Source organism: Cherax quadricarinatus, chromosome 7 (genome assembly GCF_038502225.1).
Source record: "Cherax quadricarinatus isolate ZL_2023a chromosome 7, ASM3850222v1, whole genome shotgun sequence".
Lineage (NCBI taxonomy): Eukaryota > Metazoa > Arthropoda > Malacostraca > Decapoda > Parastacidae > Cherax > Cherax quadricarinatus.
Window position 1 is genome coordinate 9,139,726 of NC_091298.1, and position 119,050 is coordinate 9,258,775.

General features: G+C 39.9%; 2 protein-coding genes across 11 annotated transcripts; both read left to right on the plus strand.

Annotated features, from left to right (window-relative positions):
- Nucleotides 1-6,672: 6,672 nt before the first annotated feature.
- On the plus strand, nt 6,673-67,608 carry LOC128686762 (BUD13 homolog). Of its 9 annotated transcripts, XM_070082272.1 has the most exons (12): nt 6,674-6,851; nt 9,777-10,665; nt 20,585-20,818; nt 21,182-21,400; nt 24,291-24,442; nt 27,680-27,815; nt 35,718-35,899; nt 37,107-37,255; nt 43,195-43,412; nt 43,976-44,095; nt 58,299-58,414; nt 64,215-64,354. In XM_070082272.1, the coding sequence occupies exons 2-11, from the start codon at nt 9,849-9,851 to the stop codon at nt 58,352-58,354; spliced, it is 2,283 nt and encodes a 760-aa protein (XP_069938373.1). In that variant the 5' UTR covers nt 6,674-6,851; nt 9,777-9,848; the 3' UTR covers nt 58,355-58,414; nt 64,215-64,354. The 9 variants fall into 9 exon arrangements, with proteins under 9 accessions (XP_069938369.1, XP_069938370.1, XP_069938371.1 ...); XM_070082268.1 differs by lacking the exons at nt 58,299-58,414; nt 64,215-64,354 and having other exon boundaries at nt 6,673-6,851; nt 43,976-45,533; XM_070082269.1 differs by lacking the exons at nt 58,299-58,414; nt 64,215-64,354 and having other exon boundaries at nt 6,673-6,829; nt 43,976-45,533.
- A 6,887-nt stretch (nt 67,609-74,495) lies between these two features.
- Nucleotides 74,496-103,026, plus strand: Lst8 (MTOR associated protein, LST8). 2 transcript variants are annotated; one of them, XM_053773799.2, is made up of 7 exons: nt 74,496-74,621; nt 76,273-76,514; nt 77,380-77,594; nt 92,579-92,729; nt 95,523-95,725; nt 100,732-100,874; nt 101,368-103,026. In XM_053773799.2, exons 2-7 carry the CDS (start codon nt 76,395-76,397, stop codon nt 101,487-101,489), a joined length of 954 nt encoding a protein of 317 aa, XP_053629774.1. In that variant the 5' UTR covers nt 74,496-74,621; nt 76,273-76,394; the 3' UTR covers nt 101,490-103,026. The 2 variants fall into 2 exon arrangements, with proteins under 2 accessions (XP_053629774.1, XP_069938375.1); XM_070082274.1 differs by having other exon boundaries at nt 74,612-74,635.
- Nucleotides 103,027-119,050: the final 16,024 nt, after the last annotated feature.

Sequence of the window (119,050 nt, forward strand, 5' to 3'; positions counted from 1 at the left end):
CCTGTGTATTTGCAAAGAAGAATGTCATCTGATTGGTGGTATTGGTGGTACTGAGGGGGGATTTTTTTCCTGCACTAATATCTGTATCTGTTGGTTTGGAGTGGAGGCCATCGACTGTGATTCCACTCCATAAATGAATGGATTTGGTGTACGATTTCTGCCATTTCCTGCCAGTTTTTTTCCTTCCTGGCACTAAAAAACCTCTCCCTTTTGAGTGGCTGTGCCTACCCAGGTTTTCCCATGGTCTGGATGCTTTGTATCTTTTTGTCCCCTATGACTCAGTTTTTAGCAAGCCGCTAACCAGACCGAGAGTCGAAGATCAAAATTAATTTTTTATGAGAGAGCCACAGAATTTGGTTAACACAAGCCTATCTGATGCTATCCTGACGCCAAATGACTTAGAACAGGCGATAAATGACATGCCCATGCACTCTGCCCCAGGGCCAGACTCATGGAACTCCGTGTTCATCAAGAACTGCAAGAAGCCCCTACCACGAGCTTTTACCATCCTATGGAGAGGGAGCATGGACACGGGGGTCGTCCCACAGTTACTAAAAACAACAGACATAGCCCCACTCCACAAAGGGGGCAATAAAGCAATAGCAAAGAACTACAGACCGATAGCACTAACATCCCATATCATAAAAATCTTTGAAAGGGTCCTAAGAAGCAAGATCACCACCCATCTAGAAACCCATCAGTTACACAACCCAGGGCAACATGGGTTTAGAACAGGTCGCTCCTGTCTGTCTCAACTATTGGATCACTACGACAAGGTCCTAGATGCACTAGAAGACAAAAAGAATGCAGATGTAATATATACAGACTTCGCAAAAGCCTTCGACAAGTGTGACCATGGCGTAATAACGCATAAAATGCATGCTAAAGGAATAACAGGAAAAGTTGGTAGATGGATCTATAATTTTCTCACTAACAGAACACAAAGAGTAGTAGTCAACAGAGTAAAGTCCGAGGCAGCTACGGTGAAAAGCTCTGTTCCACAAGGCACAGTACTCGCTCCCATCTTGTTTTTCATCCTCATATCTGACATAGACAAGGATGTCAGCCACAGCACCGTGTCTTCCTTTGCAGATGACACCCGAATCTGCATGACAGTGTCTTCCATTGCAGACACTGCAAGGCTCCAGGCGGACGTCAACCAAATCTTTCAATGGGCTGCAGAAAACAATATGAAGTTCAACGATGAGAAATTTCAATTACTCCGATATGGTAAACACGAGGAAATTAAAACTTCATCAAGGTATAAAACAAATTCCGGCCACAAAATAGAGCGAAAAACCAACGTCAAAGACCTGGGAGTGATCATGTCGGAGGATCTCACCTTCAAGGACCATAACATTGTATCAATCTCAGCTGGTAGAAAAATGACAGGATGGATTATGAGACCCTTCAAAACTAGGGATGCCAAGCCCATGATGACACTCTTCAGGTCACTTGTTCTATCTAGGCTGGAAAATTTTTGCACACTAACAGCACCTTTCAAGGCAGGTGAAATTGCTGACCTAGAAAATGTACAGAGAACCTTCACGGCGCGCATAACGGAGATAAAACACCTCAGTTACTGGGAGCGCTTGAAGTTCCTGAACCTGTACTCCCTGGAACGTAGGCGGGAGAGATACATGATTATATACACCTGGAAAATCCTAGAGGGACTAGTACCGAACTTGCCCACGAAAATCACTCACAACGAAAGCAAAAGACTCAGCAGACGATGCAACATCTCCCCAATGAAAAGCAGGGGTGTCACTAGCACGTTAAGAGACAATACAATAAGTGTCAGGGGCCCGAGACTGTTCAACTGCCTCCCAGCATACATAAGGGGGATTACCAATAGACCCCTGGCAGTCTTCAAACTGGCACTGGACAAGCACCTAAAGTCGGTACCTGACCAGCCGGGCTGTGGCTCGTACGTTGGTTTGCGTGCAGCCAGCAGTAACAGCCTGGTTGATCAGGCTCTGATCCACCAGGAGGCCTGGTCACAGACCTGGCCGCGGGGGCGTTGACCCCCGGAACTCTCTCCAGGTAATCTCCAGATGGTGTGAGGTGAGAGGTGAAATATCATCCAATTTTGTATAAATGATGTAAAGATGTATTATGTGGAAATAAACTGATTGATTGGTGGCCCGTAGCCTGGTGACAAAAACTTTCGCTTGTGATGTAGTCCAGCTGGGCTTGTGAGTTCTCTGGGGAGACCTAATTTAACCAATTATATGGTCACACCTTGCCTTGGCAAAACGTCTGTAGCCACGCCCACGTCTGAGGTCTTTTGTTCTTGACGCCTCAGACCTAGGCGTCAGGTCGCAACACGTGGTTGTGGAGGGTGCTTGGACCACCATAAAAGCCCAAGGAAGAGCATGATCATGAGATTCGAGCGGAGCTACTGCTGGGGTGCAGAGCTCCTGAGCAGAAGATTCGGGCAGAGCTCTGGCCTGGGTGCAGAGCTCTGAGCAGAGATTCGAGCGGAGCTGCTGCTGGGGTGCAGGGCTCGGGAGAAGGCTGCTGAAGTCTCTGGAGGAGACTGTTGGAGGCACTGGGCAGAGTACTGGCTTGGCGCCGTATTCGTGCTGTGTAGGTCTTGGGACCTGTGGCTTAGTTCCTGTAGTGAACTGTCCTCTGTGCTATACTGTAAGTTACATTCATTTTGGTCAAGTTGATTGTGTTCCCTGTCTCACTGCTTATGTGTACCACCCCATTTATCTAAACCGCAATAATGTTCTGTTCCCAAATATATTATGGTACAAAGACGTAATAATAAACTGTGTTTGAGTAGAATAGCAATATTCACTGTCCCCGTTATTTGCTATTCCTATTTCTTATATTTTATTATGTTTATATATGAGTGAAGAAGGGGCGAGGCATATGTTAGTGAGAAGTGTAGAGTTAATGAGAGTGTGGTGGTGGTCACCACTGACCTGTCATTACCTACCTACCTCCGCATACCTCACTCCTAACACCGCGCCAGCCTCTCCCCTGCCTACATAATCCCTTACTCCCATATTCCCCACTTATATCCTATTCAATCATTACCCCCCTACATGACATGGTGTCTAAGCGGTGGTGGTTCTTATTATTTTTATAGTAGGAACCAGTCCCATGTGCCTTATTTTTGACTGCTCGGTTATACTTGTTATGCTACCATTTGCTACCACTTTTTTTTCTTGTGTGTGTAAAATCTAAAGTGAATATCTGTATGATATTATAATCCTAGTAACCTTAACTGTCCTTTTTTGACGGTGGGTCTGAATAATTGTTTGGGTGTAATATTATATTTGGTGGAGTTGGTTGTTGGTTTGAAATAAATGGTGGAGAATATCAGTATTTGGGTGAGACTTTTGGGGGAAGCAATTACTGGCCGAAATTGAATATTTACAGAGGAACGAGGAGTCACCCAGCCCGCCTTGGAAGACTCACCCACAACTATCACCCATTGAAGAGTTGCCTATGATTGCTGTCCACCTGATGTGCCCAGTCACCAAGCTGATGTGCCCAGTCACCCAGCTGATGTGCCCAGTCACCCAGCTGATGTGCCCCAGTAGATGTATTGCTGCCCTGGTCTGTCATCAATTGTAGTGGGTGTCTGTCTGCGTCACCCAGCCTCTGTGATCATCACCCGCGGACCGCACCTGCTGTTGATGACCTGAAGTGACCTCACCTCACCTCCAGCAACTGACCATAGCCTGCTACTGCTGATGTCGGCTGCTGTGATGCTGCTGAGATGCTGTAGCCGTGCTGCGATGCTGTGGCCGTGCTGAGATGCTGTAGCCGTGCTGCGATGCTGTGGCCGTGCTGTGTGCTGCTGTGATGTTGAATGCTGCAGCCGTGCTGAGATGCTGGGACCGTGCTGCGATGCTGTAGCCATGCTGGGATGCTGTGGCCGTGCTGTGTGCTGCTGTGATATGACCGTGCTGCGATGCTGTAGCCATGCTGCGATGCTGTGGCCGTGCTGTGTGCTGCTGTGATACGGCCGTGCTGTGATGTTGAGATGCTGCGGTCGTGCGGTGATGTTGACATGCTGCGGCCGTGCTGTGATGCTGGGACCGTGCTGCGATGCTGTGGCCGTGCTGTGTGCTGCTGTGATATGGCCGTGCTGCGATGCTGCCTAGCTCAAAAGGAGGAGATGGCGGTGATGCTGCAGTGGTGTGAGGGATTCTGGCTGGTGTGCCAGGACAGGAGAATCTACTATGAAGGAGTTGCCATCCTCGGAGATGTGGAAGGACGTGAGCCGCGGAGATGGACTCCAGCTGCTGGGACCAGCCTGCTTTCAAGGGCGGCATGGAGGTGTGTCCTGCCTTGCTGGTCGACCTGTGCGACAGGTATGCGGGGATGCCCTGCCAGCCATGAGAGACAATTAAGAGTGTGAGATGTCCCCAGCCTACTTTGACTTGCCAGAAGTGTTAGTGTTACCTGTGTGAAATAAGGTGACCTTGAAAACGGTCCAGTGATTATGGCCGCCTTGTTTTTTTGAGGCCAGTGAATCCTAGTAGTGGCATAGGATAATGGAGGGTCTTAGCTGCGATGCCTGCCCTGTCTCGATTTTCAGATGTTGTAGTGTGCATGTGAAGTGTGCCGAAAATGCGACCTTGGTGGTCGTGAAGTGGTTCAGTTGCAGTTACTTGAAAGAATGCAACCCGTTGGAGCAGTTTTCCACGCCATAGAAGCCTAGAGAGGTTTGGCCCAATGGTTAACGTGCGAGGGTGACTAGCATTGGCTAGTGCATTTCTAGTAGAAGTAGGGAAGGCACTGGAGCCCGATAGTTAGGTTTAAGGAGAAATGACGGGTAAGGAGGCTTTGCACCAGAGAGCGACTATTATGCTGGTCAACTGCCAGGTGTACTGATTATGCTGCCTTGTGGTAGTTGAAGAGGTTGAGGGAAATATAATTGTATTATGTATAATTTTGTCTTTGTATTGTAATAGATTTAAGGGATTAGGATTAAAATAGTCTAATAACTAGGACAAATTGTCCTAGTTCTCAGATATTTTAAATTGGGGGAGAAAGGGGGATGTGATGTAGTCCAGCTGGGCTTGTGAGTTCTCTGGGGAGACCTAATTTAACCAATTATATGGTCACACCTTGCCTTGGCAAAACGTCTGTAGCCACGCCCACGTCTGAGGTCTTTTGTTCTTGACGCCTCAGACCTAGGCGTCAGGTCGCAACACGTGGTTGTGGAGGGTGCTTGGACCACCATAAAAGCCCAAGGAAGAGCATGATCATGAGATTCGAGCGGAGCTACTGCTGGGGTGCAGAGCTCCTGAGCAGAAGATTCGGGCAGAGCTCTGGCCTGGGTGCAGAGCTCTGAGCAGAGATTCGAGCGGAGCTGCTGCTGGGGTGCAGGGCTCGGGAGAAGGCTGCTGAAGTCTCTGGAGGAGACTGTTGGAGGCACTGGGCAGAGTACTGGCTTGGCGCCGTATTCGTGCTGTGTAGGTCTTGGGACCTGTGGCTTAGTTCCTGTAGTGAACTGTCCTCTGTGCTATACTGTAAGTTACATTCATTTTGGTCAAGTTGATTGTGTTCCCTGTCTCACTGCTTATGTGTACCACCCCATTTATCTAAACCGCAATAATGTTCTGTTCCCAAATATATTATGGTACAAAGACGTAATAATAAACTGTGTTTGAGTAGAATAGCAATATTCACTGTCCCCGTTATTTGCTATTCCTATTTCTTATATTTTATTATGTTTATATATGAGTGAAGAAGGGGCGAGGCATATGTTAGTGAGAAGTGTAGAGTTAATGAGAGTGTGGTGGTGGTCACCACTGACCTGTCATTACCTACCTACCTCCGCATACCTCACTCCTAACACCGCGCCAGCCTCTCCCCTGCCTACATAATCCCTTACTCCCATATTCCCCACTTATATCCTATTCAATCATTACCCCCCTACATGACACGCTTCACACGCTGAAGTCCGGGTTCGAGTCCCAGCGAAGGTAAAAACATTGGGCGTGTTTCCTTACACCGGTTGTCCATGTTCACCCATCAGTAAAAATGGGTACCTGGGCGTTAGTCGACTGGTGTGGGTCGCATCCTGGGGCAAAATTGACCTAATTTGCCCGAAATACTCTGCATAACAAGCGGCTTTCTTTGTAGTAGTATGTCATTAATGTTAGCTAGGCCTGTATACCTTGTACATGTGCTTGTAGAAATAAAGACATTATTATTATTATTATTATTATTATTATTATTATTATTATTATTATTATTATTATTATTATTATTATTATTATTATTATTATTATTATTATTATTATTATTATTGAATTTCATAGCCGAGTGTGGGCGTCTGGCTGCCGGTGTTCAAGAGTGGGATTCACCTGACCTATCGGGAATTTTTTGATCCGTCCCTATTCCTGAAGGGAACTTCTGTTCCCTACTGAGTTCAAACCCCGGCTAGTTAGTAGCGCCGCCTGAGAGGCTAGTTTATTTTGTCACCCCGTGCTCATCGTGTGAGCGGTAGCGCAAAAAAAAAAAAAAAGGATTAGAGAGGTCACAGTGAGTCTTAAGCCATTAGACCCTAATGGAAATAAGTCACGTTGACTTTTTTTGATCATCCTAGGTAACCTACAGATATGCTGCTATGTATGACAATTTATGTACCAGTATTTATGTGTACCTGTACATTAATAAACTTGCTTCCTTTTGCAGAAAATTGGAAGCAAGGCTCCAACGGCATAGGCTATAGCTGCCCTATAGACCAACAACAATTCGGAATAAAATACAAAATCTAAGCAAACTGTATCGGCGTATGCTGTCAGCGGCCCTATAAACCCCAACAACAACAACAACAAAAACAAGCAAACTGTATGTATGTATTATTTCCCTAAAGGGTAAGTAATCCAGAAAAGCCAATCAAAGGTATTTATTTCCATTGGGGTCCTTATGTCCACTCTCGGAATGCGACCCAACTTTGTAGTACCCATAGTAGGTGGTCAGGCTTTAAACAGAATATATTGCTGCCAATTTTGTCAAGGTTGGGAACCAAAGCAATCATAGTACTAGGGGGAGAGAGCACAACTTTGTAGTAGCCACAGTCAGTGGCCAGGCTTCAAACACCTTTTATTGTACAGCAATAAAGGAATGGAACAGACTGCCCGCACATGTCAAAGCCAGTCTTAGCATGAACCAGTTCAAGAAGAGTGCCAAAAGGTATCTGATGAATGTAGCTACAGCAAGGGAGTTTACCTGGAGTTTACCTGGAGAGAGTTTCGGGGGTCAATGCCCCCGCGGCCCGGTCTGTGACCAGGCCTCCTGGTGAATCAGCGCCTGATCAACCAGGCTGTTGCTGCTGGCTGCACGCAAACCAACGTACGAGCCACAGCCCGGCTGATCAGGAACTGACTTTAGGTGCTTGTCCAGTGCCAGCTTGAAGACTGCCAGGGGTCTGTTGGTAATCCCCCTTATGTGTGCTGGGAGGCAGTTGAACAGTCTCGGGCCCCTGACACTTATTGTATGGTCTCTTAACGTGCTAGTGACACCCCTGCTTTTCATTGGGGGGATGGTGCATCGTCTGCCAAGTCTTTTGCTTTCGTAGTGAGTGATTTTCGTGTGCAAGTTCGGTACTAGTCCCTCTAGGATTTTCCAGGTGTATATAATCATGTATCTCTCCCTCCTGCGTTCCAGGGAATACAGGTTTAGAAACCTCAAGCGCTCCCAGTAATTGAGGTGTTTTATCTCCGTTATGCGTGCCGTGAAAGTTCTCTGTACATTTTCTAGGTCGGCAATTTCACCTGCCTTGAAAGGTGCTGTTAGAGTGCAGCAATATTCCAGCCTAGATAGAACAAGTGACCTGAAGAGTGTCATCATGGGCTTGGCCTCCCTAGTTTTGAAGGTTCTCATTATCCATCCTGTCATTTTTCTAGCAGATGCGTTTGATACAATGTTATGGTCCTTGAAGGTGAGATCCTCCGACATGATCACTCCCAGGTCTTTGACGTTGGTGTTTCGCTCTATTTTGTGGCCAGAATTTGTTTTGTACTCTGATAAAGATTTAATTTCCTCATGTTTACCATATCTGAGTAATTGAAATTTCTCATCGTTGAACTTCATATTGTTTTCTGCAGCCCACTGAAAGATTTGGTTGATGTCCGCCTGGAGCCTTGCAGTGTCTGCAATGGAAGACACTGTCATGCAGATTCGGGTGTCATCTGCAAAGGAAGACACGGTGCTGTGGCTGACATCCTTGTCTATGTCGGATATGAGGATGAGGAACAAGATGGGAGCTAGTACTGTGCCTTGTGGAACAGAGCTTTTCACCGTAGCTGCCTCGGACTTTACTCTGTTGACGACTACTCTCTGTGTTCTGTTAGTGAGGAAATTATAGATCCATCGACCGACTTTTCCTGTTATTCCTTTAGCGCGCATTTTGTGCGCTATTACGCCATGGTCACACTTGTCGAAGGCTTTTGCAAAGTCTGTATATATTACATCTGCATTCTTTTTGTCTTCTAGTGCATTTAGGACCTTGTCGTAGTGATCCAGTAGTTGAGACAGACAGGAGCGACCTGTTCTAAACCCATGTTGGCCTGGGTTGTGTAACTGATGGGTTTCTAGATGGGTGGTGATCTTGCTTCTTAGGACCCTTTCAAAGATTTTTATGATATGGGATGTTAGTGCTATTGGTCTGTAGTTCTTTGCTGTTACTTTACTGCCCCCTTTGTGGAGTGGGGCTATGTCTGTTGTTTTTAGTAACTGAGGGACAACCCCCGTGTCCATGCTCCCTCTCCATAGGATGGAAAAGGCTCGTGATAGGGGCTTCTTGCAGTTCTTGATGAACACAGAGTTCCATGAGGGGAATGATTTTCTATTTTTTAGCTAACTTACGTGTAATTTTACCGTGTTCCTAGTAATGATCCTCGTATTGTAGTCTTAATGACCCTCGTGTAGTAGATAGTCTTTTTAGTATGATAAGATATTATCTTCATTTAGAATAATAATAAGATATTATAGCCTTTATATTATAATAATAAGGTAAAAGGACCCCAATGGATATACGTCACTGTCTCACTGTTTTGGGTTATCCTAGGTTCTCTACACATATGCTGCTATGTATGATAATCTATGTAACTGTATTTGTGTATAAATAAACTTACTTTATTGTACAGCAATAAAGGAGTACTGCCTGTACGTGTCAGTATGAGCCAGTTCAGGAAGAAAAGTAAAAGGTACCAAATGAATGTAGCAACAGAAAGGAAGGAAAGTGATTTCTTGTACACCAAACATACATGTACCTATTACTGTGATCTAATCCTCTCTTTAATGTTAAGTAAATACCTCGGTTTACCGTATTCCTAGTATATCTCCTTTTATTGTAACCGCTTTTCACATGGTTGAGTTACTTAGCTGTTTTAACTTTTAAGGTTTAAATAAGTTATTGCAAGGACCCCAATGGAAATAAGTCTGTTGGACTTTTTTTGGGGGGTTATCCTAGGTAACCTACACATGTACTACTATGTATGTTAATTTATGTAACTGTATTTATATGTACATGTACCTGAATAAACTTACTTACCCACAGCTGTCTGAAACACCCTGGTAAGTACATTTAGAACATAGAAAGTAAGTTTATTAGGAGCAGGTACACATAAGTACACTTATCATACTAAGTGTAAATTACCTAGGATAACCCCAAAAAAGGTCGAACAAACAGACAACAATAACTATGCATTGTTCCATATCATTATCATATTATGAAACAGTTTTCCAAATCATTGATAAGAATGTTACTTTTGTACTAACTTTTTTTTTTTTTCCAGAACATCATTGATGGGTATAGCTTGACTGACTTGACAGTGTCACTTGCTGGCAAAATCTTGGCTCTCTCAAACATGCAGAAAGTAACCAGGTTTTATAATTGTTTGTGGGCAGTAGCACAAACTCCCATTATACATAAGTATATAGTGTTATGCCGTATACATAACCAGAATAATCTTAGGTTTATCCACATGAAAAGATCATTAAATGCTGTAATTATGTCACAGAAAGACATCAAGGAAGAAGATATTGATGAAGGGAAAGTACCAGAAATAGTTAAATATAAAAATGATAAACGAATTATCTATAGCTCACATATTGCTGACAGAAGTGGCAAATTTAAATATACCACAAGAAAATATTTGGAACATAAATTGAAAGCTGAACAAGATAGAGAAAAAAAGCGCAAAGCCATTCCTCTCATCATTGAACAAATGCTTGCAAAGCAGGAGGAAACTAGCGATGACATTGAACTGGGTAATGACGAGATTTCAAACAAAAGCATGACAGTATCATACCCATACTCTCACATAGAATATATTAACCTAAAAGATCTTGAATCACAAACAGAAGGAACAGATTCAGAGCTTGATAATGTTGGCATGGGTGTGAGAGAGGACATTGCTTATAGAATGCATGCCTATGAAAATGGAACTTTACAGAAGCTAGAAAAGTCATTAAACAGCTTTTCAACTGAAAATGCTTTTAATGACTATTTAAATGAAGAAAATTTATTCAATTCTTTCACCAAAGAATTTGAAGAGGGTTTAAATAGTGAATTGGCTCCATCTGGGAAAGATGGGGCCATGGTTGATCCTGCCACCACTGTGAGTGATGTGCCTTGTGGTGGATGTGGAGCTCACCTACATTGTCAGGATTCTTCATTCCCAGGTAATTAGGCAGCCTTATGCTTGGGTATCACTTGGTGTTCTATTTGTGTTTATCTAGATTACTCTCAGCTATTTACATAATTTTACAATAAAGTATAATAGTAAATATTTTTAACATTACAGTGCCAACCAGTAAATACCCAATAAATAATTAACCTTCTGTTAGGTGAAGGTTTGATTACCCATACCCGTAAATCATTCACCAACTTGTAATGATGTGAATACATAACATAACTGATGGGAGATGACCAGTGTGTTAAATAAATATATACATATATATATATATATATATATATATATATATATATATATATATATATATATATATATATATTTTAACAAGTCGGCCGTCTCCCACCGAGGCAGGGTGACCCAAAAAGAAAGAAAATGCCCAAAAAGAAAATACTTTCATCATTATTCAACACTTTCACCTCACTCACACATAATCACTGTTTTTGCAGAGGTGCTCAGAACACAACAGTTTAGAAGCATATTCGTATAAAGATACAGTGGACCCCCGCATAACGATATTAATCCGTTCATGAGAGCTCATTGTTATGCGAAATTATCGTTATGCGAATGAATTTTCCCCATAAGAAATAATGGAAATCAAATTAATCCGTGCAAGACACCCCAAAGTATGAAAAAAAACATTTTTACCACATGAAATATTAATTTTAATACACACAAACTGAAAAAGGCATGCACAATTACATGACACTTACCTTTATTGAAGATCTGGTGATAATTGATGGGATGGGAGGAGGAGAGAGTCTTAGTGTTTAGAAGGGGAATCCCCTTCCATTAAGACTTGAGGTGTCAAGTCCTTTTCTGGGGTTAGTTCCCTTCTTCTTTTAATGCCACTAGGACCAGCTTCAGAGTCACTGGACTTCTGTCGCACAACACATCTGTCCATAGTGGCCTGTACCTCTCGTTCCTAAAGTGTTTCACAACATTGACAGTGTAATAGTCACCAGCACGGCTTGCAATAGCTGTGTGAGGGTGATTTTCATCCATAAAGGTTTGCACTTTCAGCCACATTGCACAGATTTCCTTAATCTTTGTAGTAGGCAACTTCTTCAATTTCTCTCTCCCCTCCTCCGAACCAGTTTCCTCAGGTCTGGCCTCTTGCTGTTGAAGTTGATCTAGCAGCTCATCAGTGGTTAGTTCTTCATTGTCCTCCTCCACCAACTCTTCCACATCATCCCCACTAACCTCCAACCCCAAGGACTTCCCCAATGCCACAATTGATTCCTCAACTGGCATAGGATTCCTAGGGTTAGCCTCAAACCCTTCAAAATCCCTTTGGTCTACACATTCTGGCCACAGTTTCTTCCAAGCAGAGTTCAAGGTCCTCTTAGTCACTCCCTCCCAAGCCTTACCTATAAGGCTTACACAATTGAGGATATTAAAGTGCTCTCTCCAAAACTCTCTTAGAGTCAGTTGAGTTTCTGAGGTCACTACAAAGCACCTTTCAAACAGAGCTTTTGTGTACAGTTTTTTGAAGTTTGCAATAACCTGCTGGTCCATGGGCTGCAGGAGAGGAGTGGTATTAGGAGGCAAAAACTTGACCTTAATGAAGCTCATGTCCCCATAAAGTCGCTCTGCCACGTCTGTAGGATGACCAGGGGCATTGTCTAACACCAGGAGGCACTTAAGGTCTAATTTCTTTTCAGTTAGGCAATCTTTCACATTGGGGGCAAATGCATGGTGTAACCAGTCATAGATAAAGTCCCTAGTGACCCATGCCTTACTGTTTGCCCTCCACAGCACACACAAATTAGCCTTGAGGATATTCTTTTGCCTGAACGCTCTGGGAGTTTCTGAGTGATACACTAATAAAGGCTTCACTTTGCAATCACCACTAGCATTGGCACACATGAGAAGAGTAAGCCTGTCTTTCATAGGCTTATGTCCTGGGAGTGCCTTTTCCTCCTGAGTAATGTAGGTCCTGCTTGGCATTTTCTTCCAAAACAGGCCTTTTTCTTCACAATTAAACACTTGTTCAGGTTTCAATCCTTCACTGTCTATGTACTCCTTGAATTCCTGCACAAATTTTTCAGCTGCTTTGTGGTCCGAACTGGCAGCCTCACCATGCCTTATCACACTATGTATGCCACTACGCTTCTTAAATCTCTCAAACCAACCTTTGCTGGCCTTAAATTCACTCACATCATCACTAGTTGCAGGCATTTTTTTAATTAAATCCTGATGCAACTTCCTAGCCTTTTCACTTATGATCACTTGAGAGATGCTATCTCCTGCTATCTGTTTTTCATTTATCCACACCAATAAGAGTCTCTCAACATCTTCCATCACTTGCGATCTCTGTTTCGAAAACACAGTTGAACCTTTGGCAAGAACAGCTTCCTTGATTGCCTTTTTGTTGCCCACAATAGTAGCGATGGTTGATTGGGGTTTATTATACAACCTGGCCAGCTCGGAGACACGCACTCCACTTTCATACTTATCAATGATCTCTTTCTTCATCTCTATAGTAATTCTCACCCTTATTCCTGTAGGGTTGGCACTAGAAGCTTTCTTGGGGCCCATGGTCACTTATTTTGCAGATAAAATCACCAAAAACACTGTAATAATACGAAATGTTCCGATTGTATGCTTGGATGTTACCGCGGAGGCTGGCTGGTAAACAATGCCACCGGCGGAACATGTGAGGCTGGCTAAGGCCGCACATTAGACGCGTCTCGGACGAACAGCGTTGAGCGGGTTTTTTAGCGGTATGCGAGGCAAAATTTTAGCGATAAAATGTATCGGTATGCGGATTTAACGTTATGTAAGGCCAACGGTATGCGGGGGTCCACTGTACACAACTTATCCCTCCAAACTGCTAATATTCCGAAACCCCTCCTTTAGAGTGCAGGCTTTGTATTTCCGATTCCAGGACTCAAGTCCGGCTATATAAAAATAACCGGTTTCCCTGAATCCCTTCAATAAATATTACCCTGCTCACACTCCAACAGATCGTCAGGTCCCAAATACCATTCGTCTCCATTCACTCCTATCAAACATGCTCATGCACGCCTGCTGGAAGTCCAAGCCCCTCGCCCACAAAACATCCCTTACCCCTTCCTTCCAACCTTTTTGAGGATGACCCCTACCCCGCCTTCCTTCTCCTACAGATTTATATGCTCTCCATGTCATTCTATATTTTTTTTTTTTCAACAAGTTGGTCGTCTCCCACCGAGGCAGGGTGACCCAAAAAAGAAAGAAAATCCCCAAAAAGAAAATACTTTCATCATCATTCAACACTTTCACCACACTCACACATTATCACTGCTTTTGCAGAGGTACTCAGAATACAACAGTTTAGAAGCATATACGTATAAAGATACACAACATATCCCTCCAAACTGCCAATATCCCAAACCCCTCCTTTAAAGTGCAGGCATTGTACTTCCCATTTCCAGGACTCAAGTCCGACTATAAGAAAATAACCGGTTTCCCTGAATCCCTTCACTAAATATTACCCTGCTCACACTCCAACAGATCGTCAGGTCCCAAGTATCATTCGTCTCCATTCACTCCTATCTAACATGCTCATGCACGCTTGCTGGAAGTCCAAGCCCCTCGCCCACAAAACCTCCTTTACCCCCTCTTTCCAGCCCTTTCGAGGACGACCCCTACCCCTCTTTCCTTCCCCTATAGATTTATATGCTTTCCATGTCATTCTACTTTGATCCATTCTCTCTAAATGACCAAACCACCTCAACAACCCCTTTTCTGCCCTCTGACTAATGCTTTTATTAACTCCACACCTTCTCCTAATTTCCACACTCTGAATTTTCTGCATAATATTTACACCACACATTGCCCTTAGACAGGACATCTCCACTGCCTCCAACCGTCTCCTCGCTGCTGCATTTACCACCCAAGCTTCACATCCATATAAGAGTGTTGGTACTACTATACTTTCATACATTCCCTTCTTTGCCTCCATAGATAACGTTTTTTGACTCCACATATACCTCACCTTTTTTCCCTCATCAATTCTATGATTAACCTCATCCTTCATAAATCCATCCGCCGACACGTCAACTCCCAAGTATCTGAAAACATTCACTTCTTCCATACTCCTCCTCCCCAATTTGATATCCAATTTTTCTTTATCTAAATCATTTGATACCCTCATCACCTTACTCTTTTCTATGTTCACTTTCAACTTCCTACCTTTACACACATTCTCAAACTCATCCACTAACCTTTGCAATTTTTCTTTAGAATCTCCCATAAGCACAGTATCATCAGCAAAAAGTAACTGTGTCAATTCCCATTTTGAATTTGATTCCCCATAATTTAATCCCACCCCTCTCCCGAACACCCTAGCATTTACTTCTTTTACAACCCCATCTATAAATATATTAAACAACCATGGTGACATTACACATCCCTGTCTAAGACCTACTTTTACCGGGAAGTATTCTCCCTCTCTTCTACACACCCTAACCTGAGCCTCACTATCCTCATAAAAGCTCTTTACAGCATTTAGTAACTTACCACCTATTCCATAAACTTGCAACATCTGCCACATTGCTCCTCTATCCACTCTATCATATGCCTTTTCTAAATCCATAAATGCAATAAAAACTTCCCTACCTTTATCTAAATACTGTTCACATATATGCTTCAATGTAAACACTTGATCTACACATCCCCTACCCACTCTGAAGCCTCCTTGCTCATCCGCAATTCTACATTCTGTCTTACCTCTAATTCTTTCAATTATAACTCTACTGTATACTTTTCCTGGTATACTCAGTAAACTTATTCCTCTATAATTTTTACAATCTCTTTTGTCCCCTTTCCCTTTATATAAAGGGACTATACATGCTCTCTGCCAATCCCTAGGTACCTTCCCCTCTTTCATACATTTATTAAACAAAAGTACCAACCACTCCAACACTATATCCCCCCCTGCTTTTAACATTTCTGTCATGATCCCATCAGTTCCAGCTGCTTTACCCCCTTTCATTCTACGTAATGCCTCACGTACCTCCACCACACTTACATTCTGCTCTTCTTCACTCCTAAAAGATGGTATACCTCCCTGGCCAGTGCATGAAATTACCGCCTCCCTTTCTTCCTCAACATTTAAAAGTTCCTCAAAATATTCTCGCCATCTACCTAATACCTCCCTCTCCCCATCTACTAACTCCCCTACTCTGTTTTTAACGGACAAATCCATACTTTCCCTAGGCTTTCTTAACTTGTTTAACTCACTCCAAAATTTTTTCTTATTTTCATTAAAATTTCTTGACAGTGCCTCTCCCACTCTTTCATCTGCTCTCCTTTTGCACTCTCTCACCACTCTCTTCACCTTTCTTTTACTCTCCATATACTCTGCTCTTCTTATAACACTTCTGCTTTGTAAAAACCTCTCATAAGCTACCTTTTTCTCTTTTATCACACCCTTTACTTCATCATTCCACCAATCACTCCTCTTTCCTCCTGCCCCCACCCTCCTATAACCACAAACTTCTGCCCCACATTCTAATACTGCATTTTTAAAACTATTCCAACCCTCTTCAACCCCCCCACTACTCATCTTTGCACTAGCCCACCTTTCTGCCAATAGTCGCTTATATCTCCCCCGAACTTCCTCCTCCCTTAGTTTATACACTTTCACCTCCCTCTTACTTGTTGTTGCCACCTTCCTCTTTTCCCATCTACTTCTTACTCTAACTGTAGCTACAACTAAATAATTATCTGATATATCAGTGCCCCTCTATAAACATGTACATCCTGGAGCCTACCCATCAACCTTTTATCCACCAATACATAATCTAACAAACTACTTTCATTACGTGCTACATCATACCTTGTGTATTTATTTATCCTCTTTTTCATAAAATATGTATTACTTATTACCAAATTTCTTTCTACACATAGCTCAATTAAAGGCTCCCCATTTACATTTACCCCTGGCACCCCAAATTTACCTACTACTCCCTCCATAACATTTTTACCCACTTTAGCATTGAAATCCCCAACCACCATTACTCTCACACTTGATTCAAAACTCCCCACGCATTCACTCAACATTTCCCAGAATCTCTCTCTCTCCTCTACACTTCTCTCTTCTCCAGGTGCATATACGCTTACTATAACCCACTTTTCACATCCAATCTTTATTTTACTCCACATAATCCTTGAATTTATGCATTTGTAGTCCCTCTTTTCCTGCCATAGCTTATCCTTCAACATTATTGCTACTCCTTCTTTAGCTCTAACTCTATTTGAAACCCCTGACCTAATCCCATTTATTCCTCTCCATTGAAACTCTCCCACCCCCTTCAGCTTTGTTTCACTTAAAGCCAGGACATCCAGTTTCTTCTCATTCATAACACCCACAATCATCTCTTTCTTATCATTTGCACAACATCCACGCACATTCAGACTTCCCACTTTGACAATTTTCTTCTTCTTATTCTTTTTAGTAATCTTTACTGGAAAAGGGGTTACTAGCCCATTGTTCCCGGCATTTTAGTTGACTTTTACAACACGCATGGCTTACGGAGGAAAGATTCTTATTCCACTTCCCCATGGATATAAAAGGAAAAGTAATAAGACCAAGAACTATTAAGATAAAATCAAAGAAAACTCAGATGAGTGTGTATAAATAAACATGTACATGTATGTGTAGTGTGACCTAAGTGTAAGTAGAAGTAGCAAGACATACCTGTAATCTTGCATATTTATGAGACAGACAAAAGACACAAGCAATCCTACCATCATGGTGCCTTCCTTCTCCTACAGATTTATATGCTCTCCATGTCATTCTATATATATATATATATATTTATATATATGTTTTTTTTAACAAGTCGGCCATCTCCCACCAAGGCAGGGTTACCCAAAAAGAAAGAAAATCCCCCCCCCCCCAAAAAAAAAAATACTTTCATCATCATTCAACACTTTCACCTTACTCACACATAATCACTGTTTTTGCAGAGGTGCTCAGAATACAACAGTTTAGAAGCATATACGTATAAAGATACACAACATATCCCTCCAAACTGCCAATATCCCAAACCCCTCCTTTAACCCTTTCAGGGTTTCGGCCGTACTAGTATGGCTTACGCACCAGGGTTTTTGACGTACTAGTACGCCTAAATTCTAGCGCCCTCAAATCTAGTGAGAGAAAGCTGGTAGGCCTACATATGAAAGAATGGGTCTATGTGGTCAGTGTGTGCAGTATGAAAAAAATCCTGCAGCACTCAGTGCGTAATGAGAAAAAAAACTTTGACCGTGTTTTTGGATTAAAACAGCGACTTTGCACTGTATTTTCGTGTGGTATTTATTGTTGTATTCTAGTTTTCTTGGTCTCATTTTATAGAATGGAAGACATTACAGAAATTGAGATGATTTTGATTGGTTTTACAATGAAAAGTACCTTGAAATTGAGCTCAAAGTAGCAGAAATATTTGATTTTTTCCAAAGTTCAAAAGTAAACAAATCATGCTATGCGTCCAATACACGTCAACTGGTGAGTCTAATATTCTTTCACAAGTGTGCTGATATTATTCATACCATTTCTACACTAATGCAGTAATCTGCATAACAGTAAATCTTCTATTTTTTGTGAGAATAAAAATTCAAAGTAGAAAGCAAAATAATGTAAGAGGGGCGTGGGGACATGTCTAATGAACAGAGGAAATGTTATTTTAGTGCCAGGAATGTCTTTCTTGTTTATTCTGGACCCTATTCGGAAATTGGCATCTTTTGAAATTTGTGTAAAATTGGCAAAATTGCTTAATTCTGACCACTGTATTGGATAGTTGAAATCGATAAATGGGTGGTTTCTTGCACTCATTCAATAGAAAAAATGGAGTTCTTGCAAAATAGTTATGATTTTTGTCGACTAGTACACTGGAATTGGCCAAAAACAGGGCTCGAAGTGGACAAAATCGCCAATGCGTAAACATTGTTGAGACCGCTAACTTCGCGAGAGCATAATTCCGTAAGTTTTCCATCAAATTTCATACTTTTGGTGTCATTATGATTGGAAAAACATTCTCTATCTTTTCATAAGAAAAAATAATTTTTTTTTTTTGAAATTTGGCCAACCCTGAGAACAAGTCTCGGAGAGGGACTGTTGACCCTGAAAGGGTTAAAGTGCAGGCATTGTTTTTCCCATTTCCAGGACTCAAGTCCAGTTATATAAAATAACCAGTTTCCCTGAATCCTTTCACTAAATATTACCCTGCTCACACTCCAACAGCTCGTCAGGTCCCAAATACCATTCGTCTCCTTTCACTCCTATCTAACACGCTCATGCACGCTGCTGGATGTCCAAGCTCCTCGCCCACAAAACCTCCTTTACCCCCTCCAGCCTTTTTGAGGACAACCCCTAACCCGCCTTCCTTCCCCTGCAGATTTATATACACACTCCATGTCATTCTACTTTGATCCATTCTCTCTAAATGACCAAACCACCTCAACAACCCCTCTTCAGCCCTCTGACTAATACTTTTATTAACTCCACACCTCCTCCTAATTTCCACACTCCCAATTTTCTGCATAATATTTGCACCACACATTGCCCTTAGACAGGACATCTCCACTGCCTCCAGCTGCTTCCTCGCTGCAGTATTTACAACCCAAGCTTCACACCCATATAAGAGTGTTGGTACTACTATACTTTCATACATTCCCTTCTTTGCCTCCATAGATAAATTTTTTTTTCTCCACATATACTACCTCAATGCACCACTCACCTTTTTTCCTTCATCAATTCTAGGATTAACCTCATCCTTCATAAACCCATATGCTGACAAGTCAACTCCCAAATATCTGAAAACATTTACTTCTTCCATACTCCCTCTCTCCAATGTGATATCCAATTTTTCTTTATCTAAATTGAAGGGGAATCCCCTTCCATAAAGACTTCAGCTACCAAGTCTTTTTCTGGGGTTACTTCCCTTCTTTTTTTTTTAATGCCACTAGAACCAGCTTGAGAGTCACTGCACACCTGTGGCACTACATGTCTGTCCAGAGAGCTCTGTTTCTGGCATCTCTAAGATTTCCCTAAAATGGGACACAACATTGTCATTGTAGATGTTGCCAGCACAGCCTGCAACAGCTGTGTCAGGGTGATGTTCATCCATAAATGTTTGCACATAAGAAAGCAGGAACACTGCAGCATGCCTGATGACCCATAGTAGGCAGGTCCTTCACAAACCATCCCACTAACAGAATCGTATTTGCCCAACCCAATTTTCAGTGCTTCCCATGCAATAAGCTTTGGTAATTCTGTTCACTCATGTGCAAGTCCCACTCAAATCAGATCATGTGTGTGAAGCACCCTGGCTGATATGTGGGGAAGTACCCTGGCTGGTGTGTGGGGAAGTACCCTGGCTGGTGTGTGGGGAAGTACTCTGACTGGTGTGTGGGGAAGTACCCTGGCTGGTGTGTGGGGAAGTACCCTGGCTGGTATGTGAGGAAGTACCCTGGCTGGTGTGTGGGGAAGTAGCCTGGCTGGTGTACCATCATCACTACCACCCTCTACCACCACCACTTTCATATCTTTCTGCAAACTTTTTCTTGAATTCTATAGTGTTTCACACCCTCTTTACCAAAGGGCTGGCACTAGAAGCTTTCTTTGGGCCTGTGGTGGCTTATTTAGCAGTTACAAGCACTAAAAACAATGGAATAATACAAAATGCATCGCATGTACGCGTGGAATGGTCATCCTATTCTGCTTAATCCTCTCTTAATTCTTAATGCCCACGCCACTTCAACAACTCTTCCTCAGCCCTCTGGAATATAACTTCATAATGCCACACTGTTAACAAAGTTTCACTGATCATTTGTAATTGGTTCACACTGAAAACCCAAGTTTGTCCCATTATTTATTTTAAAAATCATATTAACTTCAAATTACTTTTATTTTCTGTTTTTAGGCTTTGTTTCAAAAGAGCTTTTTGAAGGTCGTGATCGTGGTGAGCTGCGTAGTGTCTTATGCCAGCGGTGCTTTTTTCTTAGATACCATAAAGTGGCCCTGAATGTACGTGTCTCACCATCAGTATACCCAAAAATTCTGGCACCAATCAAAGATCAGAAAGCATTGTTATTGGTGATGGTTGATCTTTTAGATGTGCCATGCTCCATCTGGCCCAAGCTCATGGATATCATTGGTAAGTTTGTGAACATTTATAATTTCTATTCATGAGATTATAGAACCAATAATTTTGATGAATTTATGGAGCTTTTTAGTGGAAGAAATTTACTAAAATTACAATAAATGCAATATATTACATTTCAGAATTTATATAATAAATTGCATTCCAAAATTTATATTCAATATATATATGTTAGTTAACTTGGTTTACAGTTTCTTCTCTAAAGCAAGGGTTATTTATTCTAATCCAATTAGAATAAATTGCAATGATATTGTAATTTATTTTAATTGGATTAGAATAAATTTCAATACCAAAATCGTTATTATACTTAATTATAAAGACAATAATTAATCTGTACACTGTTATAATGTCGTACAGGCACACGCAGACCAGTGGTGGTGGTGGGAAATAAGGTTGACCTTCTGCCAGCCGATGGCAAAAATCACCTTCACAGAATTAAGGAATCACTCACTGCAGCTATCGCGAAGACTGACTTAGGTCGAGCAAATATTTGCCATGTAGCTCTAATTTCTTCACAAACAGGATTTGGGATTGAAAGTCTCATCACAAAAATCCATAACTCGTGGGGTACAAAAGGTTTGTTTTATATTTCTTCAGCATGGTAGTCGGAATTGTGAATAACAGTGCAGTGCATATTGTAGCAATAAGTATCAAGTGATTAGCAAACAAAGGAAAAAATATGAGAGAGAGAAATATACAGTAAACACATAATGTGTAAATTGCAGTGTGTGGAGTAAAATGCAGGCAGACCCCGCTTTACAGCGTTTCGCTAATGCAACATTTTCACATACTATACCCATTCTTCATTCATTCAGACTTCCTACAATAAATACATTCACCACTCACTATAAGCTAAGGATGAAGATAATTTATGTAATGTGTGTACTTTATATGCAGTCCTACTAAATGGTTATTACTATGACCATAATTTTTAAGGGGGTGGACCTGTAAACCAGCAGAAGGCCTTGGTCAAATGACCAAAAGCTCCAACAGTGGGTCATCATCTGACTAAGACCTGTGTCAGGAAACACTTCTATTTGCATTTTTAAGGTCTAGCTCTATTGGTCACTTAATATATAGTAGTGTAAACATATTATCAGGCTTTTATATGCATCTGAAAGTGAAAAAAGCCTTTGTTTTACTTTACAGCAATTTTTTCTTTACAGTTTTAGTGTGGAACCTAACCTGCTGTACAAGCAGGGCTTGCCTGTACTGTACTTCATGTCTACATTTCTTATAAAAGTTTACAATTGTCACACTGTACACGGAAATACAGTAAACCTTCAATATAACCAACTAATAGGGGAGACTCGTAGTGTGCGTTAAATCAGAATAATAGCACTAAAGTACTCTCCTGTATACTTAATATAGTACTGAATACGTAATTTACACGTATACAGTGGACCCCGCTTTGCGATCAGCTCCCAATGCAACCAATTATGTAAGTGCGTTTGTACATGCATGTTTGGGGGTCTGAAACTGACTAATCTAATTCACAATATACCTTATGGGAACAAATTTGTTCAGTACTGGCACCTGACCATACTTCTGGAATGAAATAATATCGTAAACCGGGGGGTCCACTGTACTGTTATAACCATTGAAATTAAATGAGTTATAAGTACTATTGAGTCAGTGAATTTTGTCTGTTATTTCAGAAATTTGTTATAGCAAGGTCCATTATATCAAGAATTTACTGTAATATGTTAGTACAGAATTATGATGAGAAATATAAATGTAGTGAGAAAGCAATGGAAAAGGTTCATGGAATATGGAATTAGTATATATATATATACAGTGGACCCCCGGTTAACTATATTTTTTCACTCCAGAAGTATGTTCAGGTGCCAGTACTGACCGAATTTGTTCCCATAAGGAATATTGTGAAGTAGATTAGTCCATTTCAGACCCCCAAAGATACACGTACAAACGCACTTACATAAATACACTTACATAATTGGTCGCATTCGGAGGTGATCGTTATGCGGGGGTCCACTGTATATATTTTTTATAAAAGTAGTGAAGTGGGTAGGACAGAGCATAGAGACGTGGTTAATGTGAAGGAATAAGGGGGAGGATACCTTGATAGTGGTGAATGGCTGTTGGTAAACAGAATTGTAACTATCTGTGGAGGATACCTTGATATTGGTGAACAGCTGTTGGTAAACAGAATTGTAACTATCTGCGGAGGATACCTTGATATTAGTGAACGGCTGTTGGTAAACAGAATTGTAACTATCTGCGGAGGATACCTTGATATTGGTGAACGGCTGTTGGTAAACAGAATTGTAACTATCTGCGGAGGATACCTTGATATTGGTGAACGGCTGTTGGTAAACAGAATTGTAACTATCTGCAGAGGATACCTTGATATTGGTGAACGGCTGTTGGTAAACAGAATTGTAACTATCTGCGGAGGATACCTTGATATTGGTGAACGGCTGTTGGTAAACAGAATTGTAACTATCTGCGGAGGATACCTTGATATTGGTGAACAGCTGTTGGTAAACAGAATTGTAACTATCTGCGGAGGATACCTTGATATTGGTGAACGGCTGTTGGTAAACAGCCGTTCACCAATACCCTTCCTTTGATCAAAGCTGAATGTTTCTTATTCCTGAGGCTGCTCAATGACTCCAAGTTTAGCACTTCCTCATAAATGCAAAATAATAATTTTTTTTTATTAAACCAGCCAATAATAATAATAATAATAATAATAATAATAATTATTTTAGAGAACTCTCTCTATTTTTTATATTTATTTTTTCAGAGTACAAGACTGTTATATGTAAGAACTTGCAGGTGGTGGGATGAGGTGATGTATGACCTTGGTTGCTTCATCTGCCACTCATACTTATGGAAAAGTTATACATATTTCCCTTGAAAGAGGAAACCTTGATGGAAAAAAAAAAGAGACAAATATAATGTAATATGATCTACCGACTATGTTTCACCCATAAAATAGGCTTTATCAAGTCATAAACAAATGTGATAGAGGGGTAGGGGCCATCCTAGGAAAGGTTGGAGGAATGGGTCAAAGGACATTTTGTATGTGAAAGGCTTGGACATCCAACAGGCATGTGCGAGTGTATTAGTTAAGAGTGAAAGGAAGCAAGTGGTTTTTGTGATGAAGTGCTGTTGAAGTGTGAGCAAGGTAACATCTGAGAAGGAATTCAGGAAACCAGTTAGCAAGACTTAAGTCCCAGAAGTGAGAGATACAGTGCTGCACTCTGAAAGAGAGGTGGGGATGTTGCAGTTTGGAGGGACATCTAAGCTGTAATGTCGGCATGCTTCTGGCAAGACAGTGATAAATTGAGTGATGGTGAAAGTGTTTCATCTTTTTCAGGTCACTATACGTAGTTGACATATCAACTAAGCTGGTTCAAATTGTATATTTTTTAAGTTACTGTATATAAGCTCTTGAAATTCCTCTTTCTGTAATTTAAAAAATATTTCAAACACTCAGGAGACATATACATTTTGGGGTGCACCAATTCGGGCAAGTCGACCCTTTTCAATGCACTGCTTAACTCCGACATGTGCAAGACAAGTGCATCCAATCTCATTCAACGTGCCACTACTTCTTGCTGGCCTGGTACAACTCTCAATATGCTGAAGGTAATTTTTAAATTTCCATTTAGTCTTGTATTTACAGTATACTACTTAATATGGAGGATTTTTAGTGCTAGGAGCTTGAACATCAGAGTGGAGTGGAGGCAAGTGGTTTTTATGATGAAGTGTTGTTAGAATGTATTCGGGTTAACGTTTGTGAAGAGATTCAGGGAAGCCAGTTAGCTGGACTTGAGTATTGATGGGAAGTACAGTGCCTGCATTCTGAGGAGGGGCGAGGATGTTGCAGTTCCGGCGTCATCTCAACTGTATTGTGAGCTCACCTCTGGCAAGACAGTGATTGAGTGAGTGATAGTGAATGTTTTCTCTTTTTTGAGGGGTCACCCTGCCTTGGAGACGGCCGACTTGTTGAAAAAAAAAAAAAAAAAAAAAAAAAAAAATAATTATTATTATTATTATTATTATTATTATTATTATTTGAATAATCTAAGAGTATGTCTAGCACAAACTGTATACAGCCTCTCCTCGCTTAACGATCGAGTTCCATTCCTAAGAGTAGGTTAGTAAGCGAATTGGTTGTTAAGCGAGGAGCATACTGTACTGGTAGTGGGTTTGTGTCAACCATCTTGAGATATTTTTTTAGTGTCACCCTTGCAACATTTATAACATTTTTTGTATATTTTTAAATGTTTATACAGTAATGTACTGTACGTATACTGTGATAAACAGAATAGAGAAAGTTAGCTCTAATATACATTACTTAGGTTAGCATGTTGGTAACTCCAAGCGGTCGGTCTATGAGTACATTGCTAAGTGAAGAGAGGCTGTACCAGTAATTATTTCACATTTTTATTGTTGTTCCAGATTTGTTACAGATGCTATAACATGGTATAATATTGGGAATAACTGAGTGAAACCTTTTTTTTTTTTTATATATATATATATATATATATTTTTTTTTCAACAAGTCGGCCGTCTCCCACTGAGGCAGGGTGACCCAAAAAAGAAAGAAAATCCCCAAAAAGAAAATGCTTTCATCATCATTCAACACTTTCACCACACTCACACATTATCACTGTTTTTGCAGAGGTGCTCAGAATATAACAGTTTAGAAGCATATACGTATAAAGATACACAACATACCCCTCCAAACTGCCAATATCCTAAACCCCTCCTTTAAAGTGCAGGCATTGTACTTCCCATTTCCAGGACTCAAGTCCGACTATATGAAAATAACCGGTTTCCCTGAATCCCTTCACTAAATATTACCCTGCTCACACTCCAACAGATCGTCAGGTCCCAAGTACCATTCGTCTCCAGTTAGTCCTATCTAACACGCTCACGCACGCTTGCTGGAAGTCCAAGCCCCTCACCCACAAAACCTCCTTTACCCCCTCTCTCCAATCCTTTCGAGGACGACCCCTACCTCGCCTTCCTTCCCCTATAGATTTATATGCTTTCCATGTCATTCTACTTTGATCCATTCTCTCTAAATGACCAAACCACCTCAACAACCCCTCTTCTGCCCTCTGACTAATACTTTTATTAACTCCACACCTTTTCCTAATTTCCACACTCCGAATTTTTTGCATAATATTTACACCACACATTGCCCTTAGACAGGACATCTCCACTGCCTCCAACCGTTGCCTCACTGCTGCATTTACCACCCAAGCTTCACACCCATATAAGAGTGTTGGTACTACTATACTTTCATACATTTCCTTCTTTGCCTCCATAGATAACGTTTTTTGACTCCACATATACCTCAACGCACCACTCACCTTTTTTCCCTCATCAATTCTATGATTAACCTCATCCTTCATAAATCCATCCGCCGACACGTCAACTCCCAAGTATCTGAAAACATTCACTTCTTCCATACTCCTCCTCCCCAATTTGATATCCAATTTTTCTTTATCTAAATCATTTGATACCCTCATCACCTTACTGTTTTCTATGTACACTTTCAACTTTCTACCTTTACACACATTCCCAAACTCATCCACTAACCTTTGCAATTTTTCTTTAGAATCTCCCATAAGCACAGTATCATCAGCAAAAAGTAACTGTCAATTCCCATTTTGAATTTGATTCCCCAAAATTTAATCCCACCCCTCTCCCGAACACCCTATCATTTACTTCTTTTACAACCCCATCTATAAATATATTAAACAACCATGGTGACATTACACATCCCTGTCTAAGACCTACTTTTACCGGGAAGTAGTCTCCCTCTCTTCTACACACCCTAATCTGAGCCTCGCTATCCTCATAAAAACTCTTTACAGCATTTAGTAACTTACCACCTATTCCATATACTGTACTTGCAACATCTGCCACATTGCTCCTCTATCCACTCTATCATATGCCTTTTCTAAATCCATAAATGCAATAAAAACTTCCCTACCTTTATCTAAAGACTGTTCACATACATGCTTCAATGTAAACACTTGATCTACACATCCCCTACCCACTCTGAAACCTCCTTGCTCATCCGCAATCCTACATTCTATCTTACCTCTAATTCTTTCAATTATAACCCTACCGTACACTTTTCCTGGTATACTAAGTAAACTTATTCCTCTATAATTTTTACAATCTCTTTTGTCCCCTTTCCCTTTATATAAAGGGACTATACATGCTCTCTACCAATCCCTAGGTACCTTCCCCTCTTTCATACATTTATTAAACAAAAGTACCAACAACTCCAACACTATATCCTCCCCTGCCTTTACATTTCTGTCATGATCCCATCAGTTCCAGCTGATTTACCCCCTTTCATTCTACGTAATGCCTCACGTACCTCCCCCCACACTTACATTCTGCTCTTCTTCACTCCTAAAAGATGGTATACCTCCCTGGCCAGTGCATGAAATTACTGCCTCCCTTTCTTCCTCAACATTTAAAAGTTCCTCAAAATATTCTCGCCATCTACCTAATACCTCCCTCTCCCCATCTACTAACTCCCCTACTCTGTTTTTAACTGAAAAATCCATATGTTCCCTAGGCTTTCTTAACTTTTTTCTTAACTATTTTATATACTGTATACAATTCATGTGGAGTGCTCTTCATATAGTTAATGCATATTTCTAAATTGTATTGCAGTTGGGTGACTCCTAACTCCACTATAACTGAATGGTTTTTGGAGTAGTCAAAAACTATTGTATCACGTTAAAAATAATTTTATTCAGGATGTTCAAAGTATAGAATTTGGAAACAATGTGGTGTTCAGGATTTGAATCTTTGTGTTAATTAAAAGTAAATTTATCTTTTTTTTTTCAGTTTCCCATTCTGCGTCCATCACGTTATCGATTATATCTTCGAGTTAAGAGACTAAAAGAGCAGCAGCAAATGCAATCGAAGATTGACAAATTAAAACCTGTATATACCACAAGTATCTCAGTTGGAACATTGTCTGGTATGTTAATTTTGTTTATTATAGTATTTATAGTGTTTTTCTGAGATCTGACAGCTTGAAATTTAGTGTTGTCAGAGCTGTTTGTCATGAATGTAGAAAAAGGGATAGTCTTTGTTTCAAAAACTGAAATGTTTTTTAATGTTGTGTTATAAGGTACATATATGTAATGAGGGAATATTTATCAATAACTGAAACTTGCATGTTGTATGGTTAAATAATTTGGGAATATTTACAGAAGAGTAGGTTTTAAGACAGCATCTGCCCAGGGAGGTACTACCGTCCTGCCAAGTGAGTGTACAACGGAAAGCTGTAATTGTTTTACATGATGGTAGAATTGCTGGTGTCTTTTTTTTGTTTCGTATACATGCAAGGTTTCGGGTATGTCTTGCTACCTCTGCTTACACTTGGGTCACACTACACATGCATGTACAAGCATATTTATACACACCATTCTGGGTTTTCTTCTATTTTCTTGCTAGCTCTTGTTCGTGTTTATTTCTGCTTATTTCCATGGGGAAGTGGAACAGAATTCTTCCTCTGTAACCCATGCGTGTTGTAAGGGGCAACTAACATGCTGGAGCAAGAGGCCAGTAACCCCTTCTCCTGTATATATTACTAAGTTTAAAAAGAGGAACTTTAGTTTTTCTTTTTTGGGCCACCCTGCCTCGGTGGGATATGGCTGGTTTGTTGAAGGAAAAAGTTTTACAAAAAGTGAAATATTTTCACATCTTGTGACTAGATAATCTGGGAATATTTACCATAAATAAAACACTTTGTTTTTATTTTTTTTTTTTATTATCACACTGGCCGATTCTCACCAAGGCAGGGTGGCCCGAAAAAGAAAAACTTTCACCATCGTTCACTCCATCACTGTCTTGCCAGAAGGGTGCTTTACACTACAGTTTTTAAACTGCAACATTAACACCCCTCCTTCAGAGTGCAGGCACTGTACTTCCCATCTCCAGGACTCAAGTCCGGCCTGGCGGTTTCCCTGAACCCCTTCATAAATGTTACTTTGCTCACACTCCAACAGCACGTCAAGTATTAAGAACCATTCGTCTCCATTCACTCCTATCAAACACGCTCACGCACGCCTGCTGGAAGTCCAAGCCCCTCGCACACAAAACCTCCTTTACCCCCTCCCTCCAACCTTTCCTAGGCCGACCCCTACCCCGCCTTCCTTCCACTACAGACTGATACACTCTTGAAGTCATTCTGTTTCGCTCCATTCTCTCTACATGTCCGAACCACCTCAACAACCCTTCTTCAGCCCTCTGGACAACAGTTTTGGTAATCCCGCACCTCCTCCTAACTTCCAAACTACGAATTCTCTGCATTATATTCACACCACACATTGCCCTCAGACATGACATCTCCACTGCCTCCAGCCTTCTCCTCACTGCAACATTCATCACCCATGCTTCACACCCATATAAGAGTGTTGGTAAAACTATACTCTCATACATTTCCCTCTTTGCCTCCAAGGACAAAGTTCTTTGTCTCCACAGACTCCTAAGTGCACCACTCACTCTTTTTCCCTCATCAATTCTATGATTCACCTCATCTTTCATAGACCCATCCGCTGACACGTCCACTCCCAAATATCTGAATACGTTCACCTCCTCCATACTCTCTCCCTCCAATCTGATATCCAATCTTTCATCACCTAATCTTTTTGTTATCCTCATAACCTTACTCTTTCCTATATTCACCTTTAATTTTCTTCTTTTGCACACCCTACCAAATTCATCCACCAATCTCTGCAACTTCTCTTCAGAATCTCCCAAGAGCACAGTGTCATCAGCAAAGAGCAGCTGTGACAACTCCCACTTTGTGTGTGATTCTTTATCTTTTAACTCCACGCCTCTTGCCAAGACCCTCGCATTTACTTCTCTTACAACCCCATCTATAAATATATTAAACAACCACGGTGACATCACACATCCTTGTCTAAGGCCTACTTTTACTGGGAAAAAATTTCTCTCTTTCCTACATACTCTAACTTGAGCCTCACTATCCTTGTAAAAACTCTTCACTGCTTTCAGTAACCTACCTCCTACACCATACACTTGCAACATCTGCCACATTGCCCCCCTATCCACCCTGTCATACGCCTTTTCCAAATCCATAAATGCCACAAAGACCTCTTTAGCCTTATCTAAATACTGTTCACTTATATGTTTCACTGTAAACACCTGGTCCACACACCCCCTACCTTTCCTAAAGCCTCCTTGTTCATCTGCTATCCTATTCTCCGTCTTACTCTTAATTCTAAAAATTATAACTCTACCATACACTTTACCAGGTATACTCAACAGACTTATCCCCCTATAATTTTTGCACTCTCTTTTATCCCCTTTGCCTTTATACAAAGGAACTATGCATGCTCTCTGCCAATCCCTAGGTACCTTACCCTCTTCCATACATTTATTAAATAATTGCACCAACCACTCCAAAACTATATCCCCACCTGCTTTTAACATTTCTATCTTTATCCCATCAATCCCGGCTGCCTTACCCCCTTTCATTTTACCTACTGCCTCACGAACTTCCCCCACACTCACAACTGGCTCTTCCTCACTCCTACAAGATGTTATTCCTCCTTGCCCTATACACGAAATCACAGCTTCCCTATCTTCATCAACATTTAACAATTCCTCAAAATATTCCCTCCATCTTCCCAATACCTCTAACTCTCCATTTAATAACTCTCCTCTCCTATTTTTAACTGACAAATCCATTTGTTCTCTAGGCTTTCTTAACTTGTTAATCTCACTCCAAAACTTTTTCTTATTTTCAACAAAATTTGTTGATAACATCTCACCCACTCTCTCATTTGCTCTCTTTTTACATTGCTTCACCACTCTCTTAACCTCTCTCTTTTTCTCCATATACTCTTCCCTCCTTGCATCACTTCTACTTTGTAAAAACTTCTCATATGCTAACTTTTTCTCCCTTACTACTCTCTTTACATCATCATTCCACCAATCGCTCCTCTTTCCTCCTGCACCCACTTTCCTGTAACCACAAACTTCTGCTGAACACTCTAACACTACATTTTTAAACCTACCCCATACCTCTTCGACCCCATTGCCTATGCTCTCATTAGCCCATCTATCCTCCAATAGCTGTTTATATCTTACCCTAACTGCCTCCTCTTTTAGTTTATAAACCTTCACCTCTCTCTTCCCTGATGCTTCTATTCTCCTTGTATCCCATCTACCTTTTACTCTCAGTGTAGCTACAACTAGAAAGTGATCTGATATATCTGTGGCCCCTCTATAAACATGTACATCCTGAAGTCTACTCAACAGTCTTTTATCTACCAATACATAATCCAACAAACTACTGTCATTTCGCCCTACATCATATCTTGTATACTTATTTATCCTCTTTTTCTTAAAATATGTATTACCTATAGCTAAACCCCTTTCTATACAAAGTTCAATCAAAGGGCTCCCATTATCATTTACACCTGGCACCCCAAACTTACCTACCACACCCTCTCTAAAAGTTTCTCCTACTTTAGCATTCAGGTCCCCTACCACAATTACTCTCTCACTTGGTTCAAAGGCTCCTATACATTCACTTAACATCTCCCAAAATCTCTCTCTCTCCTCTGCATTCCTCTCTTCTCCAGGTGCATACACGCTTATTATGACCCACTTCTCGCATCCAACCTTTACTTTAATCCACATAATTCTTGAATTTACACATTCATATTCTCTTTTCTCCTTCCATAACTGATCATTTAACATTACTGCTACCCCTTCCTTTGCTCTAACTCTCTCAGATACTCCAGATTTAATCCCATTTATTTCCCCCCACTGAAACTCTCCTACCCCCTTCAGCTTTGTTTCGCTTAGGGCCAGGACATCCAACTTCTTTTCATTCATAACATCAGCAATCATCTGTTTCTTGTCATCCGCACTACATCCACGCACATTTAAGCATCCCAGTTTTATAAAGTTTTTCTTCTTCTCTTTTTTAGTAAATGTCTACAGGAGAAGGGGTTACTAGCCCATTGCTCCCGGCATTTTAGTCGCCTCATACGACACGCATGGCTTACGGAGGAAAGATTCTTTTCCACTTCCCCATGGAAAATTGAAGAAATAAAGAACAAGAGCTATGTAGAAAAAGGAGAAAAACCAAGATGTATGTATATATATATATGTATGTGCATGTCTGTGAAGTGTGACCAAAGTGTAAGTTGGAGTAGCAAGATATCCCTGTTATCTAGCGTGTTTATGAGACAGAAAAAGACACCAGCAATCCTACCATCATGCAAAACAATTTCAGGTTTCTGTTTCACAGTCATCTGGCAGGATGGTAGTACTTCCCTGGGTGGTTGCTGTCTACCAACCTACTACCTACACTTTGTGTGACTATTTATGCAAAGGTAAAATTTTCTAAACTGATTTATTTTTTTTATTTATTTATTTTATGTCTTTGCAAACAGTACATTGAGATTTTATATTTACAATAGTGGGTTGCAATGCAAAGAGAGCCTCTATTATGCCTAGGCATTATGGGCCAACTTAACATTATTGGCTTACAGACTACTTAACACTAAGGATTTTATCATAGTTGTACAGTAGGACAGTAATTATTTCATAGTTGAACAGTAGATTATTAATTATAAGTGAATTAAATTTGTATAAGACAAAGGATATATTCATATAGTCTAAAATGCTTTTTGTGAAAAACAGTGGTTCAATTATATTCCTGTCAACAATGGATAAAAGGTTCAAATTGATTGTTGAAGTTATGATGTGGGAGTACATAGGTGAGTATGTGTGTATTGAGTGTTTAGCATTTAGTCTAGGGTGATTAAGTGGCTTTTGAGAAGAGTCTTAAACTGATTTTCAGACTGGGTTACTTTAATATATTCTGGTAATGAATTACATATTTTAGGGCCCTTTATGTGCATAGAGTTTTTACATAGTGTGATATGGACACGAGGTATATCAAAAAGAGATCTGTGTCTTGTGTTGTGGTCATGTCTCCTGTTTAAGTTGGTGAGGAGAAGTTTGAGTGGAGGGTTTATATTTGCGTGTATTGTTCTGTGTATGTAGTAGGCACATGAATAAGTATGGATGTTCTTAGCCCTTTGACTGTCGCGGCCGTATATATACGTTTACGAGGTACCGTGTTTGACGTATATATACTCATAAATTCTAGCGGCTTCAAATCAGGCAGGAGAAAGCTGGTAGGCCCACATGTGAGAGAATGGGCCTGTGTGGTCAGTGTGCACCATATAAAAAAAATCCTGGAGCACGCAGTGCATAATGAGAAAAAAAAAACTGACCGTTTTTTTTTTATTAAAATGCCGACTTTGTGGTCTATTTTCGTATAGTATTTGTGGTTGTATTCTCGTTTTCTTGGTCTCATTTAATAGAATGGAAACTATATTATAGAAATAGAGGTGATTTTGATTAATTTTACTATAAAAAGAACCTGGAAATGGAGCACAAAGTACGGGAAATGTTTGATTTTTGCCGATGTTCAAAAGTAAACAAATGATGTCATTGTCCAATAAATGTCCAAATAGCCATTCTAATATGCAGTCATGAATGGGTTGATGTAATTTTTACAATTATTATAGTATTGCAGTAGTCTGCATAACAGTAAATCTTCTATTTTTTGTTTGAATAAAATTTCAAAATAAAAAGCAAGAGTAATATCACAGGGGCCTGGAGACATGACTGATGAACAAAGAAAATGTTATTTTAGAGCCAGGAATGTCTGCATTGTTTATTCTGGTCCTTATTTTGAAATTGTCATATTTTTTAATTTTCATGAAATTGGCCAAATTGCAAATTTCTGACCATGTTATTGGGTAGTTGAAATCGGTAAATGGGCAGTTTCTTGTACTCAATCGATGGAAAAAATGGAGTTCTGAAGAAATAGCTACGAGTTTGGTTGACTGGAATAATGGAATTAGCTGAAAATAGGGCTCAAAATGGGCGAAATTGCCAATTTGTAAATATCGCCTAGGTCGCTAACTTCGCGAGAGTGTAATTCCGTCAGTTTTCCATCAAATTTCGTTTTTTTGGTGTCTTTACAATTGGGAAAAGATTCTCTATCATTTCATAAGAAAAAATAATTTTTTTTTTTTTTTAAATTTTGCGACACCAGGAGACACCTCAGGATTGGGGGTTGCGACAGTCAAAGGGTTAATGTTGAGCAGATTCAGAGTTTTGAAAATTGGTGGAGTATGCTGGCGGGAGTGGAAATTCGTTATCATTCTTACTGCTGCCTTTTGCTGGGTTATGAGGGGTTTTAGGTGATTAGATGTTGTTGATCCCCATGCACAAATTCCATATGTAAGATAAGGGCATATGAGTGTATGGTACAGTGCCAGGAGAGCTGATTGTGGAATGTAGTACCTTATCTTTGATAGTATGCCTACAGTCTTGGAGATTTTCTTGGTGATTTGTTGTATGTGTGTCCGGAACTTAAGGCTACTGTCAAGGTGGATACCTAGGAATTTTCCCTCTGTGAGTCTTGTGACTGATGATCCATTTAGCGTTATGTTAATCGGATCATTTGCAGCTTTGTTTCCAAACTGAATGAAATGGGTTTTGTCAGTATTCAGGGTAAGTTTATTAGTCATCATCCAGGCAGATATTTTCTGCAATTCGGCATTGACTGTGTTTGCTAGTATGACTGTGTTTGGGTGGGAAAAGACATATGTAGTGTCATCTGCAAATAATATGGGTTTGAGTAGCTGTGATGCATTCAGTAGATCATTGATGTAGATGAGAAAGAGGAGTGGTCCAAGGAGGCTTCCTTGTGGGACTCCTACTGTGATTGGTTGGGTGGAAGAGTTTGCATCATTTGCATACACATATTGAGTTCTGTTACTAAGGTATGATATTAGGTAGTTGAGGGAGTGGCCTCTGATACCATAGTGCGTTAATTTGGAGTACAACAGTTCATGGTCGACTATATCGAAAGCTTTACGTAAATCAATGAAAATGCCCAGCGGGACTTCTTTCTTTTCGAGTGCGGTATATATTAGTTCTAGCATGTGTATGATAGCATCATTCGTGTTTTTATTATTCCTGAATCCAAACTGACATATTGTATATTGTATTTTTCTAGGTGGTTTTTATTTGTAACACCCACTATCAGCCTTTTTTTTTATTTCCTATGGTTTTAGCTTTCACTTTTTTCTTCTAACATCCTTCTCATTATGTTTCACTCTACAGTTTTACTCTAGTTGCTATTAAGTAATGATCAAACATATTCTTTCATGTAAAATCCACGGGTACATGGGGCTAGTAACCTCTTCTCCTGTGTAAATTACTAACTGTAAAAAGAAAAACTTTCATTTTAGGTCACCTTACCTCGGTGGGATACAGCCAGTTCATTGAAAAATAAATAAATAAAAGCACACGAGAGGATGGATCATAATAGGATGACTTGGAGGTTGTATAAATCTGTAGTGAAGGGAAGGCAGGGTAGGGTTTGCCCTAGGAAAGATTGGAGGGGATAAAAGAAATATTGTATGTGAGGGACATCCAGCAGGCACATGTGAGCATGTTAGATAGGAGTAAGTGGAAGCAATTGGTTTTTATAACTTGATGTGCTGTTGGAGTGTAAGCAAGGTAACATAAAGGGATTCAGGGAAACTGGTTAGCCAGACTTGAGACCTGGAGGTGAGAAGTTCAGTGCCTACACCCTGAAGGAGGGGCGAGGATATTTGCAGTTTGGAGGGGCATCTGAATTGTAGTGTCAGAATGCCTCTGGCAGGACAGTGGTTATAGTAACTGATAGTGAAAGCACGTCTTCTTTTTCAGGTCATCCTGCCTTGATGGAAGACGGCCAGTGTGTTAGAAAAAGGCATGGACATGTATACAGTAAATAATGGGTATTACATTTTTTTATGTCTTTCAGGTCACATTGGAAAAACACTAACAAATTTAGAGGAGCCTGAGGAAAGAGCTGACCCCTTCTCTACAAATATTAAAGCTGATGCAAAAGGTCAGAGGAAAATTCTTGGTATTAATGTCAAGGATCCAAAATACTCACTTGGCAAATGGTGTTATGATACCCCAGGAACAGTGCAGCCAGACCAGGTAAGATTAATAAAAAGTAATATAAAAAGTCAACTGTCACTGATTATCTTTTACCTTCTTTTCTTGTAATATTTCTCTATCCTTTTACGACAAATTTTAAGAATACTATACTGTACACTGTTATTTTAACATGCTTACCCTCCCCCACCGAGGCGGGGTTCCCAAAATGAGACTCATTCAGTATCACTCATTCATTGTCTTGTCAGAAGTGTGTAGGCACCACAATTCCATTAACCATCCAGACTGCAGTATGCCCACCCCTCCTTCATAGGCATAATACCGTGACTTTGTAAGTGGTTTAAGCTGGACCGAAACTTCATCGTAAGCTCCTATGTGCAGATTATATGTGTATTGAAAGTGTAGGCAGTGTACTTCCCACCTCCAGGACTTGAATCCTGTTAACTGTTTGGTTTCTTTGTATTCCTTCATAAATGCTACCTTGCTTACACTCCAACAGCATGTCAAACTACGAAAATTAATTGTTTTCAATCACTCCCATCTAACATGCTCATATAGACATGCAGGATGCTCAAGCCCCCAGAACTCAAAAATCACCTGTACCCCTCCCTTCAACCCTTCCTTGGAACTATCCCTTGCCTCTCCTTCCTTCGATTCTAGATTTATGTACGTGCTTGGTCATCCAATTTTGCTCCATCTTCTCTAAATACCCAAACCATCTTAAGTCATCCTCAGTTTTCTAAATTATACCTTTGGTAATCTCACACACTCCTAATTTCTACTCTTTGAATTTCCTGCATAATATTATGACCACATATTGCCCTCCAGTGTGATGTCTCCACTGCCTCCAGCCTCTTCCTAGCTGCGACATTTAAAGCCCATGCCTCACACCGTGTAAAAGTGTCAGTACTACCATTCTCTGGTAGTACTGACCTCATCTTTCATAGACCCATCTGCCAACATATATCTGAATACATTCATTGCCAGACATTGTTACTATCATCTATTTGCTCTTTTTGATGTTCAGTTTTAATTGCCTTCATTTACATCTCCTCCCAAATTCTGTCACAAACCTTTGCAACTTCCTTTCAGAATCACCCTAAAGAGCTGTCATCAACAAAGAATATCTCTATATGTTTTACTCAGAATCTGCAGAGAAAGTTTTCATTGAATATCAACCACAGACCAAGTGATGGGCTGGATATGTATATCAGTAGTATTTTATCAATGATGGCTCTATCTTTCTCAGTTAATCAACCTGCTGACTCATGAAGAACTGACGATGGTACTACCTAGGAAACTCATCCAGCCATGCTCATTCAGTCTTCTGGCTGGTCATAGCCTCTTCATTGGAGGTCTGGCTAAACTTGATCTCATCTACAGCCCAAACCCTGTCAGGTAGGCATGGAAATTTTTTCAGGTTTGCTGCTGGTGTGACGTAAGGTGATAAATACATACTGCATATAGTAATTTTTAGTTATGTTACCTATAGATTTACCTGGAGTAGAAATTGAGGTACAGTATAGCTTTGGAGATTAGAGTGAATTCTAGGACTTGCATGGCCCTGAGAGTCAAAATATAATTGTAAGGTCTGATTGCCAGCTCTCTGCCTCAGTAGAGGGACAACCAGGAATAGATTCAGTCTCTTAGCAACAAGCTACTATTCTTGATAGGCTTAGAAAATATTTTAATTGGTTTCTCTTTTAAAACCATTGTCCCCTATATTTAAGTTGAACATCTGGTCTTGAACTTCAAATTGAGTGTGTTTAGTGAGGTTATTTGATGAGTAGGTACGATTGGAATTTCCGTAAGGTAGTGTTCGAAGTAAGGAAAATTTAATAATTGTTTATGTGAATTTATAACATATTTTTTTAATTGTGAACACCAGATATTCATTTATTAATGGAAAAGAGATTTAATGGGAAAACAGCAGAAACAATATCATGTAGATGATAGTAATGGAACAAATCCAAAGGCACAAAGGAAGCTCTTAGAAGGAACAAGGTACAGTGGAACCTTGGATTTTTGTTTTTAATTCATTGCAGAGAGTCTGACGAAAACCAAATTCGATGAAAACTAAAGCAATATTTCCCATAAGATTTTAGATTTAGATTTTGCCACCGAAGTGGCTAGTTTATTGTGCACCCCATATCCATCCTGTGGACGGTAGCGCGAGAGCATATGGATACACAAAAGGCCTAGGAACTAGGCCCCAAAGGGTTAACAGGAATACATATGGATTTATATCCACATATCTATAGTTCACTTATCTGTTACAAGCAAATTTAGGAAATTTGCTTAGTATATCTGGTATCTTATTTTCATTAATAAGATATCTTGACATGTCACATAGGTTATTATACTGTCTGTCTCTGTATTCCTCAATAAGTGGACAATTAAGCACATAGTGTTCAAGAGAGTGACCATATGCCTGATCACATAATTTACATTTAGTTTGATCATCATCTGTGTGTCTCCCAAACTGCCAGAAGTACTTGTAACCAAACCTAAGCCTGGCCACTACAACATCAGTCAGTCTGTTCACATTGCAAGTTGCTCCATAAACATACTTATCTACATTCATGTTATCATAGTGGGTTATAGATCTACTCAGGCTTCTAACTGCATTCCTATAACAATCATTTTCATTATTTACTTCTCTCCTAATATTATTCCTAATGCTAGACACAGTTATACCAAAGTTATATTCTACATTCTCCTTCTGGGTACTCTTCTTGGCTAACATATCAACTTTATCATGAAGGAGTAATCCAATGTGTGATGGGATCCATAGCAATTGTACATTAATTCCTTTGTTCCTAATTTTTGAGTATCTATACCTGGCTTCCCCAATGAGCATGTTGTTGGAGTCATTATATGAGTCAAGAGCCTTCAATGATGACATAGAATCAGTAATGATGATAGAGTCAAGCTCCGTGTCATAGGTTAGCTTTAGCGCCATTAGGATTGCAAACAATTCAGTTTGCAGTGTAGACGCCCAGTTGTTAATTCTTATGCCTAACTCAACAAATTTATTATCGTTCTTAACTAGGGAGGTGGCAACAAGAGCAGATGCAGCCCTGCCAGAAGACTCCTGTTTAGATCCATCAGTGTATATAACTTGTGATAATTTATTACTACCGGCTAAGTGAGAAATTTCTTCTTGAGCAGTTGCTCTAACGAGATTTAAGGAAGGGATTACTAGCAATGAGCTTCTTGGGAGGGACTTGTAGGTATGTGATATTAAATGAACACATCTTCCATGGAGGGGTGAAATGCTCTTGTTGCCTACAGTGATACAGTTCATGTAGGTTATAAAACTTAATGCAATTGCACGTTTTCACAATCCATTTAGATCTGTGTGTATTTACCTCTAGACACTTGGTAAGATTCACTGTGACAGTGTCTGGTTTGTTTCTCAACATTCTAATACCGAGTACAGTGTTAATTTCAACAATCCTATCACTGATACTAGAAATACCAAGCTCCTTCCTCATGTTAAGAACTTTTGTAGATCTGGGACAGCCAAGAATAATCCTGAGAGCTTCATTTTGCATTAACTCCAAGGGTCGGAGAGAACTTTCTCTAGCTAATATCAACATGGGAGCAGTATAATCAATTAAGGACCTAACATAGGCTATGTACATCATTCTCACGATTCTCACATTAGCACCATAGTTGGGATTGTAGCCAGCAACAGCTTTGAGAGCATTTAGCCTAGCTTTGCATTTCTTGTTTAGTTGTGGTATAGTGGATTTGTTAAAGGGTACATCTACACCAAGATATCTGTAAGTTTTAACGTAGCTAATGATTTCACCCTGCAGATAGATGGGTGGGGGATGTCGTTTGCTTGTTAATATCTTTGTTTTAGAGGAAGATATTATGAGGCCTAGTCGATTACAAATTGCTTGAACTTCATTAAGAATGGTATTCATCTTCTTATGCCCTGTTGTATGGATCATGATATCATCAGCATAGCTTATAGCTATATGTTTAGGTGAGGCAGGTAGAGCATTTAGGAGAGCATTAATCAGAATATTAAATAGCATGGGACTAAGAACTCCTCCCTGCGGTGTACCTAAAGACATTTCTTTAGAATCACTTCTGAAGCCTTGGTAAAGGACAGAGGATACTCTATTTGACAGGTATCCTATTATCCAGCAGAGTAAGCTACCACCAATATTCATTTTGGCTAGTTCATGTAGTATAACGGTTCTGTTCGCAATATCAAATGCAGATTTTAGATCAAGAAAAGTGGTAAAACTAGTAGAGGTGTGTGCAGTGAGAAAGGTGGAAATACAGTTCTGCACACTTTTACCTTTCATGAACCCATAGAGGTAGGGGGAAAGTTGGTGTCTGATTCTGTAGTACAGTCTGTTAAGCATCATTCTTTCAAAAGTTTTACAAAGACAACTAGTTAAGGAGATCGGCCTAAATGTATCAGGCTGTTGGGGCTTAGGGATAGGCACAATGAGACTATTGGTCCAGGAAGTAGGAAGAACGCCCTCAATGTAACTGAGATTATACAGTGCCAACAAAGGGTTATCAGGCACGTGCCTTAGAGTTCTGAGAATATCATAGGTTATACCATCCTCTCCAGGAGCAGTTGATCGACCTTTGGTTAATGCATTATCTAATTCATACTCGGTAAAGAGGCAATCACTCTCATCAATATTTTGGCTCATAAAATTAATCAGTTTCAACATTTCTTCAGAAGTACTCTCTAAATTTTTTCTAATATGAGATGGAAGGCTTTCATGCCTGGATGTTTTGGACCAGTCATTTATGAGGTCATTTGCTTTTTCAAGAGGAAAGGGATGAGCAACATTGCCAGTCTTTTTCCTGGTTATTTTATTTATACCTTTCCAAGCCAAACTCAAAGGGGTGGACCTATTTAATCCACTAACAAACTGTTCCCATTCCTGTTGCCTAAGTTCTTCCTTTCTATTCCTTGCATTTGTTAGTGCAGCTTGGAACGTTCTGAGCAGGTCTGGGGTTCTACATTCACGGTATGCTTTACCAATCCTCCTAGCTGCATGTGTTAGATTGCGTAGCTGTGGATCATTATAGTATTTACATTGGTTTTTATTGTTATTTATAGTGGAGGGTCTTTGTTTCCTATTCCTGCCCACTTGATCTGTGAGAACACTCAATAGTGGTAATTAAATCATCATTAAATTTTTGTGTGCCAGTGGGCTCGTAATTCTTATACCATTGATCCAAGTGGTTAATAAAGTTGTCTCTGTGTTCTGGTTTGAGAATAAGTTTCCTCCTTCTGTATTTAGCTCCTTGATTGCTGGAGATGTGATCAAGATTGACAGTTGTTAGTCTTGGGAAGTGATCAGATAGAAGATCATCAACTATGACAGAGTCATGCATCGTATATGATGTATTAAATCCAAGACACAGATCTAGTATGCCACCATATATGTGAGTAGGCTCAGTAGTGCCCACAATTCGAACATTATCATGCTCATTTAGCAATCTCACTAGTTTAGTTCCATTGGTGTTTGTTATAGACCCACCAATATTCTTATGTCTGGCATTAAAATCTCCAAGAATGATGGTAGGTTCACTATTGATGTGATCTGGTAAAGCATCAGGTCGAAGCTGGTTCACTGAGGCATAGAGATTAAAAATGTTTATGGAAAAATCGCCTGCATATACTTTGACACCATGATACTGCATGTTAACTCGACTCTGCAAGGAAAGGAGTGAATGTGGCAAATTCTTTCTGACATACATCACACAACAGTTGGTTGACCTTAGGTTATAAGCTGCATATCCAGGCAAGTTTGGTGGAGGTGCTCCATCTTTCAATCTACATTCCTGCAAACAGATGACATCAATATTCTTGGTTGCACTAATATGATGTAAGTCAGGCAACCACTTCCTGATGGAAGCAATGTTCCATGAAAAGATTTGTAATGTATCCATTGTAGTGAGTTATTACAATCTCTTGCTCATAAGATGGTAAAACTATTATGCTTTGACTACAGTGTGCAGACACTTGAGAGCAAATAGCATAGTTTGTACGTCTTTATCTTCAGGACCTTTATTTTTAAGCATTTTTCGGCATCTTGGCAGCCAGTTAAAAGGCAAGTCTTGAAGGCAAGTGCCATGGGCTTCTTTCTCACAAATTGCTGGAAGCTGAACGGAGATTGCTGCACTTTTGACATCATCACCATGCTCAAGGGCATCATCCTGATTACATATTCCCATAAGAAATAATGTAAATCCAATTAATCTGTTCCTGACACCCAAAAATATTAACAAAAAAAACATATAATAGAAAATAACTATAGTTTTACATACAGAAAATAATGAGAAATAAATACTAAGCACTATTTTAATGGGTAAATGAACATTTAAATCAGTTTTACCTTTATTGAAGATTCTTGTTGGTGTATGGAAGAGTTTATTGTTTGGAAGGAGAATCTCCTTCCATAAGGACTTCAGGTATCAAGTCGCTATCCGGGGTTACTTCCCTTCTCTGTCTTTTACTGGCACTAGAACCAGCGTGAGAGTCACTACCCCTGTTCCACAAAAAATCTGTCCAGAGAGGTCTGGTGTAGGTAGCCGGTAGATGTAGGTATGTAGTCCACCTAGGCTACATACCTACTCCTACGTACCTACATAGCTACACGATATTCATTGCGGCCCAGAGCCATATTATTACCATCAACATATCATGTTCACCGAGTTTAATCATTTCTAACAACTGCTTTTAGATGCCATCATAAACAAAGAGAGAAGTAATGAATAATTCATGCCAAGAATTGTAAACAAAAGTGTTATGTATTAAGGGGGGTGACTGGGCCAGTGCAGGTTCATACACATTTTCTCTGTTGCTGGACCAGAGAAAATGTAATGTTTCCCTTCACCTGACTACCACCTCTCCATAGCATATGAACATTGCATGTTTATATGCTATGTAACATGTTTCTTTTATAATTTTAAAGAAAATATCATAGATGGATTAATGAAAAAGTCTATATTAACATAAAATAAGACATTTAATGTGCTCAAGAGTGATTATTATTACATATTGTATTACTATGGCATTAAGACTAGAGGGACACTTAGTGATTTTAATGTGTACCTGCATGAAAACCAAGGTAACGAATGAAAACTGGGACAATATTTTGACCAAAAATGTCATCGAAAACCAAATTTGACGAAAACCAGGGCAAACGAAAACCAAGATTCCACTGTATTAAAGATAGGGCTAGGTAGAGAGATAGGCAGACTGCCTTATTTAATAGAAATAAACTTGCAGTCTACTGAATAACAAAAGCTATATTCTACATAAGCTAATTTCTTGCTCTGTTTTGTAGGTTTACAGTCTTCAGATCTCAACAACTTCCAATAACTGTAGTTAAGACTGTTGAAGCTTCTGAATTTTACCGTAACTACCTTGGATCTACACTTCTTGGTGTTCCAGTAGGAGGTAATGAACGATTACACCATTGGCCAGCACTTGCTCCAAAACACATGCGAACATTTAGTACTGACAAAGAAAAAAGTTGTGCTGATGTGGTATTATCATCTGCAGGTGAGTACTGTATTGCAAAATAATATATTTTAACTTGTTTTATAAATAATTTATTTTTTAATTAGGATTAACACTATTTAGTACAGTACCTGCAAGACTCGTGCGAAAATCTTTAAGGTATCTGAATGCACTCAAATTTTTTTTTTTTTATTATTTTTTCATTCTCATACTTTTTTGCAAAGTTTTTTCCACTTTATTTTGAAGCTTTTGTATACAGTATATTCTGTTTCTGTCCTAACTTTTATATTTACGTGCTCAGGAGGTTAATATTGAGTAATGATTACAACAGTAGGACATTAGAAACTGAGTGTTGAGTAATCCATAGAAAGCACTAAAAATGGATGAGTGAATGAGTAATAACACACAAAGGAAAAAAAGAGATGCTGTGTGAGGTTTAGTGATGTGTTGTTGATTAAATGTGGACGTTTTGGTGCAGAAGTTTCAATGCGGAAGTACTTTTTAATATTTTTTTTATTGCAATACTGTACTAATTTTTTAAATAAACAAATAAATAGGATGAAAATATTCAACAGATAACTATTTTTTAAGTAATTTCTGCACAGGTTGGATTGCGGTAACTGGAATGTGGAATCATGTCATTGAGCTGCGAGGCTGGACTCCAGGAGGGCGTGGTATATATCTAAGAGAACCGTCAATGCTTCCTCTGGCAGTAAAGCTGAGGGGTAAACGCATAGGAAGATCTCGGGCATACAGAGCCCACAAAATTTTTGTTCCAAGATAAAAAGTTATATAGCTCTTAATGAATAACTGAGCTGCAGATGGTAAAAAAAAACTATTGGCAAAGAAACCTTCTATAATTATGATGTTTTCATGTACTTTATGAAGTACATGGAATACATAAATACAGTGGTATATAAAGTATTTGGAGAGGTGAGGTATTGCTGAGTAAGGTGCTGCTGGGACAGGCTAGGTGCCCCCAGAACTGGTCAGGTGCTGTTAAGGATCGAATCAATAATGCCAGGCAGAGGTGAGGTCAGTGAAGGTTAGGTCATGGTATTTTGTATTTAATATGTTGAGGATTGAACTCACGGCAAGTGAGTCGTAAACTCCAGGCCAGCGCTTAAGCCACTGGGCCAGCTGGCCTGGAGTTTTACGATTCATTTGCCGTGAGTTCAGTCCCCACCCGTACCATAGTTTGTTTGCAATTGTGTCATTGCAATTTTGTGAGTTATTTATGCTATGGGTTTAGACAAGATATACATTGCTTTTATTTTGTTCTGAGGCATTGGTGAGGTGGATGGTGCCAATCTCAGTCTCATTGTTTTATTTGCAAACAAGATGTATGTACTTGTGTCCAGTTTATAGTGCTTAAATGTGTGCTGCTGGGTATTATGCAGGTGTTACTTGTCATCCATTCCAAATTTTTTGATTGTTTTGATGGAGAGTATAGTGATGCTCATGTTGACTGTGCTCTCCACCAAAATAATAAAAGAAGCCACTCCAACAAGATCACAAACACATCAGAAGTCTGTAGTATACCTTGCAGTGGTTTTGATTACTTTTATGAAGCTGAGATATCATTGGATTTAGAGATAAAACATAATAAACACAAAAATACATAAAGAATGGATGACACAGTGCATGAGTGTGTCATTCTTTCTGCAGAGCACATTCATTTTATTTATGAGGAAAAACAAAGCTGACAGCAAGTGTCTTGAGGCTAACACCATCCACCTCACCAACATCACAAAGCAGAGGATTTTTATTTTTTTTTTATTATCACACTGGCCGATTCCCACCAAGGCAGGGTGGCCCGAAAAAGAAAAACTTTCACCATCATTCACTCCATCACTGTCTTGCCAGAAGGGTGCTTTACACTACAGTTTTTAAACTGCAACATTAACACCCCTCCTTCAGTGTGCAGGCACTGTACTTCCCATCTCCAGGACTCAAGTCCGGCCTGCCGGTTTCCCTGAACCCCTTCATAAATGTTACTTTGCTCACACTCCAACAGCACGTCAAGTATTAAAAACCATTTGTCTCCATTCACTCCTATCAAACACGCTCATGCATACCTGCTGGAAGTCCAAGCCCCTCGCACACAAATCCTCCTTTACCCCCTCTCTCCAACCTTTCCTAGGCCGACCCCTACCCCGCCTTCCTTCCACTACAGATTGATACACTCTTGAAGTCATTCTGTTTCGCTCCATTCTCTCTACATGTCCGAACCACCTCAACAACCCTTCCTCAGCCCTCTGGACAACAGTTTTGGTAATCCCGCACCTCCTCCTAACTTCCAAACTACGAATTCTCTGCATTATATTCACACCACACATTGCCCTCAGACATGACATCTCCACTGCCTCCAGCCTTCTCCTCGCTGCAACATTCATCACCCATGCTTCACACCCATATAAGAGCGTTAGTAAAACTATACTCTCATACATTCCCCTCTTTGCCTCCAAGGACAAAGTTCTTTGTCTCCACAGACTCCTAAGTGCACCACTCACTCTTTTTCCCTCATCAATTCTATGATTCACCTCATCTTTCATAGACCCATCCGCTGACACATCCACTCCCAAATATCTGAATACATTCACCTCCTCCATACTCTCTCCCTCCAATCTGATATTCAATCTTTCATCACCTAATCTTTTTGTTATCCTCATAACCTTACTCTTTCCTGTATTCACCTTTAATTTTCTTCTTTTGCACACCCTACCAAATTCATCCACCAATCTCTGCAACTTCTCTTCAGAATCTCCCAAGAGCACAGTGTCATCAGCAAAGAGCAGCTGTGACAACTCCCACTTTATGTGTGATTCTTTATCTTTTAACTCCACGCCTCTTGTCAAGACCCTCGCATTTACTTCTCTTACAACCCCATCTATAAATATATTAAACAACCACGGTGACATCACACATCCTTGTCTAAGGCCTACTTTTACTGGGAAATAATTTCCCTCTTTCCTACATACTCTAACTTGAGCCTCACTATCCTCGTAAAAACTCTTCACTGCTTTCAGTAACCTACCTCCTACACCATACACTTGCAACATCTGCCACATTGCCCCCCTATCCACCCTGTCATACGCCTTTTCCAAATCCATAAATGCCACAAAGACCTCTTTAGCTTTATCTAAATACTGTTCACTTATATGTTTCACTGTAAACACCTGGTCCACACACCCCCTACCTTTCCTAAAGCCTCCTTGTTCATCTGCTAACCTATTCTCCGTCTTACTCTTAATTCTTTCAATAATAACTCTACCATACACTTTACCAGGTATACTCAGCAGACTTATCCCCCTATAATTTTTGCACTCTCTTTTATCCCCTTTGCCTTTATACAAAGGAACTATGCATGCTCTCTGCCAATCCCTAGGTACCTTACCCTCTTCCATACATTTATTAAATAATTGCACCAACCACTCCAAAACTATATCCCCACCTGCTTTTAACATTTCTATCTTTATCCCATCAATCCCGGCTGCCTTACCCCCTTTCATTTTACCTACTGCCTCACGAACTTCCCCCACACTCACAACTGGCTCTTCCTCACTCCTACAAGATGTTATTCCTCCTTGCCCTATACACGAAATCACAGCTTCCCTATCTTCATCAACATTTAACAATTCCTCAAAATATTCCCTCCATCTTCCCAATACCTCTAACTCTCCATTTAATAACTCTCCTCTCCTATTTTTAACTGACAAATCCATTTGTTCTCTAGGCTTTCTTAACTTGTTAATCTCACTCCAAAACTTTTTCTTATTTTCAACAAAATTTGTTGATAACATCTCACCCACTCTCTCATTTGCTCTCTTTTTACATTGCTTCACCACTCTCTTAACCTCTCTCTTTTTCTCCATATACTCTTCCCTCCTTGCATCACTTCTACTTTGTAAAAACTTCTCATATGCTAACTTTTTCTCCCTTACTACTCTCTTTACATCATCATTCCACCAATCGCTCCTCTTCCCTCCCGCACCCACTTTCCTGTAACCACAAACTTCTGCTGAACACTCTAACACTACATTTTTAAACCTACCCCATACCTCTTCGACCCCATTGCCTATGCTCTCATTAGCCCATCTATCCTCCAATAGCTGTTTATATCTTACCCTAACTGCCTCCTCTTTTAGTTTATAAACCTTCACCTCTCTCTTCCCTGATGCTTCTATTCTCCTTGTATCCCATCTACCTTTTACTCTCAGTGTAGCTACAACTAGAAAGTGATCTGATATATCTGTGGCCCCTCTATAAACATGTACATCCTGAAGTCTACTCAACAGTCTTTTATCTACCAATACATAATCCAACAAACTACTGTCATTTCGCCCTACATCATATCTTGTATACTTATTTATCCTCTTTTTCTTAAAATATGTATTACCTATAACTAAACCCCTTTCTATACAAAGTTCAATCAAAGGGCTCCCATTATCATTTACACCTGGCACCCCAAACTTACCTACCACACCCTCTCTAAAAGTTTCTCCTACTTTAGCATTCAGGTCCCCTACCACAATTACTCTCTCACTTGGTTCAAAGGCTCCTATACATTCACTTAACATCTCCCAAAATCTCTCTCTCTCCTCTGCATTCCTCTCTTCTCCAGGTGCATACACGCTTATTATGACCCACTTCTCGCATCCAACCTTTACTTTAATCCACATAATTCTTGAATTTACACATTCATATTCTCTTTTCTCCTTCCATAACTGATCATTTAACATTACTGCTACCCCTTCCTTTGCTCTAACTCTCTCAGATACTCCAGATTTAATCCCATTTATTTCCCCCCACTGAAACTCTCCTACCCCCTTCAGCTTTGTTTCGCTTAGGGCCAGGACATCCAACTTCTTTTCATTCATAACATCAGCAATCATCTGTTTCTTGTCATCCGCACTACATCCACGCACATTTAAGCATCCCAGTTTTATAAAGTTTTTCTTCTTCTCTTTTTTAGTAAGTGTCTACAGGAGAAGGGGTTACTAGCCCATTGCTCCCGGCATTTTAGTCGCCTCATACGACACGCATGGCTTACGGAGGAAAGATTCTTTTCCACTTCCCCATGGACAATAGAAGAAATAAAGAAGAACAAGAACTATTTAGAAAAAGGAGAAAAACCTAGATGTATGTATATATATATATGCATGTGCGTGTCTGTGAAGTGTGACCAAAGTGTTAGTAGGAGTAGCAAGATATCCCTGTTATCTAGCGTGTTTATGAGACAGAAAAAGAAACCAGCAATCCTACCATCATGCAAAACAGTTACAGGTTTCTGTTTCACAGTCATCAAGCAGAGGAATGTACATATTATCTAAATCCATTGCAGAGATAATCTTGGATCAACACATTTATATATAATGCCACATTATGAGCTGACCCCTTGATTTCATGTTTGCCCAGTATCACTTGATTTAATCTGTAATGGCACCTGATGTGATATGGTGGCACATGACCTGTCCTGGCAGCAGCTAATATGTCCTTGTGGAACCCAATATAGGTTTTATGTATTCCATATACTTGGTAAAGCCCCCATCAGTAAAAAGTAATATTTATAAAAGGGTTCTCTATTGAAAATCTTTTTATCACCAAGTTGTATAGTCATGTGAGCTTTTATGGTTTATTTTTCTTTATGCACTATACTCTAACATACTGTACAGTATATAGAATGAGATTTCATGATATGTTATATCATTGTTTTAGAAGCCATATACATATATAGATGATAATTCAAGTTTTGGTATAATTGATGTATCTTTTAGTGTTTTGTTTTTTGTATTAGTGTATGCATAAAGTGTCTGTGTATGCATAAACAGTGCAGTAATATTTAATTTAACCTTCAGAATATTTATTCGTACTTTGACCCTTGTTTTTTTTTTTTTTGTTAATTTCTTTTATTCATCCACCACTAACTATTGTTCAGTGGAATTTGAGAGTGCAACAAACCAAGCTTGATGAAGATATAAGTTATTCATACTATTTTCAGATAAATGGAACCTATATGTCTAATATCACTGAATGTGATTAACCTCATGGATAAGGGTTTTAGTTTTTTATGCACATAAACATCATAACTTTGGCTTTGTTGTTGCAGCATTCACAGCCAAGAATTTTTTTTATGGTCACTAAACCGTGGCATCGAGAATTTAATTATGCTTTATGAAGCTTATTTATATTCTGTATCCAAGATATCCATCCAGTGATTTGTACCAATGTGAAATATATTTCTTGAAGTAAGTGAATTCATAAAAAATTCTCTCCAGTTTCAGATACTTTTCAAACATCTAACTTTTGAAGGAACACTAGAAATATTATGAAGTAATATTTTTATTCCATTTTAACAATTGCATGTGTGAAACATTTTATATGTTTTGCTTGTGTTCTATTAAGGTATTTCGTTAATACTAATCAATAAATATTCAGAAATACAATGGAACCTCGGTTTTCGTGATTAATTCATTCCAGAAAGCCTGACGAAAACCGAATTGTATGAAAACTGAAGCAACATTTCCCATAAGAAATAATGTGAACCCAATTAATCTGTTCCAGACACCCAAAAATATTAACAAAAATACATTTTATAGAGAACAACTATAGTTTTACATACAGAAAACAATAAGGAGAGGAGAAGGAGGAGAGGTTATTGTTTGGAAGGCAAATCCCCTTCCATAAGGACTTAAGGTATCAAGACCCTATCCAGGGTTACTTCCCTTCTTTGTCTTTTACTGGCACTAGGACCACCTTTAGAGTCACTGTACCCATGTTCCACAAAAAATCTGTCCAGAGAGTTCTGTTTCTAGTGTCTCTTTAAGATTTGCCTAAAATGAGACAAGGCATTGTCATTGAACATGTTGCAGACACATCTTGCAACAGCTTTGTTAGGGAGATATTTCTCCACAAAACTTTGCAACTCACTCCACTTTGCACATATATCCTTAATCACTGAAGAAGGCACAGTCTCCCCTCTCTCTTCCTCCTCCCCTGAAACAATTTTCTCAGCTGCGATCTGTTGCTGTTCCAGTTGAAGATGTTATAGCTCTTCAGTGGTTAGCTCTTCCCTGTGGTTATCCACCAACTCTTCCACATCCTGGCCACTCACATCCAACCCCATGAACTTCCCCAAACACACAGTAGATTCCACAAAAAGGCGTAGGATCGTCAGGGTCAGCCTCAGCCCATCAACTGCCTTGCCTTTTCGCAAATTATTAGCTAAAACAATATTTCCCGCGTGGGGTGATGCTCACTCAATGATTAACAAAGGCAGACTGAGTCACTCAGCGCTTAAGTGGTCGAGTGACGTGAGTGGGCAGGCGGATGTGCTCAGTATGGACCATTGTCAACTCTACGAAAACCTAGGTGATGTACAAAAACTGGGACAAAATTTTGATGGAAAAAGTCATCGAAAACCGAATCCTATGAAAACTGGGGTGTACGAAAACTGAGGTTCCGCTGTACATACCACAAATATTTATAATGTACAGTGGACCCCTGCTTAACAATCACCTCCCAATGCGACCAATTATGTAAGTGTATTTACGTAAGTGCGTTTGTACGTGTATGTTTGGGAGTCTGAAATGGACTAATCTACTTCACAATATTCCTTATGGGAACAAATTCGGTCAGTACCAGCACCTGAACATACTTCTGGAATGAAAAAATATCGTTAACCGGGGGGTCCACTGTATAGTTGAATATCAATGACACATTTTAAGAATACTGTGCCATTAAATAATTTTGAAAATACTGTATCATGCATTGAAAGTGTGGCATAACTATAATTTGATAACAGTGCTGAAAGATCTAAAAAGTTTAGTACTGTGAATATGTATATGGTAATATAATTTTAAAACAGGTCTTGCAAAACTAGGGACAACAATAAATGTCACAGAAAGGAATCACGTTAATACATACTACACACATTTGAGCATTATGAATTGACACTGACAGTGTAAGAAGTACGGTACATATGTGAAACTTTGGGGAACTTAACTGAGAACTGGGCAAATGCTGTACTTTTTCTTCCAGGGTGTATAGAGCTGATATAGACAAATCTTTTATAAGCTATTTCTCCATCAGGACAGAGTAGCTTTCAAAGATGAAAATATTTGCATCATCTCATTCACTCCCCTACACGTTTAGTGCTGTTTTGAGTGAATATTCTATAATAAACTGTACTGTTGGTGGTGCAAAAATTGTCACCTGCTGTCAGCCTTAAGACCCCAAGTCTTTCAGTCCTGCATCTTTTCCAGTAAAAGTGGTTTAGTGCTTATCCCAAATGATATGTGATATTTTTGTGGTTTATGGTATATATCTATGTACTCAAGTTAAGAGTACATAGGAAAGAGGGAAATTATTTCCCAGTAAAAGTAGGCCTTAGACAAGGATGTGTGATGTCACCATGGTTGTTTAATATATTTATAGATGGGGTTGTAAGAGAAGTAAATGCGAGGATCTTGACAAGAGGCGTGGAGTTAAAAGATAAAGAATCACACATAAAGTGGGAGTTGTCACAGTTGCTCTTTGCTGATGACACTGTGCTCTTGGGAGATTCTGAAGAGAAGTTGCAGAGATTGGTGGATGAATTTGGTAGGGTGTGCAAAAGAAGAAAATTAAAAGTGAATACAGGAAAGAGTAAGATTATGAGGATAACAAAAATATTAGGTGATGAAAGATTGGATATCAGATTGGAGGGAGAGAGTATGGAGGAGGTGAATGTATTCAGATATTTGGGAGTGGACGTGTCAGCGGATGGGTCTATGAAAGATGAGGTGAATCATAGAATTGATGAGGGGAAAAGGGTGAGTGGTGCACTTAGGAGTCTGTGGAGACAAAGAACTTTGTCCTTGGAGGCAAAGAGGGGAATGTATGAGAGTATAGTTTTACCAACACTCTTATATGGGTGTGAAGCATGGGTGATGAATGTTGCAGTGAGGAGAAGGCTGGAGGCAGTGGAGATGTCATGTCTGAGGGCAATGTGTGGTGTGAATATAATGCAGAGAATTCGTAGTTTGGAAGTTAGGAGGAGGTGCGGGATTACCAAAACTGTTGTCCAGAGGGCTGAGGAAGGGTTGTTGAGGTGGTTCGGACATGTAGAGAGAATGGAGCGAAACAGAATGACTTCAAGAGTGTATCAGTCTGTAGTGGAAGGAAGGCGGGGTAGGGGTCGGCCTAGGAAAGGTTGGAGGGAGGGGGTAAAGGAGGTTTTGTGTGCGAGGGGCTTGGACTTCCAGCAGGCGTGCGTGAGCGTGTTTGATAGGAGTGAATGGAGACGAATGGTTTTTAATACTTGACGTGCTGTTGGAGTGTGAGCAAAGTAACATTTATGAAGGGGTTCAGGGAAACCGGCAGGCCGGACTTGAGTCCTGGAGATGGGAAGTACAGTGCCTGCACACTGAAGGAGGGGTGTTAATGTTGCAGTTTAAAAACTGTAGTGTAAAGCACCCTTCTGGCAAGACAGTGATGGAGTGAATGATGGTGAAAGTTTTTCTTTTTCGGGCCACCCTGCCTTGGTGGGAATCGGCCAGTGTGATAATAAAAAAAAAAATAAAAAATTGTTTGGAAAGTGTAAGAAAGGTATGATTCTAAAAGATGAATCTGTACTGATTGCTGATAAACCAGTGCTATCGGGAGATTTGGAAGGATGTGTAAACACACTGGCCATTTCCCACTGAAGTAAGGTCACCGTACCTCAGTAGTTGATAGCTAGTGTGTTAAAAAAAAAAAAAGTTTAGAGAGAATGCAGAAAAAGGCAAGTTATGGGAATAAGCAGAAGTACAAGTAAGTGAACCATTATAGTATCTAGGAAGTTCAGGTCCAAGACAGTGCTAGATTTAGATGAAAATTATGAATAATAATAAGAAAATTATGAATGCAGGTTATTTGCCAGATATCATCCTTGCTACTTTCAACATAACAAAGTGCTATTTTATTTTGTTTTTTGCTTATGACATTTTGATTGTCAGGGTCATTACTATCATGTGGCTGTGCTGGCAAATAGTCCATGTTACTTAAACTTGTGAGCTAGTCCTGGACACTGTCCAGTTATCTGAACATTCTTATCTAACATACACTCAGTGGCCACTTTATTCAGCACACCCTTCTAGTACTGGGTAGGCCCCCTTCCCCCTATTTTCCCAGAACAGCCTGAAGTCTTTGCGGCATCGATTCAAGGTGCTTTTAACATTCCTTAGAGAGTCTGGTCCATGTTAACATGATAGCAGTACACAGATGCTACAGATTTGTTGGCTGCACATTCATGCTGCAAATCTCCTTTTCCACCACATCCCATACATGCTCTATCAGATTGAGATCTAGTGATTGCAGAGGCCATTGAAGTACACTGAACTCTTTGTAATGTTTGTGGAACAAGTGCAAAGTGACATGTGCTTTGTGACATGGCATGTTATTCTGCTGAAAGTAGTCATTGGAAGATGGGTAGATTGTGGCTATAAAAAGATGCACTTGGTCAATAACAGCAATCAGAGAGGCCTTGACATTTAAACCATGCTCATTTAGTATTATTGGGTTCAATCTGTGCCAGGAAAACATGTCCCCATACCATTACACCACCACCATGAACTGTTAACACAACGCAAAATGGATTCATGTTGTTTATTCCAAATTCTGACCCTACCATCTGCATGTTGCAGCAGAAATCAGGATTTATCAAACTAGGCAACATTTTTCCAATCTCCAACTGTCCAGTTTTGGAGATCTTGTGCCCACTCTAGGTTCAGTTTCCTGTTCTTAGCTAACAGGAGTTGAACCTGGTTTTCTTCTGCTGCTCTATCCCTTCCACTTCAAGGTTTGACATGTTGTGCATTTAGAGATGCTCTACAGCATACCACTGTTAATGCATAGTTATTTGAGTTACTGTTGCCTTCCTGTCAGCTTGAACCTATCTCACTATTCTCCTCTGACCTCTCTCATTAACAATCCATTTTATCCCACAGAACTGGATGTTTTCTTTTTTCCCACCATTCTCTGTAAACTCTACACTGTTGTGCATAAAAATTCCAGATCAGCAGTTTCTGAGATACTCTTAACTATCCTGTCTGGCACCAACAATCATTGCATGGTCAAGGTCACTTAAATCACATTTCTTCCCTATTTTGATGTTTGGTCTGAACAGCAGCTGAACCTCTTGACCATGTCTACATGCTTTTAGTCATTGAGGTGCTGCCACATGATTGGCTGATCAGATACTTGCATTAATGGGTAGGTGTACAGGTGTACCTAATAAAGTGGCCATGGAGTGTATTCACATCTTAAGGATGTTCAAGTTCCTGCCATTTGAAGAGAGGGTGCCTTGATGCAGATGACACGTTCTTAATCAAAGGAATACGAGCAATCCTCGCCTTCCTAAGATCAAACCTGATTGCCTCCAATTCCCCAGGTGCTGTATGATCCTTAAGGGTTTAGCACTTCACCCATAAATCTAATAATAACCAGCCAAAACTAAACATAAACTTAAGAGAGGCAGTACCCTAGAAAGTGATGCACTGAGAGCAGGCAGTGAAATACTGAATTGTAAAATGTAGTGACAAATATATTGTAGTGACAGTGTACAATGAAGTAGTGACAGGTGGCTAGTGACATGACCGGAGTAGCGATGTGCAGTGGTAGGTAACTGTACACACGTCATTTTCACTACACATGACCATTATACAGTGATGTGTAGTGACAAATGACATGGATACAGTATATTGACATGACCAGTATACAATGAAGAGAGGTGGCTAGTGTACAGTGATGAGTAGTGACAAGCATACAGTGAAGTGTGGTGACGACCAGAGTACAGTGAAGTGTGGTGACATGATCAGAGTACAGTGAAGTGTGGTGACATGACCAGAGTACAGTGAAGTGTGACGACCAGAGTACAGTGAAGTGTGGTGACATGACCAGAGTACAGTGAAGTGTGGTGACATGACCAGAGTACAGTGAAGTGTGGTGACATGACCAGAGTGCAGTGAAGTGTGGTGACATGACCAGAGTACAGTGAAGTGCATTGACATGACCAGAGTACAGTGAAGTGTGGTGACATGACCAGAGTACAGTGAAGTGTGGTGCAGTGTGACCACTATATTTTTAATTTCATTTTAATCACGCGAAAGCGCTGAACCCATAGGGGTTATACATTGCCTGGGAGGTACTCAGGATTAGTCTCAATGCCTCCCGGGTACTATGTGACCCCTACGATTCTGAACGATTGCAGGTGTATATAACAACAATAATAATATAATAATAATAATAATTAGGAATGAGACCCATATAATTACATTGTTTAAGATAAGACTCGTAAAAACGCTAGTGCCAAGATACCTTTACATTGCCATATCTTCACAGTCATTGTGCCAGTAGCAATCTACACCCTTCAGAAACAATGAATTTAACGAATTGATCCCTTTATTTATATTTAAAAAGCTAATTGACAAAAACATCTAAAATGAGAGTCCTTCAAGGGGTGTGTCTTGCCTGTTGATGAAGGGCTCTTAATCTGAAAAATAAGAGGCTACCCTTTATTTCATCGGAACAAACTTAGCTCTCTCTCATTTTCCAGGCATTGCATAAACCTTATGGGTTTAGCGCTCCCGTGGCCAGGTGCAGGGACTCGACCCCTGCAACCAGAAATAGGCTAGCGGATACATTCGTTTTCATCCAGTTAAAGACACCGCAAGATTAAAATATAAACAAAGGAAATATTTTATACATTATATAAGAAATTTAATTAATGTTCCTATTTCAAAAGTAAGTTTGAAATACATATGGGGAGGATATAAAGTATTTTAGATGTATATATGATATATTATGGCGGGCATGAAGGAAGGTGAGCGAGGTAACATGTAAACAAGACACTCAAGGTACGGCTCGTCTAACTTAACTATATTTTACACCATCTCCTGTGCATTGTGTGGTTAACACTAAGCAGTAGTCATAGACAGTGGGAATTAGAGTAGTTTTATCTTTCAGCTGGGGGGGTTATTTATAAGATTGCATTTAGACCCCTTTGGAAATAAGTCGCTGACTCTTGGGTTATCCTAGGTAATTTTTTGTTATGTATGGCAGTTGTAATCAGCCAAGAACTATGCAGTTTTGCCTAAATGAGCTTATTTAAATTTTGGCTTGTAGTTCAAGTGGCTAGCCTTCAGCTCTCATCTGAAAGACCGGGGCTCGATCCCGGCACGGGTGGAGAGGTTGGGTATGTTACACCTGTTGACCCTGTTCACCTAGCAGTAAATAGGTACCTGGGTAATAGCCTACTGTTGTGGGTCGCATCCTCAGGAAGAGAATCAAAAGTCCTCATTAAAAATAAGCCGCAAAATATAATGGCAATTTTTTGCTAAACCACCTGATTTTTTTGGGTTATCAAGGACCCCAGTAGAAATAGGTCACTTTGTCTGACTTTTATGGGTTATCCTAGGTAATTTACACATATGTTACTTAGGTATGATAATTTGTGTAATTATTTGTGTGTACCTGTACCTAAATACACTTACTTCCTCAAATGGGAGGTTCCTTGATGCTGGTAGGAGGCTCTTCATCCAAGGAATTTAATTTTTCCTCCCCTTTGAATAAACCTGTTTACTTCCCATTCCCCAGACATTGTATGACCCCAATGTGTTTAGCACTTCTCCTTAAATATAATGATTGCTGACCCTCAGGTTAATTATTCATATTAAATATTTTGGGTTTGTATATGGGGGACTGCATTGGAAATAAATTGTTAACTTTATGCCTTGGCAGATTTGGGAACCACATAGTTGAAGAATATTGCAATGGTTGGTGACAGTAAATAGGAAGCTTCAGTTTGATTACTTGCTTTGTTTTTTGTGATTTTCTGTTCATGGTATTAATAATAGTAATAATAATTATATCACTATAGAAATGACCTCTATTTTTCTCCAATATGGTAGACTTGTTTTGTGGGGGATGCCAACTTTAATTTACATTAGAGTATTATATACCCAGTGCTAATGCCACTTATAGCACACTCATAAAAAAATGCTATGTGGTTTACTGTAAAGAATTATTATACTGTTCATGTAAATGCTTATTTCAAAATCATCAGAGATTCTTTCCTTGGGCTAACCATTCAAGGAGGTGCCTTGAGTATAACAGTAATAATTCTTTGGGCTAACAGGTTCTTGGCATGCTATAGAGTATGTATACATACACAGAAACTGTAGATAACACGTACAGTACACTGGCAGTATGAGCATACATGTACTACAACAGTATGGATTATACACATGGAGTACGTATACATAAACTGATGCATTAGAGTGCACTAAGTGTTGCCATATGACTCGTGCAGGTTTAGTGCATGGTGTTAATATAATTATAAGAGTACAGAGTATGCTATACATTGCCAGTGTAGAATATTCATATACGTATTGAGGTACACTATAAAGTACACACAGAATGTAGAATAGACATACATTGATATAGTATAAAGGAAGAATGGGCCAGTACCAAAGTTTTTGCTCATACTAATACTCAGTTTTAAGCCAGTATAGATACCAGTGCCATCAAAATTAGTCAATACCCACCAGTACCATCACCAGTACTTCGGCACACCTAGTATAAAGTATATGCTTACAGGGAAGAATGTCATTCACACAAATATATCTTATAACATGTACTTTATGGGATACCTTTTGGTGAATTACAAAATTTAGTTAATAACTTTTTTCTTTTTTAAATTTATTAGCCGTGAATGTAGCATGAAGTAAGTAGAGGTTTGTTGTTGGATTGAGTGTAATATATGCCACCTAAAATTTAAATTGGAAATTTGTAAATAGAATACTTTTCAGAAAATTATTCTTTTCTGTGTCCATTAATATCTCCTTGTTTTGATACTTTTTAAAGTTATTATTCTCTGTGTCCATCATTAATATCTCTGTATTTTGACAGATGGCTGCCCCATTAAGTCAGAAAGAATATCTGAAGAAGTACCTGAGTGGCAATGACCCTGAAAAGAAAAAGAAGAAAAAGAAAAAGAAAGATAAGGTTTCTGGGTCAAGCAAAGGGTAAATATTATTTTGGTGGCTACTGATGTTGATTGTGAGTTATTTATATAACTAAATAAATCTTTGATTTCAACATTAACTTGGTGCCGGTAATGGGATTTTGATCAAGTAATCGGAGCTTCTACTTTCCTTGAATTAAACCAGATTCCCTTTCATTTCCCAGGCACTGTATAACTCCTATAGATTTAGTGCTTCTTCACGAATTTAATAATACACTCCTGTAATTAGTTTTAAATTTTGTGGGGGTTACTTTCCAGCACTGTATCTGACATTAACGTTCTCATTTGAAAATAAAAAATACAAATACAGTGGTACCTTGAGTTTCCAACAGCTCCTGACTCAAACAGTTATGTAAGTGTGTTGTTGTAAGTGCTTTTGTAAGTGTATTTGTGGGGGTCTGAAATGGACTAATCTAATTTACATTATTCCTTATGGGAACAAATTCGTTTGGTATCGGCACTCAGTCTTCTGGAACGAATTAAGTTCGTAACTTGAGGTACCACTGTATTGTTACTGTTATAACAGATGCAGTTGAGTAACTGATAAACTACACATTTTAAATATTTTTTTTTTTCAACAAACTGGCCGTATCCCACCAAGGCAGGGTGACCTAAAAAATGAAAGTTTTTTTTTTAGGTCACCCTGCATTGTTCTTTTTAGGTCACCCTGCACATCATTTAAATTAAAAAAGAAAAATGAAAGTTTTTCTTTTTAAATTTGGTAATTTATAGAAAAGAAGGGGTTACTAGCCCCTTTCTCCCAGCATTTTAGTCACCTCTTATGACATGCATGGCTTACAGAAGAATTCTGTCTCGCTTCCTCATGAAAATTAGAGGAAATAAAGAAAAACAAGAACTATTAAGAAAATAGAAGCAAATCCAGATGGATACTAACCTAATTGTACTCGCCCAATTGTGGTTGCAGGGGTCGAGACTCAGCTCTTGGCCCCACCTCTTCACTGAGTGCTACTAGGTCCTCTCTCTCCCTGCTCCATGAACTTTATCATACCTCATCTTTAAGATATGTATGGTTCCTGCCTCCACTACCTCACTTGCTAGGTTATTCCACTCCTGACTACTCTGTGACTGAAGAAATATTTCCTAAAATCCCTTTGACTCATCTGGGTCTTCAACTTCCAATTGTGACCCTTTGTTTCTGTGTCCTCTCTCTGGAACATCCTGTCTCTGTCCACCTTGTCTATTCCATGCAGTATTTTGTCTCCCCTAACCCTCCTGTCCTCCAGTGTCATCACGCTGATTTCCCTTAACCTTTCTTCGTAGGACATTCCCCTTAACTCTGGAACTAACCTTGTCGCAAACCTTTGCACTTTCTCTAATTTCTTGAGGAGCTTGATCAAGTGTGGGTTCCAAACAAGCGCTGCATACTCCAGTATGGACCTGACATACACAGTGTAGTGTCTTGAACGATTCTTTACTAAGGTATCGGAATGCTGTTCTCAGGTTTGCCAGGCACCCATATGCTGCAGCAGTTACCTGGTTGATGTGTGCTTCCGGAGACGTGCTCGGTGTTATACCCACCCAAGATCTTTGTCCTTGAGCGAGGTTTGCAGTCTTTGGCCACCTAGCCTATACAGTGGACCCTCGCATAACGCTATTAATCCATTCCTGAGAGCTCAATGTTATGCGAAATTATCGTTATGTGAATGAATTTTCCCCATAAGAAATAATGGAAATCAAATTAATCTGTTCCTGACACCCAAAAGTATGAAATTTTTTTTTTTTTACCACGTGAAATATTAATTTTAATACACACAAACTGAAGAAGACATGCACAGTTACATGACTCTTACCTTTATTGAAGATCTGGTGATGATTGATGGGATGGGAGGAGGGGAGAGTGTTGATGGTCTTAGTGTTTAGAAGGGGAATCCTCTTCCATTAGGACTTGAGGTGTCAAGTCTTTTTCCGGGGTTACTTCCCTTCTTCTTTTAATACCACTAGGACCAGCTTGAGAGTCACTGGACTTCTGTCGCACAACATATCTGTCCATAGAGGCCTGTACCTCTCGTTCCTTTATGACTTTCCTAAAGTGGTTCACAACATAGTGTACAGGTTGCCAACACGGCTTGCAACAGCTGTCTGAGGGTGATTTTCATCCATAAAGGTTTGCACTTTAAGCCACATTGCACAGATTTCCTTAATCTTTGAAGTAGGCAACTTCTTCAATTTCTCTCTCCCCTCCTCCGAAGCAGTTTCCTCAGGTGTGGCCTCATGCTGTTGAAGATGATCTAGCAGCTCATCAGTGGTTAGTTCTTCATTGTCCTCCTCCACCAACTCTTCCACATCCTCCCCACTAACCTCCAACCCCAAGGACTTCCCCAATGCCACAATTGATTCCTCAACTGGCATACGCCTCTCAGGGCTAGCCTCAAATCCTTCAAAATCCCTTTGGTCTACACATTCTGGCCACAGTTTCTTCCAAGCAGAGTTCAAGGTCCTCTTAGTCACTCCCTCCCAAGCCTTACCTATAAGGTTTATGCAATTGAGGATATTAAAGTGATCTCTCCAAAACTCTCTTAGAGTCAATTGAGTTTCTGAGGTCACTACAAAGCACCTTTCAAACAGAGCTTTTGTGTACAGTTTTTTGAAGTTTGCAATAACCTGCTGGTCCATGGGCTGCAGGAGAGGAGTGGTATTAGGAGGCAAAAACTTGACCTTAATGAAGCTCATGTCCCCACAAAGTCGCTCTGCCAAGTCTGTAGGATGACCAGGGGCATTGTCTAACACCAGGAGGCACTTAAGGTCTAATTTCTTTTCAGTTAGGTAATTTTTCACATTGGGGGCAAATGCTTGGTGTAACCAGTCATAGAAAAAGTCCCTAGTGACCCATGCCTTACTGTTTGCCCTCCACAGCACACACAAATTAGCCTTGAGGATATTCTTTTGCCTGAACGCTCTGGGAGTTTCTGAGTGATACACTAATAAAGGCTTCACTTTGCAATCACCACTAGCATTGGCACACATGAGAAGAGTAAGCCTGTCTTTCATAGGCTTATGTCCTGGGAGTGCCTTTTCCTCCTCAGTAATGTAGGTCCTGCTTGGCATTTTCTTCCAAAACAGGCCTGTTTCATCACAATTAAACACTTGTTCAGGTTTCAGTCCTTCACTGTCTATGTACTCCTTGAATTCCTGCACATATTTTTCAGCTGCTTTGTGGTCCGAACTGGCAGCCTCACCATGCCTTATCACACTATGTATGCCACTACGCTTCTTAAATCTCTCAAACCAACCTTTGCTGGCCTTAAATTCACTCACATCATCACTAGTTGCAGGCATTTTTCTAATTAAATCTTCATGCAACTTCCTAGCCTTTTCACTTATGATCGCTTGAGAGATGCTATCTCCTGCTATCTGTTTTTCGTTTATCCACACCAATAAGAGTCTCTCAACATCTTCTATCACTTGCGATCTCTGTTTCGAAAACACAGTTGCACCTTTGGCAAGAATCTCAGTAGTAGTAACCAGTTACCAGTAACCAGTGTACCAGTAGATGACTCACTACCAACCATCTCTGTGTGAATCACTGACTGTATTCATATTGTTGCTGACCTAGCAGGATTTCAAGCGCCCCCTCGCCCATGGGCACTCCTCAGTCAGTCTAGTCAAGGGGCAGAGAGAGGCAGGTTCGGCTGTGGCGCCCTTCCACATACTTTAGTTACAATATACGTACTTCCAGCCTACGTGAGTATTTTTACCCAATCCACGTGTTCGAACCCCACATGATAAGAACAGCTTCCTTGATTGCCGTTTTCTTGGACACAATAGGAGTGATGGTTGATTGGGGTTTACTATACAACCTGGCCAGCTCGGAGACACGTACTCCACTTTCATACTTAGCAATGATCTCTTTCTTCATCTCTATAGTAATTCTCACCCTTATTCCTGTAGGGTTGGCACTAGAAGCTTTTTTTGGGCCCATGGTCACTTATTTTGCAGATGAAATCACCAAAAACGCTGTAATAATACGAAATGTTCCGATTGTATGCTTGGATGTTACCGCGGAGGCTGGCTTGTAAACAATGCCACCGGCGGAACATGTGAGGCTGGCTCAGGCCGCACATTAGACGCGTCTCGGACGAATAGCGTTGAGCGAGTTTTTTAGCGGTATGCGAGGCAAAATTTTAGCGATAAAATGTATCGGTATGCGGATTTAATGTTATGTGATGCCAACGGTATGCGAGGGTCCACTGTACTCCATCTGCAGTCTTCTTTGTCCTTCCCCAATCTTCACGACTTTGCTTTTGGCGGGGTTAAATTCGAGAAGCCAGTTGCTGGACCAGGTGGCCAGCCTGTCCAGGTCTCTTTGAAGTCCTGCCTGATCCTCATCTGATTTAATTCTCCTCATTAGCTTCACATCATCTGTGAACAGGGACATGCATGTGTGGTGTGACCTTAGTGTAAGTAGAAGAAGCAAGATATACCCGGTATACCATTTGTTTGAGACAGAAAAAGCGACACCAGCATTCCTACCATCATGTAAAACAATATCAGGTTTCCATTTCACACTCACTTAGCAGGACAGTAGTACCTCCCTGGATGGTTGCTGTCTGCCAACCTACCACCTATACTTATAAAACTTGCAGTATGTATTTTAATCCTTAATATTCTATAAGATAGTGCACCAAATACAATTAAGCCACCTGTGAATGCATGCTTCTATATATGTTTACCTGGAGTTTACCTGGAGAGAGTTTCGGGGGTCAATGCCCCCGCGGCCCGGTCTGTGACCAGGCCTCCTGGTGGATCAGCGCCTGATCAACCAGGCTGTTGCTGCTGGCTGCACGCAAACCAACGTACGAGCCACAGCCCGGCTGATCAGGAACTGACTTTAGGTGCTTGTCCAGTGCCAGCTTGAAGACTGCCAGGGGTCTGTTGGTAATCCCCCTTATGTGTGCTGGGAGGCAGTTGAACAGTCTCGGGCCCCTGACACTTATTGTATGGTCTCTTAACGTGCTAGTGACACCCCTGCTTTTCATTGGGGGGATGGTGCATCGTCTGCCAAGTCTTTTGCTTTCGTAGTGAGTGATTTTCGTGTGCAAGTTCGGTACTAGTCCCTCTAGGATTTTCCAGGTGTATATAATCATGTATCTCTCCCTCCTGCGTTCCAGGGAATACAGGTTTAGAAACCTCAAGCGCTCCCAGTAATTGAGGTGTTTTATCTCCGTTATGCGCGCCGTGAAAGTTCTCTGTACATTTTCTAGGTCGGCAATTTCACCTGCCTTGAAAGGTGCTGTTAGAGTGCAGCAATATTCCAGCCTAGATAGAACAAGTGACCTGAAGAGTGTCATCTTTTTTTATATATATAAATTAACTTGTCCAATTCTAGTTTGAAAATTAAAACATAATTAAACACTGTATTACTTGGCATTTTAAAAACAGAAAATAATTTATACACATTTATTAGATGTACATGTATGGGTTACTAATTTTTCTGTTTAATTTATATTTAAAAAAAAATGTGTCAACCTTTGTCTTACACAATGAACTAGGGGGCCATCTAAGAAGTTGCAGTATATACAGAAAGATGAAGGCCTCTTTAACTTATTTTCCCGTTTTCTTCTGCTTCATGTTAACTCCAAATTTTTGTTTTGTATGCAAATAAATAACATGATTGTTGTTGTTCACCTGAATATTTTTGCTCAAATCTGTGTAAACATTGTCACTTCTTATTAAGTCTAGGTTCTCTGACTAAATTTTAATACAATATTGTTATAGGTATTATAGCCGAAACTTGACTCTAGTAAATTAGAACAGTATAGTTTTCATCTTTTACATTACAGAATGCGCATCATTGAAGATTCTCTCGATATGAAAAATGTACCCTTTGGATATGCAGATGATGATGATAATCCTACAGTAGCTGAAGTTACATATGAAGATGAAAAAATGAAAATAATGGAAGAATTCCAAGGAAACAGAAGATGGAAGAAGTTAAAAGACAAGGAGAGTAAGGATGAAAATGACCATGATTGGCAGCAGTTGCATGGGTCAAGAAAAACATCGAAAGAGTCTCCACCACGCAGGGCAAGATATGACTCTGGTTCTCCACCTAGGAAAAAAAGACATGATTCTGAGTCCCCACCACGAAAGACAAGACATGACTCAGTATCTCCTCAACGGAGAAGAAGGCATGATTCTGGATCACCTCCACCAAGAGCAAGACATAACTCAAGATCTCCACCAAAGAGGGCCAGACATGACTCAGGTTCTCCACCAAGGAGGGCACGACATGACTCTGGATCCCCACCACTGAGGTTGAGACAGAATTCTTGCTCTCCCTCACGGAGAAGAAGACGCGATTCTGGATCACCCCCAAGGATTCGAAATGTCTCTGAATCCCCACGAGTAAGAAAAGCAGATCAGAATTCTGATGAATCGCCTCAGTCTGGTGATATGAAGATGTCATCAGTAAAAAGATTGAGACATGATTCAGATTCATTTCCATTAGCAAATGTGGAAACTAAACAAAATGCTCTTAATTCTGAATTATCACCAAGAAGAAAAAGACATGATTCTGATTATTCACCTGAAAGAAAAAAACCTGATGCAGATGCCTCACCTCAGAGAAGAAAATATGATTCAGATGCCTCACCTCAAAGAAAAAAACATGATTCAAACACTTCTTTTCAAAGAAAAACACACGATTCAGGCATTTCAGCTCCTGAAAGAAAACGGCATGATTTAGACACATCGCCTTCTAGAAGACGGCATGACTTGAACCCTCCAGGCCCTGGAAGTAAAAGACAGAATTTGGGCATTTCTCCTCAAAGAATGCAAAATGATTCAGATACATCACCTTCAAGGATGAAAAGGAATGAATCACATACTTCACCACAAAGAAAAAAGAGACAAGATTCAGGCACTTCACCTCAGAGAAAATTAAGAGAGGATCCAAGCCTCTCACCCTCAAGAAGAAGCAATTCAAGTACTTCACCCTCAAGAAAAGGTAAAGATCTTCATGCATTATCTTTTAGGAGGAAAACCAATGATTCAGATATCTCTTCTCATGGAAGGGAGGAAATTGATTCAGATTCATCACACAGGAAAAAGAGTGATTCTGACACCTCACCACCACGAAGAAAAAGGAATGACTCTGATTCTTTGTCTCCTAGAAGAAAAAAACTTGATTCTGATTCACCTCCTCCCAGAAGACGGAATAATTCTGATTCTTCTCCTCTTAGGAAAAAAAGAGCTGAATCTCATCCAACACCACCAGTGAGAATAAGGAATGATTCTGATTCTTCACCTCCAAGAAAGAAAAAAGATGATTCTCAGGCCTCTCCTCCAAGGAGAAAGAGGAATGATTCTGATTGCTCCCCTCCTAGAAGGAAAAGAAGTGACTCTGATGCTTCACCTCCCCGAAGAAAACGAAATGATTCTGACTCCTCGCCACCCAGGAGAAAAAGAAATGATTCTGATTCCTCTCCACCTAGGAAAAAAATGGATGATTCACATAACCATTCCCAGAGAGACCGTAGGCAACATCCAGAACGCAAAATGACCACTCAAGAATATCTCGTAGCAAGAAAGAGAGGAGAGTTGAAGAAAGACACTCCAGAAGATATTGCCAGAAAGGAAAGGGAGGCGGTGTTGCAGCGTCAGGCTGAAGAAAAGCATCAGCAGTGGAAACATGGAGTAAAGCAAGTGCAAGAGTACCAACAAAAAGTAGCTGATGAAACACATGAAATGGGTAAAGCCTTTGCAAGAACAGCAGATGATGCAGACATGAATGATCGATTAAAAGTTGTAGCTAGAAAAGAAGACCCGATGTTAGAGTACATTTTGCAGAAGGATGTGAAATCAAGTAAGCAGCCTGTGAAACCAACATACAAGGGTTCATTTCCTCCAAATAGACTAAATGTTCGACCTGGGTACAGGTGGGATGGGGTAGACAGATCAAATGGCTTTGAGAAACAGTGGTTTGAACGTAAGAACAGTAGGAAGGCTCAAGATGAAGAAGCATATAAATGGAGTGTATCTGATATGTAGACCTCTAATGCAAGTACAAAATCATTACTAGTGGGATGTTTTATCAGTATGGTAGAATTGTTTCATGTAAGATTAAAAAAAAAATTGTTACAAATAACTATAGTTGGTAAAGTACTTTTTTATTGTTTTCATTTAGAGTGAAAAACCAAATACCGTACCTGTCCATTGTTATTATTTTTCATGAGTTGCTAATCAAGGGATTTGATTAGATGAAGACTTTTATATTTTCTCCTATTTGAAAATAATTACATGTATACCCTTACCAGAGTACACACCAGTTTTGTCCCAAGCATTTTAAATTAATGCCTCTTCATATTCAGTGTTCAGCTTGTCTGGCTGCTTCACTACTACAGTATTGTCAAATTAGGGATTGTTTTTTGTTTTAAGGCTTTTGTTATTTTTTCCAGTATGTGGGTAACTTTTGTTTAGCTAATAGAAATGTGATTTCTGAAAATTATTGAAAATCTTACAGATGCAGCTTTGTGAGCCTTACTGATCACTCACTGACATCTCTTTCCAAGCAAAATTTATTAGTCATTCTCTCTAATTAAATAATACTGCACATCAGATACATTTATTAAAATATCCATATCCATGTACAGTGGACCCCCGCATAACGATTACCTCCGAATGCGACCAATTATGTAAGTGTATTTATGTAAGTGCGTTTGTACGTGTATGTTTGGGGGTCTGAAATGGACTAATCTACTTCACAATATTCCTTATGGGAACAAATTCGGTCAGTACTGGCACCTGAACATACTTCTGGAGTGAAAAAATATCGTTAACTGGGGGTCCACTGTATTTCAAGTACATTTATTAATTTAATTATTTTAAATCAGTTTATGTATTTTATCTAAGAAAATTATTTGCTTTAATTGTAAATATTTATTTGTATTGTTTATATGGCATACATTTCTTTTGAAGGAAATGCTAACAGTATTTCCCTGAATAATTGCTTAACTGTCTGGTTGTTAAAAAATAGAGATCCTGTATGACAGGTGAACCAAGCACCTGTATTACAGATGGTTGACATTAGCATACTATGTAATTATCCCACTGTCTAAGGGTGCACATGTCAAAACAGTTGAAACACCCAGCAGATGCATTTCCCTAACTATCTTTGTACTGAATTACACTGCCTGTACTTTGTTAGTGGGAATAAAATGTGGTGGCATATATATATCAATTAATTTAATTTGTAAAACGGTACTGTATTCATCCCATTCCATCAAAATATGGTTGTTGATGGAAAATGAGATGAAAGTTTAGACATATGTGCAACATCTGGATATCTTTATTGTAGACGTTTCGCCATCCAGTGGCTTTATCAATACAGATTCTAGGACATAATTAGAAGACAGTAGAACTACATACGTCTACAATAAAGATATCCAGATGTTGCACATGTGTCTAAACTTTCATAGTCGGTATTTTATACCTTTCTTGCACGAAAAATGAGATGCGCAAGTCGGGTGTCTTGATGCTGGTATATTGGTTTTGATCCAAAGAATTTGAGCGTCTCTTCCCTTCCTTGGGTTGAAACTGATATCTCCCATTCTGCAGGTGCTGTATGACCCTATTGAGTTTAGTGCATCTCTATTATTAATACAGTGGACCCCCGGCTTACGATATTATTTCATTCCAGAAGTATGTTCAGGTGCCATTAGCGAACGAATTTGTTCCCCATAAGGAATATTGTCAATTAGATTAGTCCATTTCAGACCCCCAAACATACACGTACAAACGCACTTACATAAATACACTTACATAATTGGGAGCTGATCGTAAAACGGGGGTCCACTGTAATAAGAAATTCAAAAAAATTTGAACAAAAGCAGTAGGTTAAGAAATTAGTTGGAAGGCAGAGTAGCTGGGATGAGGAAACAAGAAAAATAGTGATGTAAATGGTTTACAAAACCAACAAGTTGAAGAATTAGACATTTGAGCAGCACTGTATGACTCTTGTGGGTTTAATGTTTAATTATGATTATAATGATAGACACTACATTTGGGAATTACTAAGAATTACCAAATGTAAAGGTGTCTAATTATTCAAGAAAAATAGTGCTGCTCCATTCCCTGAAAGTGGGGAAACATATATACATTTTGGCACCCATAATGGTGAGAGGCTATTGATCCAAGGAATTGGAGCTGCCCTCCCCTTGCATCAAACCTGATTGCCTCCCATTACCCTCATGTTCTGCATGACCCCTATGGTTTTAACACATTCCTCAAGGGTTTATGAAGGATGAGGTTAACCATAGAATTGATGAAGGAAAAAAGGTGAGTGGTGCACTGAGGTATCTGTGGAGACAAAAAATGTTATCCATGGAGACAAAGATGGGAATGTACGAAAGTATAGTGGTTCCATCACTCTTATATGGGTGCGAAGCTTGGGTTGTAAATGCTGCAGCGAGGAGGGGGCTGGAGGCAGTGGAGATGTCCTGTCTAAGGGCAATGTGGGGTGTAAACTATAATTTACTTACAACAAATGTTATTAAATAATATAGTAACATATGAAGATATAATTATAATAGGACGAGTTGTGTTCACTCTGAGGTTCATCATCTGGGTCTTCACCTTCCCTGGATCAAACTCACTTTTTTTTCAGTGTGTGGAAATTAGGAGGAGGTGTGGAGTTACTAAAAGTATTAGTCAGGGCTGAAGAGGGGTTGTTGAGGTGGTTTGGTCATTTAGAGAGAATGGATCAAAGTAGAATGACTTGGAAAGCTTATAAATCTGTAGGGGAAGGAAGGTGGGGTAGGGGTCGTCCTCAAAAGGGTTGGAGAGAGGGGGTAAAGGAGGTTTTGTGGGCGAGGGGCTTGGACTTCCAGCAAGCGTGCGTGAGCGTGTTAGATAGTGAATGGAGATGAATGGTACTTGGGACCTGACGATCTTTTGGAGTGTGAGCAGGGTAATATTTAGTGAAGGGATTCAGGGAAACCGGTTATTTTCATATAGTCGGACTTGAGTCCTGGAAATGGGAAGTACAATGCCTGCACTTTAAAGGAGGGGTTTGGGATATTGGCAGTTTGGAGGGATATGTTGTGTATCTTTATACGTATATGCTTCTAAACTGTTGTATTCTGAGCACCTCTGCAAAAACAGTGATAATGTGTGAGTGTGGTGAAAGTGTTGAATGATGAAAGTATTTTCTTTTTGGGGATTTTCTTTATTTTTTGGGTCACCCTACCTCGGTGGGAGATGGCCGACTTGTTGAAAAAAAAAAATAGCTCTTGTGGCTTAGTGCTTCTTTTTGATTATAATAATAATAATCTTAAATTTAACGATTAAAATATTATTCCGAGTGCCGAATTTTCTGGAGTATGCCAGTAATCAACCTTGGTGAAATGCTAAAGGTCAGGGTAGAGCTTTAACTTAGGTTAAGTGGGTTTGTCAGGAAATAGGACAAGTGTTTCCTGATGCTCGTCCCCTCGAGGGAGATTCCTTGGCGCTGGTGAGGGGCTCTCGATCTAGGGAATTGGATCTGTGCTCCGGTTCCCTGAATTGAGTCTGAATTGTACTTCATATTGTAAATTGTTTACTGTAAATTTTACCACTGAATCTATACAAGTAAGTAAGTTTATTCAGGTATACGCAAATACAGTTACATAGATTATCATACATAGCAGCATATGTGTAGAGAACCTGGGATAACCCAGAAAAGTCAGACCAAGTGACTTATTTCCATTGATTAGTTAACTTTAAGTTAATTTTAAGACTGCCTATAATGCTCTGCATGCAAAGGGCTTTTGGCATGTAAACCCAAACTACTATAATTCCTGGTACAACCATGTATCATGTCCAAATAAATAAAATACCTTCCATCCCCCCCCCCCACATGCGCTGTATAATCCTACGGGTTTAGCGCTCCCCCATGATTATAATAATCCTGATGCTGGTCTTAGTCATATGATGACCCGCAGCTGGAGCTTTTGATCATCTCTGGGTAAAGCTTTAGCATGAATAGATTAATAGGCTTTGGGTACCTAAAGTTGTACAAATATTTTTTCTACTATATTATTCGAGGTTAACTCAGCGAGGTCAGATGATAAACTGTATTTTTATTAAGAAAGATTCACAGTTGGAACGGAAAAGGTGACATTATTGACAAATTTTATAGGAAGCCCCTGGTTATGCAGAACCTAACAGGCTCGAGCCCCAGCACAGGTGAAACATTGGGCATGTTTTTTCCGACATACTAATGCCGGAAAAAAAATCCCCCCCCCCCAGTACCAACACTACCACCAGTCCGATAACATTCTTCTTTGCAAATATACAGGGTCTAAAGCCAGCAACAAACAACAAAATACCTTTCATCCGTGGACTGCTTGCAGAGGCAAAGGCAATGTTCGCGGCTTTCACTGAGACCCACATAAAGGATAACTTGGACAACGAAATATGGATCCCAGGTTACAACCTATACAGATGTGACAGAGTGAACAGGCAAAAGGGGGGGGGTTGGCCTGTACATTGCAGAGTCACTTGTTTGCACAGAACTGCTTAATGCCTCAAATGATGTAGTGGAAGTTTTAGCAGTAAAGGTCGAGAACCAAAACCTAGTCATTGTGGTAGTCTACAAGCCTCCGGATGCAACATCCCAGCAATTCCAGGAACAGCTGTTAAAAATTGACCACTGTCTGGAAAATCTTCCAGCTCCTGCACCCAACATCTTGCTCCTGGGGGATTTCAACTTAAGGCACCTAAAATGGAGGAATATAGCAAATAATATTGTTGCAGTAATAACACCAGGAGGCAGCTCTGATGAAAACTCACACTCACACGAGCTTTTAAATCTCTGCACAAAATTCAATTTAAACCAGCAAATAATAGAGCCTACTAGACTGGAGAATACACTAGACCTCATCTTCACTAACAATGATGATCTGATAAGAAATGTCACCATATCAAAAACAATATACTCAGATCACAACATAATTGAGGTTCAGACATGTATGCGTGGAGCCCCAGACCGACATAATGAGACTAGTCACGAGGGAGCATTCACCAAATTCAACTTCAATAAAAAAAACATAAAGTGGGACCAAGTAAACCAAGTCCTAACCGATATAAGCTGGGAAGATATACTAAGCAACACAGACCCCAACTTATGCCTAGAACAGATTAACTCGGTGGCACTCGATGTATGCACAAGGCTTATTCCTCTAAGAAAAAGGAGGAGTAGATGTAAAACAGAAAGAGACAGGCGCTCCCTTTACAGGCGACGGAAAAGAATAACAGAGCGGCTAAAAGAGGTCAATATATCTGAAATGCGTAGGGAGACACTGGTCAGAGAAATAGCAAGCATCGAACTTAAGCTAAAAGAATCCTTTAGGAGTCAGGAATCGCGGGAAGAACTAAAAGCCATAAATGAAATCGAAAGAAACCCAAAGTATTTCTTCTCCTATGCCAAATCAAAATCGAGAACAACGTCCAGTATTGGGCCCCTACTTAAACAAGATGGGTCCTACACAGATGACAGCAAGGAAATGAGTGAGCTACTCAAGTCCCAATATGACTCAGTTTTTAGCAAGCCGCTAACCAGACTGAGAGTCGAAGATCAAAATGAATTTTTTATGAGAGAGCCACAAAATTTGATTAACACAAGCCTATCCGATGTTATCCTGACGCCAAATGACTTCGAACAGGCGATAAATGACATGCCCATGCACTCTGCCCCAGGGCCAGACTCATGGAACTCTGTGTTCATCAAGAACTGCAAGAAGCCCCTATCACGAGCCTTTTCCATCCTATGGAGAGGGAGCATGGACACGGGGGTCGTCCCACAGTTACTAAAAACAACAGACATAGCCCCACTCCACAAAGGGGGCAGTAAAGCAACAGCAAAGAACTACAGACCAATAGCACTAACATCCCATATCATAAAAATCTTTGAAAGGGTCCTAAGAAGCAAGATCACCACCCATCTAGAAACCCATCAGTTACACAACCCAGGGCAACATGGGTTTAGAACAGGTCGCTCCTGTCTGTCTCAACTATTGGATCACTACGACAAGGTCCTAAATGCACTAGAAGACAAAAAGAATGCAGATGTAATATATACAGACTTTGCAAAAGCCTTCGACAAGTGTGACCATGGCGTAATAGCGCACAAAATGCGTGCTAAAGGAATAACAGGAAAAGTCGGTCGATGGATCTATAATTTCCTCACTAACAGAACACAGAGAGTAGTCGTCAACAGAGTAAAGTCCGAGGCAGCTACGGTGAAAAGCTCTGTTCCACAAGGCACAGTACTCGCTCCCATCTTGTTCCTCATCCTCATATCCGACATAGACAAGGATGTCAGCCACAGCACAGTGTCTTCCTTTGCAGATGACACCCGAATCTGCATGACAGTGTCTTCCATTGCAGACACTGCAAGGCTCCAGGCGGACATCAACCAAATCTTTCAGTGGGCTGCAGAAAACAATATGAAGTTCAACGATGAGAAATTTCAATTACTCAGATATGGTAAACATGAGGAAATTAAATCTTCATCAGAGTACAAAACAAATTCTGGCCACAAAATAGAGCGAAACACCAACGTCAAAGACCTGGGAGTGATCATGTCGGAGGATCTCACCTTCAAGGACCATAACATTGTATCAAACGCATCTGCTAGAAAAATGACAGGATGGATAATAAGAACCTTCGAAACTAGGGAGGCCAAGCCCATGATGACACTCTTCAGGTCACTTGTTCTATCTAGGCTGGAATATTGCTGCACACTAACAGCACCTTTCAAGGCAGGTGAAATTGCCGACCTAGAAAATGTACAGAGAACTTTCACGGCGCGCATAACGGAGATAAAACACCTCAATTACTGGGAGCGCTTGAGGTTCCTAAACCTGTATTCCCTGGAACGCAGGAGGGAGAGATACATGATTATATACACCTGGAAAATCCTAGAGGGACTAGTACCGAACTTGCACACGAAAATCACTCACTACGAAAGCAAAAGACTTGGCAGACGATGCACCATACCCCAATGAAAAGCAGGGGTGTCACTAGCACGTTAAGAGACCATACAATAAGTGTCAGGGGCCCGAGACTGTTCAACTGCCTCCCAGTACACATAAGGGGGATTACCAACAGACCCCTGGCAGTCTTCAAGCTGGCACTGGACAAGCACCTAAAGTCAGTTCCTGATCAGCCGGGCTGTGGCTCGAACGTTGGTTTGCGTGCAGCCAGCAGCAACAGCCTGGTTGATCAGGCTCTGATCCACCAGGAGGCCTGGTCACAGACCGGGCCGCGGGGGCGTTGACCCCCGGAACTCTCTCCAGGTAAACTCCAGGTAAACACCTGCTGACCCTTGTTCACCTAGCAGTAAGTAGGTACCTGGGTGTTTGTCGACTGTTGTGGGTCACATCCTGGGGGACAAAATTAACCAAATTTTCCCGAAATACTGTGTATAAACTGACTTCATTTATATTATACCAATGATGTCAAGGACCTCAGTGGGATTAAATCACTTTGTTTAACCTTTTTTTGGTTATCCAAGGTAATTAACACGTATGTTAAACTATGTATGATAACTGTACGTATGTGTACCCGTACTTAAATAAACTTATAATGTATGTATCAGTTAAGTAATTAAGTTTTTATTCAGGTACAGTTACACATACATAAATTATCATACATAGCAGCATATGTGTTGATTACCTAGGATAATCCAAAAAAAAAAAGTCAGCCAAAGTGATTTACTTGCACTGGGGTCCTTGTGATAAGCATTATTTATATTTAAAAGTTAAAAACAGGTAAGTATCTTAAGTATGTGAAGTGAAAGGAGATTATATCACGTCCTTTGCAGAAATTAATATTATTACTATTATTATTATTATTATTATTATTATTAATTATTATTATTATTATTATTATTATTAATTATTATTATTATTACTATTATTATTATTATTATTATTATTATTATTATTATTATTATTATTATTATTATTATTATTATTATTATTATTATTATTATTATTATTATTATTATTATTATTATTATTATTATTATTACCATCTACTTCTGCATGGGAACGCTTTTTATTATCTTTTCCTTTATTTTACGCAGATAATTGTTTTCCCAGAAAATTTATTTGAGTAAAGAAAAATAAAGTGGGAAGGTGTGCTGGAACAGCTCACTTTACAGTTGCCCTTAATAACAACATTGACACTGCTCGTCTGTGGACGATGTAAGTTTACTTAGGTAAAGGTACATTTAAATACAGTTACACAGATTATCATGCATGGTAATATATGTGTAAATTACCTAGGATAAACCCCCTCAAAAAAAAAAGTCAGAGAGAGTGACTTATTTCCATTGGGGTCCTTGAATTACAGGGTGTGTATATATATATATATATATATATATATATATATATATATATATATATATATATATATATATATATATATATATATATATATATATATATATATATATATATATATATATTATGCGTATATACCCTGAAAGGTATATTTCTCTCAGCGTATATATGCTGAGAGTTTACTTGAATCCTTATATTAGAGATATTCCTGTATTGTGGTGTAAAGTTACCAGGTAACTTTAATGATCCTCGTGTAGTCGATTAGCTTTTATACCCCCATTAACCAACACTAAGCAGATGAAAATTTTGTATTACTACATTACTACATTTCATGTACCTGATAAAGAGCCACTGTAGGTGAGACATAAGAACATAAGAACGAAGGAACACTGCAGAAGGCCTACTGGCCCATGCGAGGCAGGTCCAAGTCTCCTACCGGCTTAAGCCAATGCACCCAACCTAGTCAGGTCAGGTCACATTGACTTAAGGGAGGAACACGGCAACCGACCTGGTAGCACAAGCTATCAGGTCCAACTCACACCCACCCACATCCACTCATGTATTTATCCAACCTATTTTTAAAGCTACACAACGTTCTGGCCTCTATAACTGTACTCGGGAGTTTGTTCCACTCATCCACAACTCTATTACCAAACCAGTACTTTCCTATATCCTTCCTGAATCTGAATTTTTCCAACTTAAAACCATTGCTGCGAGTCCTGTCTAGGCTAGATATTTTCAGCACACTATTTACATCCCCTTTATTTATTCCTGTCTTCCATTTATACACCTCAATCATATCCCCCCTAATTCTACGTCTTTCTAGAGAGTGCAGATTCAGGGCCCTTAGTCTATCCTCATAGGGAAGGTTTCTGATACATGGGATCAACTTTGTCATCCTCCTTTGTACAATAAAATAAAAGTTCTTGCCTAAAATGAATTGCCACTTGTGTTAATCAATTTCTTGATTTTTATTGGGTTATTTCTTTGATTCAGTCGACATAATGTTTTCTGTATGTCACAAGACGTATGCTTTCAACATTATTATATAAATTATTTGTATGCTATGTACACTAAACCTTAATAAGGCTGCCCCCAGATGATCTGCATAACCAGGGGCTTTCTATAAAATATGTACCCATCAAGGGAGGTTCCTTGATGTTGGTGAGGGGCTTTTGATCTAGGGAATTGGATCTGTGCTCCAGTTCCCTGAAGTTAGTTTTTTTTTTTTTAGTTTAATGTATTTATTATGCACCCCATATGCATCCTGTGGGCGGTAGTCAAAAGATTACAGAGGTACATAATGGGTCCAGGGACTGGACCCCAGTTCCCTGAACTGATCCTGAATACCTTCCATCCCCCCTCCCCATGTGCACTGTATAATCCTATGGGTTTAGGGCTCCCCCATAGTTATAATAATAATAATAATATATGTCAATAATATCACCTTTTCTGTGCCGATTGTAAGCCATTTGTTATTACAAATACTAGTACTATATTTTATTTTTACCAGGGTGGAAACCTTCAACACAAAAACGCTTGCAGCCATTGCCAGGACAGAGATACCTCCAACTACACATAACCTACTGAAGAAACATTAAGATCTTGCCATAGTTTTTTTTTTTTAAATGAATTATGTCTGCTAATGACCCATCAAACCAAGTTATTTTAGCCACCGCCAGCTATGACCACACCATTAAGTTATGGCAGGCCCACAGCGGGATCTGTCAGCGAACGTTCAAGCATCCAGAATCTGTATCCTTTAATACTGTTTAATATTCATCTTTTTATTGTACTCAAGGGAGGGGCACCTTGATGTTGAAGGTGTTTTGATCAAAGGAACTAGAGGTGCCCTCTGCTTCCATAGATTGAATCACATTATAGCTTTAAAAAGCTATTTAGAAAAACCATATAAAAATAATTTCATTTTTACAATGTTTATATTAAAAAAAAAGGTTCCCAGATGCTGGTGAAGGGATCTTGTGCCAAGGAATTGAAGCCACCCTCCATTTCCAGGGATGAAACTCGATTGTTTCTTGTGCTCTTACCATTGTTTAATACAGTTATGATATTGAAATATCCAGTAATTCTAATACCCAACGGAAACGGCTTGTCATTGATTTATTATCTTTATTTTTTTGGAGTATAGTACATTATTTTAACTTGGTTTTTTACCATTTGAAAGAGAGTCTCAGTTAACTAGTATCAGTTAGTAGTTTTAAGGATTATCTTTCCCATGGTCTGGTCTCACACCAGGACTCCTTGGTTGGAAATATTACAGAATTAAGAATTATAAAGTACATAGGGAAGTGAAAGTATGTGCTCATTGAGTGTACATAAGAGTTAGTAAGAATTACCTGTCATAAATAAGACAAAGAAAAGATCAGCAATCCTGCCAGAGTGAAAAAAAAAAAAAAGGATGGTAGTACCTTCCTGCCTTTATACCTGACATTTCCTTTCTTTAAAAGATTGTATGCATTACTATTCTTCTACTGTATTTCATAACAAATAATTTTTAATAAACAGAGTTTGTTTCAGACAACCTAATTAAGATCTGTTCACTTGATGACGATTATTCAGATTATTAACCCGGGTGTTATTCCTTAACTCTCATATTTAGCAAGTAAATGCCATGGAGATAACCCCTGACCGCCATTTGTTAGCAGCAGCTGGCTACCAACACATACGCATGTATGACTTGAAAACATTAAATGAAGACCCCGTTATCAACTATGAAGGTGTGAGTAAGAATGTCACAGCACTAGGATTTCAGGAAGATGGGAAGTGGATGTTCACGGGAGGTGAAGATTGTACTGCAAAAATCTGGGATTTAAGGTAATGAGTAGATATTTAATGTATATATACGTATGTATGTATATGTATGTATTAGGTTTGTTTTGCAAGAATTCATTTTTCATATTTGCATCAGTTAGGAACATTTCATGATTGATTGTTTTGCAATTTGTGTAATTATATTTTTGCTTAATAAAAATAAAAATCCTAGGTAGTAGGTTGGTAGACAGCAACCGCCCAGGGAGGTACTACCTTCCTGCCAAGTGAGTGTAAAGCGAAAGCCTGTAATTGTTTTACATGATGGTAGGATTGCTGGTGTCCCTTTTTCTGTCTCATAAACATGCAAGATTTCAGGTACATCTTGCTACTTCTACTTACACTTAGGTCACACTACACATACATGCACAAGCATATATATATACACACACACACCCCTCTGGGTTTTCTGCTATTTTCTTTCTAGTTCTTGTTCTTGTTTATTTCCTCTTATCTCCATGGGGAAGTGGAACAGAATTCTTTCTCCGTAAGCCATGCGTATTGTAAGAGGCGACTAAAATGCTGGGAGCAAGGGGCTAGTAACCCCTTCTCCCGTATGAATTACTAAATTTGAAAAGAGAAACTTTCGTTTTTCTTTTTGGGCCACCCTACCTCGGGATACCGCCGGTTTGTTAAAAAAAAAAAAAAAAAAAAAATTACCTCAAGGGAGGTACGTGATGCCAGTGAAGGGCTCTTGATCAGAAGAATTGGAGCTACCTTCCCTGTCTTTGGATCATATCTGATTGTCTCCTATTCCCCAGTGCTCCTATGATTTAGTATTCCCATTGACATAAATGAGTAAATGTACATATTTTGTTCATTGTATAACATGGTTCACTGTTCTTGCTTTAATCCTTGAACTAACATTCACAATACTTCAGCATAAATATTTGGTGGTGGCCCTGGTTTTCCATTACTCAGGCAGTGGTTCCCAAACTGGGGGTAAATTACCCCCTGGGGGTAATTTAACCATTTTTGGGGGGTAATGGAGGGGTGACAGAAAAAAAGTTATGAATTCTGAAAATCAAGAAAACAGTGCGGTACCCGGTATGAGGATTATTGTTAACTTTGTCTTAGTATATAAAGTTGTAAAGTAAACCTATTATAAGTAAGTAATAAAGTTAAACCAAATAACAATAAACATCAAAAACTAATATACAGTATTAGAAAAGAAGAAATATATAGCTAAGTGTGTGGAAACCCAAAAGTATTTTGACAAGTATGCTTCAGGACAAAACTCACTCGGTAGCCCAGATCGACCTGTCCAGTACGCGTCACTCACTTCCTGAGGCTGCCTTTTATTTCACACTGTCAGTTTATCTGTGAGCATCAGCTGAGGTAGACATAAGCTGGTATGTATGTGTACTGCCCTGTGCAGTATATAGTTAGTATTTACCCACTGTTACTGTGAATTTGTAGCTATTATTAATTTTATATATAATGTATGTGTGGTTCTTACGTTTTCAATGGTTTTGGTAGGATTAGCAGAGTATGCGAGGCTGTATACGTTCACGTTTAGCCATATATATCAATAATAACAACATTTTGTGAAAGGGGTAACATGCTTTATGTGGCATGTTAAATTGGGTAACAAGCTGAAAAAGTTTGGGAACCACTGCATTACTGCAAGAGCTGAGAGGTTCTGTAATTGTAAGTGAAATTAGGGTGGACCTACATCCACAAAACTGGATGTGAAAACTTTTTTAATTATAACTCTGAATAGAACAGCCAGCTGTACAGTACTGTGTTTGGGTTTTTTAAAATATGATTTTTTAATTAGTAATAATTACCTATTTACAATTACAGTACTTGTTTGTAGCTACAGGAGCAGAGCCATGCTCGTGGTTTCCAATTTTCAATAATTTATTCATCATATAATTTCCTTTAAATTTCCAGTGGTTGTAGCACTTACTACGTCCTCTTTTAATTCCATTGGTCCACCACCGAAGAAAATTTTTTAGTATCTTTCAGCTTCATTTTCTTCTTATTTTACAGCTGTAGCCTCTTGGTACCTCTGCTGCATATTCAATTTCAGCCTAATGCTGTACAGTGGACCCTCGACCAACGATATTAATCCGTTCCTGAGAGCTCATCGTTAATCGAAATTATCGTTAGTCGAGTTAATTTTCCCCATAAGAAATAATGGAAATCAAATTAATCCGTGCAAGATACCCAAAAGTATTGAAAAAAAAATTGTTACCACATGAAATATTAATTTTAATACACACAAACTGAAGAAGACATGTACAATTACAAGACACTTACCTTTATTGAAGATCTGGTGATGACTGATGGGATGGGAGGAGGGGAGACTGTGGATGGTGTTAGTGTTTAAAGGGGAATCCCCTTCCATTAGGACTTGAGGTGTCAAGTCCTTTTCCGGGGTTACTTCCCTTCTTTTAATGCCACTAGGACCAGCTTGAGTCACTGGACCTCTGTTGCACAACATATCTGTCCATAGAGGCCTGTACCTCCCGTTCCTTTATGACATTCCTAAAGTGTTTCACAACATTGTCAGTGTCACAATTAAACACTTGTTCAGGTTTCAATTCTTCACTGGCTATATACTCCTTGAATTCCTGCACATATTTTTCAGCTGCTTTTTGGTCCAAACTGGCAGCCTCACCATGCCTTATCACACTATGTATGCCACTACGATTCTTAAATCTCTCAAACCAACCTTTGCTGGCCTTAAATTCACTCACATCACCACTAGTTGCAGGCATTTTTCTAATTAAATCCTCATGCAACTTCCTAGCCTTTTCACATATGATCGCTTGAGAGATGCTATCTATTTTTCGTTTATCCACACCAATAACAGTCTCTCAACATCTTCTATCACTTGCGATCTCAGTTTCGAAAACATAGTTGCACCTTTGGCAAGAACAGCTTCCTTGATTGCCATTTTCTTGGCCACAATAGTAGCAATGGTTGATTGGGGTTTTGTGCACAACCTGGCCAGCTCGGAGACACACACTCCACTTTCATACTTAACAATGATCTCTCTTCTTTTTTTTTTTTTTTTTTTTTTATTTTTTTTTTATTATCATCACACTGGCCGATTCCCACCAAGGCAGGGTGGCCCAAAAAAGAAAAACTTTCACCATCATTCACTCCATCACTGTCTTGCCAGAAGGGTGCTTTACACTACAGTTTTTAAACTGCAACATTAACACCCCTCCTTCACAGTGCAGGCACTGTACTTCCCATCTCCAGGACTCAAGTCCGGCCTGCCGGTTTCCCTGAACCCCTTCATAAATGTTACTTTGCTCACACTCCAACATCATGTCAAGTATTAAAAACCATTTGTCTCCATTCACTCCTATCAAACACGCTCACACATGCCTGCTGGAAGTCCAAGCCCCTCGCACACAAAACCTCCTTTACCCCTCCCTCCAACCTTTCCTAGGCCGACCTCTACCCCGCCTTCCTTCCACTACAGACTAATACACTCTTGAAGTCATTCTGTTTCGCTCCATTCTCTCTACATGTCCGAACCACCTCAACAACCCTTCCTCAGCCCTCTGGACAACAGTTTTGGTAATCCCGCACCTCCTCCTAACTTCCAAACTACGAATTCTCTGCATTATGTTCACACCACACGTTGCCCTCAGACATGACATCTCCACTGCCTCCAGCCTTCTCCTCGCTGCAACATTCATCACCCATGCTTCACACCCATATAAGAGCGTTGGTAAAACTATACTCTCATACATTCCCCTCTTTGCCTCCAAGGACAAAGTTCTCTGTCTCCACAGACTCCTAAGTGCACCACTCACCCTTTTCCCCTCATCAATTCTATGATTCACCTCATCTTTCATAGACCCATCCGCTGACACGTCCACTCCCAAATATCTGAATACATTCACCTCCTCCATACCCTCTCCCTCCAATCTGATATCCAATCTTTCATCACCTATTCTTTTTGTTATCCTCATAACCTTACTCTTTCCTGTATTCACTTTTAATTTTCTTCTTTTGCATACACTACCAAATTCATCCACCAATCTCTGCAACTTCTCTTCAGAATCTCCCAAGAGCACAGTGTCATCAGCAAAGAGCAACTGTGACAACTCCCACTTTGTGTGATTCTTTAACTTTTAACTCCACGCCTCTTGCCAAGACCCTCGCATTTACTTCTCTTACAACCCCATCTATAAATATATTAAACAACCACAGTGACATCACACATCCTTGTCTAAGGCCTACTTTTACTGGGAAATAATTTCCCTCTTTCCTACATACTCTAACTTGAGCCTCACTATCCTCGTAAAAACTCTTCACTGCTTTCAGTAACCTACCTCCTACACCATACACCTGCAACATCTGCCACATTGCCCCCCTATCCACCCTGTCATACGCCTTTTCCAAATCCATAAATGCCACAAAGACCTCTTTAGCCTTATCTAAATACTGTTCACTTATGTGTTTCACTGTAAACACCTGGTCCACACACCCCCTACCTTTCCTAAAGCCTCCTTGTTCATCTGCTATCCTATTCTCCGTCTTAATTCTTTCAATAATAACTCTACCATACACTTTACCAGGTACACTCAACAAACTTATCCCCCTATAATTTTTGCACTCTCTTTTGTCCCCTTTGCCTTTATACAAAGGAACTATGCATGCTCTCTGCCAATCCCTAGGTACCTTACCCTCTTCCATACATTTATTAAATAATTGCACCAACCACTCCAAAACTATATCCCCACCTGCTTTTAACATTTCTATCTTTATCCCATCAATCCCGGCTGCCTTACCCCCTTTCATTTTACCTACTGCCTCACGAACTTCCCCCACACTCACAACTGGCTCTTCCTCACTCCTACAAGATGTTATTTCTCCTTGCCCTATACACGAAATCACAGCTTCCCTATCTTCATCAACATTTAACAATTCCTCAAAATATTCCCTCCATCTTCCCAATACCTCTAACTCATATCCATATCCTCTTTCTTCATTTTTTTTTTTTCAACAAGTTGGCCGTCTCCCACCGAGGCAGGGTGACCCAAAAAAAGAAAGAAAATCCCCAGAAAGAAAATGCTTTCATCATCATTCAACACTTTCACCACACTCACACATAATCACTGTTTTTGCAGAGGCGCTCAAAATACAACAGTTTAGAAGCATATACGTATAAAGATACACAACATATCCCTCCAAACTGCCAATATCCCAAACCCCTCCTTTAAAGTGCAGGCATTGTACTTCCCATTTCCAGGACTAAAGTCCGACTATATGAAAATAACCGGTTTCCCTGAATCCCTTCACTAAATATTACCCTGCTCACACTCCAACAGATCGTCAGGTCCCAAGTACCATTCGTCTCCATTCACTCCTATCTAACACGCTCACGCACGCTTGCTGGAAGTCCAAGCCTCTTGCCCACAAAACCTCCTTTACCCCCTCTCTCCAACCCTTTCGAGGACGACCCCTACCTTGCCTTCCTTTCCCTATAGATTTATATGCTTTCCATGTCATTCTACTTTGATCCATTCTCTCTAAATGACCAAACCACCTCAACAACCCCTCTTCTGCCCTCTGACTAATACTTTTACTAACTCCACACCTTTTCCTAATTTCCACACTCCGAATTTTCTGCATAATATTTACACCACACATTGCCCTTAGACAGGACATCTCCATTGCCTCCAACCGTCTCCTCGCTGCTGCATTAACCACCCAAGCTTCACACCCATATAAGAGTGTACTACTATACTTTCATACATTCCCTTCTTTGCCTCCACATATACATCAATGCACCACTCACCTTTTTTCCCTCATCAATTCTATGATTAACCTCATCCTTCATAAATCCATCCGCCGACACGTCAACTCCCAAGTATCTGAAAACATTTACTTCTTCCATACTCCTCCTCCCCAATTTGATATCCAATTTTTCTTTATCTAAATCATTTGATACCCTCATCACCTTACTCTTTTCTATGTTCACTTTCAACTTTCTACCTTTACACACATTCCCAAACTCATCCACTAACCTTTGCAATTTTTCTTTAGAATCTCCCATAAGCACAGTATCATCAGCAAAAAGTAACTGTGTTAATTCCCATTTTGAATTTGATTCCCCATAATTTAATCCCACCCTTCTCCCGAACACCCTAGCATTTACTTCTTTTACAACCCCATCTATAAATATATTAAACAACCATGGTGACATTACACATCCCTGTCTAAGACCTACTTTTACCGGGAAGTAGTCTCCCTCTCTTCTACACACCCTAACCTGAGCCTATCCTCATAAAAACTCTTTACAGCATTTAGTAACTTACCACCTATTCCATATACTTTCAACATCTGCCACATTGCTCCCCTATCCACTCTATCATATGCCTTTTCTAAATCCATAAATGCAATAAAAACTTCCCTACCTTTATCTAAATACTGTTCACATATATGCTTCAATATAAACACTTGATCTACACATCCCCTACCCACTCTGAAACCTCCTTGCTCATCTGCAATCCTACATTCTGTCTTACCTCTAATTCTTTCAATTATAACCCTACCATACACTTTTCCTGGTATACTCAATAAACTTATTCCTCTATAATTTTTACAATCTCTCTTGTCCCCTTTCCCTTTATATAAAGGGACTATACATGCTCTCTACCAATCCCTAGGTACCTTCCCCTCTTTCATACATTTATTAAACAAAAGTACCAACCACTCCAACACTATATCCCCCCTGCTTTTAACATTTCTGTCATGATCCCATCAGTTCCAGCTGCTTTACCCCCTTTCATTCTACGTAATGCCTCGCGTACCTCCCCCACACTTACATTCTGCTCTTCTTCACTCCTAAAAGATGGTATACTTCCCTGACCAGTGCATGAAATTACCACCTCCCTTTCTTCCTCAACATTTAAAAGTTCCTCAAAATATTCTCGCCATCTACCTAATACCTCCCTCTCCCCATCTACTAACTCCCCTAATGATTAGCTGCCTGACTGCGGTGGAGTGCGGTTGTGCACAGCACCCCTCTGCTGTTTTGTCAGGAGAGCTCTCATAGCAACAATATGGCGCTGAGTATCCGACGTAGGGTGAACACTGTCGGCGTGGAGCTGCTTCATGGGGCGATTTCCCCCTCTACGGTGCAGGTGTTACTTCCGGCAATCATCAGGGAAACGTACGGAGTGCAGGATGATGAGGTTTATGGTGTGGCCCTGAATGGGGCCTATCGTCTATTCGTCAAGTTAAATTCAACGGCTGTGTACGAGTCATTAGTGACGAAATTTGAGCATGTGAGTATTGATGTAACTCCAGCTGTCAAAGTGCGACTCAAAGACGTTTCTCGCCACTATACGTGGGTGAAGTTGCGCAATGTCCCCTTCGAGGCTGACGAGGAGGACTTACGGAAGGTGTTTGCAGCTTATGGTACCGTGCATCTGGCAACCCAAGGCAAGTGGGCGGCAGGTGCGTACGTGGGACGTCCGGAGGGTACATTCTCCCTCAAAATGACACTGAGGCACCCGATCCCGTCATACGTTGTGATGCCGGAGTTTAGGACCCAAATTCTAGTGGCGTATGCTGGGCAGCGACGGACATGCAGGTTGTGTGGAAAGTATGACCATATGGCGGCGACGTGTGGGAGGCAGTGGAGGGCGCCGGCGCAAACAGGTGGTGCACCAGTTACAGGTGTGGATGTCGTAGAGGAGAATTCCAAAGGAAACCGAGGAGATGGCCGTCTGTGGAGTGAAATTGTAGAAGAGTCTCTTGTGGTGCATGTTGGGCGGGGCACGAGTTGTGTGGAGCCGAAAATGGCCACTTTGCCGGTGACGGGGGAGGAAGTGCTCATTCAACAGGAGGTGCAAGAGCTGGAGGAGGAGCTCGACGAGGTATTGAAAACTTTACCTTCTTCGGGCGAGGATAATGGCTTGGTCCGTGAAATGGTGCCTGAGTTGAAAGGAGAGTGTGGCGGGACAGGCACGGGAAGGAAGGAGGACAACTGCAGGCACAGAGAGGAGTCACCAAGCTCTGTGCGACAGGTCACAGTAGAGGTTGATGTTCACTGTGAGGAATCTTCGGTAGACAGTATGGCGGTAGAGAGTGTTACGAGGAAGAGGGCGGCTGCGTCAGACTCAGATGATGTCCTGACGCCCGCGCAGAGGTCTGGGAGGAAGGATGTATATTCTCGTGACAGCCAGGATAAGAGGCATCGAAGAGGGGGGGGGTGGATGGTGACAAACCACATGTTGACCCTGGGGCAAGAGGCCCTGGGAAGGGTGAGAGGAGAAAGGGTTGGAAGCTTTAGAAAGGCCTTAAGTGCATGACTGTGAATGTGAATGGACTGTGTACTGGTGTGAAGAGGGAATGCTTTCGTATGCTCTTACGTCGATACAGAGTGGACGTAGTCTTTCTACAGGAGCATAATTTCAGGGAGGGTAGAGTGCTCGAGGTGGACGGGTATACGGTGTTGACTCTGCCATCGGCACGTTTGAAAGGTGGTGTGGGTTTATTGATAAAGGAGGCGAGCCCGTTTGTGTTGCAAAGACGTGAAGGGGGTGGGGGGGAGGGTGTTGCGTGTGGATGGGTGGTGGATGGGGCAGAGGGTAACCTTTGTAAGTGTGTATGCACCAGCTGAAAATGATATGAAAGTCAAGAGGGATTTTGTGTGTGATGATCTAGTTTTTGCTTTCCGTGGTTTACCTGAAGTGGCCATCGTAGGTGGGGACTGGAATTGTGTGATCAGGAGAGCGGATGTGGAACCACGAGGGGCGGGGCATATGTTGACAGCATTGCGCAGTCTTTTGGTGGACGTTCAGTTGAGGGATGTGGTAGGTGGGGGAGCGTGGGAGGTGGAGCATACTTTCGTGAGGCGAGGTTACGCAGCTAGGTTAGACAGGTTGTATATATCTCATAAGGTATTGTCAACGTCTGTCCGTACTATTGAACTAGCTTTTTCAGATCATAGGGCGGTTGTCGCAGAAGTAGAGTGGGATTCTCTAGCTTGTATCTCTAGGGGATATTGGAAATTAAATACGAGTCTGTTGGAAGATGAGGAGGGGTTGGGGGGTTTTACGGAGCTGTGGGAGAGATTAACTGAGGAGGTACAAGGTGTGGAGGACGTGGTGACGTGGTGGGATGGTGTGGCTAAGGACCGGATTCGGCATTATTATGTGAGGGAGGGGAAAAGGATTAATTCTTTAAAATTTGGGTTGATTAATTATTTGGAGGACAGGTTACGGGGTTGTTATGTAAAAGAGACAGTAGAGGGTGTCTATCCGATGGACGACATTATGATACTTAAAGAGCGGTTGCGGGAAATTCAGGACGAGCGGTTCCAAGCGGTGAGAGTAATGGCGGGGGTGGAGGAGGTGTTATGGGGAGATAGGCCGTCTTTGTGTGTGTTGCGCAGACAAAAACAACGTCAGCAGGCAACAGCTATTCCATGTTTGGAGGTTCTTGAGTCGGTGGGAGGGTATAGGGCGGGTCAGGTTATCCACACTACGGATGGGATGGGGTTGTTTGCGGATATGTGGTACGAAAAGTATTGGCGGGAGGAAGGGGTAGGATTAGGGGATTTAGAGAGGGTGTGTGGAAGTGTGCCATGTAGGTTAGGACACAGTGATAGGGAAGCTTTGGGGGGGGACATAACTGAGGGGGAAATATGGAGAGCTTTGAGTGCCATGCGAAAGGGCAAAGCACCGGGAATCGATGGACTGCCGGCGGAGTTTTATCAACAGCATTGGGAGTTAATAAAAGGTTTTTTGGTGAGGTTACTGAACTTGATGAAGGTAAGGGGAAGGTTGGGTGAAAGACAGGCAACAGCTGTAGTTGTTTTGGTACCGAAGGGTAAGGAACAGCGTTCGCTCAGGGACTATAGAACAATATCGTTGTTATGCGCGGATTATAAGTTATTTGCAAAAATTTTAGGAAATAGGCTCAAGTGTGTTGTAGGGAGGGTTGTATCGGAAACCCAGTTTGGGTTGCCAGGTAGGTCTATGGGGGTGGGACATGGTCTTTTAAGGGATTTCGTGGAAGAAAAAGGGGGGGAAGGGGGGGGTTTGGTTGCACTAGACTGGCAAGGAGCTTATGATAGGGTGGAGCGAGAGGCGTTGAGAGCTATCCTTAGGAAACAGGGCTATGGGGAAGAAATAGTGGGATGGGTAGAGGCGTTATATAGAGGGGCAATGGTGAGAGTACAGATTAATGGAAGATTAGGGGGGAGGATTGTAATGGGCAGAGGTCTTAGACAGGGGTGTCCTATGTCACAGCTTTTATTTGCATGCATACAGGACCCCTTTTATAGAATGGTGGAGCGCCATATGGGCGTTAGTGAAGGGGTTGGGGGGGTACTGGGGGTGTTTGGCCTGTTCTCATAGGGTATGTAGATGATACCACTGTATTGGTTAGAGAGGGGATGTCCATAAATGCCTTAGATGGAGTGGTCGACACGTTTGCATGTGCAACTGGTATGAGGGTAAATTCGGAGAAGTCCATGGTTATGGGGTTAGGAACTTGGGGGGAGCGGGTCAAGTGGGGTAGTGCAGTCGTAAAGAAGCGGGTGATGTCATTAAAAATTTGTGGTCTAATCTATGCAGATGATCTTGAGGTTGCACGTGTTAATAATTCGGTCAGGTTGGTAGAAAGGATACTGGGTCGATTGGGAGCATTGCGGCCTTATCATTTGACCCTTGTGCAGCGTGCCATTGTAATTAACGTTTTATTGTATAGCAAGGTTTGGCATGTGGCTGCCGTGTTCCCTTTAATGGGGACGGCAATTGCAACTATACTTAGAGGGGTTTTTAAATTTTTGTGGGGTTCAGGTTGTGATTGGCTTAGAAGGGATGTAGTAATGTTACCTGTGCATCAGGGGGGGTTGGGTTTAATGAACTTAAAGAGGAGGGTCAAATGTATCTTTATTAAAAGGGAGGTGATGAGGGAGGGTGTGAGTGGGGGGGGGGTTGGTTAAGGTACACAATAAATTGAAACGCATGTTTTCTGGGATGGAGTTGAGGGAGTGTGAAACTATTTTGAGGGCAGTGGTGATGGTTAGGGATCTGGGTAAGGTAAAAATAAGTAGGCTGTGTAGGATGTCGGCGGAAAGGGTTGTGGCTCCGGTGGAGGGGATTTTCCCCATGTATGACTGGGGATGTATATGGAGAAGGTTTGGTAGGTTAAGGTTACAACCCCGTGGACGTGAGGTGATGTATCGGTTTTTGCATGGGATTTTACCATCGGGAGTGGTCTTACGAGCTAGACGGGTGGTTGAGGGGGGGGAGGGTATGTGGAATATGTGGCGGGGAGGATTCTGCATTCCATGTAGTGTATTTTTGTGAGGGGTTGGGGAGCGTCAGGGGTTGGTTGAGCAGGGTGTTGCATAAGATAAGTGGTCAATACTTCTCTGTTCTGCGGGCATTGAGTCTTGATGTGGGGGGTATGGATGAAAGTATTATTAGGGCTGTGGGGTACATTATGGTAGATTATGTCTACATTATGTGGGGAATGAGGGGGAAAGGGGTAAGTGAGGTGAAGAGGAGGGTATTGGCTGTTACGTTTTATAAAACGTTGTGCCGTAATAGAGAACTTTATGGGAGGAGGTGGGAGCGGGATTTCTCTGAGGGATATAGAGACCTTACATTAGAGGTTTTATTAAATTTGTAAATTAGGTGGGTGGGGCAGGGTAGGGATGGTACAATGTGTTATGTTGATGGGCTGTCAGGGGTGGAAACGGGGTCGCCTCCTGGTATGTAGCGGGTGAATGTGTATGAACTTGGGCGTATGATGTGTATTCATGGTTTGTGACGAGTATACTCAATATATGTGTTTGATTTTGCAGTAGGACATTGTTCTATGTATGTTACTCATATGCATGTTGTTAGATGCTTGTAGAGGTGTCAGTGTGTTGGATCCTTGTTTATTAATATATTCTGTGTTTGATGAACATATTGTTTTTACCTTATTCTCAATACATTACGTTAATTGTATTTAACGTATACGGTGTCCTACTTTATAATTTACAAAGTGACAATATATGCATATTATGGTGTGTTTTGTTAATCATATACCAATGCAATTGGAATTAGTCGTTTATTGGTTATCATAGGTGTAGGGGTTTTCATGTATGGGTGAGGAGGGTTATTTGTGTTATCTCAAGTTCATGTTTGTGTGGTTGTTAATGATTTATTCTGTGTAAGACCTGTTTTTGTCTTTATCTATCTCTTGTATTGTATTGTTCTAAATAAAATATAAAAAAAAAAAAAAACTCCCCTACTCTGTTTTTAACTGACAAATCCATACTTTCCCTAGGCTTTCTTAACTTGTTTAACTCACTCCAAAATTTTTTCTTATTTGCATTAAAATTTCTTGATAGTGCCTCTCCCACTCTATCATCTGCTCTCCTTTTGCACTCTCTCACCACTCTCTTCACCTTTCTTTTACTCTCCATATACTCTGCTCTTCTTATAACACTTCTGCTTTGTAAAAACCTCTCATAAGCTAACTTTTTCTCTTTTATCACACCGTTTACTTCATCATTCCACCAATCACTCCTCTTTCCACCTGCCCCCACCCTCCTATAACCACAAACTTCTGCCCCACATTCTAATACTGCATTTTTAAAACTATTCCAACCCTCTTCAAGCCCCCCACTACTCATCTTTGCACTAGCCCACCTTTCTGCCAACAGTCGCTTATATCTCCCCCGAACTTCCTCCTCCCTTAGTTTATACACTTTCACCTCCCTCTTACTTGTTGTTGCCACCTTCCTCTTTTCCCATCTACCTCTTACTCTAACTGTAGCTACAACTAAATAATGATCCGATATATCAGTTGCCCCTCTATAAACATGTACATCCTGGAGCCTACCCATCAACCTTTTATCCACCAATACATAATCTAACAAACTACTTTCATTACGTGCTACATCATACCTTGTATATTTATTTATCCTCTTTTTCATAAAATGTGTTACTTATTACCAAATCTCTTTCTACACATAGCTCAATTAAAGGCTTCCCATTTACATTTACCCCTGGCACCCCAAATTTACCTACTACTCCCTCCATAACATTTTTACCCACTTTAGCATTGAAATCCCCAACCACCATTACTCTCACACTTGATTCAAAACTCCCCACGCATTCACTCAACATTTCCCAAAATCTCTCTCTCTCCTCTACACTTCTTTCTTCTCCAGGTGCATACACGCTTACTATAACCCACTTTTCACATCCAATCTTTATTTTACTCCACATAATCCTTGAATTAATACATTTATAGTCCCTCTTTTCCTGCCATAGCTTATCCTTCAACATTATTGCTACTCCTTCTTTAGCTCTAACTCTATTTGAAACCCCTGACCTAATCCCATTTATTCCTCTCCACTGAAACTCTCCCACCCCCTTCAGCTTTGTTTCACTTAAAGCCAGGACATCCAGCTTCTTCTCATTCATAACATCCACAATCATCTCTTTCTTATTTGCACAACATCCACGCACATTCAGACTTCCCACTTTGACAATTTTCTTCTTCTTATTCTTTTTAGTAATCTTTACAGGAAAAGGGGTTACTAGCCCATTGTTCCCGGCATTTTAGTTGACTTTTACAACACGCATGGCTTACGGAGGAAAGATTCTTATTCCACTTCCCCATGGATATAAAAGGAAAAGTAATAAGACCAAGAACTATTAAGATAAAATCAAAGAAAACTTCGATGAGTGTGTATAAATAAACGTGTACATGTATGTGTAGTGTGACCTAAGTGTAAGTAGAAGTAGCAAGACATACCTGTAATCTTGCATATTTATGAGACAGACAAAAGACACCAGCAATCCTACCATCATGTAAAACAATTACAGGCTTTTGTTTTACATTCACTTGGCAGGACGGTAGTACCTCCCTGGATGGTTGCTGTCTACCAACCTACTACCTAGTAATTCTCACCCTTTTTGCTGTAGGGTTGGCACTAGAAGCTTTCTTGGGGTCCATGGTGACTTATTTTGCAGGTCCAATCACTAAAAATGCTGTGATAATATGAAATGTTCCGATTTTATGTTTGGATGGGACCGCGGTGGCTTGCTGGCTTGTAAACACTGGCCACAAGTGGATGCGTCTCAGACGGAACGAATCGTGTTGGTCAAGTTTTTTAGCGCTATTCGAGGCAAAATTTTTCCATTAAAATGTATCGCTAGTCAGATTTAACGTTAGATGATACCATCCTTGGTCGAGGGTCCACTGTATGTTATAAACAGCAAATTTTTTTTTTTTAGCATTTTTCCATCCATATTTTTAAAAGCTATTTTATATTTTGCCAGAGTAGAATACAAGTTTCTCACGATTCCCTTTATATGATCTGACAACAATTTTTTATTAATAACTCCTAGGTCCCCCTCTGTCAGACACTCAGTATTTTATCACAGTCTATATTCATGTGGCTGGATTTCACTCTCACCCATATCAGTTGCATGATTGTGTGTACATGTAACTGGTAGCATAGAAGATTGATGACGATTTTGCATCCAAAGTATTATTGTGAGGAACATTCATGTACCTAAGCTCAGTTCTTCCAATGAGGCTCTTAGTAAATACAGTTAACTTGAATTTTGTAAAATGTCAATATATGAACCAAGTAAGGGGTGTGAGCTCCCAGAAATTTTTACTCTAATACTGTACATTATAAATTAACAAAACATTGAGGTATGACTCTGGATTATGGTAGTCTGCTCTTGATACTGTACCCAAGGAGAGAATTTAATATTTTCATCTCTTGCAATTTCAGTTGGTTCTCAGATATGTGTCATTTCTTCATAAAAGAAATGATCATTTGATCTATAAGGTCTGAGGTGAAAACAACATGAGATACATTACTAAAATAATGTCTTAACTAAAATAGTAAGCAGACTGAAGAATCATGGAATGAAGATATATGCATATAGAAAGTAAATTTCAATAGTTTGAATGTCTCTTCACAACTACTTATGGGTTAGTGCATGAGCTTGTTGTAAAAACTAACATGTTTTTCCTTCTAGATCATATAACCTGCACGTGTCAAGAATTTTTCAAGTAAGTCACCCAGTCAACTGTGCCTGCCTTCACCCCAACCAGGCAGAGCTGTTTGTTGGAGACCAGTCAGGAGTAATCCATATATGGGATGTGAAAACAGAGCATAATGAACAGTTGGTAGGTGTACAGATGTGCAGTTTTGCTCCTTACCATATTCTATTTCTTAGAATTTTTTTTTTTGAACACGCTGACCGTTTCCCACTGAAGCAGAATGAGAATTTCTGTAATTAAATTTACCTGAAGCTGTTCCGTCTCATTATAGAAACAATCATAATCTAATTTAAAGAAGCGCTATATGAAGATTATGTTAGAGCTTTATATGTACAATATACTGTATATCTGTACAATGACATTTGATGTGTATGTTATGGTGCTATATGATCATCATATATATGTATATCCTAGGTAGTAGGTTGGTAAACAGCAACCGCCCAGGGAGGTACTACCGTCCTGCCAAGTGAGTGTACAACGAAAACCTGTAATTGTTTTACATGATGGTAGGATTGCTGGTGTCTTTTGTCTGTCTCATAAACATGCAAGATTTCAGGTACGTCTTGCTACTTCTACTTGCACTTAAGTCACACTACACATACATGTACAAGCATATATATACACACCCCTCTGGGTATTCTTCTATTTTCTTTCTAGTTCTTGTTCTTGTTTATTTCCTCTTATCTCCATGGGGAAGTGGAACAGAATTCTTCCTCCGAAAGCCATGCGTGTTGTAAGAGGCGACTAAAATGCCGGGAGCAAGGGGCTAGTAACCCCTTCTCCCGTATAAATTACTAAATTTAAAAGAGAAACTTTCGTTTTTCTTTTTGGGCCACCCTGCCTTGGTGGGATATGGCCGGTGTGTTGAAAGAAAGAAAGAATATATGTATATATACACAGCAGTGTTCTCTATTTTTAGCTATGGGAGTAATGTTAATGGTGTCCCATTTCCAGTGTTTAATATATTATATAATTTTTTTAAATTTTCATTAGATGTAGCACTTGTTACCAAATCTTTTGACACTGCTTTTTTTTCTTAGTTTGGAAGTGTTGCCTTTTGTTCTCATTGTTGACTGTGCCTGGAACACAGCTTTATTTATATTATAATATCTTTTTATTAGTTATAATGTATCATGTTTCCTCTCTTTATCAGTCAGTGAGGGCATATTTAGTGTTCTCAGCATCATAACTCATGCTTTTGCCCTGGGAGTTATATTTTAGAATGTTTTTGACCATATTTTATCTTGCCTATATGTTTTAGAAGACATTAAAATACCACTTCATATTCCAGTTTTGGCCTAAATTGCTTTGTGAATAGTTTTATTATCTTGCTATCCATATAAATTACCTGAAGGCTTTCTCAAACATAAGAGTTTCTCGTGTTTTAATTTACTAGATCTGGTGACAGCCTTTTTGTCCATGATCCTGTCACTTAATATTTAATTGCACTATAGTTTTTGTTTATTTTTTCAAATTTCCTTTACATAGCACCTATCTTCATTAAATTCCATTATGTATCTGTCTTTTTTTTTTTTTAACAAACTGGCCATATCCCACTGAAGCAGGGTGACCTAAAAAGAAAAATGAGAATTTCTATTTTTAAAATTAGTAATGTATACAGGAGAAGGGGTTACTAGCCCCTTGCTCCCAGCATTTTAGTCGCCTCTTACAACACACATCTGTCAGTTTTATTTTTAATAAATACAGTATCCTCTTCACCCTGTGTGTGTCCATCAATATATTTGGTTACATTAAAACACTGGGCTTCTAGGAAACACTCACTTGTTTATAATAGTCAATTTTCCACAAAGAAGCAGGTTTATAAGCTGTTTTCTGCTAGTCAAACTCTTCATTAGACTTGTAGGGAAGTCATGCAGCCATCTTTTGATTATTCTCTTTATACATAAAGCAGGTTGTGCTGTGTAGTTTTCCTTTTCATCAGAATGCAAGCAAAGGCTATCTAGCTAGCCAGTTCTTAAATACTTACCTGTAAGCCTTACTCCTCTTTCTTTCCACCATATAGCCACTTTACATAGCTCATGTTCTCAGGAAAGAGCCACTGCTGTTTATTTTTGATTGAGGGTTTTATGTACAGTACTTAATGTATCACTAAGCCCACATGGGTAACTAACCATAAGTACTATTAGTGGTTTAGTCTTCTGTCCACTAATCTCTTTTGTGGAGTCGTATAACATTTGCCTCTCAAGTGCTACTCATAATCAGTAATTACCTGTTGGGAACTACAGTAGCAGAACTATGCTCATTTTCATTACTATCTCTTGTATATTTTTTTAAATTCCCAATGGCTGCAGAACTTGCTGCCTCTTTTAGTTTATTCAGTTCTCTCACAAACTGCAAAGAAAAATTTCCCAGTATCCCTTTGGCTCCATTTTTTTTATTTACATTTTTGGTTACTTGTTTTACCTGTTGAATTCACTTAAAAACTTCTTTATTTATTCATTCATCTTAATCCTTTAACTGTGACAAATCCAAAGAATAAATTTCCTGTGTTTGTGGGGATTGGGAAGCAGGAAGCACAGGGAGAAATGTGTGAAGGATAGGAGCGAGTGAGGGGCAGGGGTGTACAAGGATAGGAGCTGCTGGATGTAGGGGAGAGTGCAAGAGTAAAATTTAAATTAAAGTTGATTGCAGTAGGTTAGTTTCTGTAATATATTAGGGAAGTAAATTCTGTATTAGGTTTTAGTGAAGATTTTCAAGAGAGAGGCCAGAATGTACAATACTATACTTGTCTAAGTTTACTGTTTTATTGTCTCCAGGTGGATTTGTTTGTGCCATTGACATAATTTTTTTATTTTTTGTTTTTGTGTGTTACACAGTATGTAATACTTGTGGAAGAAGAAATACTCGCATAAACTTAAAAAAAAATTCTTTCAAATAATTAAATACTTTATTATGCAGATACCAGAACCTGATAGCAGTATTCAGAGCATTGCAATAGACCCTGAAGGAACATACATGGCTGCTGTTAATAACAAGGGAAAGGTGTATGTGTGGCGACTCTCTGGGGGTACTGGGGATACTCCTATCTTCCTGACACCAACTCGATCACTTCATGCTCATAACAACTATGCTCTCAAAGTCAAGTTCAGCCCTGATTCCACGTAAGATCCATTATTTTCAATGATGCACACACTTGTGCTTGCGCATGCATGCTTATTAATTGTGATAGCTGCAGTTCTTTTTATAATTATTATTGCATTTTGTTTAACTTGTAAATTGAAATTTCTTGTTCTATTATTTAACCCTTTCAGGGTCCAAGGCCAAAATCTGAAGTCACGCACCAGTGTCCAAGAAATTTTGAAAAAAAAAAAAATTATTTTTTCTTACAGAATTAAAGAGCATATTTTTGTGAAGGTAATAAAACAAAAAAAATTAGAATCTGATCAGTACTTACCGAGATACAGTGCCAAGAAGTTTGTAGAAAATGATGTGGTGGCGGCAACATCGACGAATTCCACATACGCGTATTATATTATTTTGTTGTTTTAGTTGTTTTTTCTTTTCTTTTCCAATTTTTTTCTATTCCTACTAACATTTGGGGCCTGAGAGACCAATACTGTATATAATTTATATATATAAACTCACTGTATTGAACACAATAACCGCACTAAAGTTATTATCATATTATTGTTTACCACTGTTGTTTATTACAATAAACATGCACAAATATTGTATAATACTAATGTTCTATCATATATTTACATATTTACAATCACTGGACATGGTTTTAGAACTGCTGGAGCTTGTGGAACTCCTTGAAACAAGGCACCATGCACAGAGGCACCTTACATTCCTCACACATAAACCGAGTGTCTTTGCGTCTTTGTTGCCGTCGTTTTGTTTGTGCACAGACAATGCATCTCTTCTGAGCAAATTTCTTTTGAGTTGAAGGAAGCTGTATTATGAAATGATCACCTTCTCTTCTCAAACGCTTGGGTATATTGTGATGAATTCGAGGACCATGTTGTATTGCAGGTGTTGTTACCTGGTACTTCATTATGAGTTGTCTGACAACAGACAAACAAAATTCACCATACGGTGGTCTGTTACCAGTCTTTATTTGGTACATATTATATGCATTCAGCATTGAAATGTCCATGAGATGGAAGAAAAGTTTCATGTACCACTTGTAACTCTTACGAACACAGTCAACAAAACCAATCTGCATGTCACACTTGTCAACCAAGCGCATGTTTTGTGTATAATCATTCACTGTCACTGGTTTTCGAATACGTTCATTAGTCACTCGATCAACTTTGCCACTGTCTTGCATTTCATTACGGTGAATGGTTGTCAACAATGTGACATCTCGTTTGTCATGCCACCGTAATGCCATGATGTCATTGGCAGTAAACACCTGCACGTCATCACCACGAACACCTGCGTTGAGCCTGGGCATATGTTTACGATTAGAACGCACTGTGCCACACACATCTGTCTTGTTCACTCGCATGAAATCACTGAGTAATGGGCTTGTGTACCAGTTATCGGTATATAATGTATGGCCCTTACCAAGATAAGGTGCCATCATGTTTCTCACTACGTCACCTGATATACCCAATAACATCTTGGTATCTTTCAATGTTTTACTACCCGTGTATACAACAATATCCAACACCAGGCCACTGTCACAATCACAGAGTACAAACAATTTTATACCAAAGCGGTTCCTCTTGCTCGGTATATACTGCTTGAATGACAGTCTACCTTTGAACAAAATCAAAGACTCGTCAATTACAAGATTCTTGAATGGATAAAAGTACATCCTGAACTTTTGTTTGAGATACATGAAAACATTTCTAATCTTGTATAACCTGTCACTTCTGTCAGGCCTGGTTTTGTCAGAGAAGTGCAACATACGTAAGAGTAAGATAAACCTGTTCACTGGTATTATTTCACTGAAGGATGGGGTACAAATTAGCCGATCTGTGGACCAGTATGCTTTTATATTATGCTTATAGACGTGAGGCATAAGCATTATTGTTGCAAAAAGCAAATACATTTCTGCAACAGTCGTCTCTTTCCACCTGTGTAGTCTTGACTGTGGTGATAAGATCGTATTTGCCATGGTGTACTGAAAATACTTATTACTTTCCCTGACAATAGTTTCCATCAATGGCTGGTCAAAGAATAATTCAAAGAATTCCAGTTCATTGGCCGTGGTTCCAAGGGGACAGGTAGGTAGAATTCCACTTTGCGAGTCATCAAAGTGGTGAGGGCTGGGAACAAAATTGGGATTTTGCTGCCAATCCCAGATACGGTTTGCTGGTGGATACTGGACATCATAGGCTGGTTGTACGGGTGGTTGTGGCGGGCTGGTGGGTGACGCTCCGCTTTGTCCTTGAACTGACGAGTCAGCAGCATGGGTTCCCGCGTGGCACAGCGAGTCACGCATGGCGGTGCCACTACCACCACCAGCCCCACTAACACCATCCACTGATGTCTGTGGCCCATCCATGCCAAGTGTAGCCACATCATCCTCACTATCACTACCTAAAACGGGTGTAGGGCCACGGGATGTACTCCGGGATGTACTACGGGATGTACTCCGTCCCCTGGGCATAGCATAGGGTACACTACCCGAGCGCATGCGGCGGCGCACATACCGACGCTTCACTGGTGAATATGTTTCCTCACTATCACTACTCGAATGATCGTCGAGCGCAATAAAATCACAATCCACGTCAGAATCATCGTCATTACTGAAGTCAGAGGCCAGGCCACGGGAAAATATTAGTTTTCTCTTACGTTTAGGAACAACCGACCGTGAGTCACGAGTGCCCACACCAGAGGTAGAAGGTCGAGGATCGTCGGGGTTTTCTGCACTATTATCGATATCCTGGTCATTATTTTCGGTCACTAACTCATCAAAGCCGTAGAATTCGTCTTCATTTCCACTTCCATCAGTGTCAGAACTATCAGACAGGAAGAGGAGAGTCCCAATTTTCCGGGGAGTGAGAGCTGACTTGCGACGAGACATGGTGAACAAGGGTAACTGAGCCGGCGTTCCCACAATGCTATGCAGGCGCCTAGATTTTTTGTTTATGGCGCACACCCACCGCGCAGACCCATTCTCTCATATGTAGGCCTATGAGCGCTTTCGCGCTAAATTTGACGGCGCTAGAATTTTGGCGTAGATCTACGGTTTGGACACTCACCGACCAGCCGTAGATCTACGGGACGGACCCTGAAAGGGTTAAGTGGATTTTATTCTTTTATATTTAAAGGAAAACGTATTGTTAGAAGTACAGTAGTGTACGAATGGTATATAATACCATTCGTACACAACTTGTCAGACACAGAAGTACAGTACTCCACAGGGCTCCCTCCAGTTTGAGAATATTCTCGTAGAGGTCCTTGTGTGTCCATAAACCTTAACCCTTTGACTGTTTCAGGCCCCTCTCTGAAACTGTCATTCTGTCGCTCAATTTTTGAAAAAAAAAAAATTAATTTTTCTTATGAAATGATAGAGAATCTTTTCCCGATGGTAATGACACCAAAAGTTCGAAATTTGGTCGAAAACTCGTGGAATTATGCTCCCGCGAAGTTAGTGGTCTCGGCGACATATGCGTATCGGCGATTTCGCCGACTTTGAGCCCTATTTTCAGCCAATTCCATTGTTCCAGTTGACCAAACTCATAGCTATTTCTTTAGAACTCCATTTTATCTATCAGCTGAGTACAAGAAACCTCCCATTTACTAATTTGGACTACCCAATATGGTGGTCAGAAATTGGCAATTTGGCCAATTTCACGCAAACTAAAAAAGATGTCAATTTCAAAATAGGGTCCAGAATAAACAAGGTAGACATTCGTGGCACTAAAATAACATATGCTCTGTTCATTAGTCACATCTCTAGGCCCTTCTTATATTATTATTGCTTTCTATTTTGATTTTTTATTCATACAAAAAAATACAAAATTTACTGTTATGCAGACTACTGCATTATTGTAAAAATGGTATAAATAATATCAGTGCACTAGTAAAAGAATATTAGACTCCTCAGTTGACGTGTATTGGACGTGTGGTGTGATTTATTTACTCCTGAACATTGGTAAAAATCGAACATTTCCGCTACTTTGAGCTCAGTTTCAAAGTCGTTTTCATCGTCAAAGTAATGAAAATCATCTCTATTTCTGTAATATGTTTTCCATTTTATCACCTAAGACCATGAAAACGTGAATACAACGATAAATACTATACGAAAATACACCTCAAAGTCGGCGTTTTATTCCAAAAAAACGATCAGTTTTTTTTTTCTCATTACGCAATGTGTGCTGCAGGATTTTTTTTATGTGGTGCACACTGACCACACAGACCCATTCTCTCACATGTGGGCCTACCAGCTTTCTCCCGCTTGATTTGAAGCCGCTAGAATTATTGAGTATATATACGTCAGAAACATTGGCTCGTAAGACGTATTTATACGTCGAAAACAGTCAAAGGGTTAAATACTGAACTATATTACTAAATGTTGTCTATATGCTTTTTAGATTTTGATTCATTTTGTGTTTTATTGAAGTTCTTCTCTAAATACTACAGTATATTGTTCTAATTGCATTCATATTTACAGTTGTAAGGAAGGGTATCTTAAAGAGAAATTTAGGTGAATTTTAGAAATTATTCACAGGGGATTCCTCGGTAAAAGCCAAGAATAATCAAAATCAGTCTCAGGTACCCCAGATTTCAAATTTGTAGGGAGTGTTGTGATGTTTTTTAGTAATAAAATCAATCAGAAAAGTAATGTATACTTGGGAGTATCCAAAAACTTAGACACGATTTTCCTCTACTGAAACAAAATGCTCAACTTTATAGTTTTATTCTTAGTCTGAATATCAGAGATCATTTTGAATTTACTTTTTCTGAAAGAATTCTTTCTTATACAGAAAAATTCTGAATTGTAAAAATTTCTCATTTTGCATGATTTTTTTTTTTCTTATTCAGAAACTTCTAAATAGTACTGAATTGTATTCAGAATTTAAACTTTTGGAAAGAATTTTCTTTCACCATTCCAGCAAAATGGGTGAAATTGGGACACCATGTTTAAAGGAAAAAAACGATAGACTGAGATGTGGAACACTAAATTTTTTTTTTTTTTTTTTTGCAGTATGATGGTCACAACTTCAGCAGATCACACTGCTCGTATATGGAAAACTGCAGATTTTTCACAGATGACAGAGCTGAGTGATAGTAGTCAAAGATGGGTGTGGGATGTTGCTTTTTCTGCTGATTCACAGCATGTTATAACAGGTAGGTAGCTTTCTTAACTTAATTATTATAATTTTTTTGTTAATATACCAGCCGTTTCTCACCAGGGTAGGGTGACCCAAAGAAGAAACACTTTCACCATCACTCACTCAATCACTGTCTTGCCAGAAGGGTGTCAATACTACAGTTCAAAATTGCAGATATCCCCACCCCCTCTTTTAGAGTACAGGCACTGTACTTTCCACCTCCAGAACTCAAGTCTAGCTAACTAGTTTCCCTGAATCCCTTCATAAATGTTACCTTTCCCACACTCGGCAGTACGTCAAGTCTTGAAAAACCACTCGCCTCCACTCGCTCCTCTCTTAACATGCTCACACAGTATATCCCTTCTATAATATTACCTTTTAATGGATAATGGGATATTCGTTGATTGTGTATTGGAATTTCTTGGTTGATAGTAATTAAAGTTGTTTACTTTCTCTATAAAACTTTTTTTTTTTTTTTTTTTTTTTTTTTTTTTTTTTTTTTTTCACAGGCTCATCTGATAACACTGCAAGATTATGGTCCGTAGAAACTGGAGAAATTAAGCGTGAATACTCTGGCCACCAAAAAACCATTTCTGCAATAGCATTTAAGGATGTATTGTATCAATGTTAGGGATGAAGTTAGATATACATATAAGGTGTATAAAGTTAAGTCTTGTTAACAGAGATGTAATAGAATATTAGTGATGGTTTATACCTTTTTTTTGACATTCAGTATCATAATACATTTTGTAATAAAATTCTTTGCAAGCATATTTTTTAACTTATTTATATTGTTTGTTTTTTAACACTCCAGGCATCTCTCACCAAGGTAGGGTGACCCAACAAAGAGGAAAATATTTTCAGTGTCACTCATTGAGTCACTGTCTTGTCAGACGCACACTGACATTACAGTTCAGATGACACAAAACTGCAACATTCCCCACCACTGCTTCTGAATACTGACATTGTACTTCCTACCTCTAGGACTCAAGTTCGGCTAACTGGCTTCCGTGAATCCCTTCATAAATGTTACCTTGCTCACACTCCAACAGCACATTAAATCATAAAAACCATTTACTTTCACTCCAAACATGCTCTCACAATCCTTTCTGATGTCTGACACCCCTAGCACTCAAAACCTCCTTTACCCTCTCTCTCCAGTCTTTATTAGGACAACTGCTTACCCTTCCTTACCTTGACCCCAGATTGATATGCCCTCCTTATCTTAATTTTTATTCACCCTTTCCAAATGTTTAAACCACCTCAACAACCCTTCCTCAGTCTTTTGAATAATGCGTTTGGTAAATCCATGCTTCCTAATCTCCAATCTCTGCATAGTGTTCACACCACACATTGCCCTCAGACACAACATCTCTACTGCCTCCAGTCTCCTCCTTGCTGGAACATTCAAAGCCTATGCTTCAAACCCTTACAACAGTGTTAGTACCACCATACTTTGATACATACCCATTTTCGTCTCCATGAATAAAGTTTTTTGTCTACACAATGCCTCAATGCACCATAAACCTTTTTTCCTTTCATCAGTTCTATGGTTCACCCCTTCTCTGATGGAATCATCTACCAACAAGTCCATTTCCAAGTTGTTCACTTATGTACTTCATTGTAAACACTTGGTCTGCATATCACCTACCCTTCCCTAAACCTTCTTGTTCCTCTACAATCCTACCCTTTTTCTTGTGTATAATTGCCTCATTAAATAACTACCATACACTTCCTGGTATACTCAAGAGGCTTCTTTCCCTATAATTCTTACAGGTTCCCTTATATCCACTTCCCTCATATGAAGGAACTATGCATGTTCTCTGCCCATCCCTAGGTACCTTTTTTTTTTTTCCCCTTCATGCACATATTGATCAAATGAATTGGCCTCTTCAAAACTATATCCCCATCTGCCTTTAACATCTTTGTCTGAATCCCATCTATTGCTGCTGCTTTACCCCCTTTCATGTATGTACTGTAATATATCATAACACCCCTTGGGAAAGTTGGGTAATGGTAGGCAACTAAAATATGTGAAATAATGGGTTGATTACTGCTTCCCTCTACAATTAATAACCCCAAAACAAAAAATATATTTTCTTTTGGAGTCGCTTTTTTTGTTTGAAAATGGCCTAGGTTGTAAAACATCTAATTAAATTTTGCCTTCAGTGTTTGTTTATTCTTTGCATGCCACAATACCCACTCATTATTAGTTGTACTTCAGTTAACAGTTTACCATTTCACTTGGCATAGTTACATAAGCAGAACATTTTCTTGAAAAGGGAAAGGTATTACACTTCAGTAGCTCACTTGTTTGACCTTTCAGTTAATCTCCATAATAAAATGTCATTTCTAACCACAATGCCTTAACAGGTGCTCAGGCAGCTGCACATGCTAATAAATACGTGAAGCTTTCCCCAGTTATAGTTCATCGCAGTTGAAAATCCGAAGCCAATCAAGTAAGGAAATTTGTGGAGGACAAAAACACTGTGCCTGAATATGTTCTAGCTCTGGAATAAAACCCTTAAGAAAATAAGATATAAGGGCTCCTAAACTTAAAAGCACCATTAAAACACAAGTTTTTAATATACTTTTTTTATTACATTCTCTGTAAAATTGTCTACAACCCTAATAAGGGAAAATAAATTTTTTTTAGGAAACAATGAAGCACTGTATGACCCTTGTGGGTTTAGCTCTTAGTTATGATTATAATAATTTAGGAAATGCCAATTTGCATACCTACTAGGAGCTATGAGAAAAGGACAGCAGAGGGATGAATCTAAATTAACTTTGCCAATTCAATAAAATTGGCAAATTGGTACCTAGACCAAAATTAATAAATTGTTCTAGTCAAGATACCTGGAGAGAGTTTCAGGGGGCCAACGCCCCCACGGCCCACTGTGACAAGGCCTTATAGTGGATCAGGGCCTGATCAACCAGGCTGTTACTGCTGGCAGTACCTAACCCAATGTACAAACCACTGGCTGGTCAGGCACTGACTGTCCAGTGCCTTCTTAACCCTTTGAGGGTTTTCGTCGTACTAGTACGTCTTACGCGTAGGGGTTTTTGACGTACTAGTACGCATAAATTCTAGCGGCCTCAAATCTCGCGCGAAAAGGCTGATAGGCCTAGGTGTGAGAGAATGGGTCTGCGTGGTCAGTGTGCGCGGTAGAAAAAAAATCTGGGACCCAGTGGTGCATTGTGGGAATGCCCTCTTAGTAAACAATGTCCACCATGCCTCGCGGTAAGAAGCTCCTCACTCCTCGGCGAATTGGGACACTTTTGTTCCCCAGTGACAGTTCTAATAGTGATGGAAGTGCCAGTGAAGATGAGTTTCGTGGTTTTAGTGAGGTTTTGACCGAAACTAATGACCATAATATCGGTAATAGTGAAGAAAACCCAGACGACCCTCAGCCTTCCACCTCTGGTGCTGGGCCCTCGTGTTCACGTTCAGTTGTTCCAGAACCCAAGAGGAAACTTCTATTTTCCCAAATCCCAGACTCAGATGAGAGCATGGGTGATGATAATGATAGTGAATATGAACTACAAGCTCTTCAAACTAGTTCCAGTAGTGATAGTGAAGTGCAATATTCCCCAGTGAAGCGTCAGTATATACGACTATATATGCGCTCTGGAAGTGTGCCATATGTTATACCAAGGGGAAGGAGTGTATCTCGGAGTACATCCCGTGGCTGTACAACAGGAACAGACAGTGAAAATGACGAAGATACTGTTGCAATTGGGATGGAAAATGTGCGTGGTGGTAGTGGTGCCGGCGGTGAGGCACCAGCAGTGGGCCATGCTGCCACCCACGCTGCCAGCCACGCCGCTGCCTCAGCTGATCTAGAACAAAGGCCACCATCCCCCACTCCCCCACCACACCAGCCTCCACAACCACAACCTCCACAACCACAACCTCCACAACCACAACCACCTGTCATTGTCCAGTACCCACCAGCAGACCGCACCTGGGATTGGCAGGAAGCTGTCAATTTTGTTCCAAATCCCCACCAGTTTGATGGCAGCCAAAGTGGAATACGGCCATCTTGTGCACTTGGGAACAATGCCACTGAACTGGAATGTTTCGAGTTATTCTTTGACGAACCACTGATGAAAAGTATTGTCATGGAAAGCAACACATACTACGAGTACACCATGGCAAACACAATACTTTCACCAAAATCACGTCTACACCAATGGAAGGAGGCAACTGTGGCTGAGATGTATCTTTTCTTTGCCACAATAATGCTTATGCCACATGTGTATAAGCACAAAGTGAAATCATACTGGTCAACAGACCCCCTGATTGCAACACCAGGTTTCAGTGATATAATGCCAGTGAATCGATTTGTGCTAATGTTACGTATGCTTCACTTCTCAGATAAAACCAGGCCTGACAGAACTGACAGGTTATATAAGATTAGGAATGTGTTTGTGTATCTGAAACAGAAATTCAGTACTCATTTTTATCCCTTCAGGAAGCTTGTAACTGACGAGTCTTTGATTCTGTTCAAAGGAAGACTCTCTTTCAAGCAGTACATACCAAGCAAGAGGAAATGCTTTGGTATAAAGTTGTTTGTGCTTTGTGATTGTTACAGTGGTCTGGTATTGGATATTATTGTGTACACTGGAAGTTATACATTGCAAAATACCAGGAAGTTATTGGGCATCTCAGGTGATGTGGTTCGAACAATGATAGAACCATACCTTGGTAAGGGGCATATATTATATACAGATAACTGGTACACAAGCCCCTCACTCAGTGATTTTTTGCGAGTGAACATGACAGATGTGTGTGGCACAGTGCGTGCAAATCGAAAACATATGCCCAGGTTTGATGCTGGCACTCGCAGAGGTGAGGTGCAGGCGTTTGCTGCCAATGACATCATGGCATTTCGGTGGCATGACAAACGAGATGTCACACTGTTGTCATCAATTCACCCTAATGAAATGGCAGACAGTGGCAGGCAGCATAGAGAGAGAAATGAACCCATTCTAAAACCTGCAGCTGTGATTGATTACACCTTCAACATGCGTTCAGTGGACAAATGTGACATGCAGATTGGGTTTGCTGATTGTGTTCGCAAGAGTTATAAGTGGTACATCAAACTGTTTTTCCATCTTCTGGACATTTCCATGCTCAATGCTTATAATATGTATAAGATGAGCACCAGAAACAAACCACAGTACGGCGAATTCTGTTTGTCTGTCATCAGACAAATAGTATTCAAGTACCAAGGAAATGCACCTGCAATTGACCGTCCACCAAATTATCAACAACTACCTGCTCGTCTGAAGCATGGTGATCACTTCCTGGTAAAACTGCCTGCTACTGCTTTGAAGAAAAAGGCTCAGAAGAGGTGTTACGTCTGTTCACATACAAAAAAACGCCCACGACAACGCAGAGACACTCGTTTTATGTGTGAGGAGTGTAAAACTCCACTGTGCATGACACCATGTTTCAAAGAGTTCCACAGGCTGCAGAACTTCTAGAAACATTCCCTGTGACTGTATATGTGTATATAAAATATAGAAAAATAGTAATAAACAACATTTCATATTGTTTGTTTGTGTAAATATTTTCTGTAAACAAAATAATGACAACAGTGTTTACGCCCTTATTGTGTAGTATTGAAAAAGAAATAACTTACAAAATACTGATCATGTTGGCCTCAGAGGCCATAAAAGTTACTCAGAAAAAGAAAAATTGAAAAATAATTGAAAATAGTACATAAAAAAGTAAATAGAAAAATACCGGGTGACGGCAGTCGGCGATGTTACCATATGTTGTTCAATTTTGGCAAATTTCACACCTCCATATCTCGGTAAGTATTGACGTTAAAATTTTTTTGTTTAGCCTATAATGTTTAGAAAAAAATACTCTATTTTTTCATAAGAAAAAATAATTTTTTTTTTTTTGAAATTTGGCCGACCCTGAGAACGAGTTTCGGAGAGGGCCTGTCGACCCTCAAAGGGTTAAAGACAGCAGAGGTCTATTGGTAATCCCCCTTATGTTTGCCTGGAGAGAGTTCTGGGTTTGAATGCTCCTGTGGCCCGGTGTGTGACCAGGCTTCATGGAGGATCAGGGCCTGATCAACCAGGCTGTTACTGCTGGCCACATGCAATCCAACGTACGAACCACAGCCCGGCTGGTCAGGCATTGGCTTTAGGTGCTTGTCCAGTGCCTGCTTGAAGGCAGCCAGGGGTCTATCGGTAATCCCCCTTATGTATGCTGGGAGCTGAACAGTCTTGGGCCCACTGTATGACCCTTATGGGTTTAGTGCTTGGTTATGATTATAATAATGATCTCTCTTCAAGAGGTTCCTTGATGCTGGTGGGGGGCTCTTGATCTAGGGAATTGGATCTGTGCTCCAGTTACCTGAATTGAGGCTGAATACCTTCCATCCTCCCACATGTGCTGTATAATCCTGCGGGTTCAGCGCTCCCCTATGATTATGATGATAATCGTCCAGTCAAGATAACGCAGCGGTGTATGACCCTTGTGGGTTTAGTGCTTCTTTTTTATTATAAAAAAGATAACTAGCATTCAGGCTTTGAAGTCAATCAACAGAGGTTATTCTCTTATTGCAGAGAAATCGATTTGTTTAATAATATTTGCAGATTAATAATTTGAAGTTGTCCCAGATGCTGGTGGTGTTAGGAACCTCATATATACAATGCTGTATGACCCTTATGGGTTTAGCGCTTGGTTGTGATTATAATATATACATATAATGCGTCCATTGCCTCTTCTCGCTGTAACGCCTTCCACTGGCCTGGGTATTTGGCACTGATAAGTCCTTGAAGTCTGGTGAAACAATGCAAACAGATATACTGCCTGTAATTCCCTCATGGGAGGCACATTGATGCTGGTAAGGGACTCTTGATCTAAGGAATTGGACCTGTGTTTCAATTCTTCGAATAAAGTCTAAAGGCCTTTCATTGCTCCAGGAGCTGTATACGCTAAATGATTAGTCACCTGCAATGGTGACCATTCGCTTTGATTCACCCAGTCCAACATAGAGCTTTTCCAGGGTCGAAAAGCAGAGCTCAACATTTTGGACTGTCACTATTTCGATATGAAGGCCAGGTGAGCACTACTGTTGGTACCTGCTACTAATATACCTACTAACTGCTGACTGCTCGCTGTTGTTGAAAGATGTTCTTTTGCTGTTGCTGGAACGTGCCCAGTTAAAACTATAGGGATAGTACAGGGTAACGCCCCGGGGCATGGGCCCTAGCTGGCCTGGTGGCTCGCTGTATAGCCCTTGTGGTTTAGCGCTTCTTTTTTATTATAATAATAATGGCCTGGTGGCTAAAGCTCTCGCTTCACACTGGGAGGGTTTGGGCTCAATTCCCAGTGAGGGAGAAACATTAGGGGTGTTTCTTTACACCAGTTGTCTATGTTCACCCATCAGTAAAATTAGGTACCCGGGAGTTAGTCGACTGGTGTGGGTCGTATCCTGGGACAAAAACTGACCTAATTTGTCCGAAATGTCTGCATAACAAGCGGCTTTTTGAATAGTAGTATGTTATTGATGTCAGCTAGGCCTGTATACCTTGTACATGTAATAAATAAAGATATATTCTATTAGAACATACCCCTCAAGGAAGGTTCCTTGATGTTGGTGAGGGGCTCTTGATTTAGGGAATTGGATCTGTGCTCCAGTTCCCCGAATTAAGCCTGAATGCCTTCCACATCCCCCCCAGGCGCTGTATAATCCTCCGGGTTTAGCGCTTCCCCCTTGATTATAATAATAATAATATTAGAACATAGCAAGAGTTTATTATAATGTACGTCACGTGGATACTATGTCTTCACGTCTCTTCTATCAACTTTTCTGTACTCGACTGATGCTGTATAGCCCTTGTGGCTTAGCGCTTCTTTTTGATTATAATAATAATAATGTACTCGACTGAGCTGTATAGCCCTTGTGGCTTAGCGCTTCTTTTTGATTATAATAATAATAATAATAATAATAATGTACTCGACTGAAGAAGCCTACTGTGTAGGCGAAACGTTTCGAAATAAAGATACCTGTTGCATATGTGTCTTACCTAACAACCTGTCGGTATTTTATACCCTTTTAATAAACACCTGGGAAGCTAGTGAGACACTGCCACTGACCAGGTGCCATGCATGGCACTGCTTAATACCTGCCCAATGTAATATAATTAATTAATTAATAATTAAATGCTGGTCAATCTTACATAGAGAAAAGGTTGGATTGATTTTGCCTATTTAAATTAAACTTAGTTTTTCTAAGGGAAAAATTTAGAAAATGGAAATATTGCTTTTCAGTGATTTCTGAGTGTCGTATCCGATTATTTTCAACCCTTCAGTGTTGAAAGTTTGATAAGGAAACTTCTGAGCGGTTTCAACTCTAATGTGTTTAGGATGTTCTGTGGCTCGGTTGATAGCACACTCACCTCGCAAACTGAGTGTGAGTGGTTCGATCCCCGGCACAGGTGAAAATGTTGGTCATATTTCCTTACACCTGCTGTCCCTGTTCACCTAGCAGTCAGTAGGTACCTGGGTGTTAGTCGACTGGTGTGGGTAACATCTTGGGAGACAAGATTAAAGGACCACAATTGAAATAATATAGAGTCCTCAGTGACGCATTTGCTTTATTGGGTTATCCTGCGTGACTAACACTTCCAAGTTAAAAGTCCAAACAATATTAATGGAAACTAGTCTCTTTGGAAGATTTGCCTTGTGGGTTTAGCACTTAGTTTTGATTGTAATAATAATAATACAATTTGGAGGATTTGAATTATTGTAGATGTGGGCTGTGTATGTCCTAATTTACCAATTTGAAGAAATATGACTATTAGATTCCACATGATGGCCTGTGAATCCTCTTCTGACTCATCTCGAATCTTCAGTGTTAATATCTAATTTCATTACAAATTTATGCCTCACTCCTGTAATATTCCAGTCGCGTGCATTGAAGCAGAGGTACTGAAGTTATGCGAAACGGGGATAACTTTCTCATATCGGGCAGTAACCAAAATATCTAGTTTTCAAATGCATATTTATGACAAAAACAGCGCTGTATCGCCCTGGTGGTTTAGCGCTTAGTTGTTGTGGAAAATTTTTTAATTTTCCGAAACTATAGTGCCTAATAGGTGTTTAATGTGTCTATATGGGTCAAAAATGTATTTGAAAATAAGAGTAGAACCAAGAGTTCCCTTTGCGCATGCGCGGATGTGCGGGGGGGAGAGGCGCGTATTGTTTTGAATGGTGGTGAGGAAGCTGAGAAAACATGGAACCACGAAATTGACGTTCACGGTGGCCTAAGGATTAATACAGGCCTCATTTCATAATAAGAAGTGTCGTAATTGTTCCTGGTGGAGAGTGAGGGAACGGGATTTACGGGACCACAGTAATAGAGTGGTAAAATGGGTGTTAAGAGTAGGAGCGGGTGGCAGGTGCACGGCCAGGGTGAGTGTCCAGGGGACATACCCGTGTGTTAATCCTCGCTCATCGGCCTCAGATCTCAATGGAGTGACCTCTAATTTGTGTAATAGTTATGAGACGTTAAATCGTCTTGTGAATGGTAATGTAATCAGTGATAATAACATTGAGTTAAGAGAATATGTGAAGTGAAATAAGTCGTTTGCTCCGAGTGAACACGCTAGACCTCGTTGTTAACGAGACGAGGAAAGGGAAACTCCTTGAGTCACGACGTCTAAAGCAGGACAAACCAGCGGATACCTCGTCCTGCTGGAATGAGAATCGTGTCGGTGTAGCAGGACATCGAAAATGAGATGGTGAATCAAGAAATGAGGAATATCAATCACCCACAGTTAAGTAACCCTTCTAGTTATAGCAACCTTAGACTGGCCAGTAGTGGTATGTTATAATTAGATAGGTTACGAGTGATCCAGCTACCTCAAGTGATCACCAGAGAACATCTGGTAAGTGGTGGGATTATGTACAAATGTTTTCCTTGATGGATGTATCCAGGTGTATCCTACTCCCCTCCCCTTCATTCAGCTAAACTAATATAATCTATACAGTCCACAATTAATTAGTAGCACCGTACTTGTGGGTGCTACCCAATCCATACTGGTCTCGGATAGATATGGATAAGATTGTGAGGTCGAGGGGACCACTTGGTGCGACCAGGGGTGGTTAAGTTTTCTCACATGTCTACACGGGGTGACTACGGTAAACAATATGATTGTCTCCCAATGAGATTACTGGTATGTATATAATGTTGAGGTACATACAGGTAAGCACCCTAGAAAATTTTCCATATCTGCCCGTTGGTCCTTCGAGAACCGGGTGCAATCAGTGAAAAAATTAATTGAATTAATTACTTAATAATTAAGTGACTGATTGAAGGAAGTGGGTGTAGGGTGCACAAGTTTAATCGATCGTGTGATGGATGACAATTAGCCCAATTAATTGCTAGCACATGTGTGGCTAGGATTTATACAAGAGTAAAGTGCAAGAATTACTCTTATCAGGCGCCTACTTAAGTTGTATAATCAGTGATTAATAATTCTCTAACCATGACTGGATCTAATGGAGTTAATGTGGCTGACAAGTCCGTGAATTTTAGAGTAATGAAAGCATCATTACAGGCTATTAAAAGCCATGTGACGAAGGCATTTGATTTAGTGAATCAAAGAACCGTGAACCCTAATGAATTAAAGTTATATTTAGATGCTTTAGAGAGTAGATTTGATTGGTACAAATTGTGGTTTAAAGACTGTGAAAGAGATCTGCTGGAGAATTGTGCAGATGGAATGGAAATGAATGTTTTAATTAATCAACATTACGAATTGGAAGAAAAACTGTCTTGTAAAAGTAAGGCTTTGAATAAATTAAAGGGTGTAAGCCAGGCAGTTGATCAACCTATTAATGCAAAGGGTGGGTTTGCCAAAACCTCCATAGTACGGTCTGGAGGAAATCAGACTAGGTCGGCAGGAATTAATTGTTCAATTGCAGACCAGCCAGCCAAACAGTTCTAAGGATATAACACATAATGACGCTGAAGTATCTGTCAAGTCTCAAAAGGGAAAATTAATCCCAGTGGTAATAATCATAGTTAAGAGTTAAATAGGCACATATCAAGTCAGGAATCAGTAATAGTGGTTCCTCACATCAAGGTAAGAGGAATAAGTACCTCGGTAAGTGTAACCCAGTTAATAAGAGGTCAGGCAAGGAAAAGAGAGACTGCCTCTTCTGCCAGGGTACTCATTTCACTAAAAATTGTAATGCCTGTAATTCATGGGATATTAAAGTGGAAAGAATGAAAGAACTTGACAGATTTATCAGATGTCTAGACAATCATAATGTAAAGGATTGTCATACCAAATTGAACAGTTGCTATCAATGCAACAAGGGAAAGCACCATACAGTTATGTGCAGGGTTGTATGTGATTCTTATAATAATGGTGACAATAATGATAATGTTAATAACCCTGACACTACAGTGACTGATGTAAAGGTTGCAGCTAATGGCAATAATGATGGCCTAGCTGAGGTAGCCTTGCCGGTGTTGGATGTAAAAATTCAGGATAAAGGGCATAAACCCAAAACCATACGGTGTCACTCTCCTCAACACTGGTACGGGCCATGTAATATATGGCAGACTACCGCCTAGTAATAATGACTAGAGGAAGTAGTGAATACGGTCACGGTGTCTTACCCATGAAAGGTCAACCCAGTACAAGTATTCTTCTATCGAGAATGATGTTGAACCAGTCTAATTTGTGGGAGCTGGACAGCATAGGGATTAATGTAAATGAGGAAAGTCCAAATGATTCCTTTACTCAGGAACAATACCTGAAGGATGTTAAATGTGAATCTGGACATTACTGGGTGCGACTTCCGTGGAAGCTTGACCGTCCAGAATTACCTACTAATTATAGGATGGCGTATGGACAGTTAAAGGGCCCAGCTCTGCGAACTGAGCAAGACACCAAAATTGTTGACTGCTTATAATGATATAATTAATAAGCAGTTAAATAATAAATTGTTCTTACTTCAGGCGACGATAAATGCACACCTTAAGTGCACAGGCGGTCCACTGAGCGAAGTAATTGGGTAAATAATCTTATGTGGACAATTTCCGGGTGTGACGTCAACTGAAGAGGAACTAATGAGGATATGTGAAGGGGTTAATGAAATGATGAAGAAATGTGCTGGGACTGACTTGGGATACTGAGAGACTTGTTATTGTTAAAGTCTCAAAATTCCAGTATGCCCAATAAATTAATCCAGGGAGCATAGGCTTATGCCCCTGAGAGAATGGAACACTAATTAGTCCATTTTGAGGGTTCAATAAATATGGATGGCCATGGAGTTGGTGCCTATATGCAGTAGGGTGCTGGGACTGACTTGGGATACTGAGAGAGACTTGTTATTGGTAAAGTCTCAAAATTCCAGTATGCCCAATAACTTAATCCAGGGAGCATAGGCTTATGCCCCTGAGAGAATGGAACACTAATTAGTCCATTTTGAGGGATCAATAAATATAGATGGCCATGGAGTTGGTGCCTAAATGCAGTAATGTGCTGGGGCTGACTTGGGATACTGAGACTTGTTATTGTTAAAGTCTCAAAATTCCAGTATGCCCAATAAATTAATCCAGGGAGCATAGGCTTATGCCCCTGAGAGGATGGAACACTAATTAGTCCATTTTGAGGGTTCAATAAATATGGGTGGCCAGTGAAGATGGGAAAATTGTACTCCACATTATGTAAGTCGTCTAGCAACGACCTCCGCCCGGCCGCAGTGTGGAAAATTTTTTAATTTTCCGAAACTATAGTGCCTAATAGGTGTTTAATGTGTCTATATGGGTCAAAAATGTATTTGAAAATAAGAGTAGAACCAAGAGTTCCCTTTGCGCATGCGCGGATGTGCGGGGGGGGAGAGGCGCGTATTGTTTTGAATGGTGGTGAGGAAGCTGAGAAAACATGGAACCACGAAATTGACGTTCACGGTGGCCTAAGGATTAATACAGGCCTCATTTCATAATAAGAAGTGTCGTAATTGTTCCTGGTGGAGAGTGAGGGAACGGGATTTACGGGACCACAGTAATAGAGTGGTAAAATGGGTGTTAAGAGTAGGAGCGGGTGGCAGGTGCACGGCCAGGGTGAGTGTCCAGGGGACATACCCGTGTGTTAATCCTCGCTCATCGGCCTCAGATCTCAATGGAGTGACCTCTAATTTGTGTAATAGTTATGAGACGTTAAATCGTCTTGTGAATGGTAATGTAATCAGTGATAATAACATTGAGTTAAGAGAATATGTGAAGTGAAATAAGTCGTTTGCTCCGAGTGAACACGCTAGACCTCGTTGTTAACGAGACGAGGAAAGGGAAACTCCTTGAGTCACGACGTCTAAAGCAGGACAAACCAGCGGATACCTCGTCCTGCTGGAATGAGAATCGTGTCGGTGTAGCAGGACATCGAAAATGAGATGGTGAATCAAGAAATGAGGAATATCAATCACCCACAGTTAAGTAACCCTTCTAGTTATAGCAACCTTAGACTGGCCAGTAGTGGTATGTTATAATTAGATAGGTTACGAGTGATCCAGCTACCTCAAGTGATCACCAGAGAACATCTGGTAAGTGGTGGGATTATGTACAAATGTTTTCCTTGATGGATGTATCCAGGTGTATCCTACTCCCCTCCCCTTCATTCAGCTAAACTAATATAATCTATACAGTCCACAATTAATTAGTAGCACCGTACTTGTGGGTGCTACCCAATCCATACTGGTCTCGGATAGATATGGATAAGATTGTGAGGTCGAGGGGACCACTTGGTGCGACCAGGGGTGGTTAAGTTTTCTCACATGTCTACACGGGGTGACTACGGTAAACAATATGATTGTCTCCCAATGAGATTACTGGTATGTATATAATGTTGAGGTACATACAGGTAAGCACCCTAGAAAATTTTCCATAGTTGTGATTATAATGATAACTTATGACACTGAGCTTGACTCTATCATCATTACTGATTATATGTTATCACTGAAGGCTACTGATTCATATAATGACTACAACAACATGCTCACTAGAGAAGCCAGGTATAGATACTTAAAAATCCGGGACAAAGCAATTAATGTACAATTGCTATGGATCCCATCACATTGGATTACTCCTTCGTGATAAAGTTGATATGTTAGCCAAGAAGAGTACCCAGAAAATGACCATAATTTTTAAAGGGGTGGACCGGTAAGCCAGCGGAAGGCCTCGGTCAGATGACCAAAAGCTCCAAAGGCGGGTCATCATCTGACTAAGACCCGCGTCAGGAAACATTTGCCCTGTTTCCTGACGAACCTTACCTAACCTAACCTAGTACCCAGAAGGAGAATGTAGAATATAACTTTGGTATAACTGTGTCTAGCATTAAGAATAATATTAGGAGAGAAGTAAATAATGAAAATTATTGTAATAGGAATGCAGTTAGAAGCCTGAGTAGATTTATAACCCACTATGATAACATGAACGTAAATAAGTATGTTTATGGAGCAACTTGCTATGTGAACAGACTGACTGATGTTGTAGTGGCCAGGCTTAGGCTTGGTTATAAGTACTTCTGGCAGTTTGGGAGACACACAGATGATGATCAAACTAAATGCAAATTATGTGATCAGGCATATAGTCACTGTCTTTGACACTATGTGCTTAATTGTCCACTTATTGAGGAATACAGAGATAAGATAAGATAAGATAAGATTTTGTTCGGATTTTTAACCCCGGAGGGTTAGCCACCCAGGATAACCCAAGAAAGTCAGTGCGTCATCGAGGACTGTCTAACTTATTTCCATTGGGGTCCTTAATCTTGTCCCCCAGGATGCGACCCACACCAGTCGACTAACACCCAGGTACCTATTTGCTGCTAGGTGAACAGGACAATAGGTGTAAGGAAACGTGTCGGAATTTCCACCCGCCGGGAATCGAACCCGGGCCCTCCGTGTGTGAAGCGGGAGCTTTAGCCACCAGACCACCGGGTCACCCATAGACATGTGACATGTCAAGATATCTTATTAATGAAAATAAGATACCAGATATACTAAGCAAATTTCCTAAATTTGCTTGTAACAGATAAGTGAACTGTAGGTATGTAGATATAAATCCTTATGTATACCTGTTAACCCTTTTGGGGCCTAGTTCCTAGGCCTTTTGTGTATCCATATGTTCTTGCGCTACCAATTATCACATAGCAAAGAACAGAATATAATAAGATGTCACACAAAATAAATGAAAAAGAAAAAAAGTCAGTTTGATTGTTAAACTCTGAATACCATCAGTGTATCTTACAAATGTTTGTATTGAATGAATTTGTTGTAGGGTGACGTTTGGCCAGTGTTACCACATCTAGGACTGCCTGAAATTCCCGTCTCAAATGGGAGAGTACCTTGATGCTATGAAAGGACTCTTGTTTCGGGGAATTGGATCTACCTGCCATTTCCTTGGACTAAACAAGATTGTCTCTCAATCCCAGACACCTTTTGACATACAGGTTTAAAGCATCTAAATAAATATAATAATGTAAACTCATTTGATTTCAGTTCATTCTTCCACCCAATTTACATTAATTCGTACATATAATCGGGTCAGTAGGCTTTATTCAGGTTAAAGTTACGCTTCGGTTAATTGATTACTGGATTTAAAGCCTGCAGATTACATAGTTTAAATCAATATAATAGGGATTAAACTTTGTGTTTACCTGGAGAGAGTTCCGGGGGTACTTGTGTACTAACACAAAGGCATTATATATATATATATATATATATATATATATATATATATATATATATATATATATATATATATATATATATATATATATATATATATATATATATATATATATATATATATATATATATATATATATATATATATATATATATATATATATATATATATATATATATATATATATATATATATATATATATATATTATTATTATTATTATTATTATTATTAATGGAAATAAGTCTTGTCTGACTTTTTTGGGTTATCGTTGGTTCTCTACACATATGCTGCTATATATGATAATCTATTTAACTGCATTTGTGTATACCTGAATAAACTTACTAAACATACGTATCATACAAAAATACGTTTTCAATGGTTTAGAAGACACACAGGTGTTATGCACTCAACATAATGGGTATTTAACAAGGGCCCCGGTGGAAATAAGTCACTTTAACTTTTTTGGGGTTATCCTAGGTAATTACACATGTTAATATATATGATAATTGCGCTTATATGTACCTGTAACTAAATAAGCTTACTAGAATAATCCAATAAAGGCACACATTGTGTCTTATTTCCATCATGTCCACAGTGGATTTATTATTATAATCAAAAAGAAGCGCTAAGCCACAAGGGCTATACAGCTGTCCACGGTGGGAATAAGGGTCTTATTGTGAGTTCGGCGATAATTTATTCTTAAAAAGCACAATGTTAAGTTGGTTTTGTCATGGGCATTGATTTATATTGTGCAAATGTAAGAAACGTAACCTAACCTGACCTAATAAAAGACAACCTAAAATAACCTAACTGACAAGTCATTGGAGAACCCGGATAAAGATATTAAAAACTCTGAGAGAAAAGAATAAATGTGCCAATGTTATGGTTTCCACTAAAAGATATGTATGTATTCCCCTCATCCTTCTCTCTCTCTCTCTCTCTCTCTCTCTCCCTCCATATATATATATATATATATATATATATATATATATATATATATATATATATATATATATATATATATATATATATATATATATATATATATATATATATATATATATATATATATATATATATATATATATATATATATATATATATATATATATATATATATATATATATATATATATGGAGGGAGAGAGAGAGAGAGAGAGAGAGAGAGAGAAGGATGAGGGGAATACATACATATCTTTTAGTGGAAACCATAACATTGGCACATTTATTCTTTTCTCTCAGAGTTTTTAATATCTTTATCCGGGTTCTCCAATGACTTGTCAGTTAGGTTATTTTAGGTTGTCTTTTATTAGGTCAGGTTAGGTTACGTTTTTTACATTTGCACAATATAAATCAATGCCCATGACAAAACCAACTTAACATTGTGCTTTTTAAGAATAAATTATCGCCGAACTCACAATAAGACCCTTATTCCCACCGTGGACAGCTGTATAGCCCTTGTGGCTTAGCGCTTCTTTTTGATTATAATAATAAATCCACTGTGGACATGATGGAAATAAGACACAATGTGTGCCTTTATTGGATTATTCTAGTAAGCTTATTTAGTTACAGGTACATATAAGCGCAATTATCATATATATTAACATGTGTAATTACCTAGGATAACCCCAAAAAAGTTAAAGTGACTTATTTCCACCGGGGCCCTTGTTAAATACCCATTATGTTGAGTGCATAACACCTGTGTGTCTTCTAAACCATTGAAAACGTATTTTTGTATGATACGTATGTTTAGTAAGTTTATTCAGGTATACACAAATGCAGTTAAATAGATTATCATATATAGCAGCATATGTGTAGAGAACCAACGATAACCCAAAAAAGTCAGACAAGACTTATTTCCATTAATAATAATAATAATAATAATAATAATAATAATAATAATAATAATAATAATAATAATAATAATAATAATAATAATAATAATATCTTTACTACATATACAAGATATACAGACCTAGCTGACTTCAATTACATACTTAATCTTACTATATATAATCTTACTATATAGAAAACCGCTTTTTATGCAGAGCATTTCGGGCAAATTAGGTCAGTTTTGTCCGAGGATGTGACCTACACCAGTCCACTAACTCTCAGGTACCCATTTTACTGATAGGGAACATAGACAACCAGTGTAAAGAAACACACCCAATGTGTGAATTGCTCACTACACTATAATTTGTTCATGATTGTAGCCATGTATAAATGTAAGTAACCATTCTTACAGTTTTCATTACCTTTGTAACTTGTGAGTTCATTACCTTGTACCTAGTTCAGACATCACAACTTTGGGGCCCAGTCCCTGGACCCATTACATACCTCTGTAATCTGTAAATACCTTTGTAACTTGTCATGATTGTGACTAGACCTACCTGGAGTTCATTACCTTTGTAAATTGTGAGTTCATTACCTTTGTAAATTGTGAATTCATTACCTCT

Excerpts from the sequence above, each read along its gene's own strand:
- Lst8 (XM_053773799.2), top strand. The coding sequence starts at position 76,395 with ATGTCTGCTAATGACCCATCAAACCAAGTTATTTTAGCCACCGCCAGC. Across the intron at positions 76,515-77,379 it reads CGTTCAAGCATCCAGAATCT|CAAGTAAATGCCATGGAGAT; the intron begins GTATCCTTTAAT and ends TCTCATATTTAG. Across the intron at positions 95,726-100,731 it reads AAGTTCAGCCCTGATTCCAC|TATGATGGTCACAACTTCAG; the intron begins GTAAGATCCATT and ends TTTTTTTTGCAG.
- LOC128686762 (XM_053773804.2), top strand. The coding sequence starts at position 58,299 with ATGGCTGCCCCATTAAGTCAGAAAGAATATCTGAAGAAGTACCTGAGT. Across the intron at positions 58,415-64,214 it reads GTTTCTGGGTCAAGCAAAGG|AATGCGCATCATTGAAGATT; the intron begins GTAAATATTATT and ends TTTACATTACAG.